The following is a 123,095-nucleotide window of genomic DNA, read 5'->3' on the forward strand; positions in this document are numbered from 1 at the left end:
CTTTAATAAATTAGGAAAAATAATATCGTTAAAAGATTCAAAATATATCTTTGGATAATATATTATTGGATTTACTTATTAAGTTTTATTTTTTTGCCGTTATGGCCTATTATTAAAGAAGGAAATTAGTATAAAAAATCGCACAACATGATCCTAATTACTACTCTTGCAACATGCATGTTTATGGAAACATTTTTTTTTTCTTTTTTTGTTTTAGTTTCCAAAATTATCAAATTTCAGTTAAAATTTTTGTCTCGATCATTTAACCTAACCCTAACCCTAACCCTAATTAACATTTCGTCTCCACATAGAAACGACAAATAACATTGACTGAAGCATACAGATACCGCCACGTGAACCCACCAGAAAGTTTAGTGGTCTCCACAAGAATCAAATGGACACGTGGCATGCATGATTGATGATTCATTCTCAACTTCGCACTATTTGCTTTCAAAAGCAGGGTTTTTTTTTCTTTGCATTCGAGATGAGTTATCCAAACCACCGACTACAAAGTTGATAAAGAAATCAAAGAATCCAATCAAAAATCCACCACAGCCGTTGATCAAATAAAAACAGTTAAAGTCCCACGTGTCACCAATCAAGCCATCATCTATGCATACTCTTGAGATCTCTCTAATGTGTCATATGTTCAAACAGGCAGGTGTTACATCTTCAAACAAATGGCCTCAAATAATTTACATGCCACTTTTAGCAAAACAGAATCACAATATTTGCAAAATTAAAAATCCATCCCTACAATTTTATCTCTTGCCATTCTCACCACCCTTTCCGATGCTTATATAAACCACTCAACTCTTCACACAAAATCCCATCACATTCAAAACAAAAAATTAATATAAAAAAAAAATCCTTCTCGATCACTTCTTGTTTGCTCTTTGTTAGCACTTTTTCCAAGATGTCTTTTGTCGAAATTACAGAGCCAATAATGAACGTGCCAAAGAGGGCATATGTAACATTTTTGGCTGGCAATGGTGACTATGTGAAAGGTGTTGTTGGCTTGGCCAAGGGCTTAAGAAAGGCCAAATCTGAGTACCCTCTTGTAGTTGCTATTTTGCCCGATGTCCCGGAGGATCACCGCCAGATTCTCGAGTCCCAAGGCTGTATTGTCCGGGAAATCGAGCCGGTCTACCCGCCGGAAAACCAAACGGAATTTGCCATGGCTTACTATGTCATCAATTACTCGAAGCTTCGCATTTGGGAGGTAATAATTATAATACTATTAGCTTAATGAAATTTTTATGTTCATGTTATCATCCCATGCAAAATTTGCACGTGGCTTATTTGTAGTGGAACTTATGCCCACGTGTGTGGCAGCATGCATCTTGTAAATAAAGTCGCAACTTGCTAGTGCTTTAATTAGCCAAAAACTATATGTATTCATATATAATTTTTTGCATAAAACTTTTGTCATTTCTCTCTGAAAATGCCCTCTTTGTTTTTGTTTTTTTATTTAACCTAACTTGAGCGCTAATAATATTAAGTTTTATTTTCTACTAAACGATTCAAGATGTTTTGGTCTATTAATTTCTTTTTTTTTTATATCAGAAATAATTTCATCGAGTTCATATCTATTCGACTGAACCTAGCTATTTACTTCGTGCTCGTTAAATTTAAATTAATTTACACGCAGCTGGTTAATTATTAACAATTATTGGACGAAATTTTGTATGTAGTTTGTGGAGTATGAGAAGATGATATACTTGGATGGTGACATACAAGTGTTTGATAATATCGATCATCTTTTTGATGCACCGGACGGCTACTTTTATGCTGTCATGGACTGTTTCTGTGAGAAAACCTGGAGTAATTCACCGCAATTCAAGATCGGATACTGCCAGCAGTGCCCTGAAAAGGTGCAATGGCCGGTGGAGATGGGCTCGCCGCCGCCTCTTTACTTCAACGCCGGCATGTTTGTGTATGAGCCTAATCTCTTGACCTACCATGATCTTTTGGAGACCGTCAAAGTCACTCCTCCTACTATATTTGCTGAGCAGGTAATTAACTAATAACCCTAACTAATTGATATTTTTATTTTTATCTGGGGTTTTTGAGATTTTAATTTTGTGTTAATTAATTTATTTTGGGATTTGCATGCAGGATTTTCTGAACATGTACTTTAAGGATATTTACAAGCCAATTCCTCCAACATACAATCTTGTTGTGGCTATGCTGTGGCGCCACCTTGAGAATGTAGATGTTGACAAAGTGAAAGTTGTTCACTATTGTGCTGCTGTAAGTATTAGCTAGTTTGTCAATCATTCTTCAATAAATAATAATATCAACAACACCAAAATATATTTAGTTAGGGTTTGTTTTTTAACTGAATTGCTGTTTGCTAATAGCCATCAACAAGTTAATGATTGTTTTAATATTTTGATCGCACCTTTTCAGTAACGGTCACCGTTTTTTTTTTGTTTGTCTTTAACATCATCTTTAAGCTGCTAAATTGAAATAGTATTTGGTACTTATGAAAACGAACCTTAATTAGTGCATGTTTGAGTTTGAACTCTCATGAAATAGAAGCAAGCGATCAGCTGTCATGCTACTACTTGTTCTCGGCATAATTAATAAAATTACCAACGGCAGTTAGTGTTTGTTTTTCAACATCCTTATGGTTTGTCTCCAAAGCACAACAATTACAAATTGACATGCCCTTGTCAATAAACAAACACTAATATTGTGAGATTATGATAATATTGAATTTACAGGGATCCAAGCCATGGAGGTTCACGGGAAAAGAAGAGAACATGGACAGGACAGACATCAAATTGCTTGTCAAGAAATGGTGGGATATTTATGAAGATGAGTCTCTTGATTACAAGAATTTCATTGTGCCGGCGACGACAAACAGTGAAAAGATAGGGTCCCTTTTCGTCACTGCTCTGAGTGAAGATGGTGTTGTTGTTCAACAAAGAAATGCCCCATCTGCTGCCTAGATCAATAATATTATGTCAATGTAATATAGTATATACTTGTTAGCTAAGGCTCTATATATGTTTTGTGTTTGATGTGTAATGGAATAAAAATAAAGCAATATTAATAACTTGGTTTTTGCTTTACTTTATTAATGGTTTTTACATTTTTTTTTCAGATTCTTGTTACATTTTTATGTGGTTGAGTTTTGATTTTCTTGGGAAAGTGAGTTTGGATTTTTGGGAAAGTGAGTTTGGATTTTTGGAAAATCATACATGATACCGTGAAACGTAACGAATAAAGACTGAAGTATATACTGCGTGGCTTTCTAAATGGTCCCCAACTCTCACAGCCTCAAGCTACAAAATCAAGTCTGTGGTTATATGTCTAAGATTGATAATGTGCAATTAAGAAGAAGAAGAAAAAAAGGTCCAGAACAGAAATAAAAAATGCAAATTAATATATTTAGTCCAATGTTAATAAAAATTTGGCCTTTTTATGGTTTCATCAAAATTTAACTTTTCTAGAGAATATATACATCAAAATTATCTTGCGATTCTTGTTTAGTTGTTTTATTTAATTTTAGAGTGTGGTATAATCATATTCTTTATCAACATGTTACCATTTGATTTCTCTTGCATTTTTTTCCCAAAAAGAATAAATATCTTTACTCTATATTAATTACTGTAAGATGTATATATGCAATATAACAGGACTCTCGTCTCCGAAATTTTGTATTACACTTCTAAAAGTGATTTTGAAAAGGTAAAATTTAATTTTGCTGTTTTGTAAATTTTTTTTACAAATCACTTTTGGGAAAATCACCCCATCCTATTTTGAACAAATAAGGAAGAAATAGTTTTTCAAAATCTGATTTCGAAAATCATATTTATACTTAATACAATTCCATATATGTCCTCATAAAACATTATAAAAATCTAAAATTATCATTATTAATTAGTAAATAAAATCATTAACTTTAAAGAGATAGTCATTATTACCAATTATATTGGGATAAAAAATAAAAAATAAAATTAACAATATAACTTAAAAATTATTATAGGTACACAATAAAAATATTGTATATATTAGTTAAAAATTATTATAGGTACACAATAAAAATATTGTATATATATGTTTATAAATATTAAAATAAATTTTATTCAACATTATATCTAATTTAGTCACTTACATTATTACAGTCCGTTAACAGTAAGATTTACCAAACACATGCGATTACTTTTAAATCTTCCAGTCTTTTTAAAAATAAAATTTTCCAAACATATAACTGATTCTCTTATTAACTAATTATTTCTACAACATAATTATATATATATATATATATGTGTGTGTGTGTGTGTGTGTGTGTGTGTGTGAGAGAGAGAGAGAGAGAGAGATCATCATGCTGCAAATTGATTTGATTTTGATTAAATTCATAAATACGCCCGCTTCTTAAATGAATGAACATGTATTTGACATATCCACGGCCCCCGATTTGGAAGTTATAAATAAATAATTGATATTTTTAAACATTAATGTGATTATTGAAATATAAAGTATCAAAATTAAACCAATCTAAGTTTAAAAGGGAAACATAATCCTGAAACTTGCCTTTTCAATGGAGATGGATACAGAAAATAATGAAAGAAAATTAACTTCCCAAATTTCACTTTTAATTAGCACTTTCACAACCCCTCAGTTCTTATAAATGGAGGCACCCTATTCATCAAATCTAGCCTTATTCAAGATTAAAAAAATTAGTTTTTTCTTTGAAAACTTATTCTCTTTATCCATTTTTAAAATGTCTTCTAAGAGGGCTTATGTGACATTTTTGGCTGGCAATGGTGATTATGTGAAGGGTGTTGTGGGCTTGGTCAAAGGTTTAAGGAAGGCCAAATCTGCATATCCTCTAGTCGTGGCTGTTTTGCCTGATGTACCGGCGGATCATCGGGAAATTCTTGTATCCCAAGGATGCATTGTTCGTGAGATTCAGCCGGTGTACCCACCGGAAAACCAGACCCAATTCGCTATGGCATATTATGTCATCAACTATTCCAAGCTTCGCATTTGGGAGGTACAAATATGCAAACATTTTTTAAATGTTGGTTTATTATCACCATTGTTAGATAGTTCTATGATCACATGAGACATTAGGGCAATGATATCTATACATTTTAAAGTGCGAATTTGGAACTAGATATCCATTATCTAGCTTTAAATTTGCGCCCGTTGCACGCAGATGCCTGCATTAGATAAAAGCTCATTTCCAAAAAATTCTAAGTCTTCATACTCATCATGATTATTTTTGATATTTCTTCTTTAATGTTACACATGCATGCATGTTGATAATTAAAATTTTGACTATATATTTGTTTCTGTGTACGTAGTTTGTGGAGTATGCGAAGATGATATATTTAGACGGTGACATACAAGTGTTCGAGAATATTGATCATCTTTTCGAGTTGCCAAACGGCTACTTGTATGCTGCCATGGACTGTTTCTGTGAGAAGACATGGAGCAACTCACCGCAATACAAGATCGGATACTGCCAGCAGTGCCCTGAAAAAGTTAAGTGGCCTGCATCCATGGGGTCGCCGCCACCGAAGTACTTCAACGCCGGCATGTTTGTTTATGAGCCTAATCTTTTGACCTACTCTCATCTCTTGGAAACCCTAAAGGTCACTCCTCCTTCTTCTTTTGCCGAGCAGGTAACAAAAGCCTCAAGGTCTTGTTCTAAATTCTAAAAACATTAGCACTTATAAAGAGTAGAGTATTCCCACAATTTTTGTAATTTTTAAAAATTTTTGCAGGATTTTTTGAATAATTTCTTCAGGAATATTTACAAGCCCATTTCTCATACATACAATTTTGTTTTAGCAATGCTTTGGCGTCACCCTGAGCATGTTGAAACTGAAAAAGTGAAGGTTGTGCATTACTGTGCATCTGTAAGTTTCAAATAATATATCTTCCATATTCATTCATTAATTGGATATACAATTTCTTTGAATTTCTCTATACATTTACTTATTGATTAATTAACTGATCAGAGATTAATTTTCATTTATTGTAAATAAAATTAAAAGGGATCAAAGCCATGGAGATATACTGGGAAAGAAGAGAACATGGACAGAGAAGACATAAAGATGCTTGTGAAAAAATGGAAGGATATTTATGAGGATAAGTCATTGGATTACAAGAATTTGGCCATGGATGATAACGCAAAGCTTAATCTGTTGATTGAGGTGCTTGATGATGATGACGCTATAACTAAGCCCAAGAAAGCCCCATCTGCAGCTTGAATAATTTTTAATTAAGAGTTTAATTGGGGCATTTATTTTTTTATTTTTGGCAAGCCCCAATCTTTTGAAGTATATCATTATGTTTTTAATTTCTAGTTGTGTGATTGATATTGTGGTAATTAATTGCCCTCTTTATGTGTTTTTGTGGTTTAGAGAGGCAATTTTCAATCTTTTGCTGCAGTATTTTGATATATCATTAAAGCTTATACTGTGGTTTTGTAAATTTTTATTCTTTTAATTATGTTTATTATAATCTTTATTCAACGTGATGAATAACTGCCATTGTTAGAGATTTTAGACATAAGTAATGAGTTGTTGGTTATTGCTATGAGTACATACATATTCGATTTTCTCATCAGAATTTGGCATGCATGGGTCGGTCCAATCATAGCAAAGTCAGACAGTCTAAACATTGTTCAAAGAGTAATTTTCTATAACCAAACCAAATTAGTTCATGATTATGAAAAAAATTATTGATTTAACCAATATAATAATATTGACCTCAATCAAATTTGCTCCCATGAGTTCTAATATAGGAATCCAAAATATTGAGTCTAAATCTGACCCCAAATAAATATGAAAAGCAATATAATGAAAAGCGAAAGCTTTTTATTTTATTTTATTTTTAACTAAAGAAAAGAGAAAGAAAACTTGTTTAAGACAATATTCATCGTATGACCATTTTTATATTGTTCCCTCAAGGACTGCTTGACATGTGACAATCAAAACTTTTTTTTTAAAATGAAAGTTTTTTAATAATGTGTCAACTTGCATAATGTGTCAGGAAATTTTAATTCCATCTAAGATCTTGTAAGTAAAAATATCAAACAAATAATAAATATAAAATATATAGAGAATAAAATAAATCAAAAACATAAGATTTTATTTGGAAAACTCTTATATTGAAGAAAAATCATGGCCGCAAAAGATGATGAGAGAAAAATTTACTATATCAAAAATTATTACAATCACTCTAATATTTTCATCACACCTAAAACCCTAATAACACTCAATCTCTCAATAGATTTGTCGTTTTTCTCGCACTAAAAACTTTCTATTTGCAGAGAACTGATTGTTGTGTTATACAAACAAGTGAACTTAACCTCCATGTATATAGTGATTATTCCTTATAGGAGAAGTATTTCTTTTCTTACACCGGTAGTATTTCTCTTTGAATAAGTCAAGTTCGAAGGTGGAAATTACTTGTTCCTTAAATGGAAATCCTACTAAAGAATAAAATATCTTAGGAAATCCGTATTGAAAAAAAAAAGACATATTTCCTAACAATCTCCACCTTGACAATTTTTTCAATTAAGCAATAAAATATGATCTATCATGTATCTACACAATCATATCTTCTTTACTCCACCAAAAGTAAACTCATATAGGGCTTATGAGAATCATTGCACCATGGGTAAAATTTTGTCCTTTATCCAATAGCTATAATTCTCCACACTGAGAATCGTCATACTTTACCTTATCCAGAGCACATATATTCGACACATGTCGATCATTTTTCTGAAAAACCCACTCTTATGTTTGGCATCCTTAAGAGTCTTTAGCCATTGAAATAAAAATTCCACTACACATCTTGCATAAATGCCAAACTGGCAAACCATGTATTGCGTGCAAATTTTGTGGACTAGATAGTAGTAATACATCCTCTTCCGTGGCATGTCAAAAAGGATAAACTAGTCTCTCATGGAAAAAAAGAGACACCATTAGCCGAATATCTCCATATACTGATTTAGAGCTATTTGTCAAACTTGCTTTATTCCGACAACCTTTTTTAAGGTGGCTTGATTCTCTACATACCTCTAGGGGTTTCCACCACTGGGAACAAGGTTCATATTGCCTTTGTTTTCCTTGTGTGACTAGATTGAATCAATATATCATTAACTTCAACTTGCCACAAGTTAAAATTGATTTTTCCATCAAACGTTTTAACCTCAATCCTCACAGGTTTGAAAATTTGTTCGCAAATATACTTACTTTACATAACAACCTTTAGCTTTGATAACACTAATTAAAGAATTTTAATTTCACCCAAGATCTTGTAAGTAAAAATATCAAACACATAGTAAACAGAAAATAGATGAAGAATAAAACTAATTACACAACATAAGAATTTATGTGAAAAACCTTATGCTGGAGAAAAACCACGACCGCCAAGGATGATGAGAGAAAAATCTACTATATGAAAATTATTACAATTACTTGAGTATTTTTCTCACACCCAAAACCCAATGATACCCAATGTCTCAATAGACCTACCGTTTCTCTCACACTAAAAACTATCTATTTGCAGATAACTGATTGTTGTATTATATGAACAAATGAATCTAATCTCCCTGTATAATGATTATTTCTTGTAGGAGAAGTATTTTTTTTTCTTATAGTAATAGTATTCCTCCTTGAATAAGTCAATTCCCAAACGAAAAATTACTTATTTCTTAAATAAGAATTCTACTAAAGAAAAAAAATTCTAAAAAATCCTTATTAAAAAATAAGACATATTTTATAAGATAATGGAAAATCAGTTGTCCACCTAAACTTTTTTAGATTGATATTATGTATAAAAAAATAAAAAAGAATAAAACAAAAGTGAAGGAGCTTGCAATTGTGTGCTTGTGTGTGTATATAGAAAGCAAATTAAATTGAAATAAGAAAATTAGAGATCGATCATCAGGCAGCTAAGTAGTTAACGGAAGAAGCAAAATGAATGGTGAAGCATGTGGTGCTCGCCAAATTCAAAGAAGGAACAATAGGAGATGAAATTGAACAAGTGATCAAAGCTTTTGCAAATCTTGTCAATCTCATTCCCACGAAGTCTTTTCAATGGTAATCATCATCTCTATCACTCTTAATTAATACAATAATACTCTTTTATTAGTATCCTAGTAATCAATTAATTAATGCTACCAACCACTTAGCTTCATGTCTACTGGGTTATGTTTGAGACCAAAAGTTTAGCCAACCTAACCGGCAGGCGACCAATGGAATAGTTGATCTGCTTCTCAGTTGTTGCATGTCGATTTAAAGGAGCTCTTCTCAGAAAGCTAAAAGTGCTTGAGATTTTTATGCCGCGCAACAGGGGAAAGCATGTGAGCACTGAGAACTTCCATAAAAGGTTTCTCACACGTATATTTGAATCAACATTTGAGAGAAGAGAGGGCGTTACACGTTCTCATTCTGCACATTAGCTCTCAAACTCGATATTGCCCATTTTGGATAAATTTATTGTGTTTGATTACAACCCCATAAATAATTAATGCTCCTTTCTGAAATTGAATCGTATAGAATTTCAATTGATTAGCTACCAAAACATGTGCTTTTTTAAAAAAAATTTAATTGGATTAATAACTAAATTACAATATCTCGTACAAACTTTTGAAAAAATTAGATTAGTAGAGGTTCCAAAATCCTTAAATTAGATTAGTAATTATTTAGTGCTGACCTTACATTTTACCAAAGCTAAAAGATTTTAAAGAAAGACATACAAACTTAAATGAGTTATTACAAGATAAAAAAATCATGAACATTAATGAATTAATATTTTATCTTCCAGCCTTGTCTGTAGTAATCTTTGAATTATCAAAAGTCTTAAAATTTTAATTTACCTTTTCTTTTTATTTAGAAGATGATCACAAATGGGGACACAATAATGCACGTTTTTTTTTTTATATTTTCTTGTATTAAATGGGAGCAAACTGATTTTTTTTTTTTTATACTTTTCGAGATAAAATAAAAACTATCATTTTAAAGATAAATTAAAGTTTACTCTTTTTATGTTCTACGAAGATAAAATATTAGATAACATATAGAAAAAAGGAAAAAAAAGGTTAAAAAAGTTAACATCTATTCATTTTTTATATTCAATCAGTAATTCTGCTTCTTGGAAGTGGTATTCCAATATTTACATAAATATGAAATAATTAATTAATTGGATGACTAATTTTCATGACTTGTAAGTACAGTAGTATTGTTGTTTCGTCCTCAAGGACCTCTACATAATTAACATTCATTAATTAGAGGAGAATGTGTAAAATTGGCCTATGCCGTGCTTTCCCAATCCAAAATATTTAAACTCATTTATATTTCGCGTCGCACTAGCGGCATATGTAGAAGCAATTTTTAAAAGGTCGGCTCGACACCGTTCGTTAGCCTATCAATTATTATTATTATTATTATTATTATTATTTGTAATTGTACTGAGTTTTGGGCTTCTTTTTTCTCGATTTCTTTTTAAAATTCTTTATTAGAATTATTAAAACGTCCCTCAGAATTGTTTCAAGAAAACATAATTCTCCCCAACTTAATTATTATAAAACTATTATCAAGTTATTGTTAAATTTTAATATGTGATAAATAATTATAAACATTATTAATCAATTATCCATTGCCTTCATGCGTAAAATCTGAGCATAATATGAGCCTGTGATGTGCCATGTCAACCCCGCTCATTTTTGCAATTTACACCTATAATTAGAGAGGAGATAAGTGTTATTTCACAAATATTCCTTCTATTTATTATTATACAAAACCATAGGGAGCGCAGTGTTATTATCCTAAAATTTATTTAAACACCGGTGCCAACTTGGTTCCATTCGCAGCGGATGAAAGCCGAAACATAAAGGCAGAGATATGGAAGAAGCTAAAGGAGTGGTGAAGCACGTACTTCTGGCCAAGTTCAAAGAAGGGACTGCTCAAGATCAAATTGATCAGCTCATCAAAGACTATGCAAATCTTGTGAATCTCATTGAACCCATGAAGTCTTTCCAATGGTATTACTATTATCATAGTCACACTTGAAAACACTTTCATTCTTGAAAATGAATGCTACCTATGTCGTAAGTTTTTCATCTTTTTGCTACTAAGTGAATTCTCTAGTTGTTTGTTTGATGAAATGACATTGAAGTTTTAATTTCTCATGAGACTCTGTTTTGTTTGGGCCTGCGGCTGTGATCTTTGCGAATTTCTAGCTGGTGGATTTAGCAAGGGACTTTTAACTCCTTTTGATAACAATTTATATGTACTTTTGATGATTAGATTTGGGATCTGTGCTGCAGGTCTCCCATTTGCATTACAAAAGTTCGAATCTGTCTAGGGTTCATGTGCTAACTTGTACAATTGCGGTTGATTTGACAAGTTGTTTCCCAGATAATGCTCTTACCATACTTCTCGATGCACAAAATGTCTAGTGAATGTCGTTGATTTTAAGGGGATGATTGCGGAGTTAATCCGCAGCTGCTGCGGATTGGAATTACTGGCTGTTAAGTATAAGTGGGTGTTTACCATGTGCTTTACTTGTTGTGCTTTCAGAATTAAGCACAATCACAACAGTTAGAAATATATAGGCCGAAACAAATAGTCAAGGGTGTATCCACTTGTGATCAAATTTTTTTTTTTTTGGTTTTTTAATTTATTTTATGTGCTGCAACAGGGGCAAGGATGTGAGCATTGAGAATCGTCATCAGGGTTTCACTCATATTTTTGAATCTACCTTTGAGAGCACAGAGGGTGTTGCAGAGTATGTAGCTCATCCGGCACATGTTGAATACGCAAACTTGTTCCTGGCCAACTTGGAGAAAGTTCTCGTGATTGACTACAAACCGACAACAGTACGTGTCTGAGTTGTACTAGTAGGGAAGTGATCAGTCTTCCATGTGGTTGTTATTTGAATATTGTGTCCGTTTTCTTGAACAATATTGGGTGACTTCATATGTATGTGAAATTGGTGGTGGTGAAACCCAAGAATTTATGTATTTGGATATAATGATATGACAGTAAGGGTAGTTTGAATACTCTCATATTTATAGATTCTCCTTCTGGCTTGATTAATAATCGTGTTTCTGTATTTGTGTTATAAGATTAAATCATTGCATTTTAAGATTTGCACTTGTTACTTACAATTTACAGATTTTTGCCAACATTAAAAAATTTATATATATCATTGGTGGACATTAAGATCTCCGACATTAAATTATTCTCTTTTTGCGGATTGTGAGGAGTCAAACTCACATCAGGCTCTTTGATCATACTATTCTAACTGGAATTCCTTCTTTTTCCATTTCTATATGTTTCTCCTTGATATTGAGGCCTTTGCATTGTGTTTGATGATCGTTAACTCTTTTTGATGAACAGCAACTTATTTATTCCTTTTTTCTCCCAGCTTTCTGGCTTGACAAATTTGAAACACAAAGGACTTGGTGCTCGTCTTGGTCTGTCTTTGTAACACCCTCTTATAGTTTTTGCTGCAAAGCCAACTACTAATTCTTATCGTTTGTAGAATTGCAGCAAAAGTTGCTGCAAGAAACCCAGAATCTGTGTAGGAGATCCATATTCTAAAATCTTCCATTTTTTAAGCCAATTTTTGTTCATTGTGCTGTATATCATATACATCTGTCACTTTGATTCTGATGTTTATACAGCATGTACTTGAAGAAGATGTAAATACCTAAGAATAACTTTGTGTTAACCTTTTGAGTCACTTTATTGATCCAAATAACAGGTTACAAGGAGCTTATTATGTAATCACTAATACAAAAATGCAGATTCATTCTATTGTGGCAGAAGGTTAGCAACAACCAAAATGATACTGCAGATAGATTGCAAACCCTGAGTTCCCTTTACAACTGCAGGATCAGCTGTAAGGCCCTTGAGTTCATCTTCACAATCACCAGCTCATTCAAGGCAGCTGATGTATGTGTACCTAAACCAACGGAATCACTGATTTTCAAGTCCTGTTCTGCATCATCAAAGTCACCGATGGCATCGTCATAATGTTGAGAGCAAGACATCTAGCTCTCCTTCAGACGATTAGTAGCTTTTGGGATCAATTATTTGACGAGATTAAGGGTGTTTGTTGTGTTGGAACGTGCTAAGTCGACAGTGATTTGGTGAGGCCTGGAAAATCTGCAGAGCTAACTCCAGGAGTGGAGTTGAGTACTGATTGACAGAAAGAAGGATTCGTTGTGTTTCAACAAATATCAGTGATCTCACTTCCTGATACTTCCACACTTATTCTTGCAAACGTAGGTGTAATGAGCAGCACGAAGAGAATTAAACTTGAAAAAAGTTGCTTCTGATAGAAACTATTTTGTTCTCTTGCTTCTTTCTGAATTCCTTGAAGTGCTTTTGCATAAAGCAAAACAAGACATTTACGCATAAAATCACTCAACTGAAAACGAAACTTAATTTATTTGTTGACAGAATTGAAATTTATTTTTACACATTGCCAAACAAGTTAGAAATATATGTAATGTTATCTGTTCCTACCTCTTTTCGCATAAGAAATTAATATGTTTCTAAAAAAGAAAAGAATCGATTTTTCTTATTAGCATTTTATTCTTAAATTGTTGTTTTCGAATTTTTTTGATCTTCTACCATATAAAATCTAATCAATAATTCTCTGATTTCCATTAATATCCATTTTTCTTCTTTAGTAATTTCGCATCCATATGTTTCTTCTCCGATGTGGATATCTACATATTTTAAAATGAAGATTTGAAGTTGTATGGTGTCTTTGTATCTATTATAGAATGTTAAGTAAGAGCTATAAAACGGTGACTTAGAGCTAGAAAAAGGTCTTAGCCTCAACTTCACATTTAAAAAAAATATACTGACATAACTATTTTGCCAACAACTTACTTGAGACTTTCTGGGTTAAGGCTTCATTTGGTATTGCTGTGTGGCACTCATGTTCTAGAACCTATTCAAAACTTTGTTTCAGTAATTTGACTGTTAAATTAAATTGTTTCAGCTTCCACTCTAAAGCAACTGTGGCTAGCCAGAACACCTAAATAACGAAACAATGAATATGAATCCCACATCATTAAGCAATATGAAACACAGTAAGAATTTTCCTAATCAAAATGACAACAGTTCAAATCTATATTAATAATCAATTTATACTGGAACTGCCCACCTTTTAATCTTCTACAAGCAAATGCTTAGCAATGACATTAGAAAGATTTATAAATTTCGCTTTCTTCCTTCTTGATCCGACCTGATCCATTAGGATTAAACATCACTAGCTCTTTTAATTGATTCTGCTTTGAAGCTATCAGCTTTCTCCAAGGCACTAGGTGCTGAAACTTGTGCATGGTAATAACTCAACTTTTAAATATTTCTCCTTAGCAAATTTAAGGTCACCGATGGCAGTTTCAAAGCTCTCAGAGAAAACAACGTACTGCTGCTTTAACTCGGGATCAGTTGCTTTATCAGCAAGTAACTCGATTGAGCTTAGAATGCTGGTGGCATTAGCCTTGGGCCTCGGCTAATCGTTTAGTCATCTGGGCAAGTTCTGATAAATCATATACTGCCTTACCAGAATTTGGCTTCTAAATTTGTTAACAAAATTCTTGATTTTGGCGTATGGTGATGGAGCAAATTCATTAGGGCTAGAATCTAAAATCTTATAACTCTTGGTTTGGCTCGGAGCGAATTGATCAGAGTTAGAATCTAGAATCTTATAACTTTTGAGTCACTTTTACAAAGTTTTTATTTTTAGGTTAATTCTAGTAGTCACTGATACTCAAGCCCAGGTCGGCCCAGTCTGGCCCATGTAAAAACTCAAATTCTCGTTTCAATACGACGACGATTCACGAGCTCGACCTGACGGCATTCTTTCTTCTTCGGTACGCATCTCTCTCTCTCTCTACTAGGGTTTTCACTCTCAGTACCAAATCACCTAATCCTTCAATCTTAAGGCCCCATTCACTCAACTTATCAGCAAATTCGCGGTTAAAATTTTTTTTTTTAATTTTATAATTTGTTAAAAATAAAAAACTTGTCCAAAACCAATGGCTGCAACGAACGGCGTTGAAATTGACGCCACAGGTTCTATTCTCCTTCCTTTTGTTCATTTTTGCACCAAGTATATATCTTTTTTCTATATCTATTATGGTGTCTCATTTTCTGGTGGGCTATGTTTGATTTTTTATTTCTTTTTTTGTATTACATATGGTTTCGTGTTTATTGCTTTGTTTAAGCTTTTAGGTTAAATTTTTTATGGAATTGAAAAATTATTATTGTGTTTCAGGCCATGCCATCGGTCCCAGATTAGAGTCTCAAAATGAAGATATTGGTAAGAATTTATAAAAGTACCTAGCATTTTGAGCATGAAGGATTATTGATGCAAAACAAAGGAGCTAATTATTATTATTATTATTTAACTTTTATTGTGCTAGTGGTGAGAACTCAGGTGGATGCTATGTGGGAGCAAATGAATAAAGGGGTTTCTAGCAAGACCCTGATGTCTTTTCTAAACAAGCCGAGTCCAAATGTGAATAAAATTTCATCAAAGATGTCGAATGTAAGAGTTTTTATGTTTGTTTTGGTTTCAATGGTTTAGATTTGTGATAAATTCTGTGTTTGCTTTGGTTATAATGGGTTAAGTTTGGTGACTGTTGGTGTCATTATCTTTTACACTGGTTTTATTTTGTAGTGCTGGATTACATACCTAGGCTTGGCGCCGAAAGAGACCGGACCTAGTGTTGTGCAAAATGGTATTGATGATGATGATAAGAAGATTAATGCTTTGTGGGAAAAAATGAATGAAGGAGTTCCTAAGAGGAAATTCAAATTTTTTTTGAGCAAGCCTTGTTCAACTGTGACCAGAAGTTCGCAGACAATATCCAATGTGAGGATTTCTTAGTTTATTTGTTTCAAGTGTAATATTGAGACAGTGAGGCAAGAATTTAACTTGTCATTTCTTTGATTTGTAGAATTGGATGAAAAATTTGGCAAGGAATACTGAATCTGTTGGGCTAGACGTACCACAAGAGAATGGTATCTTGCCACAAAAAAGACCCATTGCTATGCTGGATGACACTAGTGATGAGGCCAAGAGGCTTGCAGCTGCAGCTTTATCAGCAGTCAAGGCAGCTACAGCTGCCGCACCAAGCAGGGGGAAAATTGGGGTAATCACAATTTTTCCATATTCAGTGCTTTCTCCGAAATTTGTTTGTCCTGCCGTTGTTCTATTTAGTGTTGTATTCTACTGAATATTACAATTTTTTTAGTATTTGAATAGTTGGGCTAAGATTTTGACACACACTGGTGTACAGGATCACTTGGCAATTATGGATGATGTGCTAATGGTGATTTATTCTTTGCAGATTACTGAGTTTCGGGACTTTGCCGGTCAAGATATTGAAGTTAAGAAATTTTTTGATGCTGATTCTAGGGAGGCATCTGAAAAGGGTAAAGGTCCTCCAACATCAGCTGTTGATGCTGTTCTTGAACAGATTAAGAAGAAACCAAAGCTCAGCGTGCTCGACAAGACCAAAAAGGACTGGGGAGAGTTCAAGGAAGAGCAGAGGCTGGAGGAGGAGTTAGATGCTTACAAGAAGAGCTCAAATCAGTATTTGGACAAGGTTTCCTTCTTGCAGCGAGCAGATTACCGGGAGTTTGAGCGTGAGAGAGACGCAAGGCTGGCTTTACAGGCCAGGAGAAGGTCAGACATGAGAGAAGAGCCATGATTACCCAATATTCCTGAATTGGTCTTCCATTAAGATTTTGTATGACCACCACGTGGAAGTTGCAGAGCAGAAGACCACAAAGCAACAAAGGTCTTGTTTTTGTATAGAAAGTTTTCCAATACTGTTTTTGGAATGTGGCAAATTATTATGTGGGTGGCTAATTTGCAAATGTTTGTGGAATCTTCTGTGAAGTTGTATCAGTATTTGCTGGAAGAAGGGGAGATATCAGTTCTATAGCAATGATTGTCCTTTCCAATTCGTTTCTTAGGGCAGTCTGTTAATTCCATCGATTGTGTTCTCTAATGATATCATGGTTTTCCTCGTTCATAATTGGACATAAATTTGACAGAACTTGCTAAATTCAGCATTGTCTAGTTGAAAATACAGGATTCACTGACCATTCTATAGAATTATGAGAACCCAAACGGAAATATTCGACAAATTGGCAAGAAACACGATGACAACAACCCTACTATCATTTAGCTCAAGTCAATGTATCTCTCAATTATTATTTTGCGCATCAAAACATAACAAAAGAAACCCAAGTTATTCCATCATCATATAAACATATAAATGAGGAAAAACAAATTTCTATTAAAGCATCTGCTTCAAAGCTGGACAATTGAGAAAACAGAAGAACGTCTTTTTCAAGATATCTGAAAAATCTCAAACAAAAAATAACAAAGTAATAACCCGCTTCTCAGATGTGAATGGGTTTGTCGTGAGTGGCCATAGCAGCCTCCTTCAATGCCTCACTCATTGTAGGATGTGCATGGCACACACGTGCAATGTCCTCACTTGATGCATCATAATTAATGGCCAGGACAGCCTCGTGGATGAGCTCTCCAGCATTGGGTGCCATAATATGAACCCCCAATATCTTGTCTGTCTCTTTCTCAGCCAAAATCTTGACTATTCCTTCAGCATCATCAATAGCTTTTGCTCGGCTATTTGCCAAGAAAGGGAATTTCCCCACACGGTACTCAACACCAAGTTCCTTTACCTGCTCCTCAGTCTTCCCAACTGAAGCAACCTCAGGGTGTGTGTAGACAACTCCAGGGACCTTATCATAGTCCACATGGCCATGTTTACCAGCTAAGAATTCAACACAAGCAACCCCATCCTCTTCTGCCTTGTGAGCTAACATTGGTCCTGGAATTACGTCTCCAATCGCATAAACACCAGGTATGTTTGTAGCAAATCTCTCATTAACTGGTATCCGTCCCATCTTATCGGTTTCCACTCCTATCTTATCCAGCCCGAGCCCAGCGGTGAATGGAGTCCGGCCAGCAGACACAAGAACAACATCAGCTTCAAGTATGGTCTTTTCACCACCAGCTGCTGGTTCAAGGGTCAACTTGACACCATCACCAGATAAATCAACTCCCACCACCTTAGTTTTGAGCATGAATTTCATCTTCTGCTTCTCAAGTGAACGCTGAAATTGCTTGCGAATTTCCCCATCCATGCTTGGGACGATATCAGCTGCAAATTCAACAACAGTGACCTCTGAACCAAGCCTGGCCCAAACTGAGCCCATCTCCAGCCCAATGTAGCCTGCCCCAATGACCACGAGTTTCTTAGGAACTTCATTCAATGCTAAAGCTCCAGTGGATGACACAATTCTCTTTTCATCAATGGTGATCCCAGGTAGAGACTTAACGTCAGAACCAGTAGCAATTATGATATTCTTGCCTTTCACGACAGTGTTTCCACCTTCAATGGTGTCCACAGAGACCTCAGATGGGGAGATAAACTTGCCATATCCTTTCACATAGGTTACCTTGTTCTTCTTGAATAGACCTTCAATACCTCTTGTAAGATTAGACACAGCTTTATCTTTTTGGGCCATCATAGCAGGCAAATCAACTTCAACAGAAGAAAACTTTACACCATGGCTGGCAAAAGAATGCATGGCTTCATGGTACATGTGGGAAGAATGAAGAAGTGCCTGACAAAAAGAAAGATTACAGAAAAATAATGTAGAATGAGACAAAACTATGGCATGACACAATTAAAATGTAACAAGAGATCATAATATCATTTCTGCACAGGGTTTTAAAGTTCGAGAAGTGCAGTGGCAACACTTTTTTGGGTGATATGGCAGGAAAGAGATGTTTTTATTTTTGAATGGAAAGGCATGGATAATATTGAAGAACTGTGGGATAGAGTCCATCTTCTAGCATCGCTTTGGGCTTCAGTGTCTATGGAGCTCCAGGATTCATCTTCTTTGTTCATTCATCTAAATTGGGAGGGGGTTTTAAGATAGGGTTTCAACGTTGTTCGAATAGCACCGTATAGGGGTGGTTGGGTATACTTTTGCATAGCTCTAAAAGCTTATCTTTTTGGCTTACTTAGTGGACCAGATGTCCACTCTCTATTTTGATTTTTCCCCATTAATACACTTTTAAGTTTCGTATCAAACCAAAAAATATGATTTCTCTACAGATCATAAAATGATATCAAAGAGATTCTCAAATACACACTAGAAAGCAAAATGTCTGGTAACATACGACAGTAGGAAAAAAGAGTACTAGTTACAGCAAAATACATGGATCAAGCCTCTCCAAAATTTAGGATAGACAAACAAGTCATTCCACTAATAAAAAGGGAAAAAAAATCTTAGCAGCAACAACAGCCTGACAAACAGAAGAAACAGCGACACTTTACATTTAGTAGCTATCGAACTTCTTATCTTCAAAATTGACCACCCTTAAGTTAAAGTAGTGATCCCTTGAACTTTATCCAACAAAGGAAGTGAAACATAAATATATCAAACCAAATTTGAAGCCATTATCATTCTAATTCCATTGATCCCCCCCCCCCCCCACTTCTCTTAATTTATTCGTTTTTAGTTTCTTTCAAAATACTATACAAATAGAAACCAGACCCATTGAAGTTCAAACCTCTTAAAATAAAATCCACTTTTGCACAAGGAATTCGGTTATTATTATTTTTAACAAAAAATTGCAGAATAGAAAGACTGAAAAGCTAAGAAATTTTTGAGCAACATTAACAAAATAATTAAAAAAAAATCAGCTAACCAACACAAATAAAATCCATCAATTCTCAGCAAATACCATTTACACACTAAATCAAAACTTCAAAAATCGGATCTTGATTCATATAAATCAAACCACTCGATCCAATTATAAACACAAACGCAAACACGCAACTATATTAATCAATTCTCTCAACACAATTATACTAATTACAGTAAAAATCATATCTTAAAGATAGAGAAGGAAAAAAAAAACTAGGATTGCAGAACAAACAAACCTTAGAGGGGATGCATCCGACGTTAAGGCACGTGCCGCCGAGGGCCCCACGCTTCTCGATGCACGTAGTCTTGAGACCAAGCTGGGCGGCCTTGATGGCGGCCACGTAACCACCAGGTCCACCTCCGATGACGACGACGTCGTTCTCATCAGATGCCGAAGCGAAGCCCCTTGTAAGCGAGAAACTGTACTTGAAAACATTACCATTCAACGAGTTCGAGAGATTCCTTGACAGCACGTACGCCTTTCTTCTTGCAAGACTTGCCATCGCCATTTTTCAATCAACTTTTTCTCCAATCAATCGATTGAATTGGTGGGTTTTTGGTCTAACTCGGACTGCGCCTTTTATTTATTTATTCATCGAAAATTTCAGTTGTCTGCACAGTTCGCGGTTGAATTTTTTTGTGCGGATAATAACATTTAAGTCCCTGAATTTTCCCCAAAAAATACAAATATTAACTCTGTTCATGTATGTATTTTTTAGTGCCTGTTGTTACTTGTTAGATTAAAAATGGGTTATTTTTAAAAAAATTCCCCTGAGGTTTGGGCTTGTTGCAAGTAGATGGCGAGAATCTGTTTATTTATAAAAAAATTCTCTATCGTCAGTTAATTTTAACATTGACCGTTAGTTGACTGTGCAAAGACAATATTACCCTTAACAATAGTTTGTAGACTGACATAACTATAAAAAAAAACTAAAATTGTTGGCTATTTTATCCTCTTTAAATTATTAATATTTTCTTAAAGTTCCTACAAGAAAGATAAAATTAAAAATTTGAAAATGAAATAATCATAATCTTTACCTATGATATTGTAAATCTTTGGAATTGACAAAATAAAATTATCAAAAAATAGGATTTGTGCTTTTCGCACCAACAATTTTAGTTTTTTTTTAGTTATGTCAGTCTACAAATTGTTGTTAAGGGCAATATTGCCTTTGTACAGTCAACTAACGGTCAATATTAAAATTAACTGACGGTAGAAGGTTTTTTACAAATAAATAGATTCTCGCCATTTATTTGCAACAAGTCCAAATCTCAGGGGAGGTTTTTTAAAATTACCCGATTAAAAATTTACCCTAAATCCATATATAATTTGGTAATACGTGTCATTATGTCAAGATCTACCGAGCATAATTTGAAAGTATATACCTAAATTTATACAATCATAATATATTATATAATAGTTCAAGATTCTACAAAATATAACAAATAAACTATGCCTAAATCAATACAATTACATAATCTAAGTAACATAATTTAAAAGTATAAATTTATACCTAACCAGTATAAAAAGAGTCTACCAACTAAAATTTAAATTTTTTTGGCAATAAAAGTGAGTTCTATCCTACATTTATAATATTTTTAACTGAATAATAATTTTCAATGAGGATTCGAAATCTTGCTCTTTCAATATGGAGAGAATGGATAATAGAATATTATTATCATAAGACAATTGACCTAAATGATAACAAAATCAATAATTTGACCAGTGAAATTCAAAAAAGAGAAAAAAAAAAAGGAAAAAAAACTTTAAGTATACTGCATACGAGAGAATTAAATAATTAATGTTATCAGCGGAATTTGACATTAAGGTCTAAATTAATAAATTAGAAGCTATATTCTTGTTATGAAGTTTTTTTAGATAATAGGGGTCTTAAGTGTTAATATATCACCTTTCCCTCGAAGGGGAATTTGGTGTGGTACTGTGCAGCATTTTTCAGCTTTATCATCAATATGAACCGTTGATTGGGAATTCATTAGATTGTGATGGGTGGGTATGATGCGAAGATGATGGAGAGAAATATTCTATTTATTTTCCTAAAACCGTAGGGAGTGGGAGCTCCTCGTGGCTTTTATTCCCCAAAAAGTGAGGTCAGCTCCATATTTACATTTAACATCTAGATATCGCGTGTAAAATTCAATGGCAAAGAAAACTTTTCTTAGTGATGGCAGCAGAAGAAAGCACAGGATGATTCTGTCTGCCATTCTGATATTTTGTCTTGGTGTTGTATGGAAGAAGATTTTTTTTCACTCACAGAACCAGGATCAACATAAAAATTGGTGGCCTCACACATCCTACCCAAAGAGCACCATCCATTGTTAGTGGCAGGCAAGTGGCCCTTAATGCTAAGGTTGAATGATTCGTTGGCTGCTATCATCAACCAACTTTGTACCCAATTGAAGTCTTTTAATTGGACTCGAAGAATTAGATAATTACAGTACAAATTACTGATATAACGATATGAAACCTATTAAACTTAACCTTACCAAACCAATATAATAGTGAAGAACACAACTCCAAAATTAATTAAAAAAAAGAACCAATTCCAAATAAATTATTGAAAAATCTAGCAACCCGAACAACTTAATAGATTTACACTCCATTTCTTTTAGGTTTTGACAACTTAATTTATAAAGTCTACCTAAATGTTTGATAAACACTCGAAACTTCACATTAACAGCAAGCTGCTCATTTCTCACAGTTGTTTACTAAAAAGACAAATGCCAGAAAGATAAGTAGAAAGGCAAATACGGCAAGGGTTATTGCAGTGAAACCCAATCCACCAAAAGTAAAAAATAATTCCGAACGACTAGTGTTCTCTTCTATCAATACAAAACTGCTGGCTGCTTTTTGTCTAAGGCCTAAGCATCATCTGAAACAGCCTTAAACAGATAAAAATCACATTTCAACAGTATCAGTAAATAGAGTGAAAATAATTTTTATGTACAATCAGTTGCCTCCTAACAAGCTCCTCAACCTATTTCGAGCTTCTTCAGAGAGACTGGCGCACCTGAATCTTCGCTGCAGGGGAGGACATGACTCTCCACGTGCAAGAGAGGAGAAGCAGATAACAATCACAGTGAGATTATCAGATGAATTCAGGCGTGATGCTTCCATGACAAGTTCTCGAGCACATTGTTGCGGATCATTGTGCCGCCTGAGCCCACGACGGGCAAGGCTGACTGCATGCTGGCTTGACATCACATCCCAGATACCATCACAACCAATGATTAGGAATTCATCATCCTCTGTCAACACAACTTGTTGGACATCTGGATCAGCAATAAGAGGCGATGCAGACCCTAGTGGGAGTTTCATATCCCAGTCTCCTAGGGCTCGTGTCACAGATAGATCACCATTTAGATATCCATCACGAATATAACCACCTAACTCCTCAACTCGCCTCCGCTCGGGCAGATAGGAAGGCCTATGATCTTGAGACATATCAACTGCAACTCCTTTTCTACAGAGAACTGCTCGGCAGTCACCAGCATTTGCAACCAGTAAATTCCTTCCAAGCACTAAGGCAGTCAGAGCAGTTGTTCCACACGTACTACTAACACTACGTTCATCAGCCAAGGCAAGGTCTGCCAGTAAAAATGCTTTCTTATGAGAATTCTCCAACTCTGCTAAGAAGACATCATTGATATCAGATGTTTGGGGCATATCAGCATCCTTAAAAAATAATTTCATAGCATTCTCCTTGACATAAACAGCTGCCTCAGGTCCACCATGACCATCAAACACTGCATAGAAAGCACTTGGAGTAGGACACTTAAAGAGAGATCCAAGGTGGGCAGATAGATCATCAATCCGAATGTGCTCATCATCCATGGAGATCCTTGGTCCAATGTCAGCACAGCTGCCAGAACAAATGATTGGGACAAACACTGCCGAAGTCTCCATAGCAGTACTTTTAACGGTCTCTGAACAACTGACAACCTATAAACCAGAAAGGAAGAGGGATTAGTCAATATCTCAAGGTTCTCAAAACCACATAATTATCAAGGCTTGAAAAAAAAAAAAAAAGGACCAACAAGCTGCGCTGTAAACAAGGAAGAATACAAAGACTCGTGAAATTGCAAACTCCAATTGCTTGACCAACACATTACAATTTAATATGATCAACCATAACACATCATTTCTCAGTCATTCTAGCATCACATGATTTGTTAGGATGAAAAAAGATACTTTAGCAGAGAATTTTCCTTTCAAAAAACTATGTTCAAGAAGATAACTTCGTCATGTGACGTCCACAATTTCCGTGATTCCTTCCCCAAGTTCAAACGGTAGCTTCTCAGCCATCTCAGATATAAAGGATTCTCTTTCTAATGTTGCCAGCATCAATGATAACACAACTTAACCAAAGTTAGAAAAGAATGAGACTATCTACAGTAATAAGAGTATCATTTCAATCCTAATGGAGCTAGATGCCACTTGAATCAAATAAGAGGCAGTTACACACAAATATTTTCAGACTAACAACTATGCTTCAATTGATTGCTTCATAGAAGAAACCGTATAAACTACCAAGTTTTGAACTAATAAAAAAGCTTGTCAAGTTCTTAAAACCCACAAAAGGTAGGAGGTCTATGCAAGTAAATTAACATATACAATATTTAAAATCTCGTGCCCAGTAAATAATAGGTAGAAAATAAAAATACAAAAATTCACAAGCGGCAAATCCCTAAGTCATTAAAAAAGCTCAAGCCAAAAAAAAAAAAAAAAATCAGTCACAAAGATTGAATTTTACACACATAACCCTAACCTAGTTAAAAAAAAAAAGGGGGGGGGGGAACCACTATCAATCAATTTCCCTAGCATACAATTCCCAAATACTCAATAACAAATAAATCAAGAAACTTCATAAAAAACTAAAATCAACGATACCCATGTGCAAAAACTCAAAACTTTTCAAGAAAAATGAAAATTAATTACCGATTCAAAACAGGAGATTTCAGAGGAAACTGAGTCAGAAACACGAAGTTCATGGAATCTTGGAGTTGAAGGAGGGCTACTATTCTTGTTCTTGAGATTAACATCGATCTGCAAGTTTTGATCTTTCACATTGAACTGCAAACCTAAGTCTAAAACAGCAGTAGCTTTGCAAATTATCTCTGTTTCCGCCACCATTTTTTGACCCACAATCATATCCAAAACTACGTCGTATTTTCAGATTAACCAGTGAAAATTTGTGAAGAAGAAGATTGGAAAACAGTTGAATGAACGAATGAACGAACGAACGAACGAACGAACGAATTTGTAAAGCTTCTTTAGTTGCGTAGCCTGAGCGAGAAGGGATTAAGGAGTTGTATTTGTTTTAAGATTTGGAAATTGGCTTTTATTTTAATTACTGACCGGTACTGCCAGTTACACCGCCTTTGAGTGTTTGACACGTGGCCGTTAAGTTTCTCCGTTCCTTGTTGGAAATGGAAACCGGGGGAATTGTTGGGTTCGTTAGGGGTAAAAGGCTTTGCTTCCACTTGAAGCATGCTTTATCTTAATCCTTTTCTTTGGAAACTTATAAAAAATACAAAATAAAAAAACCTAAAATTTCTTCTAATTTATAAAAAACGGCTGAGCTTAGTCTTTTTCTAATTTTTGTATGAAAAAGGAGAAAAAAAAACCATTTTTATTATTTGACTTAATTTTGGCCATTTCCGTAAATTTTTTTTTTTAAAAGCAATACGACATAATTTAGTTTCTAAATTGAGTTTATTCTAGAAGTTGTTTTGATTATTTTATGATAAAGAGTAGTTAAATGTGAGCAATGGGGAGTGATTGAGCAAGTCAATGAAGTGCTATTATGGCTGGGTTGCGCGGTGGATGACCTTTAAATTTAATTGGTGGCTGCCGCCATAAGATCCCAATAAAGCTAGTATCAAAATATCCACGAGTCATGATCAAAATATCTTGCTTCCCAAATTTAGTTTTAAAGGGTAAAGGTTGTTTTAATTTTGTTCTTTAAATACTTATTTACATACTCATCTGATAAATAAAAAAATTAAAAAAGTTTTTTTAAATAAAAATAAATTTATATTATTTTAATTAAACTTTTTCTTTTATTATAATGAGATAAAAATAATTTAATATTAAATTAAAGGCTAAAAAACTTACTAAATAAAATTCTTGAAAATAGAATTATGTCTGTTAATATGATTTTTTAAAAGAATATAAAATCTCATTTATTTATTTATTTTGTGATGCTATAAAAAGCTAAGGAAGCTTAGCTAATAAGTTTATCAAAAACACCTAAAAGGTACCTTTTAAAAAAATAATTCCTTTTTTTTTTCCCCATAAAATTGAGAGTCTCTCTGACAAGTTAAATGCTCCAATTGGCGTCCAGGCTTGTTGAAAGTTTTCGTTGTTGTGTACTTGTGAGGATAATAGCTTTGCCTTTATTAGCCTGTGAAAAGATTTGCATGTAATGCTAAAAGAGAATGACCATGCAGAGAGGTAAAAAGCAACACGTCACGAGTGCTTGATCATCCTTCTTTCTAGATTGGAGAGTTTGTATCTTTCCCCCCCAAAAAAAGGCCAAAAAAAAGATTGGAGAGTTTGTGACGCGTGTGCTCTACACATGGCATCAAATGAACCAAGTAAGCTGATCCAGACCCATAAATTTATTTCCATTTAGACCGCATACATGTCTGCCACAAATATGAAATATATAGAACTAAAAATGGGCAGAGTGGCAAAAAAAAAGAGTATATATTTAAATTACTTCACCGTTACGATATTATGAATGATGCGTACAGTTACTTATATTTGTCTTTGTTTTCAGTTGAGCAGCTACCTCAAGAGGTGAGGTGGCAATGGCATAGCGTTCATTTACGTGCCTTAATGAAAATCACTTGCTCGGCTCCGAGCTTCTTGTCTTGGCCTTGCTGGATGTATGTTTTCGTCAATGGTTTGAATTGAGTTTTTAATGAATAAATGATCCATCTTATTATTTGATTACCCTTCAGTGATTCGTACGCATCCTCCGAGCTGTAGGCCAACAAAACTTAAAGCTAAAAGTCAACCAAAAGACAATTTTTTGTTTCGCCTTCTTAACTTCTCGTCTTTATCAAGATTTGCAAGTGAACAACGTATTGCATGTGATTGGATACACAGGAAGATTAAGTACTGGAACAAGTGCCAATTAGTGGAACAAATGGCTTCCAAGAGTTTCAGAAAGATGATAAGAACATCGGAAACGAGTCTATAATCACACCAACAATATGTAATGAATAAGGAATGAACAAAGTAGTAACACCATCTTTTGCCTAATTACAAAAGCTCAAACAGCAAGCACGAGTTCTATCTCAGTCCAATCTTGCTGAAGCAAGCTCAAATCCAGAATCCCCGGCACCATTTCGTAGAGCTGCTGAGTTGGGTTCATCAGTCTTAACTCATTGAAAACTTTTTGTCTCAGTGAGGTTGACACTTACTCGCAGCAGAAAGCCCGGTGATCTTTCTGCAGCTTCTCCCAGAGGCATAACACCATTCTGGGGCCTTGGTAATGGGCAAGAATATAATCCGATTCACATCCAGCATTGTAGAACCTGTCGTCACTCATGTAATGCACTTCTTGACCAGTGTTCTTGAATTGTTCAATCCATATACCCATCGCAACATCCTCTAGCTTGAAAAGCTGAAAAAAGACAATTATAAGTAAAAAATTGAACACAAGACTAAAACACTTAAACATTTACAGTTGGCCAAAATACAGTTTCAATACTCGAGAGAGCATGCTTCATAGCAATGAAGAAATCATGCAGAAATATTCAACATACATCCTTACCTTCTGTTATTTCCCAGCAAAAACACCTTTATCTGGCTTATATTTAATTTTGACAATTTATGACATATAAATGTACTGCTACACATGTTGTGAAAGTTGTTTACTGAGTCTCGAATCCTTTGGCACATAGGTCAGACAACAGAAGCAGCAAAAAGACAATGAAATGTAGTCCAAAACATGACAGACTATTCCAAAATTTTTCGCAAATGTATTTAGATTTTTTTTTTTTTTGAGAATACAAAACATAAAGTTTAATCTTTCAATCAAACAGAAAAGGCACACATCTAATATACTATTGAAAAATATCTACAAGTGGTCCTTTGCTGCCTATTAGCTAGAGAAATTTTACCTTTAGATCTCTTTCCTGGTGGCCTTGGACAATGAATTTCGCAATGTCCCGGGAGATGATATAACCTGGACCATGGGCCCATGGTGGGTATGAGGAATGCGGCCATTCCTGCAGAAGAGAACACCAATAATAGATCCGCTCAAGCCCAGTGATCATCTACAGAGTGATTTTTGATTGAGACAGATACCTCATTACTGATATACCATTTGCTGTCTTTGTCTCTCTGAGGTGATGAATCATAAGATATAAGACCGAATAAGAGGCCATTAGATGGTTTCTCCTTGAGGTTTGAGAGAACTTCATCAATTCTAACAAAAGCATCATCATCGGTTTTCATGATATATTTAGCAGGGAGGATCTTGGTCTGCATATTTAATGAGAAGTCAAATAATCAGTAAACCTGAAAAATGGCAAGGAAGATTGAACAAAATCTGAAAAGTAAATCACTACTCATTTATTTGAGAAGGCTTCCGTTTCTAGGAATAGATAGCAGCGTCACTTTACTTTCTCTGTAATATAGAAATCTACTATATGTTTAAGGCTAATATCAGCATCAACATACCCCGAAAATGCAAATTGCAATTGTTTTTAGACTGATTAGGCTATAATAATCAACAAAAGGCATTATTTGGATATCCCCATATGCTTGAGCTTCTTTCCATAGTTCAAAATTGACTTGCCTGTTCTTGTGCTGCAGAAATTGAAGCAAAGTCAACTTTTATTTAGGCAAATGACACCATCCTACATCAAAATATACAAAGACTTTCCTAGTAGGAATCTACCATTCTTCACTTACAAGGCCAATGAAAAACAGGACAGCTAGATCCCCAGACCGTACGGCTGGGTACTGCATCCAAGATCTTCTCAGTGCCATACGACGCTCAAAATTATTTCCAGTAGAGAAAACCCCTATCAACATTACAAGTCTTTTCCTGGAAATCAAGGGAGCTTTGAGGTGTTCGACATCAACTATAAAATCAAAGTCTTCAGACACAGGCAAGCCTTCAGCAAAGGCAGAAAATAGATCCACACCACCGGCCACTTTAACTCCAGTAACTGACCATGGTTCGAGTTTCTGCATCATTGAGAAAAAGCATCAAATATGTGGCTGATCACCACTCTCAGAAGTGCACGCGCAACTTTTTTCATACATAATTGTAAAGAACTCATACCTTACCTCCCTATATGCTAACGATGTTTCGTGCCTTCCATTCACAGTCATATGGAAACCATCCAAACCAACCCATATTGTGGTGGTGAACGGATTCCCATCCACAAATGGGAAGTTAGAGGTTTCATGGGCACCTACACGGGAAGCATTGGCCAAAATGTCACTGCTAGGAGTAGGATGACTTGTATTTTGATTCTCTTCCACAGATCTTCTCAGAACTTGTTCATTGCAAAGGACAAGTTCATCAACTGCAGTAGTTGCTACATGTTAGATTGCAGATTGCTAGAAATTTCCTTCCACTTCATACGAGTAGAAAAAGGATGTTACAAATTGTCAAAAACTAAGAAGAACACTTGACTGAAACAAAGTAGTTAGAATGTGTTAAACAATGTATGATCAATACAAAATTGCAACAATATACCTTTCAGGGTGTTACTAGATCCATGAGCTGGGCATCTTTCCTCTTTGCCCCACCCAAGCTCATTAGTCCAACTATTCTGAATTATGAATGGCTCTTCTGTCATGTTATCCCCTGGCAGACTGACATTGTAATGCAATATAATTGGAGGGTTCGACTCCCCTGAAAGTTGTGAGCCTATGAGTTCAATTTGGAAGCTTCCATATCGCCCATCAGGAATGCCCACCAATGTAATTGAAGAATCCTCAACCAAACCACATGGGACCTCAATAATTAATCTGCCACTAGACAATGACTTGCTAAGGTTACTAACAAATGGAGGACAGTTTTTACGGCGACTGAACTTGGAGGCTTTCTCCTCCTCAATTACCGACAACAAATCTTTCCATGCTATGGCAGCCTCTTTAACCCCTTGAGCTGTTTCAGGCAAAGCATCAGACCTAGACAGTAGTAAACGCATATGACCCCACACAAGCAAAGGCCTCGAATCTTCTCCTAACATATTCTTAAGACTGTAAAGATCACCAAGTCCTTGAACATTTATAATATGAGGCTTCTCAAATAACTTTTGTGTTTTCTTCACTTCCTTTACTCCTTGACTTCCCTTCATATCAGAATCATTACTTGGATGGTTTCTAAAGAAATCATTAGCTGATTGCTTATGTTTTTGCTTTTGGGTTTGGGTTCGGTGTTGAGTTTGAGTTTGGGTTCCCATAAAGCTGTAACTCATAACCAAGATTATAGCAAGAGCCATAATCAATAACCCACCTGACCAATTCCTCATTTTGAATAAAGGGAAAGCAAACTTAAGTGACTTCATTTAAAAAGCTTCTCTGTTTAGTCACTTTATAAGTACTAGTTCTGAGCAAGTATGAAGATATTTCCCAGTTCCTGAGTTTCAACTCAATTAAGAATAATTTCAACTGTTGGGTAAAATCACATTAAAGGAAACATTTGCAATCACCTTTAGTTGCTACGACAAACCAGAAAGAGGAAAGTTAAAGACTCTGAGACTGGCTAAAGCAAGCAAAACGAGAGAAAATGGAAAGTCGTAAACTTACTATTAGTGAAATTTGAACTGGGAAGTGTACAAAGATGAAGCAGATCTTTGAGATGCTACTTAGTCAAGTGCATTTCTTTCGAAGCTGTAAAAGAATTTTTTCAAGTTTCTAGAATCTTGAGCTTTTGAGTGTTGATAGATTTCAACTCTCTAGACACAAGCGGGTTCAGAGCCTGAAGACGGAGACGTTAGTTTGAATGTCGGAACTTGGGCCTTGAACTTGAAGCCTTCATCTTGAAGGGTAATTTTGACTGCCAAAAATATAATCGAATTTTCTTTTCTAAGTAATTTTTTTTTATATAAAATACTATGTTATAAAATTTTGGGTTATGACGAAGCAAAAGACGCACGGTAGCCTAGATTTCAGATGGTATATTTTGGTAGATCGTAACAATTACAAGAGATAAAGAGATCGGTATTTCCACTCAACTTCTCTTCTTTAAATTTTAATGATGAAATAGATTGAATTAAGAAAAAAAGAATTGATGAAACGATTTATTGGACCTTCTTAGAAATAATCCAGAGCTTTCCCGCATATTTTCGTTTGATCTTCGATGAAAAATCAGGATTCTATCATTATTCAATTTAATTTAAAGGATGGAATCCATCAATTGAATGTTAAAATGACCAAAATCGATACCAAATGATTTAAAATAAGACTTGATCTAAATGATAGACAGCTTTGATTTCACTTCAAGCGCAACTACCGAAAAGACGAAAACTGTGAAAAAGGCTCACCATCCATGAAACTGGGAAAATGTTATATTACCCAAAACAATCAAATAAAAAATGATACCCTATATCATATGAATTTAAATCTTATTACCGAAACCAGCGAAATTGCTGTGTTTCTATGAAACGTCTGTATACACAGGCAACACTTTGGTCATACACAAAAATGTCAAAAAGCTGTACAGTTTGTATCTGTTCTGGCAACTGATCGCGAGGGGTATTTGCTACAAATTGCAGCCACAGTGATTTTTACTTCACAGAAATTAGTTTCTATAAACAGCCTCCATAGCCATTAGTCCGTACTTGTGTTATCTTTCTCACCTGCAAATTATTTCTACTCCGATGAAGCCAAACTTACATTTCACAGAGAGTAATAATGAAAAAACAGAGAAAATAAATGAATACCTTCAAAGCAGACTAACTGTTTTATACATTTCAATAAAATGGCAGAAAGCCTCGAACAACATCTTCATATGGACATTCATCCACTCATCCAGTGTTGCTGCCAAATGAACTTAAATGCTGAGGAGACCAGATGTATGCCCCTTCTTTTGGATTCACCTCAGCACTGGAACCATCGGCAAGTGGTGAATACGGTTTCATCACTTTCTTTTTCATCATTTCCTGCATAACATTCCAAAAGTTGTCACTACTCATAGAAACCTCAACCCTTGGGGAACACATTATGAGAAACTTCGAGTGTGCGCTTTTCAGCACTTAAGAACAGCACATTAGAGATTAACATTGCAAAACTAAAATAATGGAACGGAGGACAACTAAGACTAACATTGCAAATCCAAAATGATGGAATGGAGTACAAGCAGCAATAAAAACTAACCTTTGATAGATTTTGTCCATAAGTATTCCTTGCTTGCTCAATTGAAGAGTAAACCTCTAAAGCCTGATGGGTTTCACGGCTGCATTTTATAATACGAACTTGTTCCTTCATTTCTGTTGATTTGATGTGTAGATAAAGTACAAGCCTTGAAGGTAAAGCTTTCGGATTGTCTTTCTTCCCGTGAGTCAATTCCATTAATACAAGGTCATCCCAAAGTACATCCCACAAAACAGAGCAGGGATCCCTTGCTGGGCTAAACTTCCTCTGTGCAATAGCGTTTGTGGGTTGCTGACAAATACCAAAATACAATCAGATTATTTATTTGGGTCCTCTAGATGTGGTGAGTGCAGAATCATAAAGTGTCTCCAATCAATAGAACTTACTTGCAGCAATATAACTCTTCGATGAGTGATCATAAGGATTTTTCCTTCTGGCAGTATAAAGTGATCTTCATAGGCATCTGATAAAGCAAACTTCCCACGTATTTTAAACAGATCAACTTGGCCAAAAAATGAACCCGATTCTGCCAATTGCAGTATAACCTTCAAGAGGAAATAACAAATAAATATGGGTAAGTTCATTAAAGAGATGACAGCGCTCTAATATCTTCCTATTAGCACTGGTAGGATTAACCATTTTCATAAAGTTTAGAAAAAAAAATTATTTAAAAAGAAAAAAGATGTCTCGGTTAAAGGACAAAATTGTCTAGAAAAAATTTTGAAACTTTATTTTTCACAATTCCTTAAAAGCAAAAGCATGTGCATATGCATAATTATTTATCTCTTTTCATCCACTAACATCTGAATTAAACCAGGATTCAAGATGCTCAAAATTAGCTATTTTAAGGCCACTTAACAAATCCTAACAGGTACAAGAAACGAAGATGAGTTACAGCAAGTCAAACAATTAGTGCCTATCACCTCATCCAATATAGTTTCTTCTACTTTTAAGAAAGAAGAAACTGGTACCTGTCCTTCTGCTTTGTACTCATCATATGGCCGAAGCAAATTATCACCACTAATTACTCGCGGCAGTCTCCTACGTAGAAGTTGCTCATCTGAAGCTATAGCAGATGCTATCTTCATTCTCATAGCATTTGCACCTTCGGTAGTTTTAGAAAGAAGATCAAGAACCCCACTCACTGGTTGGGCAGCAACACCAATTATTCCTTTCCCTACACCCTGAACGAAACCCTCAACACCAGAGGATTTTGCACCTTCAAGAGGCTTCGTTAATATACCAGTGACACCTCTGAATAAACCTTTTGCTAGTGCTCCACCTCCCTCTCTGATTACATCACCAAAGTCCTCTACACCTTTGCTCTCCTGCATTATAGCGTGCATTAGAAAGAAAATACGAATGATCCACCAAAGAACACCCTTTCAAATGACCTGAATATGATGTAAGAAATTACAAATAAATGGGATAATACTGAAGAATCATAATAGGTATTAATTGTTCCAAAATACCAGAAATGCCACAAAGCAAAGCATGCCACAAGCAATGGTCAACTTTGAATGTATTGTTTAGGATAAATTCCTGAAACAAAAATTTTTCGACCAAAAACTCATAAAAATATGTAAATGGCTGAACTCTTCATATAAACACAAAAACAGGCGTATGGACCATCAGCACAACAAAGAGGAGATCTAGAAATTTCCAGGCAAACAAATATTCTCACTTGAGTTTAACTTTAAAACATACTTGTCACTGTGCAATTAGAGAGAATAAGCGTGAAAGGGAACAAGTTGAAGCATAGACATGGTTAATTGGACTGACCTTGAGCTGCAAGGATTTATATAAGAGATAAAAAGAACACACTCAAAATTTCTCACAAACCCAGTGTTTTGTCAATTACAAATATGTTCAGTTACAACCGCATAACATGCCACACATACTTTTAGTGACTTCACATACATACAGCCTAATAAATTCTGCCTGACAAACCTTTGAAAAATGGAAATCAAAATTCAAGCTTAGAAGAAAACCTGTTTCTGCCTGCTCTGTATGAATTTCTTGTCCATTGATAAGGCAGCCACGCCTTTACTCATATGTCCAAGAGCACTGCTAGCATTGCCCAATATATCAACACCAGAAAGCAATTGCAAGGGTTGGCCAAGAAGATCCTTTTGAATATTTGAAATAGCATTACTAATCATAGTACTTTGCCTCATGCACACATTCTCATGGAATCTTTGATTTATTCTCACCTGATTAATATAGAAAGACAACTCATGTTCAAAATTTCTATTATGCTCTGGAAATGCATGAAATCCTAAAGAAAAATTTGAATCATGCCCATTACCCAAATTGAGATTCCTCAAGAATCACTTTGACTTTCAACAACGAAATAGTTAGGTAACATCAAACATATTAAAAGCTTCAAGTTGTAGGTAAAAAATAGGATGTGTTAGTAGAAGTAAATCATAACACTCACCGACATATTTTCAGTGTTCCCCAATGCAGTCATCAAGGATGACCAAAAACCAAGTACTCCCCTTGGACGTTGACTTGGTGACATTGCCATTGACACTTTGAATCGAATTTCCGAAATGTTAAGAACACTGTAATTCCATGTAACAAGATTTGAAAATTTAGCAATTAATAAAACACAGAGAAAAGAAGTTAAAAAATAAAAATTTGAAGAACTTGGTACCCGATTTCAATGAATGGATCAACTGAAACAGCAGTTCTTCGAGTATCGTATAACCTACTGATATTGACATGTTGGATCATCTCATGAAGACGCCAAATAATAGGTTCATGAATGTTTATTAGAAAGGCAGAGTTTTCGGGTCCCTGGCAAAAGCAATTAGTACAAACATAATCAAAATTGTATATAGGACTTTATCATAATCATCATGATATGTGATAAGGAGATTGAAAAGCTCACATGGAAACCAATATATGGATAGACACATAGATCTAGTGATTCATTTGTCTGTAGAGTTACTGAAAATTTCAATATGTACTCAGTCTCCTCCCCAACTCTCTGAGGCCTAAAAAGAACTGGCATCAGAGTTAACGGCAACTGATTATCCACTTGTATTCCATTCATTCTTAATTTGAACCTGTTACACAAAAGAACAAAGAAATTGCTCAATTCATTTCTTTTCAGAACATTGACAATAAGAGATGAAGAGCTCAAATTTCTGGTGACAACCATCTAGGTAACTGATCCAATAAAATGGACGAACTTCCGCAGAATTAAAAAACCATACAAGGACCCAACACTAAAGAAAATATGCTGTGATCATGATAAAAGTCACAGACGTATCCATGTAATCCAGAGAATTTCAACAGAGCGTTCATGGTCAACCAATGAAAATTGAACAGATCCATTGAAATAATAAAAAAGAAAAAGAAAAAAATAAGAGATCAATGAAGAAAAGCAGTGCCAACACTTTTATCTGAATACATCTTATCACTTCCAAAAGATAATAAAATACCGCAAGCTCAACTTCTTATTACTTGGCATATTAGCAGCTGCAGCCTCACAAACGGCTGCATTCTAGATTAAATTACACTAAATCCTTAAAGGAGCAAACATATACTACGATATTGTTAAAGATGACCATAGATCTGGTTAATAATACTGCAGAAGATCGTCTATTCTATTGCAGAGCCAATGACCCTAAAAATTGGTCTCTCCTTAATGAGGAATTAATTGAAATAAAATCCTACCTGCTAAACCCAGAGCCCAAGCCCATTGAATATGCTAGAAGAAGACTCCTCACTGATAGATACAGTATCTCTTCAGGTGTGTGGTCAATAAAGGATATTCCAAGCTCAGCCAGCTCGACAATGACATGAAATTCACTATCTGACAAGGAAAGTGATTGCTGTTGTTGGGAACCACTTCCAGGCAATGGTGATGGAATTCGTCTACTCAATACTGCCGCCGGTTCATTTTCTGGCATCCAATCACTGATCTTAACAATATTTGTTCTCTCTTCTTTTAGAACAGTAACACGAAGAGCTCTAGCAGGTCCACCGTCCACCTTAATAGCCTGGTGATCAGAAACCTCATCAATATTATACTTCTCTGACTTAGATGGGTCAGCCCCATCTACCAGGATTTCTAGTAAATGTCGTCTACCAAGATCTTCCCACAGAAAGGAAGCAGCTGAGTTCGGAAGAAGAAACTGCCATGAATCACTTGTACCATCAACTTGCCGGAAACGAATTGGTAAAAACATGGAACAATTCTCAATCCTGTTCGTAGAAAGTTGATTATTAATTCTGAAAGAGAGGGGGGTGGGGGAGTGTGATTGCAGCATAATAGATTATACAGAGAAACAAAAGAAAAAAAATAAAGGGGATTAAACATTCTCAAAATCAAAATTCCTTGAATTTCCCAAAAGAAAGGAAAAGAAAATTTTACTTCTACCATTTATGTTAGAATTTCTCATAAAATATTTGCACAGTGGGTGGGGAGGAGGGAGGATCCATTTATGACTCGCTGAATCCATTGAAATAAAAAGATACTGTAAAAACTCTTGTAAGAAAACTTAGATAAGAGGAGCTGTTGAAAATATAGTTACCAATCTAACCCCCTTTCACCCTCCCACCCTCTGTGCAAAGTTCCACACTCCAGATAAAGATGAATAGTAAGGAAAATTTTCACTCAAGAAATATAAGGCCTCAAAATATAACCTGTAAGGACTTGATAAGGAATTACAACGAAAAATAACTTCATAGCGAGAGCTCTTTGTTCCGCTTCTAATTACTACCCTGAATTGCAATTGATCACCTCCGGCGGCCTTTCTCAAAGAAACACGCATAGCACCTTCATCACTAACACTAAATGGTGTGCTCCATTTGCATCCATCCACTCGCAACTGAAATAAAGTCAAATTACAACTGCTTAAGCTAAATACAACCATTATGACAATACATGTTATTACTCACACAGACCTTCAGTAACTCAGCAATGGCAGAAGACTGCCATCTGAAGGGTTTTGGACGATCAGTTGGATGAATCCATTCCACCAACTGAGAACCACACTGTTGCAGGCAGAGGCTAAGGCCGGTCCTATTGATAAATAGGGTGTGGGGCTGGAAATGAACAACCTGAATATGAACCAATCGATATATGTTAGTGATGGAATGATACATCAGTAAACATTAACAAATTACTATACCACAATATCTCTACCATTGTCTAATGCAAATGAAGATCACAAGCATTATGCCGTGCAGAATTGTCCAGACAAATTTTAAAAATAAATTTAGACAAAGAGAGACACAAGGAAATTTCCAAAAATGGGGGGCAAAACTATTCTACTGGTGAATTTTGCCATCCTTCAGAATTATAATGTAGTCTGGTGGCCAGAAACTTCATTGTGAATTCAGATTCTTTCCCCACCCCAGTTTTTCATTTTTGTTTTGTCTTCATATACACCTAGTGTACCATTATATGTCCTATCTTTCTTTATTTATAATTCTCAGTTTCTTCTCAAAAAAGCAATAAAAAAGAAATAGGAATACTATTCTTGAAAAACGAAGCAAGATATGTATCTACCATGAATCCAAGACATAACACAACAAAGGGACAATGTAATTGCATTCAACCTTTGTTCTGTCCGAGGTCATGTTTAATACAGCTGAAAGCCTGTAGTAAGATCCATCTGAACTCGATGCTGTGACATCAACTCTTTCCTGGGAAAAAAAAAATTAAAGGCAGCTGAATAACTAATTTCAAGAAGAAATTCAGTAGCATCAACCTTCTCCCACCCTGACATGGAAGAGATTGAGAGCAAGAGAAAATGAAGGAAAACCTGAAGAAAAAGTGGGGAAAAAAAAATTGCCATCTCAATGGCACTAACAATCACCTTTTTTTCTAACTCAAGAAGAGAAATCCCAGGACTGTAAATTTCAGAGTTACGAATAGCCACAGCAATTCCCACCCTTGGGGACGGGTATGCATCTTTCTGAGATGTAAACAGCATCACTCCACTGCGACCAGCTGAATCTTGTGGAGAAAGCATGCTAGGCATTGGACTATTGTCCTCAATGACTTCAAGCACTCGGATGTTTCTCCTAGGGCCAGAATGTCTCCTATCCATAGTCAATGTAGGATTTTTCAAAGCTGTTCTCGCAGTCTTAACAGCTCTAGATAGTGAGTTAGAATCCATCTCTGTGCTGTCCAAGGGTTCAATTTCCACAACTCGATATGCCAAAGGCAGAGATGAATCATTCATGATCCAATATGGAACAAAAAATCTTATTGTTTTTGGCGCAGCACTGGTTCCTCCCATGTCACGTTCAATGCTCACACGTAATCTCCTGCAAAATAGATGGTCATGGAGATCATGAAGCTGCAAAATAAAATATATTCATGATAAAAGAACTCTAAGCATGGATATTTTATCCCGAGCAATTCAGCTGCCATCAAAATGACAAAAATCATTTAAAAACAAGGCATCATGTGTTGATTTGCCCTCCTTCCACCTCTGTTTCAAGAAGAGAGAGAAAGATCAAGTATATGTCAAGCAGCTTCATTCTGAAGGCTACAGCACAATATTATGAATCGAGTAAAAAACAAGTTAAAGAAACAAAATGAGAGAGTTGAAGAGATTCTATTTCCTATAAATTTGAAGATTTTAGTTCTTTTTGGTTTCTGGCTTCACATAAGAGAGACCACAGCAGAAAGTAATGAGAAATCAACCACAGAAATGTTTCTTAAGATATTGTTGACGCAATAGAGACTTCACAGTTGAAGCATATTTTCTCTCCCTGAAATATTTCTGAAATCCCAATGAAAGTCAACAATTGTTTGCTTACAAAATTTCAATATATGTCTATTAAATAACATAAAACTTAGAAAAGGACCTTTTCTGGTTGAAAAAAATAAGGTTACATCAAAATCAGAAATTGAGAGTAAAAGCAATTTAAGCAGTTGAGACTCAGTCAGCAGTATCCATTACCAGTTATATTGTTATATTAACATAGTACCTAGAAGAAACATGGTATCATGCACCAAACAAGTGAAAGAAAAATTTTTTATCGTTTCATTACTTTGCTGCCTAATTTCTTAGAAATTTAGCAGCCAGAAAGCACAAGAGTGCCACACTTTTACACACAAAAAAAAAATAATAATAATAGTAAAATAAAATAAAATGTGATCTCACCTCTTACTTTGCTGGTTGAACATCCAGAATGATGAAATGTGATCATTTGAACAAAGATCCAAAACAAGAACAGGGTCCTACAACAAATAATGATCATCAATAATGAAGTTTGAATAAGATGGTATGGCAATGAAAAGAGTAAATACAATTTAAATTGATTCAACACCTTTTCCAGAACCCAACCACCCTCAATGAACAACGTTAGATACAAAGGTCTCTGGACATCTGCTGAATATATATGGGCACTGCTGCGTGAAGAGAATACACCATGCTGTCTTTCAATAAAACTCCCTTCTCTCATTTTCTCCCAGACTGTAAATTCAGCACGACATGGAAGTCGATTTTCTAACTTCAAAGGAGAGTTGATTGATATTCTCCAATCGTATACTGGAGTATTCAGTTCAGTTTGAAGAACAGAAGCATCTGCACCAGCACTCAGCCAAATTTGTTTACTTCCGGTTCTATTGGAACAACAAATAAGTAGATCCTTCTTCTCAAGTTGACTCAACCTAAAAGTAAAATTAGCAGGCATCTTGCTTCCTTGCTTCAATGTAGTTTGTCTGTGAATTGGAACTTGATCCATTAAGGGCGTATCCTTTCCATAGATCAAGCTCGAACCTATGGCAACATTACAGCCCCATGTATATGGGGGCTGATGATCAATAACAGGGCGAACTTGTAAACACTGATCGGTATCCTTAGATGTACATCTCCATGGTAAAACAGTGGAAGTTCCAGGACTTAAGACAATGAGATCATCCTTGATGAAAGTTGCAGGTTGCTTAGTAACTGTGTTACGGCTGCTTGTTCCCAAAGTGTAATTGCGATCACCGATACAAGATAAAGGACATAAAGATACATCCAATTTGACATCTGAATCATTTACAACTGCTACAAGACCCCTAAAAATTGCATGTTTCTTTCCATTTTTAACAAGAACTTCCATGGCAATAAAATCATTATCCAATGATTTAGGGACCACTGATATAGGAAGCAGTGACTTAACACTATCCATTACACCCTCCGGGTGGAGCCCAAACCAGAAACCCACATCTCTATCAATATCACTCTCACTTTCAACATCTCTCTGCAAGTTTGTAATTGCACTCCTCTCAAAATGAGAAGCAGAAACAAACAGGCGGCCGTAATCATGCATGTCTTCATCATTGTTGGATTGAGCCTGCAAAAATGGAACCCAAAAAAAAAAAAAGAGTACAGTAAATAAAAGGAAAAATAAAATTGCACACTTACTGAAATAAGCATGCATAAATGATATGAATCCAAACCTTTCTCCCCAGTGAATATGATACGATATTCTGAACATCATATGGGTGATGCAGCATCCTCGAAGAAGAGACCTTCTTTAATGTATTAGTTCCATGTCCAACAGGAAAAGAAAGTGCACCGACAACTTCACCTATATCATCACACCATCATGCCAAAAGTTAGTCAATATATTCAGGATCAAATTTGCCTGCATCAGGTCATTACAAACTGTGAAAATCACAATAGCAAAAGAAACCAAACACTACCAACAAATTCAATGCAGTATCATGCATGGTAGCATGAAGGCGAAAAAAGCAGAAATAAAAAACATACTGGTCAATTTGGTGGGGTACAAATTCAATCTGACAAAACCTCAATCTAAACTAGTTGCTGTCAGCTAGTTTTGCACTATTTTACTTTATCGAAAACCATATTCTCTACAAGTGCTCTGGGAACAAGTCTTAGTTTCCCCACATCTACCACAGGACTTTTGTTTCACTTGCTTTTGCTTCATCCCTTTCCCATGATCACTCTACCTTACCACATTAGAAACAGGAAAATGAAGCACAAAGTTAAAAAAGTCTCAAGAAGACAAATTCAAGGCAAGTTCATCCAAGAGTTTGAAATTAGCCTCTTAAACAAATGACTTTAAGATTGCATTTGCAGAAGAAAGAACACAATATAGAAGTCTAAAGAGGAATAAAGTCTAAAGAGAATAAAGTCTAAAGAGGAAAAAACACAATATAGAAGCTGAAGCGCCCACAAGAAGTACCTTTCCCAGCTTTGGCTGCCAAGTTTGTCACCTCCACTTCTAACTTAGCAGGCCCCTACAAGAGTCGCAAGGAAATATTTTCTTAACCATTAAGAAACACAAAAACAATTCATGAATAATCCAAAATCATCGACTCAATTTTAGGGAGGCAGACAAAATATTGTATGCAAATATTGTAGATTAAACTAACATACTAAACGTCAACCAAAACGTTGGTGCAAGGGTAAGTTCAAATTTCAATGGATGCATAACTTTCATGACAACTAATATGAAAAATACTAAAAGGCAGAGCAATGATAAAAGTGAAATACAAATGAATTTAAGAAGAGGCAAGAAAGACAGTCAAGAGAGGTTTGTAGCAGATTTATCAAATAATCACTTCCATCCACCCATAAATGCACTCATCATATGACATTGACGTAACGTACATATTCTCTCAAAAATGTGTCTTAACTTCATATTAGTCCAATAACTATGAACCCTATTTTTTTAAGCACAAAAAGCAAAGTAAAACAAGAGAAGCTTTAAATGAAGATAACAAAATCAAAACATACTTTCCGTGGAACTTCAAATAAGAAAACTTCATTCCACTTGGCTGTGCCTTCAATCAGGTCATTGATTTTTGAAACTAAAGGCTTCACGCACTTAGTCCTAGCACTCTGAGGGAAAAGCTTTTGCTGATCCGTCACCTGGCTATCAACAACCAGCCGCAAAGCACAGAAGCAGTTATGACTATTACCATCATCAATTATGGGTATACCCTGCAAGGTAAAACAAATCATACTTTCTTTAAAACAAAGTAGTAAAGATAATAAATCAATCTATGATGTAGAAAATGAACTTCACGTATGGTACAACCTTGGCTTCAATAATCTTAACAGCAATGTAACAGCGTGACTCCCTAGATTCATCCACAACATTTAACCTGTCTGAAAACCTTGGAGGTGGAATCCACACAGATGCAGAGTCACCATGATGTAGCTGGGCAACTCTATGTGAATCTTGTTCAACCTTTTTCAAGAAAATATCATGACCAAGTTTATTTTCTACTATTATGCTCTTGAAGTCATCTTCATCTAGTGCAGATAAAGCAGCATCCTCTCCATATCCACAAGGACTACCAGCCTCCTGCCAAGACAGCAAGCTAGTAAGGCAACTATTGTGGCCAATCAACTAAACATATTCTCAAAACATATCAAGAATCAGAGCCATTTAACCTCATTTAGCTTGATTGCTTTCTGTTCAAGTTCAAGCTGCGTTCTCCACGAAAGAACGGAGTCCACAAAAGTTTCAAGATTTGCAGCACTGACATTAATATTTAGGACATTGGTTGCAGCAACACGCACCCTCTTCCCTAATCTTGATGGTGGGTGTACATTGGTATCATATGTTTCAAACCTTGTAAAAAAACAAAACAAAGGAATACACATGTAAGGCAATGAAATATAAAAAATAGATATATTTTTATGCTCTTTAATTTTCTTTTCTTTTACTTTCCTACAAGCAAATAAAAAATAGATATAAAATATAACAATACTTGAATATTCCATCAAATGGCTCCACCAGTGGCTCCCATGCTTCTAATTGGGTGTTGAAGGTCGAAGCAGCAATATAAGAAATCAGTACAGCATTCATTGCCTCTGCTCGACCATGTGTGGCAAGCTTTATATTGGTGATGGTTGTATCAAATAAAGGTGTCATCTGAAAGGTTCCAAAACATCAGAGGACAATAAACTGGTTTGACAATAAGGTTCAGGGCTGCTGTGATTTCATTTGGAAAACATACCATTCCGCACAAGCTATCTAGGATGGTTAGAGAGAGGCATCTCAGCTTCACCTCAGCATTTATGTTTTCTTGTGTCTTTGGTTTTACAGAATCACCAATAGTGTAGGCAAGCCTGCTTGTCGGCTTTTTCAGATCAGAACGTGCAAGAAAAGTGCAGGCCTGTAAAAATGCAGGACGCATAACATAATCACCTGTCTATATAAAAGCTGGAAATAACCAAACCATGCTAATATTGATTGTTTAGCATCCGCTGCAAAGAAGAGCATAACTCAAAACTATGAATTTAGACCAGGAGTTTAATGTACATTCAGTTTAACCTGATTTTCAACTTTCCAAATGCTCCAGCATTGCGACACCTTGGAGGTCGACGATCTTGAAAAGGGGGATTCAAGGATATTAGCTTGGTTAACAATATCCATCCTTGGACAGCAAACTGAATCTGTTCTGGGTGCCTCATCTGTTTTAGAGACTAAACATCCTAGAGATACATAGCCAGGAGGGGCAATTGGGTACCAGAAAAAAGCTTCATCAAAGCCCTTCCCTGCAATATGGGCGACTTTAGTAAATTGCACAGGTCTTGCAGAGATTTCTGGATTGTCAACCTTAAACATTATCCCCAGAGTAGGCGGTTCTAATCTGAGATGGAAAAGAGATAAACCACAACGATGTTACAAAGAGAATACTAAATCCATTCTAACAACAGGGAAGAAACTAAATGAAATAATCATTTAAAAAAAAAGTTTTCAAACAGAAAAATCTAACCCTTCGGTTATGCAATCACCCAGCATAGAATAACCAGCACGTGTTATGGGTCGCCAAATTGAGACTGGTCTACGGATCTCACTACCTTTATCCCACCATATTCTTTCAAAGTGAGGAGTCGAGATGTAACAACTAGTTGCTTTTGAGATTGACCTAAGAACATCCCAACCAGATGAACTTGCTCCCTCGTGAGTAGTCTGCTGAGCCCCGCAGCCATGATCATCAGTCAGATCAGAGGCAGATTGTTCAGAAGAAAAATGAGATTGAATTGAGTTCCAGAGAAGAAGATGATTCAGATCACAACTACTGCCATTCGACGGGCACTTAGCAGAAGGATGAGCATAAAACAATCCAAGAACATTATCCATGCGCCAGATGCTAAATCCAGATGCAAACCCAGGACTTGATGGGGCACTAAAAATGCATTCTGAAAATGTTGTGGATGTTACAAGGTCAGAGCGTAGACAGTAAACAATGTGATTTGGTGGCGGTTGGTTTCCAACATGTGCTACACAGCCCATAGCTATGTATCCAGGCGGAGCAACAGGCATCCAGAGAGAACAGTCAAAATTGACATCAGAATGGCCTTCAATTCCTAGAGCATCAGAGAGAAAGCCGATGAAATTAAAACCAATTGGCTTACGCACACGTCCATATGTATTATTGACTGCCATGACTGCATGTGAAGGAGGAATGGACCTGACACATGAAAAATAGTCCAAATAAAACACATCATCTTTTCTTTAAAAAGATAATTATTAATAAGTAAAACATTAAAGAACACATCTGACTCCCCAAGTCCTGCCAGAAATGCAGAGGGAGTGAATGAAGTGTTTTCTGAGAGGAAAACCAAAACAAATAACAACAGCAGAATAAAAACAAAATACATAAACATAAACTTTCGATAAAACATTACAGGAGTTGTTTTCAGATGAATGAAATTTTCAGTCAATGTTAAAAGAAATTCAAACTTAATTCACAGCTTTAAACTGTAAATAGCAATAGTTTTCCATTTCGTGATTGAAAGAACCCAAAGTAGTCAACACATGCGAGAAAGAAATATGCTCACAGTTATAGAAGTGTGCAGTCCAAACTTTCTTGTGGAGATATTTGAATAAAGAGACCCCTAACATGGTCCTGCCACGAGTCGTGACCCAATTTTTTAAATTGATGTTTTTCTGGAACCCTAAACTTCTAGTGTCGCTTATACCCTTGTGTCTTGAAATACAAGATGAACTGCATGTCAGATTCCAGTATACGTGACGAAGTGCAAGAAAGGTGTCTTCTATGCATAATGAAGAACAAGATGGGGTCTTATATGCATGATGAAGTGCAAGATGAGACCTTGCAAACACACCAAAATTTATTATAATAAGGATGTTTTTGTCTTTTTACACTAATAACGAGTCATGATAAATGATCTTGGTCAAAGGGGGTAACCCCCTAACAGGGGTCCTCCTACCCTATGGCAAGAAAGAAATAATTTCATTTTTTTAAAAGGAAAAGGAGGTATTTACCATTCAGCTATAGCACAGTATTTGTTTCTTTACTTCTCTATGGGCTTCATTTTCTAAGCATTTTCAATATTCTTTGCTTCTTTCATCCAGCTAGAGTGGGATACTCTCTTGGGTTAATTATGTTGATTGGGGTTTCTCCTTTCTCACTCTGTCTATTTGTCTATAGAATATACCTTTTATTTATTTATTTATGTTTTGGATTGGAAACAAAGAAACTAGTATTAATAAGAACAATAATTACAAAATTTGAACAAGGAGTCCACAAAGAAAGAACCTCCAAAAGATCATTAAAAGATCTATATAGAATATATAATTATACATAGAATTAATGATATATTTTTGAGTTTTTGGGAATTTTTCTGTTTGTAGGCCTCTGATTCATTTTCGTAACCATTTGTATTTAATTTTTTATTCAATAAAATTTCATTTGCTCCCAAAGACACACACATGCTCATAAAGAATTCAGAATTTAGACTAGACACTTTTATGAAGAAGAATAAAAGAGCCATGCAGTATCTCTCTAAAAATGTAGAAGAGGGAGATACTGCAAGGGCAGATATAATTCTGTCAGGCAGATACACACCCATGGCAAGAATTAGTTGCCTTCAATAATACTAGCCCGGTTAGAGAGATCACATGGTCCTTGTATTAACTCCAGCATCTAAGAATCATTTGAAAGCCCCAAAAAGAAGAAAATTAAACTTTAAGGAACAAATTGGAATAGTTCGAGGAAACAAAACTCATCTATCTCACCTAGATGTCACACAATCTCCCAAAATAACATAGTTTGATGGAGCTTCAGGCCTCCAGAAGGTAAGGTTGTTATCTGCCCCATTTTCTGCACAAGTACAAAGCCAAAATGTTGGCAAGACAAAACTAATCATTTAGTTGAGACTCAGAACAGTTAAGACGGCTACATGTCACTAGTAAGAATGTAGCAGGAATGATACGAAGAACGTTAAAAGAAAACATCAAAATTAGAGTTGAGGAAAACCTTTTGGGCACACCCAAACTTGGTCAAAGTTGGTACATGGAGCAAGAGGCACTGCATTTCCAAATTGTAATGCTGCAGCTACCTGACTATGTAAATTAAGCACAAGAGAGATGGCACTCAAAGAGATATGAATGCATATATCAGTTGCTACAAGAGAAATGTTTGTTTTCTCTTTCACAGAAGTGTATCCTCCTGAGATATCCACTGGATCAAGAATGATAAGACCAGACCCAGCTTCAACTGTCAGCGCTTTCACAAGGGCTCGAATCCAGGTATCATTTTCTTTTGATGCATACCTGTTCCGGAAGAGTTAAAAGTATAAAAACTTTAATATGTACCAGATTCTTTAAAAGCATTAATCTGAAGAACCATGCACCCAAACAGAAAGTATCAAAAAGCATGGAAAATACATATCAGTCACTACTAAATGCGATGAAGAAAGAACAGATATACGCATCCAACCACCAAAATTTAGCTCCCAACAACATTTAAAGAATGAGCAGTTGCATATTTCTAGATTTACATTCATGAATCAATAACAAATAAACGGATCATTCTCATGAATTGTTACCTTCTGAGCATGCACCACCAGAAGAAACAAAATACTACAACTTCAGTAAAAATTATTGAAAAATTTGCAAGCAGATACGGAGGCTAGTCTTACATGAAGCTCAAATCCATTTTAGCACGCAGAAGTTTTTCACCATATGATGAATCATCCAGAGAGGACTTTGTACCATCATAGAAGGTGAACTCAGGAGATACAACCTGCAGAGAGAAACAATTAATCCAAGCAAGCATAGTGTATGACATGAACATATTAAAATTGATAATCAGAAGAAACAGTTTGTAGTTGGAAAACTCTTTTTATAAAAACCTAAAATTATTGCATTGATAGGAAAAAGAATATTTACAAACCACCTGTCCATTAACCCAAAATACACCCCAAAAATGTACAATTAAAACCTAACAATTGAATTGGTAGGAAAAAGAATATACACAGAAGGTGAACCACCTTTCCATTAACCCCAAATAAACCCCAACAATGTACAATTAAAATAATTTTAACTTCCCCCCCCCCCCCAACAAAAAAAAAAAAAACTATCTGCCCTGTGAGATTTAAACAAATTCAACAACTATATCAAAGCTAGAACCTCGCAAAATGTACGAACTCAAATTATGAGGTAAAAGCAAAAGATATAAAACAAAAACAAGCAATTTCTTTGAATTTCACACTTAAAGTAGACAGAAAGTCAGATAATTATGGCTCTAATTTAATGGAAAAATAAACTTGCAGCAAATAGTGTATGTGGTCATAAGCAGATTTTCTATATTCCATTAATGAAGAACAAAAAGCAAATTAAATTGGGAAATGAGATACTATTTTGAGAAAAATGTTAAGTAGATTGTATTTAGATAGAAAAAGAAAAGATTTACAAAAAGGGAACAAGTTGTCCACTAGCCCAAAAACACCCCAAGAATTTACAATTAAGAGAGCAAAGTATAGAAAACATAGAAAGCAATGAATGGAAAATGATATACTTTGCAGAACAAAGTGTAGAAAGTAACCATCCATGAATGAAACAAGAACTGGAGTACAGATCAAAAAAATTTTGAATTAATCAAAAATCAGTCATTGGATTATCCTGTACCTGGGCTTCAAAAGTAAAACTTGGAATCAAACTCGAATCACTTGGAGAAATTGAAGAAGCATTGGGAGTATTCGATGATTCATATATGTTATCTAGATTCTTATCATCATCAGAAGATGTATCTGGCAATATAATATCAACACCATCTTCTAAGGAGACTGAGTAACTGCTGTCACTACTCAAGTACACGTACTTTCTCAAAAGGGAGCCATTCTGATGAGCAAAAACATGAAAAAAGATTCGGCAAGTATAGTTAGAAAGTCAGAAAATAAAGCAAACCTTAAACAACAGTTAATCATAATAGTTCTACAGCAAACAAAAAAGTAATCGTTCTCCTTTTATGACCAGCTAGATGGGTCAAGACAAGCATAGAACAAAAAATTGTACCTGAAGATTATAAAGATATGTAACAACAGCAAGAAACATCGTAATAAACATAAAAAAGGTGGGGAGAGTAAGTACCTCAATTTTGACATTCACAAACCGCAGTCTCTTTCCACGTCCAATAATTATAATTGGCTGATACTTCATTGACTCGTTCATATGCTTTTCCTCGCTTAAACAAATAGTCTTCCCACAACCATTATATATGTATTCATCAACACCAACGCCATCTGCTACTAACTGTCTACATGGGGATAATTGCACCACATCGTCAGTCTGAGTGTAAACAGATTCAGAAAGTACTATGCTACTGTTTCTACTAATGGGATCATTCTTAGGATCCATTGTCTCATCTCTTCCAGTCATTGCTCCCAAAGCTGGCACAAAAAATTCACCCACCGCAAGAACGAAATCAGGAACAACCAGGAAACGAGGCTGCTGAATTCGGACTACATAAGATTGTGAGGATGTTCGCCATCTGTAGTCCATCAAGAACATTGTTGAAATTGGTACGTCCTTGTCAAGTTCAACTTCAGAGTTTGATCTCCTAAAACTACTCAAAAGGGGTCCTTTTCCAGCAGAAGATTGTTTGAAAGTATCAGTGGAAGATCCAAGCATCAAGCGCATCTCTGGTTTCGTATTAGGCCGAATGTCCATAACTGAGAAGTTGGGAATTGTCACATAGAGATCCATTTCAGACAACGAAGTCATCCGATATGATACCCAAAGACCTTCCAGCTGTAAAAGTGGAGATACAAAAATGCAAGGCCACACAATATCTTCAATAAACATCATATTTTTGTTCAATATAAAAAATAAGAACATATATTTGAAGTAGCAGCTTAGCGCAAACATTGGCCAAAAGTTACATATCAACTATTAAATTGAACAAGAAACTTACAGCAAGATGAGCCAAGGGTGACTCCTCAAGAATGCCATTACACAGCTCCAAGAGGGCATAGTTGACTTCAACCGCAATTATGGTAACAGTTTGGGACAGTAACATTTGACTATTCATGTTTACTTTATCAGCCAACAGCCGCATTGTATCTTTGGAACCAGATTTGCTCCCACGAAAACTTGGAGGAAGCTTTGGTTCTTCATTTAAATTAATATACGTACAGTTTATAATAACATCATATTCTTTATCGGACATCACACCATGCAAGTAACCCACCTGTTCAAAAGAAAGACCAAAACAACCAACTGAAGCAAGTTATAAAGTTCTATGATATCTACTAGGTTAAAACCATACGAATAATATACACACCAAACTATCAAATCAGGAAGTGCATGTTTTTAATTATCAAGACATTTATAAAAACAGTTTCAACAGGAAGATAATCTTTAAAAAAATGCAATTAATTATCTATGAAGTATATTGACAACCAAGAGCAAGAACTAAATTGGGCAGCAGATTAGCAATGACCTCAAACACACTAAAAGCAGCTAAATCCATTGATTATGAAGCAAATGACATTTCAACAAGCTTGGTCAACCAGAACGAATTACATTGATTAAGACAGACTTAAGTTGCAGATTCATGAAAGACATTCAAGCATTATTATCAGGCCGTGGGTACAGGTCTGTCTGAGCTTAAAGTGAGAAACAGCATATCAACCTAGAGCAGTATACCAATCTCTCTGTTCTAGAGAGATCAGCTTCCTTCAGTTAAACTACTAGTTGACCCAGAAACATAAGTGGATAAAATAGGGCCAAATAATTTTTTCAATAGTAAACACCCTCAATGGCATTGAAAGAGAGGCATTTAATCATTGCACATACAGATGTCATTGATACAAATATTTGTACATACATTTCTCTAAAATATACCGTGCCAAAAAAAAGGAAGACCAGCATCCAATTAACAATGAAAGTGGAAACAGATTAACAATAAAATTAGTTGTGGTTGTTCCGGTGGACTGGGAGAGTGGGGGAATAAACAATTACAAGAAATTCAAATTACATAGATTACCTTAACTTCAAGAGAAAATGTTGGAACTTTCCTGAAAACATCCCTCAAACTGTGGCGGACATAAACATCAAGTCCTTGCTCTTCCCGTATCATTGGCTTACCCAGACAACCATCAATTCCTACAGACATGTTGATCCCCATAATCTGCAAGTATGCCCTTGAGTGAACAACAATTCACTAATTAACATGAAGCCAGAACATCATAAACTCCTCTACCTCGGCATGAAGAACATCAATATGGACAGCTGAAGGATCCTTCTCAGGGTCCCCATGCCAATTTATTTCATTTGTCACCCGTAGATGGCCCAAATCTAGTTGAATGAAACTGCACGAACAATCAACATATAAATAGGTTACTCATGTTATCCAACTTCACATTGATGCACAAATTTCAAGATAAAGAATTATACATCTCTTTTATTCTGCAAATCCCTAAGCAGGAAAAAGGAATACCTAAAGGTGTATAGAAAAGAGCTTAAAAATTGTTGGTTTTGATTTTTCCTTCCTGTGCCTCAGGTTTCAAGGTTTCCTTCTTTCAGAGTTTTGTAGGGTTTTTGGGGTTCAACACTGTAGGGAAGATTTTAGTTTGTGGAACTCTGGCTCATTTTTATAATCCTTATTCCCTTCCTATATTCTGAAAAGAGATTAAAAATAAAAAGAACAAATTACACCCCCCTACTCTATTTTCAAAATGACCATAACATACTTAGACCTTATTTGACATTGAGATGCTGCAGCTTTGCTGTGAAATAAAAGTTAACAGTGTATGGTAAATGTGACTTTTAAACAATAATTTTGACAAAAATTGTAAAGATATCATAAAATGTGGGATAGCGCCAACTTAGCTTCCAAGCCACAACAGCTAGCGTTTGGTAAAAACTCAGTACTGTAGCTTTTAAGCTAAAGTTGTCCGACCACAATACCAAATAAGGCTTTAAAAGGGTCAAGTAAATTATGAATGATACCTATGGCATAAAACAAATGAACTCAAACTAGCAAAATGTTTAAGAACAGTGGGAGATTGTTTTCTTGTAATAAAGTTTCTAGGGCCCCTTTTGTCTCTAAGACACAGCAGAGAATTGCAAGACAAACTTCTCTGGAAGTCCCAGGTTTAAAGATAAAACAAAAATATTTTTCATCAGCACAAGCTGAAAAATTAATGACAAGAAGAGCATCAATAAATTTTTAAGACAATCAAATAGGGCACAAAAACAAGAATTAGACGGAAAATGTACTCACTCTTTGCTTGTTGAATTTGCAGGTACAATAATTATAGGAGTATCAAGTGAGAGGTCCAGCTTTAATGCAGCAGATCCATCAATTTCAGATTTTTGAATTAACCACTCAAAGTCCCCAACTTTGTCAACAAGGTTTATTACTTCTTCAGTATGTGGCATAGCAAGTTCCATGAAGTAAACAGTTATCTGCAGAAGCATGTTTCACCAAGTCTACCATAAGAAACAACTTCCTTTTTTGAAATGAGAAAAACAGAAAAGCAAGTATAATGGTGTGATGGTCTAAAGTACCAAATAGAACAGAAATCCACTAAAAAACCTCAAGGAGTATCTACACAAAAACTACAGAAAGTACCAAGATTGATAAGAAGAAAGAGGTGTCACAAGAAGTATATCAGTTGAATAAGCATAAGATATTTTGGACAAGTATACAACACTTACTATCTGAAAACTCAAAAAGTGTCACACATTAACTCTCCAACTTCAAAAGTATAAAGCTCTCTCTCCCTCTCTTAGAAATCTCAAAAAAAGTTAAGACATTGACTATCCCATTTCAAAAGCAGAAACACTAACAATAATCAGCCCCATTAACTTCAGAAGCTGACTTTCATAAAAGGAGACACAACAGCAGGTCCTTTCCTTCCCCCCCCCCAAGGGTGAAAAAAAAGAGTTGTGTAAACATTATCTGCTACTGGGTTCAAAAAATTAGAACCGTCTTTGACATACCTCCTGGACAAACCTATAGAGGAAAATGATGCGAACAGCAGAGAGTCGGCCAGACAAGCTATAATCATATCCTTCATAATCGTCATCTCCAACACTGTACGAGTTAAATTTGAACTGAAGGGAAAAAATACCGGGTCAGAACATAACCAAGAGGAATATAATGATAAATGAAATAATAAGTCGAGGCTTGTGGTGCAAACAAGACAAATACTGTAGTTATCAAGCTTGATTTGATTAGAATTCTTTTTAAATCAAGTAGCTCAATTGGGTTTCAAAATTCAGGATAGAACCTGATTTGAAATAATGAGAGGGAAGCTCAAGTTTGATCACTACAAGTCAGCTGCTTATCAAACACGCTATATAAAAAAAAATTTTAAAAAAAAAAAAAACCTTGATAAGGGATTCAACTCCTGGATTACGAATATCACAAAGCCAGCCCCAACAGTGATCAGTTCCAAGAGACATATCACAGAGTCTGAAGTTTCCCAATGTGCCTTCAATAGAGATGGAACTTGGGTGGACCTTAATTACAACAAGCAAATCAAGTGATATAATAACAAGAATATAAAGAATATACATTAGCAATAGAAAGCAAAATGCAGTTCATAGGTAGAGAAAGTATAAATAGAAAGCTTAAACAATCTCTCTTCATTTTGCTGAAGAAAAACAGAGAGAGAGTACAAATACTGTATCTAAAATACAAATGCATTGGAAAGCAAGAACATAACATCTCCTAAAGAGGAAACAGCTTTAAAATGGTTGAATTGTTATAACTGCAGAAACATAAGAGGGAAGAATGACAAGTTTCCTAATACCTTAAGATCTAACAGGAAGCTTTCTTGTACAAACATTGCAAGTTGGGAGCCATCCTCCTTGTTAAGAAACACCGAGACACTATCAACGTTCATGAATAAATAAAATACTACACGATCTTTGCCATAACCCAACAACCCCTCAACACGCACGTGTTCTTCATCCTTCTCTTTATTGACCAAAGATTTATCTGAGCTTCTGATTTCGTCTCTCTCGCTGATTGCATAATTAACAGTGCTAAGGTCCAAACCAAAACGAATTAAAGCGACGAGAGTGGGTCTGTTGCAAAAAAATTCTAGCTTGGACATACGGATACTCAGCTGAAAATTTTGAAGAGGTTAGTATAAAATGCAATTTCAGAATAGGAACAACAACTCAAAGACCTTGATGCTCAAGTACGGTACCTGCATATCTATACCATCATAATCAGAAGAATTGTAACTCCTAGTTGAGAAGATAAGAGATACGAAATCCGAACTATCACCACCCTCTGCCTCATAAAATATCTCACTAGCAATGCCCTTCTCTTGTACCAAATCATGTTTACGAATTAAGGCTTCAGTTGGCAGAAAGTCATCATGATCTTTACCTGCTCCTGGAGAAGCGTCTGTTACAGACATGAATTCCGTCAAAGCATCTGTGAAAGTATCATCCTCTTCTGGAAGTACCGTAGACACATCCATTTCAGGGGCATCACAAGCATCCTGAGAATTTAATAAAACATCGTTCTTCAACACAGAGCATGCCAAGTACTGTGGAGTCTCAGAAAGACAACCTTGAAGCTCATCTTTGATTTTCAAAGAGTGCAGCTTCATTTTTACGGTAAGGTCACCATCCAAACTAATTATGTGCACCTGTGAATCAACATAGATAAGCCCTTCACCAAGGAGAACTGAAATAGGAACTATAAGTACAATTATAAAAGTTCATAATTTAACCAAAGTTTCAATCCAAAGAAGAAAAAGAAAAGGGAAATGAATGTGAACTCTACTGAGTGAAAGCAGAAATCCAGCTTTAGCAGTCACACAGAGGCTAACCTTTTAGGCGGCAACAGAAACAGTCTATGTTGCTAAACGAGGATTTAATCCAAGTAACCAAGCCTCATGCTTACTTCCAATGTGTTCAGCCAACATTAAAAAATGTTCACACAATAAAATCCAAGACGTCTACTTCGATTCACAAAGTCAAATACTTATTGGGAGTAAGAAACTTTTAACCAATTGAAATTTGTTTCTAAGACTCTGAAAAAACTATAGAATCTAAGGAACGTTCAGGCACATCCAGCCCTCAAACCAAACTAATATTTGAATTATTTCATCATTATATTTACTTCCTTCGACAGCCTTCTGAAATTGTGCATCACCAAAAGAAGGGGCACCAAAATAACAGAAAATATTGCTTCCAAAACTACAGAAGGGTGTCTACTGTGCTCATTTCCAACCAAGCAGTACTTCATGGTGTAACTAACATACAAACAAAACATTTACTTTTCAGAAACAAAATAAGGAATATCCAACATGTGACTATAAAAGGCCAACACAAATTCAAATTTAAGTATAGCATAGCTTTCACAAAAAAGAGGAACTATGTGAACATCAAATTGGAATTTGGTACACAAACCTTTCCCCCACCAGCAAGAAGCTCAAGAATTAAAGTCTCTTCAACTTTGTTGCCAACTTTATCTTCATTCTGCATGACAACATGAATTTGTATGAGGAAGTTGGAAATAATCTTCACATTTCAACATATTTATCAAGCATCAAAAAATTGGAACACATCTGACCTTCCCATATAAAAATAACTTTGTTTCCACCAATGCCCCATGAACAACAAGGTCAGCTGTTTTCACATCCGTTTTCAGTTCACCAAACACTGTTGCATCATCACCTTCTTCTGCAAGTACATCATCAGATGGAGGAGCCTGCTTTCAAGCATGTATTTCAGTTATACTAATAAACACCCATAGAATATGAAAAATGTGAAAATCTTGATAAGGCTATTGATGAATGTATAGTACAGAGGCTTGATATGTGGCACGTATAAGTTCTTTCAACCAAGTTGCCTTCTCCTCGTCCTTTCGAAACTTTATAATCCAGGTACTAGAAGATTCCAAAGCCTGGGAGCGTCAGATAAAAATATGCTATTATTACATGGAAACTTATGATTATCCACTTTCTTGGACAAAATAAACGATTAAATCAGCTCCCTTAGCATTAAGGATTTTATAACACAAAATCTCCAAAAGAACCAAATTTAACTACCAACAGCACCAATAACAGCATCTACAACCAAACACGCAGGCTTAAGCACACAACCTTGGGGGATTTGGACATAAAATAAGAAATTCTTTCATGTTGAAATTATGAATTTCAGTCCACATATTGGCAAAAGGATAGTGGGCATTACCTAAGCAGTTCAACAAAGTAACATGTTTTAGACATTAAATAAAAAAAAAATGAGAAAATGCCAAGATGTAAAATTCAATCCTCATAACAATGAAACGGAAGATACAAGTTTCTATGTTAAAGCATGTATTTTTTCAATGCAGCATAAATTTCAGACAACCCAAGAATGATTTCGGAAGACATTAGATTTTATGTCAAAGGATGAGATCAGCGACAATGATTGAGGTGACAATCACACGATAAAACTACTTCAAACCAACATGACTTACCTTCTGAGAATCCATTCCCCTGAAACTTATAGCAATGCAAAATGGTGACCCACCAATATTTGTTGGCAGCACCTCAAACACTTGTCTACCAACCATGCTGCAGTGCCCAGAAAAAAAATTAGATTAAGAATGTCTAGAATCTCCAAATAAAATAAATTCCAGAGATGGGAAAGAATTTCTAAAGAATAAACCACAGCGAGAAGGCAAAGCAACATGATGAAAGGAAACAAGGGAAAACCTCAAACTTCGCTGGTAGTTCTGGGACGTTTCAGATTCCAAGACATAGAGATGTAATCCAGACAATACAAGAAAGCAGGACTGCCATGTAGCAACAGAATTGCCAATTCCCTAAATGAAGAGAAGTATTAAAGGTAATTAAAATCTTATGAATAGATAATGCAGATATATGACCAGCTTAAACTTGCTTAAGCATTCAGACATACCCCCCATACTAGGATTTTAGCATCAATGGCAAGATCAGCAGGATTCCAAGGGGCTAGTTCAGCTCGCAAATTATCAACAGAAGGCTGACCACAGGTTTCCACTGTCCCATAGAATATGTTTACCAACTCCATCAGCCTTTGGTATCTCGCAGGTGAAAAGTGAACACCAAGATTTGGTACTTGAATAGAAACACGTGTTGATGGGTAACTCGGGTGAGGTAATTTGATCTTAATTAACAGATGCATAAGCATTGTTAGAGCGCATTGCCACAAACATTGACAAATATATCAAACTTCCATAACAATGGACAGTAACGTACAAAATTAGAATCAAAGTTACTTGAAAAAGTACCTGATCGACAATAACCGCCATTCCACACCTATCAATGAGAGAATAACAATCGTCTACTTTTTCCAGCGTAGAATCAATTTCTTGATGATTATCGATTGGCGCAACTAAAGAGAAGTTTTGACTGTCAGAACCACAATCAGTAAAAAAAGCAGCAATATCCCTTCCAGCTATGTAGAAACGAGTGTAAATATTCTGCTTCTGTTCTTCAGATTGACTTCCCTGCAGCATTAACAATTATCTTAGCAATGAAAATGTGAGAATGAGCAATCTGAAAGTCAAAATTAACAAAGCCTACCATGGTGTGCAGGGTAAAATGGCCAAAATCTAAAAGAAAATGACTATCACATCTGGAAGTGCCACTTGTCCTTAGAGGAAATCTAACCTTTGGAGCATCGAGATCAATATCAAGTGCAAATCTGAAGAAGACAGAAAAATGAGTAAGGGTGTATCATTGGTTTTCTCATAGAAGGAAATGAGCTCACTCAAAGAGTAAGAAAATTCACATTCTCCAGACAATCCAAAATACGAACTCTAGAAATCAAGGAACCACAACTTTAAATCAATGTAGAAAAACCACAACCAGAGTCACTTAGAATCCACAAAATACATGCTTGCACTTGAAACTAAAAATTACTCAGAAGAAACAATTTGCTCCCGAAATGACATAAATGATATTAAAATCAGCTCACACATCTCATCAAGGAGGCAACAAATAGAAGGGTATTCCGGTAAACTAGAAAGTGGAAGAAAGTCACAAAAAAGGATGCTCATTTATCTATTGCACATATTAATAAGGTGTAGGTAAGCATTCTCTTTCCTTAGAATCAAAAGGAAAGTTTCTCACTTTTATTATCAACCGGCAGAAGAATTTACAGATTGTCAGTGATGTCTCACCACAAGATTCAGTTATTGTTGAACAATTATCAATTGTATGAAGTTCTTAAACCTTCCCCAAGACCATCGTAGAGTAAATAATGCAGCAAGTACATAATACAAGCAAAACATAAATTTCTTCACAACCTGCTTTGTTCTTCCAACACCATTTGAAATTGTTCTTGTGCTCGACGAGTCACTTTCTCAATCTTCATCTGCACTTGGCTCCCAATAATAATCAGGCTAATGAGTATAGAGAATAAAGTCATATTCAGTGTGTTGAAAACATTACCTGCAAAGCATTTGCAGTTTCCAATGCAATAGTAGGGCTAACTGCATTACTCCTCTTTATAAATTCCAAAAAACGATCACAACTTTCCATCAAAACCTTCAAATGTAGAAGAATTAAGTTTCACATAATCAGGGTAGCTAACAATAAATGCAAGAAAAAAAATTTAAAAAAATGAATTATGATATCCGCCAATACATAACGTAGTAAAAGTTGGAAAAAGGAAAAACCAAAAACTCAAAATTAATTCAATAATACATTAAATTTCATACGAGGGCTAGAAGGATATTTGAAATCAAAAGAGAAGGGCATGAATACTAGAAACCACAACTGTGGGGGAACATACAAAATAATGGAAGTGAGAAAGTCCAAAGTCTATTGCCTGGGATAAAAAGGTCTGCTCATTTATTCTCTTTTCGGTTTTAAACATTATCTTGCATTAAAATCTTCCACCTTCTCAATGATTAGGCAAACATTCCCAACGAAAGAACAAAGAGAGGAAATTGTTTGGCTTGTTAAACATTAATCCAGAGGAGTTTTGTTAAAATCAAATTAGGATAGCCACTGTGCAATTTTTACGGCTTCAATTATATCTCCTTAAAACTCTTTTCACATTTCATAAATACTTCGGTGATCAAAATTAGATTTACAAATGCTCAAACTGACAAATGCCTATCTCTTAACTTTGAAGAATCTATTCGTAGGAGAGTATGATATGAAGCAAATAGTTCACTACTCATGATCTTTGTCGTACTTCAGTTTTTCACTTCAACAGTGTTTGAAAACGCAAGAAGTTAGATGAAACCCAAAAAGACAAACCAAAATATATATGCGTGTGGGTGTGGGTGATTGTACACTGTATCCCAACAGAAAAGTAATATCTAGGCCTGTGGTAAACAAACTTATTTGATCAGATTTCACGTCTATGTCCATGTGCATTAGTAAGTCAGCAGGCATGTACAGAGATATTATGCACAAAAGTGATTAAAGTGATAAACAGGACCTTAAGTGGCATCTACTCCTAGTACCACAATGCAAACCAGGACTATGAGATTCAGATTCTCAATGTAATTCTAGTGATAAAAAATTTATGAAAACATAAATTGCAGCAGCATCCAACACCAGCCCATTTAAGAGAAATCAAGAGACTACCGTAACATGGCAGGGAGATATGGTGGCTGACAGCCGCCAATCAACATTCTCCCCAAGTGGTGAGTGTACAAAACTAGCAGCTAAAGCATTTATCTTCTGCTCACTACATACACTCTGCAAAAAATGATGCCACATTTAAGCATTATAAACTCACAAAATGTAATCATCTTTAAAATATGGATATATGAAAGATTTGGCATGAGAAAGGCTTCGACTCCAGATACAATAAAATCTGTCAAAAGCATGTAGAAAATGTACTAAAAGTACAATGAAGTTCAAAAAGATAAGTTAAGCCGGAGCATATTTGCATAATCAATCAATAAGGATCGGCATCCAAGCATCTGTCTAGAAAATTTCAATTGGAATATGTAAACCTTATTATAAGTAACACAAAACCTTGTCTGATGTAACACAACAATCAAGGCACAGCGTGTTAACAAACCTCAGCAAGTGAACCTTCAGGTGCAGATAAGCCATAGAATCTCAATGATACATCGCATTGGATACTCCGATGTTTAAATTTGGTTGACACGTGAAGTTGCTCAAATCGACCACAAAGAATCTCAATCTGATTTATACTGATAATCCTGGCAGCAGCTTGACCAATAGATACCATCACCAAATATTGGATCATATTCTGCATGTCCTTTCCTGAATACGATGTTGATTCTTCACCTGGCTGGTAACTTAGCAACTTATTTATTGCTTGCCATTCTTCATTGGTCAATCTTTCTTCTGTTAACTGTGACTCCTCAGAAGCGTCCCCTACAGAGGGATCCTTTGAGTTTGTAAGCCTGAAATACAAGTAGCTATAAGTTGCCAGAAACATAACAACAATAAGTTACCAATTCAGCACAAATTTGAACTAATAGGAAAGGAGACAATCACTCACGTTGTAATCAAACACAACTAGTTTGATAAAATTTAAATCAAACACAACTAGTTCATAACCATAATTAATACAATAGTGAGATCCAAACACAAGATCTATTGGTCAAACTAGTTCTTACACCATCTTAAGCTGACAACTTTATCAAAAAGGCTTATAAATAAGGCTCCAACCATAAAACTCAGCTCTGATAAAATCTTTGAGAAAAAAGTAGGTATATTGAATATATAACAAATTACAAAAGGAGAGCACGATGTCCAATAGCCCCAAAAACAGCCTAAAAATTTACAAAAAAGAGATTATCTCCAAAAAGAAAGGTCTATCTCAGAAGGGATAAAACAGGATCAACATCAAATAGAAGCTAAATTTCACACGAACTCAAAAGAAAATTCAAATTTAAGCATGGGAAATAGCCAATGAGCCAATCCTAAATGCAAGGTAATTCTTGTTTTCCAAGAAATCATAGAACTTAAGTTTCTACAAACCATGTAAATGGAAACCAGCTTTTCTTCTTAAGCTGCCTCTGTTCAGCCGCTTCCTTTAGTTTTACAGATTCAACCTTGGCATGTGCAAGTAACCTAAACAATACAAACACTTAATTAGAATAAACATAACATTAGGCCAATGTGGACTATATTTAGCAATACTGCTTTCCTGTCACCAAAACTCAATAATTAAATAATCAAAATAAAATAGAAAATAAGAATTAAAAAAAATTACAAAGAAGGTAAGCCAGCAGTCCAAAGCAAAAATCCAAAAGGTTGCATTTCAACAAATCACACCAAATATAAAGACAAGGACCTAACAAAACAGAATCCCAATTTCTCCATAATGACCTTGATTATAAAAGCTGTCTAGCAATTGGGCATTTTCTAACTACAACGTCTCAATTTTATTTATACGTGTATTGCGCACATACAAGTAAATGCGCATGTTTGTTTGTACATCGGGGATTTCCAAGATGCTTCCATCTTCAGCAAGCAATCCAGTAAATGAAGGTTTGAAACCAAACCACAAGTCAGAGCGAAGTTGATGAGTACACAAACCACTATTATTTATAAGCTGCTGAAATATACAAAACAAACATCTTTCGCCCCTCCAGAGGATATATATAGTCAAACAATTAACGAAGACTACAAAGCATTAAGAAACTGTGAAAGGAAATAATTGAGCCATGTCTAATTCAGCATTCATCATGGAATGTTGAATCAGAACCCAAACAGAAAAAGGTTGAGTCTAAGCTGAATCTACCTTTTCTTTTTAAATAATAAACATGAACTAATTTTTATTTAAGGAAGTATCTCCAAAGGATATAGCCCAGTTGGTTGGCCTCTTGCATCTCAAGTACAAGCGGAGGGGACATGGTTAATTAATAAAAGTTTTATTTTAAGGAAGAAAGGAATTAAGGGAAACAAAGGAACCAGCAGTTCACACATTACATTAACATACAACAAATAATGAACAAACAGAAAAGATGATAATCAAACTACAAAAGAACAATGTCAAAGACGTATACCTCCATAGAATAATTACTTTGGAATCAAGATCCTTCTCTATTTCTCTAGTTTCTGAGTTACCGCTATTCGATGACTGTTGCAAAGAACTAGCATATAACTGAACATAACGTCGACGGAGCTGACAGAGATGCTGAATTCTGTCCCACGAGAATCGATAGCTGAAGAGGGATTAATGCATAACTTAACATTAACTTCAGATGTGTGGTAAAGCATTCTGTCATGTATTACATAAAATGTAAAGTGTTCAAATATCAAATGTCAAAGTTCTCAATTAACATGCAACTTTCCCTATTTCCTAAAAATGAGTTGTAGAATAACGTGTACATACCACATTTTCCTCTGCCGGAGACTAGCTTGAGCAGCATAACGCCACCACAGTTTACGAGCCTCTGAAACTGGCACCATGGGTCTTAAATGGGAAACTTCAACATACTTCCTGTACTTCGAAACAACCTCTAAAAGTTTTATCCAATCATGATATTGTTCCTGTAAAGAAAAAAAATGAGTGACACAAGAATTTAGCCCACAGTTGCTTGCCAATAAGCAGGAAAAAATATTTTCCAGAAAGAATATCAGCTCCAATTATTTTCTTTTTCTATTGTGTGGTTGAGCAAAATATAAATGACAGAGTGAAGGACATTAGACTTGAGATCCAGAGGTAAATGAAGGTGAAACTTATTTCTTATCCATACCTAACCAGACAAAAGAAAAAAATCAACTTTTTAAATCTTATTATATTCTATTAAGAACTAGCCATATTAGAAATAGGTCGGTAGCCAAAATATAAAGTAGAAAACACTTCACACCTCAGTCATAGTTAAGAAGACATCACTTAATACAAGAGAAGCCTTCTCAAATGGAATCTCTGGATTATTTCTTTCTTGATTTCCAAGGCGATCATACTTAAGTACTCCATTAATAGGTGACAACAAATACTTGCGATTCACAGACCAAGGAGATACTATCCTACAATCAGCAGCCGGTTCATTTATGCCATCTTCAAATATCTGGGAAAGAAGATTCAACAAGGAGGAAAAGAATAGATGTAATCAATCCCGTCAACCACAGGATAATTCTGCAACTAAAGAGGAACAGAAGGTAATAATTTTACATAGCAACCCACATAGGAACAAACCTCGGTCCACTCCCTAGGACTCAAATCTTCCCATCGCTTATCTATAGCCCAAGGGAGGCTATTAGAATCATGATAAAGGGCAAGCCTCTCAAGTTGTAATGACTGTAACAAAACCAAAATATCAATTAGCCCAAATAATTTTCCTTCTCGAGAAGGTATAAATCAATAAAGTTTGTTATTTACTGATTTCAGTCCCAGACTACTTATAAGCTGTCAATTAGCAATTGAGTTGTCAGATAAAAGTACAAAAAAGAATGAATTATATTTTGGATTTGTATTTGGTGCCAGAAGATGCTTGTATAGTCATTCAATTCTTTCCTTTTATTATTCTCTATCACCTCCAAAAATGATCTACATTGGAAAAAGTAACAAATGACAACCCTAAGTAACAGTAAAAAAATAGATTAAAGAACTTGGTTTGGCAAGCAGTTTCAGCCGCACACTCAAAACCAACTGTTAATCTAAAGCATAGCATGTCATCATACACATCAAGAGATGTTTCCAGACACTAAGAGCTTCGAACTACAGACATCATATGTTGAAGACACAAAAGGTATACAAGGATGAACATGCAACTCCTTAGCTTAAAAATGATGATTCCTGAGGAAGATGCATCACCAATGGATCTTTATTTAATTATTTATTTATTAAAAAAATCAATTCTGAAGACTCGTGAATTTTACAGAAAATAAAGGTTAACATTCTACCAGACAAAATATATGATCCCAATCTCTTACATCAACCCCTAGTCCAAGAGCAGGCTTTATTTTTCTTTTTTGGGACATATGTTTGCACGCTGAGAAACATTCCAGCAACAGCATCATATTAACAATAAGAGAAATGTACAAGTGAAGGGGCTAAAAGTCAACAGAAACAAGGAGGAGAACCAGAATAACATACAATGAAGAATCTGAACTGATCCAAAAATGTCAAAAAATAAAAAACCTTCACAACCATTTCATTGTTTGTTTTCATTGGGAAGCAGCTCTTACCCAAGAACAACAAAAGGTTTTATCATAAACCTAGATAATAAATACATGTGTGTGTGTGTGTGTGTGTGTGTGTGTACACATACTTGAACTGGGCCTATTGTAGACATTCAAAGTGCTTCACCCACTCTTCACATGATCACCTTGATAAAAGCAGCTTACAAAGAAAGAAGACAGAACTAACCTTTCGCAATTTATCCACAGCACCACTTGTATCAAATATTTCATTTCCCTGCTCATCTGTTGTCACTGCAGCCAGCTTAGCCAAAGTAACACCTGAAGCAAACGGATGCCCCGAATTACTGCAAAATGCAAAATTAATTTTAAAATTGAGCAGAGAACAAACAGAATATAAAATAAAACAAAAAGGCTAACCAGATAGGAAAATAAGGTGCAGATGAATGCGCAATAAATCAGATGATAATAATGATAGCTTCAGAAAGGTCTCTTTCTTTGTATAATCGTTGATGGCTTCAGAGAGATCTCTTTCATTTTATAATCATTACAATTTGAAAGTTGGTGGTGGCTCGAAGGGGAAGGATGGTTTTTGTGGCAAAGTAATTCTCCAGATCCTTTCTATATTTTTCTATGGAGATATTCTCTCATAAACTCTTTTTCTTTTACTAAGATCTGCTAAAAAGCTGGTCCTCTTCTTTTGTCCCAACAGCTTTACTTTTTTGTCAATAAGTTTTATGTCAATACACTTTTTCTTCCTTGCTTCTGACCCTCCCATAAAATATCATAGCAATGAAATAATTGAGAAACCAAAAACACAATAGAAAGCATATGGCAATTTACCTAACAGAATCCTCATATCTGATGTGTACATTGCTAATTGATATCTTTAAGTTTCCGATGATTGTGGCAATTAGAGAACCCAACCAAGAACTTTCAGGAGAAGGCTGCAAAAGATTGGCTGTCAATTGAATTCAAAGAACGTGCATGCCATGCTTTCTTATGCCCACTAGCATTAGGATTAATGCTACAGAAGCACTTCATAAATAAATTTTAAATTACTTCAAGAAGCATAAAAAAGAAAATACCCAACATAAAGTTATGCATATATACCAATCAAAACAGTCTTGAAGGCCACATCATAACAATTAGACTACATAAATATTGCTTATTCAGTTTCACTCAGGTTCTACAGAAGGCCACAACTTAATCCAGCTGTGGATATACTGTTTAAGATCCATCAACATAAAATGTTCCATGACTGCTACTAATTTTAAATAATTTAACCTCCATTAATTCTGAGAGTATTCTAAAATTTTATTTTCTAGTAATATAGTGGTTAGAGGTTAAGATTATTGTTAGTCTTTACACCAACTTAAGCTTTCAAGTTACCAGTACCTAACACAGTGTCAAATCCAATTGGACAAGAGGTCATGTGTTTTTTAAATCCCACCATGTGACAGCATATGTATGTGTATTTGCATTCATTTATTCCTGAGCTTGACATCCACGTGATAAGCCCATTGATAAAATTTGGTATCATGCATCCACTGGCATGTTAGAGCTCATACTATTTTTCCGCCCGTACTTATCAATTCAAGCTTTTAAATCAAGCAGTCTGACATGGTTCTAACCCTAGAAACAGACCCTACAACAACTATCTTAAACAACAAAAAACCAATACAAACGCCAATAAGGGCAACCCAAGTACATGGAAAGTATTCATAAGAAAAAATTACGCCTAGTCATCAAGGCATGATTAATGAAAAATTCATCTCATGCTTGCATGGCAGAATGTACCATGGGCAGTACCAAAAAGCTAACATTACTTTCAATCTCCAAATCAAATGTCATCAGAAGATAAACTTTCAATACTAGAATCTCATGAACATCAAAAAATCTATGAATAAAAGTATTACAAGTGCGTAGTCACCAGGTTACCCAAACCATGAAAGTAACAATTTTGAACAAAAAAATAATCGTACAAACTAAAGAAAAATTAAAAAGTCATACACTGCCAAGCTTTGACCTAGATTTTGCTTCCAGCGTTGCTGATTCTGCTTCCTGGATGCCATTAATAGGAATAAATACATTAGAAAAAGAGAAAAATGAAAAAGAAAGTACAATTATTTCTACCAGGTTCAGCCTACTATCAATATCTTATATATGTCCTTTTCTACAACCGTGCAACTTCAATTTCTCATACTCTTTTTTCCCTCTTTTTTACCCCCCAATAGGAAACTGAAGAATTTTATTTGAATGGAAGGGAAGATGATAAAAAATCAAAATAGACGAACACCAAGGAAATGAAGATAACCATCTGAAGACAACCTACCACCTATACAAAATAAAATCAAGCATAACTATATCACAAACAGTATCCCAGTTCTAAAAAGCAAAAAAAAAATCCAAAAGACTTATGCTATGTTTACTTATTAGAGTAGCAGTGAGGAGTGTGTATTCCACCCACTCCAGTGTTTAGTTGCATATTTTAAGGGAGGAGTGGGAATCCCACTCCGTGGGCCCCACCCATTTTTGGAGTGGAGAGCGGGATTCCCACTCCCATAGGGGAGATGGGAGTGGGAATTTAATATAATTATATTTAATAAAATAAAACAAATATTATCATATTCATTTAAATAATATTATTATATTATTTTATAAATTACATTTATTAAAAATAATAATATTAAATTTATTTAAAGATAATATTATTACATTTAGTTAAAAATAATAATTTACATTAAAATTACTTAAAAATAATAGTATTATATTTTCTTAATATTAATAACTAATAATATTATAAGAAAATTTTAATTTTGTACTATATTATTAATGTTTCATTTGTGTTACTCTTATCAATAATTTTTTATTTACATAATTAAAATTAATAGAAAATTGTGATTTACATAATTAAGAATACTAATAATTATTATTAATTTACAAATATAATAAAATAAATATTTTATATTTCAAATATATTTTTCATTAATTTTGTAATTAAAAACTACCATTCTTTAAATAAGGGTAAAACTATAATTTGAAACCATTTACTCCCAATTCAAGACGAAGTAAACACATAAATTGGATTCTGATTCTCATTTCATACTCTCATTCCAATGTAAGTAAACAACCTACTCCCACTCTCAATCCCAGGATTCCCACGCCAATCCAAAATGTAAATGCCTCCTTAACCTAATCTACTACATTTCTCATCTCTCTCATCATATAGTATATCCTTAACTTCAACAATTATCCACATCAACTTCCATTCTCGACTTTTCTTTTCCTAATATTAGTGACAGATAAATAGAACTAAAATCATGAATGATCATTAACAGAATACAGAATTATTCACTTGAAAGATATTATCAGCAAGAATGCCAAGGTGTTGATCAACGAGTTCATCTTTCAAAGGACATGTCACTGGATGTTGTAAGCCCAATATAATAACATACATTATTTGAGTGTCTCACACATATAAGTAACATTGAGAACTGAAGGCCAGAAAACAGAATAAAAAGCATATCATGAAAATTCAAATTAGGAAACATCAGGCACACATAAAATATGTTCACCTCAATCTGTTGAAGCTTGGCTTCAAAATGTTTTTCCCTGTCCTCTTCCTAAAAAAAAAAAAGCACAATTTAGACCATCAAGAAGTCATTGAACAAGCAGGGAATAATATTTCCTAAATCCCCTCCCCCCACCCCAAAAAAATACCAAAAAAACAAGACCTTGAAAGTCCGTCCATCAGCTGGATGAGCAAGAATAAAAACCCGATCAATGAGAACAATTACAGGTTCCTTGCCCAAACTTTTCCAGGGAACCTATAAAAGAAGCAAAGCGAGTAAGGAAATGAGAGAACGTTAAACACTAGAAAAAATATTGTATTGGTTTCCAAAATTACACTAACTATTGCTGGCAAACTCCACTAACAGTTCATTAGTGATAAAACAAAATTTAAGCAGTAGTCCTTGATTTCCAGTTTATTGTTAATTCAATCATGAACTTTTGGAATTAAGTCCCCTTCCATATAGAAACATTACCCAAAATTATAGAAGGCAAAAAACCTAATCTTAGATATAAACTTGTGCACACTAATCTCGAGAAATACCACTTTCAGAACATATTTGTAATGTAATACTTCCTTAGTGTCTCAACCAAAAAGAAATACTTCATGGTGATATCAAATGTAAACTCTTAAGGATTCATTCATAGTGATCATATTCTAGTTGTGTTTCCTAAAACCTACAGAATAATCAAAACAACAATATCCATCCCACTGGAGGGCCAGTATCATGTAACCAATCTACAGGAAGGTGGTATGTACAGGTCCCTAGAGGCTTAAAAGAAGTTATATCATAAGATGAACAGCTGACACCTTTCCTACTTTCAGTTTCTCAAAAAAAGTGAGTGAATCCAGCGGGCAACAAGGAGAAAGGCGTAAAAAGGTCAAGCTCGTAGACATACGATAGCAAAAAACCCACTTCTCCAAATACCGTAGCAAGTGAGTAACAAAAAGTATTTAATATAGTTTAACCAGATCAAGATAAAGCAGAAATGGCCAGAAGAGAGTACTGTGATATCAAAAATATCAAAATGAGAAACTCTCATCAATGTATCTAGACTCTTATAATGTTACAGTATCTTTTTTTCTTTTTTTGGGGAAAAAAACTAAATGGCATTGATAGAAAAAGATTTACAAATTAGTTCACATAACCAATTTTTGACAGGAAATAGTTTATATAATCAAAGCAACTATAGTAGAATAAAATAAATCAAGGTTTATAAGGAACAGAAACAAGTTGTATTACTAAGGAAGAGCACAAGAAAGCAATAACATGAACCACATGCCCCATAAAATTTACAAAAAGTATTAGCAAGACAACAGAACCTCAACAACATCTTAATCTCAATACAAAACCCAACGTTAGTAAAATGAAGATACACATATTTGATCAAGTTTACATGTAACAGCTACCTTTAGGGTTATAGTTCCAATAAAACCAGCTTTGACTGTGACTGGAAGTTTTAATGAATTTAGTGCCTCTGCCTTTAAACTCAAATCTTTGAGGACAACATCACCTGTAGAATGAAATGGAACAATTGAAAAGTTTTGCACCATTAGATGAGAATAAACACAACCAATATGACATGACTTGGGAGGCAAGCCGTCATGACATTGAGTTGGGCCATATTTATACTAACGTAAACCAGATGTTTCACTTATCTAGTTGACAAGTTGCTTCAACTGAAAACATCAATTCATCCCTTTTGTCAATTTTTCTCCTTTTTTTTTTTTAGTTGCACACAGAAAATTTTAGATAACATGAACCAAGGAATCCAGAGACAAGCTAAAAAGAAAAAAAAAATTACATTCCAATGTACTGTAATTTATCTTGTATTGTATTGAAATCTATGGTTTTTTGTCTTTTAATTGTCCCAAAGTAAGGGAGACTAATGTTACAATAAGGGAAAAGCTAAAAGATAAATAAAAAATAAAAAAACAAAATTCCAGTGTGTTTTATCTTGTGGTGTATTGAAAAATGTGTTTTTTTATCTTCTCTTCTCGTAAAATCTTATATATATGTAATGATTACCCCCAAAGGCCTAATGAGTGTTTGTTCGAACCCTTTTTTTTACTGGACACCTAAGTTCGAACCTTAGAGGAGGTAGGGGTTAAAAATTGATTTATTTAAGCTTTACCCACCCCTCAACCTTAAAAAATAAATAAATAAATAAACAAAATAAACAAAATAAAATAAAATTACAGAAATGAAAACCAAAACTGATGCAGAGCAAGAAATTGAAGAAATCCTAATTATATTTAAATGTATAATATTTAGGAATATTTTAATTAATTTGTATTCTAGTTTAATTTGGTTTCCTATTTAGAGTCTTATTGTTTAGGTATTGCTTATTTGGGTAATATTTCTAATTTAGGCATAAGTCTTATTAAAATAGGTTTTCTAATCATATTAGGATAAGTCTTACTTAGTATAAATAAGTGTCTTTTGTAGCTTTTACAAGCAGAGAATTTTGAGTTCAATAATATTTCAATTTTCAAATCTCTTTGTGAGTATTTGAATAGTTAATTCTCGGTATTCTGAATCAACGAGTCTTAACCCCTAAGTTCGCGGTATTCTTTTGAATCAACGTGAATTTAGTTGTTCTTTTATTCCGGTATTCTCTAGAATCAACGGAATATTTTGAACATTAAACTTCCGCTGCATCAAAAACCCTCCCGTAGTGTAAACGGGATTTACCATACCTTGGTATCATCTCAAGAGCAGTTAACAATTGAACTAACAAGCAACCACATAGGTATATTGATAAAAAGATCGTAGTATACAGACACACTAATATGAAGACAAACCTTTCCAAACACTGATTCTTAAAGCTTCCACCGAAAGTCCATGGACGTATTCACCCAAATATCTTCGAAGCAAATGCAGAACCTACAAACAGAAATAACATTCATAATTTCTTGAGCCATGTGCTTTCCAGTTAAAAATGCTACACCTAAAAACTCGTATCCCAGTTGATGCGGCTACAATAAATAATTGTCACTCCTAAGTAATAGATGTTAGTTTACATCATCATTTGATGCAATGACACATCAATTGTCACATCATTTTGTACTTGTAGCATCACTCTATCCATGAGTAAATGATATGCTTACAAAGTAGAGATACAAAATCTGTATCCCAAATGGCATGTTACCAACAAATAACCATCACATGTTTGATAATAGCTGACTTTTATACAATCATTATTGAGACAATAGCAATGAACGAAATGACACATCATGTGCCACATCATCCGGGATAGAAAGTTTGTAATAAGTACATCATTACTCCTCTATCCGGATAAGCATCCAAGCAATAAAACCATCACAAATAAAGCAACTCAAATGTATGTAATAACCTCAAATCAATATGAAAAAAGATATCAATTATTCAAAAGAGCCATGAGATTACGATCACTAACATAATTTAGCGTTTTCTATAAAGCAATACTACTACAAAAATAGATACTTCGGTACTCCTGTAAAGAACACAGCTCTGTACAATACAACAGTGTAGTAATAAATACAGACAATAACAAGCCAGTAACTCATGATTCTACTGAAATTCACACATTACACGCGCTAAGCAATTAAATATAATAAATTACGCTCAAAAAACAACGAAAAAATAAATAACGCAAAGAAGACGAAATTACGTGAGCTTCGAACATGGCGCTGATCGAGATACGCGCGCGCTAGTTTATTCGCTTATGGTACGTCGAAGAGAAGATGATCGGCGATGAAGAGTCGCCATGGAAAAGAGACGCGAGCTTGCTGTTGTTTTTACGATCGAATTAGGGTTTGTTGAGAGATTAAACCTTGTCGTTTTGATCCGTGAGGAAAGAGCAAGAGAAGCGGAGAATTTGAAGAAATGAAATGACACACAGAGACTGACTGAGAAAGAAAAAATGAAAATTAAGACAAATTTTTCATTTTTATGTCCTATCTGAGAGCAATATAAATGTTACGGACAAAATTGAGAAGGGGGAAAAGAACGTTTAGATCCCTAAACTTCTCTCTAATAAACAATTTTGTACTATTTAAATGAAAATATATATCTAAATCCTCATTGTTAGTGAATTTCACTTGAATTTCACTTCTTTTATTTTTTCAGTGGCATTACATTACATTAATCTTAAATATAGTACTATAGTACATTATCTTTTAAAAAGAAATTATATTGCTTGGAAAATTTATGATCTTGTTAATAAAAATTGAGAAGATTTTAATATGCTACCAAATTTAACTATAAACAATATTATATTTTTTAAATAAATTTTATAAGTTTACTATAAAGTAAATGATAACGCGTCGTTTTAAAAATATTTAAACCTTATTTTATTAAACAAGTTTACTATTAAGTAAATGATAACGCATCGTTTTTTAAAATTTGAATCTTATTTTATTAAATAATTTCATCTATTTAGATTTAAGGACATTAATAATATTCACCAAGTAAATGGACTATATCATCTTTATATGTCTATTTAATTAGACATATTTCACTAAAAAGAATTTTGAAGTTTATCTTTTAAATAATAGGAATTTAATTGTCTATTTTTAAAAGAATCGGGTATAACATTTAATAAACTTGTGATTTTGGTGATCTTTTCTTATACGTTTATTGAAAGTAATTAATTGACATCTACAAAAATTAATTCAAAATTTTCCATTCCAGTCATTTCAAGGATTTGGATTTCATAGCTTTAATTATTATGATCATAATAACATTAGAAAAATCAATAGATATGTGTCATATTATCTCCAAGTAATGAAAAATTAGAATGATAGATCTCGACGGTTGACACATGGAAGCAATACGCTCGTGGGTCATCTTTTCTCCAACTAGTGAAAATTGGAATTGCAAAGTTTGACCCATAGCAGTGAAAGTTCCACAAAGCAAGCAGTTTATTTCTTTATTACTATTACTAATATTTTTAAAAGAAGTAGTTTATTTTATTTGCACCAAAGAAACATGGTCCCCATATTTCGAATTTGTTGCCAACAATAAAATAATAAGACGTTGCCAGGTGACAACGTAATTTAGGGCCAGTTTGGGAATGCTGTAGCTTTTAAAATAATTGCTGTTAGCTGTGCTGTAGAAATAATCAGCTGTGAAGAGAATCAGTTAAGTGTTTGGTAAATTTTGTTTCAAGAAGTACTGTGAGTTTTGAAAGCAGTTATGGACGTTTGGTAAATTTTACTGTTAAACTGCTGAGAGAAAATAAATGACTAAAATATCCATAATATAAGATAAAATTTACTTATATATATAAAAACATGTACATATAATATTTTTAATTGTGAATTATAATAATTTTTACTAAAACTAAAATTTATAATATATTTATTTTATTTTTTTATCTTAAAGCAATTGATAATTAAATTAATAATATAGTGAAATAAATTTAATAATAATTCGACCAATAAATTGATATTAATAAATTTATATTTATGAATTATAATACAAATTTTTTATAAATTATTTTGTTTCCAATTTGAATAAGGATAATTTTGGATTTAAATAATAATTTTAAGGATATTTATGGAATTGTATTAAATGATAAAATTGATTTTCAAAATCAGAATCTAAAAGCTACTACGTCCCTGCTTTTCAAAATCAGCTGTAGGAGAAACTGATTTTGACAAAAGTGATTTTGATTTTTTTTTACCAAACACTAAAACTAACTTTTAGATTTTCAAAATCACTTTTAGGTCTCCTAAAAGCAATCCCAAACGGGCCCTTAATTGCTTCCTATTTAAGCAATTTACATTGACCACAAGAAATTATAGGTAATTGACATCTAAAAGTTTTCACTGAAAAAACTATTTATTGTTAATATTTAAATTTAAAAAAATGAAGAAAAAATGACTTATTTATGATAAATAAAAACAAGTTGGCTGATGAAATAAATTATTGATTAAAAAAGTAGTTTGATATTTAGTAAATTATATTATTGCTACCTATAAATTTGAAAAGCAGAGTTAGATATATGCGTTTAATAAATTTTGTTACAAAAGTATTATTTGATTATATAATGACTAAAATAAGTGTAAGTTTAAGTACATCAAGATTTTTGAAAAATAAGATATAATTATTTTTTTATTAAAATATTATAATTATAATAAAAATTTAAAATAAGTTGGTGGCTTATCTGATAAGTTGTTTATAAAAAATAACTTCTTATCTTTTTTAAAAAACGGTTATTAAAAGAAAAAAAACTTATTTAATAAATAAGTTTTAAAGAATTTACCGGATACTATTTTTCTAAAACTTATGAAATCAACAACTTATAATATTTTAACCTCAATCCCAAACCTAAAGTCAATTTTAAATTTTAAATTATCATTTTTTCAAGTTCACCGACGTCGCAATCAAAAGACGCGATTCTAGTCAATTTAATGGGTCCTTGTAGTGGATCACACGGGGCTCGGGGCCCAATTATATCGCCAACGTACTTATGGGTACTACTATGTACACGTGCTATTTATCTAATTACAATCGAAACGGTTTAGGAGTTCAATTATTGACACCCTTTAAAATTCTCTTTTAATTCCTTTTTTAATTATATTCCATTTAATAACAAAATCGCCCCTTTTTTACAACACTCTTAAAATACCATGTTTAAAGTTCATTAAAATTTCAAACTATTTTTAGTTTCTTTTTTTTTTGTTTTTCTAAGTAATGATTTATTTAATATTTTTGTGTTTATTTATTTTTATGTCGAGTCTATTATTTACTATTAAATTTTTATTGAAAGACTATTTAAAACGACATTTAGGTCTAAAAATAAAAAGAAGAAGAAAAAAGAGAAAACTTCTTATTTTCAGGGGCATTGAAGACATGAGTATAAAAAAATTATTTTGATTTCCACTATTATTCTCAATGAGGTTAAAACTATAGATGCAAAAAACGAGAGGTTCCGTAAGAATTCTTAAGGGGTGTTAAAAAGATCCACTAGAAAGAAATAAAAAAGTAATATATAAAATTGTTTGGGAGAATAAATAAGAGATGCCATGTGTTAAGAGAAGGAGAAAAATAACAAAAAAATACGAACAGGAAACTAGCATACGCCAAGTATGCTAGATATCGGAGTAACGCCTAGATTTCACCATATCAAGGATAGAAAAAGACCAAAAAAAAAAAAAAAAGGGGGCCAAAAATGACCATCATCCGGGAGGTGGTTATTTCCTCGAAGAAATTTGATTGCTTTGCTAAACAGGAGGAATCAACGAAACAATATGTTGCTAGAAAATAGGAGACAGTAGGCTACCATACCTATAAAAAAGCCAAAAGTAGTACGCACATATGGCAAAATCTGGATTCGGATCCAAATGCATCTTCTATATATGGATCCACATACATATATATATATATATATTTATTTTTTTTTTTCAGATTCGGATGCATGTAATATCCACACAAATTGCAGGCTGATATTCCGGATATCTAAATTTGCATAAATTAAAAATTTAATAATTTAAAATTCAATAATTTACCTAATAATATCAAATAAAATTCAATCATAATTTAACAATCAACAATTCAATACTTAAAATGACATATAACATCATAAATAAAAATACCAAAGTATAAATCAAACATCAAGAATAATATAAATCCAAGTCTGGCACCACCATAAATCCACAAATAAAATTATAAAAACACCACAAATCCATATAAAATAATGTGAATCTCGAAATATTTCTTAATTTAATAAACTTTTATATTTTTTAGTTAATCCTATTATCTTGTTTCATTTAGCATATATATTTTTCATTTAATTTTTATTTACTAAATACTTTAATTAAAAAATAAGGGTAAAAGCTTGTTTAGTCCCTATATTATGAGGTTAGTGTCCATTTAGTCCCTGTATTTTTAAAAACACCTCAAAACATCTTTGCTACTAAATATTGACACTTATGCCATTATTTTTTATTATTTTTAACTTGCTTTTACAATATTACATTTTTACAATAATGTTTCTTTTTTGAATATTAATAAAAAATTAAATTATCAAATTAAACTCAAAAATAAAATAAAAACCAAAAAGGTATATATTAATGCTGCCGGATATCTAAAATTTCATATGCAAATGCATCTGGATCCAAATTCAAATCCGCACAGATTCTAAATCTTAGGATCCTAATATTCCGGATCTTTGCAGGTTTTGGCCGATTTTGGAAATTTTTGCCATCCCTAGTACTGCACCAAGAAAGTTAGGACGATTTGTCCTCAACTGCCATGCCTACAGTTGCAAAATAGGCTCTACATAGATACTCTGGATCACCCAAATGGTATTCAACACATGTATGTACGGATAAGTCATGAAAACGATGCTCCTAGCATACTTGAAAAGAGTAAAAGGACCAAAATATCCTTGAAAGGACAACAAAGAGTGCCAATGGAAATGTGTTAAGTGCCATGGCAGCCAGGCATCGCTCCACAAAAAGGATGCTCAAGTTTTATTTTTGACATTCAACAAAAATATATACGACACAAGGGCCGAGGTTTCTTCAACCTCTAACCATCATACCTGAGAACTTATTAGCTATTAAGACCAAAACTAGCCCCAAACTAATTTGAGTATCGAAGTGTAGTCGCCAACCACCTTGACTCCACCTCTAATATCTTTTTTTTTTTTTCCATTTTGCAAGTTAAACTAAACCCTTGGAGCCAATCCTCTATAGACCCCAGCGTCTCTCCATGACCTTTGTCCATTCTTTCCTAAGCCTCATTCAAAGCAAAACGAGCAACACATCTCTGCTACACTAGGCACCCCTTCACCTTAACAAATCTCGTGTTAGTTATGTTGTTTGTCCCCTTTTTTGTTGCCTTAAAATCCAGCTACAACAAAAACTATTTGTATTTGTCCTTAAATATAATTACAATATAATATGGGTATTATATGATTAATGAAGGGGTCCGATAGTCCAACTCAAAGTTTAGAATTTGAGAATAAATCGGGTGCATTAAAAATAGCTTATTTATCTTTTTTATGCCATTTTAGTAGGGATGACAAGGGTAGGATGTGGGTTTGTCAATACCACGCTCAAATCCATAGAAAAATCAAATTATCAAATCGTCATCATACCCACTACTTTTTTTTTTTCAAAAGCCCATCCAAATGGCACTAGTATCCAATGTCTTTTTTCTGGGTTCCTAAACTTAAAAATTAAATTACATAATTCAAACTATAAATTTATAAAATTAGCCTAAAAAATATAGATGACAGACCTAATTTAATTTTTAGCATCGCAAGTAAGAGTCTAAAGGTCTTAACATAAAAAAATGCTCAAAATATATCAATCTAATATAAATTCTCCAATTTAAGTATAAAATACACAAGTCTATTGTAAGTACTTTTATTTACAAAAAATTAGAAAAAAAAAACACAAAGAATCACAATTATCCAATTTAATTATAAAATCTAACATAAATTTAACTTAAAATACAATTGAAGTATATATCTAACTTAAATTATCCAATTTAAGTATCAAATCCACAAAGTCCATTGTAAATGCTTTTATTTATAAAAATTAGAAAAAAAAACACATAAAGAATAAAGAACCACAATCCACACCAAACTCCAAACTCCAAGAATTTAAATATTTATCTCATTCGCCACCACCTATCAATCCAACATGATTCCTACAATTACCTTATATATTGCTTTCAAGTTTAGTATTAAGTCTCATTCTTACCTTACATATTTTCTTGAATAAATATTAAATTCTAAATTATTAAAAGATTTAAAAAACTAATGCGTGTTAGTAGATACTGGTGGCGTGGTGCGAGTATTCATCATTTTTTTTTTCTTTTCTTTTTAAAAGCAATTACACGCGTTATTTGCGGTAGTTTTGGTTTCTATTATCAAAACCGCCCATTACCCTGGAAGTTGCGTGTAATGAGTTTTACGGATAGAATTTTCTGAGTATAAGAGTTTGCAAATAAATTGCCATCCCCGAATTTTAATGAAGCCCAAATTTTTTTTTTTTTTTTACTTCAATTATATTTCATTTACAATATGATAAGTTTTTAGATTGTACTTGAACTATGCTATGGTACATTGCATCTATCTAAGTTTAAGTCCACTACTAGACCAATTGGATATATCTAATGTCTCGATAATCCTAATATCAGGTAATGCCTATGTTATGCGCAAAACAAAAAACACTTATTTTTAAGTAATTATTAATTCATCATGTTATAACATAAAGAGATATACTAAAACCTTTATAAATTAGTAGTGTTAGGACCACATAAAACCTATTAATTAAAAGAGATATTTATTAATCGATAAATTAATAATTTATTAATTTATAAAGTGTATTTGAAATATCAATGAATATAATTTATCAAGTAGAAATTCATTGTATGCTAGCAATACAATCAACTAAATATGAATTAATCCACTAAATATATGTTAAATTAACCAAAATTAAATTTAAAATTATTACAATTTGAGAATTTAACCCAAGACTTTTAAACGCAATAAGAAAAAAAAAATAGAGATCAGACCCGATTACATTTAAATTTTAAGAAAAAAATAACATTAAACAAATTATTTAATAAAATATCATATAAATTATGTTTATAGTTTTAGTAAACTCTCAATTTATAACATGAACTGGGCCATAATGTTATACAAGGATTTTTTTTAAAAAATATTATATTATTAATTTAGCATATTAACCCAAGTCAGAACGATAAAAAAATTATTATATAATAAAAGTTATTAATTTATAAAAGTTATACTCTCCCTACTCACGCGGAGGAATGAAAATGTTTACCACCCGAATAACCAGTGGATCCGGAAGCCAAATCTTTCAGAATAACTAAAACAAAAAAAAAAAAAAAATTTGTCTACTTTTTTATTTTATTTTAAGTCCTTTTGGAGGATGACTAGAACCAGCAGCTAACAAAGCAAGTTGCAGGGCTGTTATTATTTGTTGAATTGTTCTGACGAATTAATGAAAATCTCTCACAGATTCTGAAATTTTATCTTCATCATCAAAGACAAAATTGTAACTATAAATTCAAAACTCAAGTTGAAAAAGTAGTGGTTCTCAATTCATCCACGTGTCAGTCTCATGTCACATGATCTCTTTATTCTGGTACTAATGGCAGGTGAAAATATTAAAATGGGCTTGTCAACAGAGGACTGATGGTCTGATATGTTGTTAGGTTCTATTGTGTTGATGGTCCATTAAGTTTATTTACGCTGGCGATTTTGGACTGCTGATTTTCATCAATGTTGGATTGCTTTGGCTCAAGAAAATAGGGGCAGCTTGATCGGTTTCTACATTGAATTTCGGTCACAATGGTGAAGTGAAATGAAACATTTATTCACCAAGCTCTTTCCACATGGGACTCAATACATCATTTAAAAAAAACAAAAACTAAAAATTTGGCAACTATTAAGCAACTCACTATAAAATCATCCAATGTAGTAAAAAAATATTGAGAAAAAAATAAGTACTACAGTACTATAAATTAAGAGTGACCTTTTATATTTAATAAAGATCTAATCAAATAGGTCATACATGATAAAAATAATCTCTTTAATGTTTCTAAGCTTAATTCATAGTCGTAGATTTGAAAATTATAAAGAAAATTGTAAGAAAAACAAATCAATACCAAAAAAAGTATGATTTATAACTTTTAAGTCCGAACCTAATTTTTATAAAACAAATAGCATATCTTTAATGTCAATAAAGAAAAAGTGGTAGCTAAAATAAATAAAATCTTGCATCTTAACATTTAAATAACAAGTCGTTGGTACAAATTTCATTAAGTTTAACAAAAAAATAATGAGATAACAATAGGCTAATTTTGTTAGTAGCCGAAAGTTTTTAAGCACTTGAGAACATTATATTAAGATTTTCATTCCAATGATATTCTTTTGAACCATTTTGAAATTAAGCACACCAACTAAAGAGAAGCCAAAATGTACAACAAAACTTGGATTCAAAAAAATAATTTAGAAATCTGTTAAGTACTCTCTAAACCGTATTACTTATTCGCTAATTATTTAATAAAACAAAATTGTCATTTTTATTGGATGTCGCCGCCATGATGTTGAGATTTGATTAATTAAGGGGACCAAATCTTTTGCTTTAAGAATTTAGTTTATCTTTAATCCTATTCTCACCCGTGACACACAGAAACACCAACCCGTGAATTCGTGGCCGACACGTGTCAACTCACCATTCCAGCAAAATCATCATAATTCACCACGTCGCTGATCAATCATGTGAATGTATTGCGTTGAACTTCCATTGATCATGAAGTTTGCGGCTGGTCCCACAAAAAAATCCAATCATAGGATACATGGCCCACTTAGCGGGTCATTGCATGAATCATCAGCCAATAACTAAGCCCGTGCGGCGCGTGGTGTATCTGAAGACCACACAAACTGCACCAATATTCTCCCGTCTTTACCCACCCGTGAGAGTCCCCACGTGACAGACTAAGACAAAGCTACATGCATGCCTAATAGTTCCATTTTTCGCCTACATTTTGCAAAACCGAGTTAACTCTATAAAAGCCGCTTGATAAGTAACAAACTTATAAACATTCCATAAATCAAATTACTCCACAATCAAATTTGCAACCATACATATATAATAGCGTAGCTCTAGGCTTAATATATGGCTTGCATGGTGGTTTCTTGAATTTAACTGTGGCAATACTTCTCAATCATCATAAAATTCGGCGACAACTTATTGTGGCATCATCTCAAAACACAGTTAATGTAAGTTTAACTTATACTCATGTTTAAAAAAATTTAATTTATTAGTTCATATTAATTTCACATATTAAAGTTTGATTATATCAATAACTACATTGTTATTCATATTAATTTTGCATATTAAAAGTTTGACTAATAATGTATTTCCTTATAATTTTGATATTCACGTTGCAAGTTGACATTCTTTCATACTCTTATCTACCCCATGAAAAAAAACTCATTTTAATTATTTAATTAATGTTAATAAGTTGCCTACCGCTTTATAAATCTGATATATGTTCACGTTACAACTAGACATTCTGTTGTTTCAGCTAAACATTTACACCCTGTCGATATCTTACTCCAAACCAAATTATTATTGTATTAATATTAGTATGATGTGTCACGTGAGACATAAAAGTTGTGTTGGTTGTGCTCTTCTCGTAGGCTTTCGTAAGGAACTTCTTTTAATTTGTTTTTTCGAATTTTATGGACCATAACTTTGGATCAACCCGTGAATGGTTTAATTCTATATATTGTCGTGAGTATACTTCTTCTCTTCAATGGCCACGAGGAGCAAAAATACAATAAAGAGTCACGAGAGCCTCTTTGCTATATAAGCATGTACATCAAATTATATTCATTCGATTGCTACTTCTTCTTTGCTATGAATGAATAAATTATCCTCTACGCCCATCACCACAACAAATTAGTATAATCAAATTAAAGCAACCCCTCATTTTCTATGATTCTTTAGAAGAACAATCACATACATTGCATGTTGACATCACATGTGATCGTTATTTGTTTTCATCATATGTGATGAGATGGTTACACGTGGCAATGTTGATCATAACATCCCAAATGGAGATGTATGTTAGAGACAGAGAAAAGAGATCTCTGATACTAGTAATCAATATTAAAAGCTGGTGTCGATACATATATATAATAATTTGAATGACAAAATTATAACTTTTTTTATTCATTAATCCAAGGCATGGATTGCTTTTGCTTTCTTGGATATTGGGTTCAGGCCAATTGCATGTAATCAATTTCTGGAAAAGTTGATGTTCAGTTATCTTTGAAACGAACGTCATATTCAAGATACAAATCAAAATGGTCATTTTCCATTAATGCTTGCAGAAAGTACACATATTTCTTTGCATGTAAAACCCTGCTCATTCTTCAGGCCGGACATTTACATTTGTGCTGGCTCTCAGTAATTCAAAGCGAAATCCCTAACAATTATGTACAGGTCTATATGTAAAATGTGAATATTCGGACTGAAGAAAAACTATACAAAACCTTTAAAGCTTCAAGATTATGGCGCAAAATGATTTTTTTTTTTATTTAAATTATAGCATGCATAAGCTAGCATATTTATCCATGTACAAAATCCTAGTCAATTTTCAGATTGGATAGTTTGTAGGTGGATTGGTACACGACTCTCAATAATTTAGTGTTGAGTTACTAACCATTATATGCAAGTCTGTATTTTGTAAAATGCGTGAACTTTTTGAACCTGAAAAAAATTATATAAAACTTTGAAAGCTGCCTCCTCGGATTCTGGCACCTCATTCTTGGAATTTTGGACCTCAAATTAGTTCACAAGCTAATTATACTGTAGAAGATGCATATTTCCCCCCTTCAGCTTACTAAAAACAAGGGAAAAATAATAAAAAATAATAATACAAGAAAAGCTGAGAGGGAGCAACAAGAGATTAATGGGCCAGAGGGGACAGAACCAACAAACAGGAAAAGATTAAAAGAAAATGATCTGAGAGAAATTTAGAAGAAGGAACCAACTGAAGAACCAAAAGCATCTGCCAAATTTCCCTCAACGACCAAACCTTCAAAACCCTCCAACAGCATCAGTTTTTACTAGAGACAATGAATTTTCAATCAAACAGAACTTGACACGTGTCGAAACTTTTTCTTAGACACAACCTTTTGGACCTATAGCTCTTAAATTTCAGTATAAATTAGACCCTCTGCCCCTCAATGGTCCTCACCTTACATTATTGGTTTTGCTTGAGGCCTCTGCCTCTCACTTCATTCTTTTAATTCATTCTTTATTCAGAATTTTTCCTGTGAAGTAACTTTGACACATTCTCCATTTTTCTTGTTTTATTTTCCTGAAGAAATTGCATTCAATGGAGAGTATTCGGGAGCTGTTACTAATTCTACTAGCAGTGATTCTTTTGGTACAAAATTTAAGCAATGTGGAAGCAAGGTACCATCATCACAAGAAACAGAAAAACAAAGGCTCCACTGTTCCTCCCCCGGCTTCTCCAGAGAATCCTGTCTCTTCATCACCTTCATATTCTCCATCAGTCCCCTCAGACCCTTATCCGAATGATCCAGTGAATTCCACTGACTGCATTTTTGATGTAAGAGATTACGGGGCAGTTGGTGATGGCTCTGCCGATGACACCGCTGCTTTCAGGGCTGCATGGAAAGCAGCCTGTGCTGTAGAAGCAGGGGTTGTTCTGGCTCCTTCAGATTATGTTTTCAAAATCACTTCAACAATTTTCTCAGGGCCGTGCAAGCCAAGACTTGTATTCCAGGTAAGCATTTACACTAAAAAGTCTCCTTTGTTTCAGCTCATTTCGGTTGAATCATTTAGAATTTTCCAACCTAACAATTATATCCTTTTGTATGATCATTAAAGCTTGATGGGGTTCTAATGCCACCTGATGGACCGGATACTTGGCCCAAAGCTGATAGCCGCAAGCAATGGCTTGTGTTTTACAAACTTGATGATATGACATTCACTGGTAAGGGCACCATTGAAGGGAATGGACAGCCATGGTGGGATCTGCCCTGCAAACCTCACCGGGTAGTTTACTTTCTAAAACTTACATTCTTTGCCTTAATCTTCGATTTTTTTTTTCCAAATTATTTCTTTCTTCTAACTGCTAGTTTCAATATGATTTCAGGGGCCTAACGGATCGACGTCATCAGGTCCATGTGACAGCCCTGCTGTGAGTATTATAATTATCAAACTCAATTCAACCATTCAATAAAATCAATTTTGTGAACGAGTAATGACCATTTTCATTACCTTTTCGTGCAGTTGATTAGGTTCTTCATGAGCTCAAATTTGGTAGTTAGTGGCTTAACAATTCAAAACAGTCCTCAGTTTCACATGAAGTTTGATGGATGCGAAGGCGTCATGATTGACAAGCTCTCCATTTCTTCACCAAAACTCAGCCCCAACACCGATGGAATCCACATTGAGAACACAAAGTCTGTTGGAATTTACAATTCCATGATAAGCAACGGTAAGGGGAGGGAAAAAACAAATTCAATTAGGGATGATTTAATTTCCCACGGCCACGGGTCTATCCTGGGTTTGGTCTTTCAACTTTGTCCAATTCATTTTTCAGCCAGGCAGGCTCGACGATGACACTTTTTGGCCAGTTGCCATCCCTTATAACTAAGAATGAAATAATTGCCCCCGAGTCCACGGGGTCCTGTCCTGTTCAGGCCACTAGCTGGCTTATTTATTTATTTATTTTTCTAAATATTTGACTCTTAATTTATCTCAATGCCTCATCATCCCACTTTTCAATTAATTCAAGTATTTCCAATTAAAAATTAAAATAAATTAAAAATAAATGTTTTTTACTTAATCGTTATTTGGGTTGGTTTTAGGTCACTTTTTTTCAGGCCAGTGTCAGACCTACTAGGTGGAACCGTCATTAACTAATGTAGTAGAATATATTTAATAATGCAAGACGCATCTTTTATACAGGTGACGATTGCATTTCGATTGGAACCGGGTGCTCAGATGTGGATATTGCTGATGTCACTTGTGGGCCAAGTCACGGGATCAGGTTTATATTCTCTTTTCTTCATAAGAATTGTAACCATGGGCCATGGCTGCTATCTAACAGCTATATTAGTCTTTGTTCAACAAAATTCAGCCATATCTTATGATTCTTGGATAATTAGTTGTAAAGTAGAACTTTTCAAAGAACCCTTTTTGCTAGGAAGAAAGCCGTTGCTGTAACTATAACCAGATGCAATATTGTTGGCTTTCAACCACCTAACGCCCCCTTACATGTTGCATGAGAAAAACAAAAGAGTCTGCTGCATTTAGTGATTATGAAGGGTATGTTTGAGGTGTTGTGACTTCTAATCCACAGTTACAAATGGATTGTTCCTAAATGTTAGCTGCTAAGTAAAAGTGGGTATTTACTGTATACTCGCTGCTCTGCTCTCAAAATTATACAGTCTAGGAACTCATGAACATGCTAAAGTGTCTGAAATCAGGTTAAGAGTGTTTGCTAAAGTAATTTTTTTTTTTTTTTGGTCAAAGCTTTTCGCTTTTGGAATCACTTTTATTAATGAGGCCAACAGTTTTTAAGTTCTGAACTTAGCTTATGTTCTGCAGCATTGGGAGCCTTGGTGCGCACTATTCCCAGGCATGTGTCTCAAACATAACAGTCCGAAATGCAATCATTAGAGAATCAGACAATGGCCTAAGGATCAAGACATGGCAAGGTGGCACAGGCTGCGTTTCCGACTTGTCATTTGAGAACATTCAGATGGAAAATGTGAGAAACTGCATAAACATAGACCAATACTACTGCTTATCAAAGGAGTGCTTAAACCAGACCTCAGCAGTATTTGTCACAGGCATCACATACAGGAACATTAAGGGAACTTACGACGTACGCACCCCACCAATCCACTTTGCCTGCAGTGACACTGTGCCCTGCACAAAGATTACAATGGCTGAAGTTGAGCTTCTCCCATATGAAGGACAACTGCTTGATGATCCATTTTGTTGGAATGCTTATGGAACTCAAGAAACTTTAACTATTCCTCCTATTGATTGCTTGCAAGAAGGGGAGCCTCAATCAGAGCAAGAAGTTTCTGCATACGGCTGCTAAAATTATTACACATTATAGTTGCATTTTTCGTTTATGGCAGTAGCATTTTCTGTGATTGATATGATATAGAATAGTAGTGTACAAGAGAATACAAGTGCCATTAGCTTTTATGGCTTTTGATTATTATTGGTAGTACTACTTAGGTTCCATCCCTATTAGGGTATATTTCCCTATTGTGTGATGAGATTTAGTAACATGGGTCTGGTTTTTTGGCCCTGTATTTGTAATCGATTGTAATATGCTACAAGTATTTCAGCTACATTTTTGGTTTCAATAAATATATTAAACTCTTGTTTCCCTGTTCTCAAATGCATGAGATTTATGGAGTAATGCTGACTTTATGAAAGCAAAACCCAAAGGGTACAGCTCACCCTAAAAAGAAATCAAATAATAAGAGAAAAACGAACGCCGTGAAGTTGTATACCCATTTAGATTAGTATTTTTTTGCCCGTTTGAGATTTAGAATCATAAAAATCTACCACACTCTGCAACTTCCAAGATGACTGACTTAATGAATCCTATATTCTCGGGGTAGCAACCCTCCCCAGGTCACATCATCAATAACAAGTAACAACACGCACAAAGCGTCTCCTCTATCTCCTCTATCGATCCATATTCAACATGGTGGCTACTTTGATACTAAAAGTTTGGTACCATTTAAGATTAGCATTTTTAGCCCACACAAGCTTTAGGATATGCTGTTCTAAGGCAAAGCCGGAATGTAGGGGTCGAATACTTATCAAATGGCAAGGATACTTACTTTTTCATTTCAATTGATCTAGGGAGAAGTGGATGGTGAGCAGAGAACACACTGATGAGGCTGAGTGCTCTGAACTGGTGTAAGCTGACGTAATCTGTAGTTTCAACTTTCAAATTGCTTAGCCTGCATGCTCTTATGGCTCCAGGGCTTCTATGGCAACTCATGTTATGAGCAAGAAAATAAATATCATATGCTAGCACACTCGTGTGGTACTCTGAATAGGATTGTATACTATTATCAACATAATTTCTGCTACAAATTTCTCCCATATTGTGTATAACGAGGTAGATTATATTACAAAAATAATATTCCAAATCAACCAGAAAGAATAATCATGGAACAATAAAGCTGGGGATGGGCATGCCATTGCAGGCTGCATGTTCTTCTTAATACCTTTCTTCATTCTAGCTTTAACAGAACATTTAACAAGAAGCCAATACCTGCCGTTGTTTTTCTCTTTTTGGTATTTCTAGCCACTTTTACCTAGATTAGATGGTTTTGATTCTCCTGCACTTGGACTGAATGGTCCTCTTGCACGTTGCCGAGGACTTAGCTCTCCTTTTAGTTCACTTACACGAGGGCTGTATACCTTCTCAGAAACCCGGGGGCTCTGAAGGCTTTTCAATTCCTTTGATGATGTTTCGCTGCAACTGGTATGCTTGAGACTGCACATGCGTCTAATCTCACCGCGACTACGAGTAACCATCCCATCTAAAATTTCCCCATCAGATGCAAATGAAGAAGATCTACTCATATCTTTTGCAAATGAAGTATTTCTACTGATATCTTTTGCAAATGAAGCAGATCTACTCATTTCTCTTGTAAATGAAGTAGTTCTACTCATCTCTCTCTCCTGCCACATATTGAAGATACTGGAAAGATAAGCACATATAATGCCAAAAGCCGGTCAAATGGCATCCTAAAGTAAACATACTATCAAAGCCCATACATTTTTCAATAGGCCACCAAGTTACAAATATTTATGCATAATGTTTGAATTATTATAAAATAAAATTTTACGATGCCATTGAGGATAACAAGTTTAGAACTTACAGAGGCAAGGTTGAATGATAATGCTGGTGCCTCTTCATACTCAGCAGCATCTAAATCTTGAAGGTGCGCTCCTTTGAAAAACCTCGGCAAAACATACTGTCGCACTGGAACCAGTAGCATGATCATTACAGGGAAAAGTACTCCAGCAATTGGAACCCATGTTATCCCAAAACAGACTAGCAAGTAAGCAGTCTGGAAAATAGTAAATACTAAAATTGTCTTGAAAGGGACAGTTTCCACAAATGTAGCGTGATAGTTCTCCAGTACTCTAGACAATAAGGGCAAAACAACAAATAAAAATTCAGTTAATTTCCTCCATAAGAGGCAGGTGGTTAAAGTCAAATTGGGAAGAAGAAAAAGGAACAAAGAAGTTACTTGTATCTTCTGCTCGGAGCAGTGAAGATCAATAAGATCCGCTCCCAAAACTGGTTACCAGGTAAGCTTTCAATGGCCATGAAGGCAAAATAGCCCCAAAGTACAGAAGTTGGTATCCTTTTAAGCAAGGGCATGGCCGCAACACATCCTCCTACCATTGTAGATTGGAGCAAGTTACTTAGCCGCTGTTCTTTCACCTCGACAGGCAATAAATCATCAATCTCCTTCTCAATATCAAATGCATTCTCGTCAACTGAAGCATCCATTTGGATTCTTGACTCTTTCAATTCTTTTAATCCCTGTTTACAAAACAAACTTTTAGCCAACCTCTCAAACACCCAGTTGATTAGATCTCAAAATGAAATGATTAATTGTTTGATATTGTTGCAAGTATCCAAAAGTTAAAATTTGCAAAATGAACTGTTGGTTCCTCAAATTACATTACTAAGTGTATGTTTGTGTTTATTTCGATGCAAATTTACAGGTTCTTGTTACATGGAATAACTACAAATGAATCAATATGTCAAGTCAATATACTTGAGCAGAAGATTCCTGGTAAATCAGTGGGCTCTGCATCTGTTGATAAGCTTCTTGCATGCTTCCGTAAACCTGTCCCAAGCTTGCATTATTGCTGATACATTTATGAGCAGTTTCCACAAGCCGATTGCGAAGTAACTGCACAGATTTACAAAAATTGTGGTAAAGCTTTAGTTAAACAAGGAAACATGCCTTGAAAAGCAGGACACCCTTACCCTTCCTGTATCATTAATAGGTATTTGGGCAATCGAAAATCAGTAGTAAATTCATGCTCAAAAAATAAAAAAGCATGAGATCTAAATTAATATTAGTTCCCGGAAAGCTTTTAATCCTATGTAGTTAATATGCATACCTGGTGCTTCAGGGTTGCCAAACTTTTAGTATGCATTGGTGATTGCGGAATAACACCATTTGCTGGAGGTATACCAAGGAGACCACAGATTATGACCTGCAATGAAGTCTTAAAATATCAGACATATGAGTAAAGTTCAATACAAGAGGAGATGAATAGCCATGGTTCACATTCAAAAGAGAAAAATGTACTGCAAACGAAAAATGAGAAGCTGATTGGAGAAGGCAATTTGAGTACCATCAACCCCAAAAGAAGTAAATCATAATGGAAAGAAGAAGGCTTTCTCAAATTGAATTCTTTCTGCTGCGCCAGCTGGGATGCAACACTATGGTCAAAATAATAGAGCACCGCAATCATTGTTGCGGGAATGAAAGCTCCAATAATGTACAGAAGTGGCACATTCAACATATCCTGCCAGTTTTTAACATTATGCCATTAATACACCCTTCTGAAGTCAGCAACAGGAAATTTTTAAAAATAGAAGAGAACGATTAGTTCTATCTAAGCTTTCACTTAGCCCCTGCCTTGATGACAGTCCAATTCTCATATGCACCAGGTGACCATGGATTTGGACTGAAGAGGCGCCTAGGAATTCCTTTAGGAACACTTCTAGCTGGTATATATGAAACAGCAGTCCAGACCAGAACCATCAGTGGCACACCATAATCTGCTATGAAGCCCCGCAGACAGCCTGTGGAAAAGATTAAAGTGGAGACCTTGAGGCACAAAAATAACAAGTATAGAGAGACGTGAACCACAAAATGTTGTTTCCGTAACTGGCTTTAAAAATCATCAATGCTATTATTTTTGTTTATTTTGGCTTTGACAACAATCATGTGATTGGATAAGAAGTACAGTCAACTATTATAAGGAAACAGAAGCTTAAGAGCTCATTTATTAATTTGTGATAATTGATGATAGCAGTCACTACCACAAATTTTAAACTTTGGGAAATATTGCTTTTGTTCCTTATCTTCTGACTAGACAGACCAGTAATGACTGCAATTTTGTAAAGACATTCTGCATGAAATGAGACTTACCAGACCCATATCGCCATGACCTTGCTTTTCTGCTTCGTAATGCAGTATGTAGAAGGCCAAAAGATAGAACCAAAGCAAACATCCCATTGGCAAATCTCCATGAAGGTTGATACTCAATCAACTTTGGATTTTCTCTTTCTGGTACACGAAATTCATCAACTATTCCCTAGGAAATGCAATTGAAATTGTTAGAATTTCAATTTTTGCACAAAACATTTGTAGGCCTAATCCAACTAACATAGATACTATCAAATGCTAGCCTTATAATATAATTGCTTCAGTGTAAAATTTAACCACGTGAGAGGCACTAAAGGAAATTCTGCATATTCTTTGCGTCATTAAAGAAACGTAGGAATGGGAAAGAAATAAGGAAATATTTTTACCTTGATAGCTTCCTGCATGAAAAGCATTGCAATAAGAAGGCCAAACAATTCCCCAGCAATACGAGTAAACCTATTGATGATGGAGCAAGCTCCTAGGATGGCCAATAGGAACAGCAAGAGGGCTGTCCACATGCACACCCTGCCAATTAAAAGCCATGTAAGTTTACCGAACATAAATAAGAAAATAAAGGAAGAACAAAATTCTAAGATAATGAATCATATTTTAGGTCAAACGTAGAGAGGAAAACGAAAAATACCATCCAGTCCAGGCTAGAAAGAGCTTTGATCCCAAGTCTGACCTGTTTTTTGCAAAATTGAACATGAATGTGTACATAATCACAGTTGGCTCTGCAACTCCAAGAATCAGCAATGGCTGACCTCCTATGATAGAGTGTATAATTCCACATAATGCTGTAGATGCTAATGTCTGAACAGCAGTGAGAGTCCCATCTGTATGAAAATAGTACCCGTTTCCTAATTAGCTTTTCGATAGCAATGGTCAGAAATTGAGAGATGAGCAACAAAGTTTGAACTATAATGGCATTTTGTCATGCTACCTGTCTCTCTGTCCAACTGTTCCCCAAATGAGATAACCGGAATTGCTGATGCAAAGAATATATATGTTGTGGGGGCCAGAATACTACGAAAATTTGTCATAAGTTAGCAGGCCGTCACTGATAAATTAGCAGTAGTCGAAGCTAACTTAGCCAGAAATTTCAAAAATTATTTCTCACGATATGTGAAAGATATACCTGAAGCCTGCTCTAAAGCCACCAGTCCAATCTTGCTTGTAACACTTCAATCTCTTTTCAACATCATTCTTGATTCCGCGAAATGGCACAAAGCTTTCCTCCATGATTTCTCAGCACTTTCTTCGGTGCTTTCACTATGAGTTAACAAGGCTTAGTTGTTCACAAAGCAATGTATTTCGGTACTATAGGCTTGGACAAATAATCAATCTAAAATCTCTGTTACAAAATAAACCAATATGGCAAAATCAACACCAGCAGTGGAACAAACAAGAAGTTAAAAAAAAAAAAAAAAACCATAGTGCATGACAAACCAGAAAGAAAGTTAATCTACAAATCACTACCCAGAGTCAAAATTAGCATTACACTATAAATCTAGAAGCCTTCAATAATTAAACTACAAACAAACACCCCCCCTCCCCCCCCCCACCAAAAAAAAATGATAAGCTTTTAACTTGCGTTGAAGATTTTTATTTTTTACCTTCAAACAATGTGAACACAGAGAAGATATTTGCAAAGAAAGCTCCAAATTTACAAAAGACTGAAAAGGGTTGAGCTTTGAGCTGGGTGACTGTAGAATTGCAGCTGAAATTAACAATGTGGGTCATTACTCATCATAAAATGAAAGAAAGAAAGAAACACCACTGTCAGTTTGCTCACAGCAAAAACATAACAAATAAAAACGAACTACAGAGGAATCAAAGTAGATGGAATGTGGAACAGTCACTGACCGGTCACCAACTTAAAAGGGACTAAAATGCAAAAGAGAGAAAATTTTGTCTCACTTTCAAGTAGGAAAGAAAAAAGATTAAGACTTGGAAGAAGATTTGATTAAAAAGGACTTCTTTTACGCGCATGAAAGAGGGAGACAAAGATTGCCATTTGCCAGTGCATAACAAGCTGGCCAGGGTTGGAAAATAGAACGAACCGTGTACACTTACAGTCTTTACTGTTTTATTTTTATCATTATTGTTGTCCATATTCTCGGTGGATTAGTATTTTTATTATTTCTAAAACATCGTTATAAAAATTACTGAGAGATTTACAAATTTTTATATAAAAAAAAATTCATACAATTCAATGAAAGTGAAAATTTACCCCCACATTTTCAGAGACTAAAACTTTTGTCTTTCGAAATAATAATAATAATAATAAGTGTTTTATCACTCTATTAATATCCTGAGTGATATGATCACTTTTATCTTTCATGATCATTATTTTTATTTTTATTTTTTATCTTTGATAAACTATTTTTTTTTTATTTAAATCAATATCACGAGTTCAAAGAATAGATTGTATAATATGGCTGGTTCATTACTTCTTGCAAGAAGACAGGTCGTAGGAGTTGGGAGATTCTTTCATTATGGGATGCCTCGCAACTTTTTCAAACCATTATTAATCAAATGACCAATAATTTGCCTTGTGCTTGTTTCAATTAGATGACTTAATGACATGTATTATCATTTAGAATGGTTTCTACTAAATTTATAAAACCTACTTTATGTTTTGTTTATTTATTTATTCATAATTCTAAAACTAGAGCTAATAATATTAAAATTCCAGCTAAAAACAAGACACTGTGGAGCCAAACAAACCGCGTACAGAAAAAGTCCTGACTTTTCATTTGTCTCTATTCGCTTAAACATGAATAACCCTTCACATGCATGCATTCATTCAATTTTTATTTTTGTCTTCTAAACAGTGTGTCAAAATCAATGGTAAATAATATGTTATTGGTAGTTGAAATTTTCATTGAGAATTATATTTAGTTTGGGAGAGAATTAATTAATTAGATTCTTTAATTAACCACCCATCAGTAGAGTCTATTTAGTTCTTGAATTTTATGTATTAGGAGCAGTCTAAATAAAGAATTTTTCTTTGGTTGTGCTAAAATTGAAGAGAGATCGTATGAGTTTCTAGATCAATTTTTTTTTAATTTGTTGTAGAATTTGATATTTGTTCAATCATGCTACTTTTACTAACATATTTACGATATCAATACATTATTATCACGTATCCTTATTTTATTTTTAGTTATATAATCTCTTGATTGAATTGGTCGACACCACCTTCTTTTAAGCCTAAAGTAAAGGGTTCAAGTCTCTTCAATAACTCTACGAGTTTATTATTATGCTGAGCTTCAAATGACACCAAAAAATTGAGTAGAATAAAAAAAATAAAGATGAATTTTTGAAACAATATTATTATTTCTTGATTTATGCGAAATTTTTTAATTTAATTATAAGTGACATGTTGTATGAGGTAATTGTCGAGCATACAATTTATGAAATGTCATCTATTTATTCTTTAAGGAAACGACATGTCATCCAATTGGCATAAAAACTTTACCCCATTCGTTTGTTTAGAGTTCTGCGCGCGGCACGAGCGTGTCTTCTAAGTTCAAGCATGATAACTTACGATTTTGATGTGATAAAGTTTTGTTTACAAGAATTCCAACTGAATTTGTTCTCGTGTCGCAAGTAACTTACTAATAATGTGGAAGCTGGTTGGTTTCTCTATGGCTATGGTTGTTGTTATTGCATTGCCTAATTGATTAATGAAATCTAAATTTGAGTCTTGTGTTTGGTGGTGAGTACCTAGCACTTAGCAGCAGAGAGATGAAAGCTGCATGCCCCATAAGTTGGTAAATTAAGGGTCTGGGCCGGGTTCTAACCCTAAAGCTCAGATTCTTGAAAATCCCATCACAAGTAATCAGGCTTAAATGGATTTGGGCCTAGCTTGGGCTGAGGCTAAGCTTTTCATTAATTTAAAATAAAATTTAATAAAGAAAAAATAAACCAAAAATAATTATTCAATATTTAATAAAATAATAGTCAATATACAAAATATAAATAAGACAACTTAATAAATCACAAATACTAAGCTCAAAAAAATATTAATTTATTATTTTAAATTTTTTTCTTTGTTTAATTAATTTATTTATTTTTAATTTATAAAAACCTAGTTTTTTTCGTAGTGAATTCTTAACCAGGCTCGCTCAATTTATGTAAAATTTATATTTTTCAATCCACATCTAAGCCCAACTCGTGCGCTTTTGCATTGTTGTTGACAACAATGAACACAAGTAGCTTCAAGTTTTACGCCACAAGTGCTTTTGTCAAGAACGCTTCTTACAAACCCACTTCATAGTTCATGATTTTGTCTCGCAGCAAACTAAAAGATTCTCAGTTCTTAAGTGCTGAATCTCACACACACACACATAACTAAACGAAGGCTATTCTAGAACAAATGACAGAAGAACACCACTAGCTTTTCATACAATTTGAAATTCAGGCGAGTTTCTGTTTTTATTTTCGTGCCTTGATGGAAATGACCCACAAAGAGAATATGAATGAATATGACCTCTCATGTCAATTTCCTATCTCCTCTGGCTAAAAAAATAAATAAATAAATAAATAAAAGGGAGGAAGAAAATAATCTCCAGTAGTCTCCAGTATATATACCCTTGTTTATTTCATTTATACTGCATTCATCTTTCAATCAATTGTTAGAGAGTACATACACGCATGATGACAAGAATCTAAATGAAAGAAGCATAAACACTGAGAATATCCAGGAATCTCTTCTTTTTTGTGGACTCCAACAGTAACAATAGTTAAAATCACATCAAATGCAAGCTTTTCAACAGTGCCGTAAACCCCCAATGATGTCTAGACTCATTAGAAAAAGCCCTTTTGGCTAATGTGATCATTGTATTTGGCTTTGGACAGTGGCTTGAAACACCAGACAAACAAGCATCAATGACTGAAAAATAAACGACTAATATTGAACAAACATGGGTTTATTTCTAACAACGAAGTAAAATAAAACAATTAGTGTTAATGCAGGCACTACAAAACTTTCAAGCCTCCCGAAATATTGACCGACTTACCAAGGTGTCTTCTGCATGATGCTGGCTGGGCCTCTGTAAAACATTTGATTAACAAGAGGCAACAAAGAATGGGCTCATCCACGTTTATAATGCTTAAAAGTAAAGCAAAAATACAGATTACTACTTGGCAGGATTGTTTACTGTTCCCTTGTTCGGGATTGAATGCCTAATCATTTATCTGAAGAGCATTAATTACGAAAATTTTTAAGCCTTGTTTCTGATCATTATTATATGGAAATGTACCAGAACAAAACGCATTTTGGGAAAAAAAGTTATCACCTCTTCATACTCCTTACACGTTGCACAACACGAACAAACTCATAATACAAAGAGAAGTCGAAATCAGGCAGATTGTCACTCTCTGCGGCCATTTTGGGATCCTTTGAATTTGAAATCTGCTTTGAATTTGGAATCTGAGGGACTGAGTTCTGACAGATTACGAAGTCGATACTGCCAAGTTTGTGGATAAGACTCTCAAACTTTTTAGTTGTCAGGGCCTGAATGTCCTCTATCTGCACCAACTCTCCGGTTTGACCACTACTTTCCCACCACCTCTTGAGAATCCTTCGATTAGTTTCAGAAGTCTCTATGGAAATAACACCTTTCAACTTGATGCCAAGCCGGTGTAAAGTAACTTCTGCTCCACCAATTCCGCTGAAGACTGACAACATAGTTAGCCCTCCAGGGAACATAGATTTCAAGACAGAGAGGTGGTAACCCAAGGTGTCCGTCTGAAAGCAGTGTCTGAGTGATTCAAGTCTTGCTGTTAAACTATTTCCAGCAGCTTGAGTGTGATTTGATGGGTAGCCTAGTATAAGTTCTATATGTTCAGGATCTACAGGTCCAAGTTTGTACGCCCCAACCCAAACAAGATTCAATTTCTCAGAGCGATGAAGAATATCTCTCTGCTGCTGTGATGACAGCACTCCTCGAGAATCTCTGAGTAGTTTCTCAAACCTCTCACAGAGCTGAGATATCCCACCAGTTCCAGAGTTGATGCAGCTCAAATGCTTCCTCGTATCCCATGATGGCCACCATTTCTTAGTATGCGGAATTGCATCTTGTATAGTCATCGGAGGTTCCGGAGGTATGTGAAACCTATTTGTAGTTGGAAGATTGTGTAGATACCCTTCTCTCCTACTCAGTGCCGAGAAATACTGAGAATTTACAAATTCAGGCTCAAGTGAATACAAGAAATGAGACATTTTCACCCAGCAATCTATTGACACATCCACGACGTTTCCATAAAAGAAATATGGAGGTTGTGCCACCACTTTATTAATACTCCTGCATGGATTGGAATTGAATGCTTGCTGCATTCCATATCTGGAACTATTAGGCTTCACTTTTTCTTCCCACGATGAGTCAAGGAAAGAACTAGAGTCATCCAATGACTCTTGTTTTGGCCGTTTCCCTTTACGGTTTTCCTGAAAATCAACGTGCTGAAACTGAGAAGTGCTATTTGAAAAGTCATCAAAATACTCTTCCCTTGGCCTTTTACCTCTACTAGTTTCACTTGTGTTCATTTTCCTTGACTGAGAGACAACATCCGGACTGCAATACTCAGTTTTAACTTTTACCGTATCATATGACCGACTTCTAGGGGTGTCCAAGAAAATTTGACCAGAGAAAATTTTGTCAGCAAGCTCTGAAATTGGAGTCTTTGAGCCTGAAATAAGACAAATGACTTGGTTGTTACTAAATTCATCGTAAATATAGTTGCATTAATTCATTAAATACTAAAAGAAGTAATCACTCACCAAATTTCTCAATTGCTAATGAAACTTGATTTTCAGAGAAACCCATTTCAAGCAACTGAAGAGTTATTTCCATGGTCCCATACAAGGTCTCATCACTTTTATCCTGGTGATCGAAAAAGGTCAAACCAAGTATTAGATACCATCCAAATTATATAATACCACAGATACGAACACAATAAACCAACAAAGACAGCGCATCTTATAGGTGATTGAAAATGCCTCGAAAGAAAAAAAAAAAAAAAAAAAGCTAACTTGACACCCAAATAACAGGATGATGCAGAATAAGAGATTGTCCTTATTTATAATTTTTAAGGTTTTATTATAAATAATAAATTCAAGTGTTCAAGTAAAATATTTTTATCTTCCTTAAATAGATTTCTTATTAGGGTAGGTTTTATATTACATAGTAAGAAGTAGGTTCCTTTTGATTTTGATTTCTGTTTCAATGATAATTATTATATGAAATTGTGATTCCCCTCTTAATTTCCCATAGTTTTTCTCCCCTTTTTCACTGGCTTTCTCCTCCTCCTCTAAATTTTCTGCTTTCTCCCTTAATTCTTCTATAGCTTCCTTTCTTTCTTCTATCTTTCTCCCCATTCTCTATTATTTTGTGGCACAATCCGTCGTATATCACAGGATTTCAGAAACCTATCAATGACGGCCTTTTCCTATTATTAGTATTACTATATAATGATCAATAATAATAAGAAAGCAGAAAAGAATGCAACTTAATGCATTTAAAGTGTGTATAGGCTTTTGCAGAAATCTCAATTCATAAGAATAGACATCAAACCAACTAATGTTACATGAAAACATCATTAAGGACCTCATTCGTTCCATCATTGTCATGAGGTGCATCATCTGTTTCCTTTTCGAAATTTTCTGATATCTGAGCAGCAGTGATGAAGTCCACCAGTTCATAAACAGGAGCATCTTTGCCTGAATGTAACATTTACGAGAAAATCCATTAAGCACTAAAGTATTGCTATAACAGAAAGAGAGCTACAATAAATCTACGATGAAATATCACACTTGAAGCTGTATTGACAATAATTAAAATACATCTGAAATGAGTGTAAGAGACAAACATAGATCTGACGATTTGTACTAAATATTAGTACTACTAATAGAGTAACAACAATTATAATGATTATGGTATAATAACAACAATGCCAGGAACAACAAAGCATAGGTTTCATATTTATTCTCTGCAGAGCCACAGAATCCAAAAGAATTTAGAAATTCCAGAAGTGAATATTTCCTCTAAAGTGTTCTCAAAATGTATCCATTCTAACAACGTTAAACAAGTAACAACGTTAAACAAGAAACAACTGCAAAGTTCAACATCTCGTCTACTTGAAGTCAAAAGGTAAAAAATGAAGAATCTCAAAGTATTTCCTTTTAACACTACAGAAGCAACCATAATTTCAAGATGTGCAAAGAAGCATCAGTTGCAAACTTAATCTACCAAGATAAAAAAATTTTGGAAACTATAAACATACCAAGCTTATCCAATGCAAAGTCAACTTCATTTACAGAAAAATTCATCATTAGTAAAGAGGCCCTTTTTTCAATATGTAATCCTTCGTCCATTACATTGGGTTCCTGCAAATATTGAAGATCAAGCAAACATAAAATATATCATATCCAATGATCTTGCATCCATGAAAATAAGAGATCAACATATTATTGACAAAATATGAGTTGAGACCATAAATATCTGTCCTCATATAATTCTGTTAAATTTGCAGAAAGATGAGAAGGAAAGGAACAAAGTATCGGCCCTAAAGGTGACTCATTAACCTTAACATGTAATAGCTCTAACAAATTCAACCCCATGAACTGCTATCAGTGGAAATTAACTGAAGCAGTCCATAGTAAGGGAAATAAAATGTAAGAATGACACGGAACCTGATTAAAAATTAATTAATGCCTCCCTCACTTCACTCTTCCACCATTATCAGAGTTGTCTACTAGAAAAATCGTTTGTCTCTCACTCTCTCTTTCTATAAAGCACCAAAAAAAGGCAATTAAAAAAGAGTTGAATGCTCAAGACAGGGAATACCAACATAAGCAGTATACAGTTTAGTCTTAAGAAGCATTAAAATTCCAATTCCAATCCAGTTACATTAATAAAATGGTAACTGGTATCCTTATTTGACAAGACAACCCTCCTAACAATAGAAAATCAGATAGAAACTGGCACTTTACACGTAGTTCAGATCCTCCAGGAGCAAAAATTATGAACGAACTGTCACATATAAAGCAAGACCACAGCAAGTTACCTCTTTTGGTTGGACCATTGTGGAAATTTCTGGTGGACTGTTAGCATCCTTGTCGCCAAACAAGGTATCCAGAGAATCTGACGATTGAGAATTGGATTCTTGAAGAGCCTATTTCATTCAACAGCAGGTTAACCACAAAAAATTTGTATTGTATGTAACAGTCAAAAATTCATTACACAAGAGAGGGACGAGCAAGAGAATATAGAAGTCACTGGAGAGACTTCAAGAAATGCTAAACCTCACTAGATCTGATAGTTCAAAGAACTCTAAACCTCACTAGATAGAGTTCTGATTCTGAAACAGCTTACAAAGTCAATTTAAGCAAATAAAATGTTTAGATCAACATTCTCTCATAATTGAAGCCTGAAGACACAAACATGCACCAAAGTGTATCTGATTACTTACGTTATATTCAATTAGTGTCTCCAATAACAAGTCCACATTGTCTTGACCTGGATTGCAGTTTTGCAAAGAATGGTCATCGGGAAATAACCATGGATTATTTTTCATCACGTGGATGCTTTTTTTCTCTTTCAATAAATTTACAAACGAAATTGTTCATCTTACCCTTTTCTTCAATCACTTTATCGACAAGAGATGGTGAAAATCCCATCCCAATAAAAGATGACCTTAAATTACTCCCAGACGAACTTGCAATGTTTTCCTGAAATCATAGAATAAAACTCAGTATCTGCAAGTCTAAGCCTCCGCTAGTTTATGCTGTTTGGTAAACAACTAGCAGCTTTACATTGGAAGCACAAATGATCTTTTCATGTAGCTGTTTACTGAAAAGAAGCTCTAAAAATGATACCAAACAACTTTCACTTAACAATTAGTGGTGGTTGCCAAACACTCATGAACGTTCACATCACAGTAAAAGCTTCCATTCCACAGAACACCAAGATGCCAATCTAAGCCTAAGCCATCTTCAAAAAGTGATTTTGTTAGGGAAAGCTAAAGACACACTCAAAGAGTCTTAGATCCACACACCAACATGGAAAAGCTGCACAAGAGTGCATGCTAATTAGTTCATTAAACATAAAGTTCAAATTATCAACAGCGTTTAATATTTAACAATACAAGATTTCGTTTCCAGAATATTTCATTAGTTAACAGCTAAACCCAAACAAAACTGCAGAAAAATTTAGCAGCACAAGAAAAGAATGAATTAGAAAAACGGAAACTAAACTACAAGCTTACCCCGACATGCATCGAGCTCGCGCAAGCCCTATCCGCCGGCAACTCGAAGTCAAGGATCTCAGGCTTCGGCACAATTGCTTTTGCTTTATCTCCATTTTCGCCATTGTTCTGGCTTGGCAAGTCGCCCTGCAGATTTGCAATTACAAGTACGTACCAAGAAAAAAAAAAGAATAATAATAATAAACAAAGTATATAGCTTGTAAAATTTGTAAAGATTAATTATCACTTTCACGTACCATGGAGGCAAATTTACAATAGCCAACAACACAGAGAGGAAAATAAAAAATAAAAAAATAAATGAAACTTCTGTCTCTCCGCAAAACAAACATACAGTCAGTGAAAGCAATTTTGACTGAAGTTGCTGCGTTCGAGAGTTTTCAATAAAAGTACCCACATAATTTTGTAATAATATTTATAAAAAATGTCATTTATTAAAAAATAATTTTTTTTTTAATTATAATTAAAAAATATGCGCTTTTTTTTTTAAGAGAATTAAAAAATATGCTTAAGTCAAAGTATGATAGACTGCGTGCGAAACGGCCGGTCAGATAAACGGCTGCAGAAGAGTGACGACTTTGGAGCTCGGAGTAGTAAAAGAGAGAACACGGCCGTTAAGTATTACTAAATACGGCGTCGTAATCACGTTTGAGTCCATTAAATAATGTAAATAAATTTTATTAAATGAGCTTACCGAAACTTACAGCAGACACGAGACTCAGCTTTTAGAGGAAAAATCAGGTGGATCATCGATGCCGAGACGTTGCATGCGCCAGACGTGTCAAGATCTAGACGCATTTGACCAATACTTTTGGACTATTTAAGCGTTGATCGAACTTTATGTAAGAATCTTCATTTTATGAAATAAAAGATCATGGAACGTTCTAATTTCTTCTCTCTCTTTCTTTCGTTTTCTTAAACAGAGATACGCAGTTCCTATCACTTTAAAATTTTCCCTCAAAGTGACAGACCATACAAGAAAGTAAAGATTTAAGAAACAAGAGTAAACAAATCATTGCAGTAACCGTAGCAATAGAGAGAAACTATAACATGGCTACGGAAACAGAGGCCGCAGCTCCTGCGTTGGCTCTTGCTGACGCGGAAATCAATTGGGACAGGTTATTTCTCTATTAGTTTGTTATAGCTGAGCTGTCAATTGTGTTCGCTTGATATTCTTGTTATTGTTCTTGGTGATAGATTTAATGATCATTTGATGATGGATCATTGTGTGTGTATCGAGAATAAGGATTCAGGGACAAAGAAAATGGAAATGAGAATGCAATTAAATTCATGAAACGGTCCCACGGCATTGAATTTGTAAATTTATGAAAAATGGGTTTTTATTGGTTCCTATTGTTAATGTGTGGTTCTATTGCACTTATTAATAGTGTCGTGTCTTTTGTCACATCTGTTGAGACATAAACTTTGTAACATCAAGGAGATTTTAGATCTATGATGGGAATCGTAGGCAATTGAAACAGGTGAAGGAATTCATGATGTGATAGAACGAGTGCTTTGATTACTTTTTTTGGATGAAAAGTTTTGTATATCCCGAGGTTCTACCGTCTCTTTGATTCACAGAGGCGAATTTTTTGGCCGATGATAATCTGGAATATAGTTAAAACAGTCTAGCTTTTGAATGAGTTGTTACCGGATTTGGAAGTACTATTTTTGAGTTACGTTGTGTTATTTTGACATGATTTGATATATTGGTACCACATACAAGAAATGTAATAGGAGTTCATTCTTTTTCGCTTTTTGTTTCATATCATATCCTCTGCATACAAATAACTTTGTGTATAGGTTGGACAAGACAAGGTTTCATATTATTGGGGCTATTCTCTTTACTGCTCAGTCAGCACTGTTACATCCAACTGTGGTGGTAAAGACTAGAATGCAAGTTGCTCATTCTGGAGTTTCTCAAATGCGTGGACTATCGGTATTTAGAAATATATTAAGGAATGATGGAATTCCTGGAATTTTCCGAGGTTTTGGCACCTCTGCTGTGGGATCAATGCCTGGTAGGGTTCTGTGTTTGACATCCCTTGAAGTATCTAAGGATATGATGTTGAAATACACTGAAGGGGTAGACATGCCTGAAGCAACACGTGTGGGCGTTGCAAATGCGGTGGCAGGCATGTTGTCAAACTTAGTTTCTTGCGTATATTTTGTGCCTTTAGATGTGGTATGTAAACCAATTTTTTACTTCTTTTTATTATTATTATTATATTTTTATTTTTATTTTTTATTTTGAGGGGAATGATGGGAAACACATTTCATAATATAAAAACAGACGAGGGAAAGAAAAAGAGTCAGTGAATCTGGACCTTGATTGGTGTACCAATATCTTGTAAAGTTACTTTGTTACTTGAAAACAACTATTCTGGAGTGCTTTCAGGAAACTATCCTGGAGTGCTTTCAGGAAACTGCTTTATATATTTGTTAGAGACCGACTATTTTACTGTAACCATACGTAGTTCACCTTTGTTGCTCTTAATAGATGCTTGGTGTATGATGTGTTCTGTTATTTGTCCAATTCTCAGATTTGCCAGAGATTAATGGTGCAAGGGCTTCCTGGGACTACATACTGTAATGGGCCAATTGATGTCGTGTGTAAAGTGATAAAAAGTGAAGGATTTCGTGGTTTGTATAGAGGCTTTGGACTAACAGCTCTTACCCAGTCACCGGCATCTGCACTTTGGTGGGGTGCCTATGGTGCTGCCCAACACATGATTTGGAGGTATGCCTAATTATCCCTGAGGCATATTGAATGCCGTTATGTTTACAATTTTGGACTGATTATGGTAGCTAATTATTGTTTATTCCTCATCACTAGGAGCTTGGGCTATGGAGATGACATGGAGAAACCATCTCAATCTGAGATGATCACAGTTCAGGCCAGTGCAGGAATGGTTGCTGGAGCTTGTTCCACGGTAATCACTACTCCAATAGACACAGTAAAGACACGACTTCAGGTAGCGTTATAAGCTCTCACTAGTTTTCCCTTTTTGAAGTACAGCCATTATATTTGCATACACTTGCATATATTCATCTTTTTCTTTGTGAATTGTATTTATGATTTGGTATCCTGTCAATTCTGACATGATACTCCAAGCAACTCTGATATGAATTGTGTACGATATATATATGCATACACTTGCATATATTCATCTTTTTCTTTGTGAATGGTATTTACGATTTGGTATCCTGTCAACTCTGACATGATACTCCAAGCAACTCTGATATGATTGTATTTTGATCCCAGTCTCTCTATGATGTAGACCATGGATAATTTTGGTGTTGGAAGACCATCGGTAATGAAGACGATAAAGGCACTCCTTAAGGAAGATGGATGGAGGGGCTTCTATAGAGGATTTGGACCTCGATTCTTGAATATGTCACTTTATGGGACTACAATGATAGTTACTTACGAATTGATAAGTATGTAGACCTCTTTTTTCTTTTTCTTTTTTCTTTTCATTTTTCCAGTAGACTAGCAGATGTAGAGATTGATTGTCGGAGGTAGATGAAACTCCTTGCTACGTGCTTAGCTAGGACACTTTGCGTACATGCTTGAATTTACAACATGCCAATAGCTCTTGAGCAAAAAGTATCATTGATTCATTTTTAAAATTTCCTCGGTTTTCAACGGTATGCCAAGCTTTCTGTCAAAGAAAATGTCTTATGCATTGTCTCCCCAGCAAATGTACTGTTTCCATATTAGTTTTGGGACTGTTAATTTTTCTGTGATTGCAATACTATCATTAACAGTTTATCATGAGCTAACTATGTTTACCTCTTTTCTCCTTTCTTCTTTACAGAGAGATTATCAATCAGGCAAAATTGAAATTTTGACAGGAAGGGCGTATAATTTATCCTGTAACACTGCAGTTTTCTTAACTGCAAAGAAATAGGTACCGGCAGCATTATTTCTTTAAAAGGGGGCAGATGGTGCTTCTGTTGTTGCATGATGACGGCATTTGCATAACAAGATTAGGTAGCGATTGATGACGGCATTTGCATAACAAGATTAGGTAGCGTTTGATGGAATTCGTTTTCTTGATTCATTTCTTTCTCCATAATTCTAATCAGATGGTTCCCAGAAAATTACTAAATGTATACTTGGCTCTTTAAGTTCAGTAGCTTCTTTCCCATTTTCATGTCAATTTTACTACTATTTTTTATTCTAACGCTAATAAATTTAAATCCAAAGACGGGTGTTATTAGCACATACCTGTCAACTTTCCGAAATTATTAACCGATACGTCGCCTTTAATGTAAAGTTTGAAATTGTAGGGATTACCGTTTATTTTTGTTCCCAATTGTTACCTTTAAAACAATGCTGTTTGGAGCACTGTTTGAAAAGACTATCCAAGAATTGACGATCCCGAATCCAACTGATGCTTTGCATTTAAAGTAACATTATTTATATAATTGTTTGTTAGTAAATTTTAGTAATTTCATTGAATTTCTTTTTATCGGTAATTTAGTGATGTCGTTGGATTTCTTTTCTCATTCTCTTGATTTTATTAAATTAGGAGATATTGTAGATAACTCAAACTTAAACATACTTACCAAGATAAAAGAAGTTAATAAAATTTTTGTCCTACCAAGACAAATTTTAAAAAAAATTCACAACATTATCTTAATTGCTGTTTTAGTTTGTGCAATAGAGACATTTTAGATAATTTATTATTATTATTTTTTTCCTTTTGGTCATAAAACGGTCCACTAACTTTACCATTTTTATCATCCAAGAAGGAGCAAGAATGTCTAGGATTCTCTATCTAAAATGGTCCATTAACGTCAATGTTTGAAAGGTTAATTTACATTGAACTTTGTACGTAAGCATGATTCTACCAAACCTTAGGGGAAGCTTGTGTTAATATCCCGAAAGTTTCACTTTCATCTTCTCTGTTCCGGCTAATAAATGAAAGTCGCTCACTACCTAATCCACGAAAAGCCCTCGCGTGTATAAGACTCTCCTCCCATTGAAGCTAAAATCGGGTTATCCTTTAAATCTTGTAACGTCAATAAATTGAAATCCATTCTTTTTTCCCTTCCTCCCAAAAAAAAGGAACCCGCCCTGATTCTGTTAATTAGGGAGAAAAAGAAAATGCAGAAATCACTTTCAGTTGCAGAACTGCACATAGTAACACTAGCATACATATCTCTAATTTTGTGGATTCAGCACAATAATTCCAGGAATCTTTATACGAAATAAAAAATGATTCACATGGTAGAAGTCACCAAGATACATAACATTGGTCGAAAATGAAACTCGAAAATGATGATAGAATCATCAAGATACACAACATTAGTCCAAAATGAAACTCGAAAAAGACAATTTTTTTTCGTATCTTTAATGCATTGGAAGTACAGGAAAATAGAACCAGAAAGAAAGAAAAAAGAAAAAGAAACAGAAATTACACTGCACATCAACTTGCTAATAGCAGCCAGAACCAGTCCCACCACAAATATTCAGACGGCAGTATGTAAACAAAATAAAATAACGGGTATAAAAGGCCAGTAAAGCTGGCTCTAAGCCCTTTTTTGGATTCAACAGCGCCTGTTGATCATGCAATGAACTCAGAATTACAACAGTCCAGCTGCAAGGTCGTTCAAGGTAAAACATGAACATCTACATCATTGATTTTGGGATGAGATTTTAGGAAAAGCACCTCCTTTGTCAAGTTGTGACTTGGGATCAAGAGGAGTTGCACCAACTTTTAATATTGATTTTGGGATGAGATTTTAGGAAAAGCACCCCCTTTGTCAAGTTGTAGTGACTTGGGATCAAGAGGAATTGCACCAACTTTTAATACACTAGAAGATTCTGATAATCCATTGAGTTTGATAGGCATTGATCCCACCGTAAAGACATTACCCATTTCAGAATTTGCAATGTCAGTCGCTTCAGCCAAGGGTTTAGACTCAGCTGGCTTCGGGTTTAGAGAAAGTAGAGTGGATTTAATATCATCTTTTGCTTCAACTACAACTCGATCGGCATTTCCATTCCCACTACTTGAATTAGAGATATCAGAGTTTGAAGAACTTTTCTCCGTGGTGTTAATCTTATCTTCTTCCTTCAAAGGTAGTTGAACAACACGATTTAACTTATCTGCAAGCCCTAATGCCGGTGAAAAAAATGGACGTTGAAAGCTTTTGAATACTAAGCGGGCTCTCTCTTCCTGCATGAACTTCTGACGCTTTTCGTAATACATAAAGTCATCAAATAACGAAGTATCCCGAGGATGATTTTTAAATATCTTCAGCATCTCCAGGCCTTCTGTATGCATTATCTGCACAGAAAAATGATAAGATTAACAAATTGAAATTGACATCTTTAAAACCACATTCCAATACAAAGCTTATACAAATTCAGATCAGGGTTATATTCATAGGATTCATCTTGCATCAAATTCAAGTAAAAGGTACTCCAACCAGCTGGGCCACTGCAGATGCCTAGCACCAGCCATTTAGTCTATCAAATTTCAGAATCTATCATTTATTAGAAAGTAACTATCAGTCCAGCAATTACTTTTTTCTCTTTTTTTCACTTCTCTTCTCTTAAAGCAATAAACTTAGATCACAACGCACCCCTGGTCATATCTTACATAAACTTTGTTGGATTTATAGGGGATATCTTACATGGTCATATGCCCAAGTCCCAGAAGGTGTACAAGCCACTTAAACTAAGGAAATGATAAAGATTACAGAGCCTATTCAATGTTTCATGTGCATGATGGGCCAATGACTAACTAATTTTCTTATAGTGATAATGATTTGATAAAAAAAGGAGATAAGAAAATATACCTCTTGTGTATCTCTGCTATTAGTCACGGGCTTATTCTCATTGTTCCGTAATATGATGTGCCTTAAGGAGGTATTTGGCACATCTTTGATGATGTGCCACTTCACAGGGAAGCTCCCACTCCATTTGTCTTGCTGCCAAAAATCCATATCCTTGTAAAAGTCAACAGGACCAATCATCTCGGCAACACCACAGAATTGACTACTTGCATTAACCTGTATCAAGATTATGTCAAATCAGCAATCAGCATACTCACAAGGAGGCAGAAAAAACTACCTCATTTAAATGATTTCTGATCACAGATTATCAATACAGGCTTTAACGTAAAAATTGATGCTAGCTAATAGGCAAATGATAGAGATAACTCACAGAAAAGAACAGGAAGATAGGACATCCTCCAGGTTTCCCTGCAGCTAGTTTCTGTGCATCTTCATAAGCACTCTGTAGCTTCTTGTTTCCATGGGAAGTAGATGACCAGACACCATATTTGATGCTCTTGTGCACATCATCCTCGCTATATGATTTAATTACGAAAAATTTTGCATCAACGTAGTCAACTTGGAAATCTTCCTCGTTATAATGTTCAGTGCATATAATAATGTTTCCTTCAGCATCAGTAACACCAGCTTTAGATGTGTATGCTTTAACAGCCAATTGATCTTTTGACCTGCTGGTTCTAGGACCCCGATTCTGTTCAGTAAACATACACATATCAGGGTTCCTACCCATAGTGTTCAGTGGTTGGCCAACAGCAGTCTTTGGAAGAAGCTTATCAACTGCAGAGCGCCCACGTGCACTTGATTGAAAGTCAGAAAAGCCATTACCATTAGAGACAACAGCTTTCACCTGGTTAGGAGGCGGGAGAACTTTCCCACTGGAAATGTCATCAAGAGGTTGAGTGGAGCCAGAAGAAGTTCGACCCTAAAAATGCATGAAGAAAATCCAAATGAACAAAATTTGGATAAGAAAGAAAGAGTATTGCTTTCAGACCAACATAATACCTTCTTAACAAAGCATAAACTAAGACCAAATAGTAAAACATATTGACAACACAGCATAAACTAAAATTAAATAAACTACTGGTGAGGGAAATCACATTGGATGGTATCGTCTCCATAAAACATCTACCTATCTGATGCCAGGCATATATCATTACAAATGAAAAGGTCACCAGAATACATGCAACAGACAGCAGTTTTAACTTTATTTACATAAACCAAGGCATACCTGAAGAACAAGAGATGGAGCTGCAGTCGAACTACCAGAAGAAACACTTCTAATTATCACAGAATGGTTATTTGGTCCAATGTTAGCTTTTGCTCTTGGTCCTTCAGAGAACTTGGTAAAGGAGTGCTTTTGAATTAAAGAAGGTTTTGAAGGATTTGAAGGGTAAGCTGCAGATGCTGATGCAACACTATTCTTTAAACCCCTTCCATCAGTTCTATTAGTTATAGACGCACCAGTGTTCAACAAGGGATCTGGAAAACTACTTGATATCATATCTGGAGGGATGACAACTGAACCACAAGCAGGTGAGGAGACTGTATCCTGGAAAGAGGGAATGGAGTAATACTGTTGTGCCCCTCCGTATGGGCCATCAACTCCTATTACGGCACCAGGTATGAAAGGATTGTATGGGTTGTATGGAGACTGTGCATATGCATGGCTAGGTGTATAATATACAAAAGGCAAATTTTCAGTCTGTGCACCCTGGAAGAGTTAAAAAAGCATATAAGAAGAACTACATATCACAAGTTATTAAGAAGCAATCTATTCTATAATAAAATGTGACTGATAGAGACAGCTAGTGCAAGAAGAAGAGAGAAAGAAAGCTAGTGACTTGCCGCATATTGGAAATCAAGACCATCTACGCCAAAAATCTTATAATGGTCCTCCCATTCGCTGGGTGATTCGAAACCTAACCAAATTCAATCAATAAATTCATTATCAGACAAGAGCCAGAATTAACATCCCCAAGTTCACTATATTTGAACCCAAAACATACCTGTACAATAATAACCATAATTGGTGGCAGTAGGATAATACAAGCCCTGCTCAATAAACTCAGAGGCTCCTTCGTTATACATAGCGTCAAAGTCAAATTGTTCAACAAGTGGATACATCAAACTTGGGTATGATTCGTTAATTTGAATCTAAAAGCAAACAAAAAAAGTTAGCACTTTCTAACACACCACACAGGTTTTAGAAATCATTCAGACATAATTTAACAAACAGAAATTCCTAAGAAAATACCAAGTGACTTTCACCATTTCTGTTGTCAGACGCATTATACATTTCCATTCAAGGACTGCCACCACCTCTGCAGAGAAGAAAAAACTACTAAAAAACAAGCTTTGAATGTTTTAAAGTGCACAAAAGCACAAATATCTGAATAATAATAGTTATTCTTAAATAGGCTACAAAATTAATTGGAGTAAAATCAAGCTTAATAAATTAATAAGCAGCGGGTAACTCTTAAACATCAAACTTAAAAATCCAAAATAACTAGACAACACAACTGAAAAAAAAAATTCACAAAATTTCAGTATCAATTATGGAAACATCCATCACTAAACTCCCAAGTAAAAACTATACCACTGAAAAGAGACGGATCAGATTAGGCCATGGTCGAGATAGAGAGCTGATGAAAGAACAAATAGGGGGATTTGAAGAGAAGCGAGGAGGTTTCCCGCAACATTTTGTTGAAAGTGAAACCCTAACCCTAAGAAAGAGAGTTGAATTGAGCGGTTTATGGTTTCTGTGTCTTTTGTGTTTTACGTGTGAGCCGAACTCAAAAGAGACGCGCTATGATATCCCCCCAAGTCACAATACGCGTCGTTTTACAATCTTGCTAAAATGACGAAAACGGCCTTGCTGTTCTTAGTTTTTTTTCCCCCTTTTCCCCCTGGTTCTTCTTAGATGATATAGAATGCAGGCAGAAATCTCCAAGGCGATAAGAATGTCGGGATTTTCCCGAAGAGGGTACAGAGATAATTTTTTACACAATTTTTTATTTGGGTAAGGGATGGGGATGAAACAGGATCCTCGTTCCCTCCCATTTTCTTATTTTAATTTTAATTTTAATTTAATTTTTTAAAATTATTAGTAAATAAGTAATAAAATATTAAATATTAGTATAAATAACAAATATCAAAATTATTATATCATTAAACTTTTGGGCCTAATTGATTAGATTCATATTTTGATGAGAAAGTTATATCACAAATGAAAAATTTTTATATTTTGAGTTGGTGGAAAACAAATGTCCATAGATATATTATATTAGCACGAATTGTTAGAGATATTTTGGTAATTTTAATTACAACTGTTGCTTCCAAATAAACTTGTAACACCAGTGGCAGAGTACCGTAACAGGCTTTATTCAAGCACATTGAAGGCTTTAATATGTTGTCAAAGTTGGGTACGAGCTTACAATAACAATATAAATTTATTTTACATTGTAATTATATTATATAATTATTAATATTTTCACTAATAAGTTACACTAATATTATTTTTATTGTTTTAAATTTGAAACTTGAAATTATCTCTCAATTTGTCACATTTCTCGAGGAAGAACAAGAGGAGTAGAAGACACAAGAGATAAATATAGTTATTAGAAATATTTATTAAATATTTATATCCATTTCATTTATTTCATTGTTGATATAAAAGTATTTTTTTTATTGTAGGATTATGAAAATTGATGAAGATAATTACTACAGTGATTTGTATCTTGTAATTGATTAATATTAATGTAAAATATATAATCAAACTTTATTTTTATTAAAAAAATTTAATATAAAAAAATTAAAATCGAAAACTAAAAATGCATTAATTATTCAAAAATCAAGATTTTTCGGGAATCTCCTATTATTATTCAGAAAAGGGACGAGGATTCCCTAAAGCAATTTTGTCTAGGAAGGAGAAGGGCGGGGAAATAAGCAAAATATCGATGGGAAAATAAGCAATTCCATCCCTGAGAATGCAACATTGCAACCGACCTACCAAGGGGTATTTCCGTACTTCCAACTAACAAAAATTTTGTTGCATTTTCCCCCTTTACTTTCCCGGCAAGAAATCTTCTCCTCTCTCTATCTCAGTCAATGAACAAAGTCAAAGTCGTCCAACTTTCAAAAGTATGTCACCTTTATAACTTTGAGATTTTCTATCCAAAAATATAGCAACTACAAAATCATCACCACATAATTTATTTTTATTATTTAAAATTTCATATATTACAACTGTACACGTAAATGTCTGTACATATTGTATTATTCGTTTTATTTACATTAAAAAGATCGCGCATATCAATCTAACAACTTTTTGCAATTTCTTTTTCTAATCTTTTGATCAATGAAAATATCGCCAGATAAATGGGGTAACATCCAGAAAAACAACCATTTGAATTTGCTCCGGCCCCTTATGAAATTATTTGCTGATGGGGCCTTTTAAAATGCCTGTGCTATTATCAAATGCAAAGCAATCTTTCTCAACGTTACATTATGACTCATGATTGAAACAAGCTGGAAGCTTCATTACTTGGTTCACTTTTGATGCTTTAGGTGGAAAAATGGGTTGAAAGGAGAATGGTGTGAGATTCTAGGAATTTCCAAGGCTTGTTTGGTGAAAAAACAAGATACCCTCTCGTCTCTAGGCTTATTATCAAGCACCGAACCAGAATACCTTTCTTTTCACTCCAAGTTCATCATGGTACAGGCCTCTCCAAGCGAAAAATGGAAATGGTTAGGACTAATCCACCATCATCATAGGACAGGCCTCTCCAAGTGAAAAATGGAAATGTTTAGGACTAATCCACCATCAAACAAGAAAAAGCCATACAGGTTATGATTCAGACACACTTCCCATCAAGCGTACGCTTTTCTAGTGGATGAAAACAACTTAAGGGGCATAAATTTTCAATCTTTATAATCATGAGAAAAAGATGATTTCATGATATAGTTGGGTAAACGAAAACACATTGAATAATTCCATGGGGATGGCCGAGATGAATATAATGGTCAACTAACGGTACAGGCAAAAAGCAAGAAAGAAAGAAGTTTGAGCTACCCTAGAACAGCCTCAATCAAGGGTGAATTATCCTAAAATAACAATTGCTCTGCAAGCAGCAGCTAAGCAGATTGCTTAGCTTATCATGACCGATACAAATATATGATTTCGCCAAAGAAATCTAATCTCAATGTCACCAACTAGAACCCCCACAACCCATTGAACAAACAGAAGATAGGCATCACATTAAAGAATCAATTTGATGTCTAACCATTTACAGTTCTGTCACAGATTGATGGTCTGGATCTGCTCCTTTACCAGGAAGCACAGGCTCAGTCACAGAACTATCAACCAGCTGTAACAACACTGTCGGCCCAGTTGCTGGTAACACACCACCCCGCAAACCTGGGGACATAGGAGCTGCTGGAACCATGCTAGATGTCTGTGATTCAGGAAGGACATCAAATCCTGAAACTCTACGATCCTTCCGGTCAAGTGGCCTCTCATATCTGTCATAGCTGCGGCTGCGGCTGCGGCTGCGACTCCGACTGTGGCTGCGGTTATGACTAGGGCTGGGGCTGCGACTGTGGCCACGGGACCAACTCCTACTCCTACTCCAGCTACTGCTGCTGCTCCTACTGCTCCTGCTTCTGCTTCTGCTCCTGCTGCTGTAACCCCATGTACGAACCCTATCTGGACTACGACTACGACTTCTGCCCCTGCTGCTCCTATCAGCAATATCCCTTCTGTTATCAAATCGACCTCGTCCACGACCACGTCCACGACCATCCATATTATTGTACCGATCATGCGGACCACGGTCATTCCTTCCCCACCCAACATTACCGCCAGCAGGACCACCAAATCCACGTCCCCTGTTTCCACGACCAGAAAACATGCCACTTCTCCCTTCATATCCACCAAAGCCACCATCCCTCATGCCACCACGTCCACCAAAGCCACCATCCCTCATGCCACCACGTCCCCCAAAGCCACCATCCCTCACGCTACCACGACCGCCAAAGCCCCCATCCCTCGTGTCGGCACGGCCACCAAACCCACCATCTCTCATGCCACCACGGCCCCCAGAATCCCAATGCCCACCACCACCACCACCACCACCAGCATTGAAACGGCTCACACCACCTCGATCCTTACCAAAACCAGGCCCACAACGCAAAGCCATATCTCGCACTTCTGGGGGAACGTGCTGGTTAGCCCCCTCCAGAACCTTAACCAAATCAGCTGCATATTTTGAGTCCTGCTCAGAAAAAAAGGTGTGCGCTACTCCAGTTGCACCAGCCCTCCCAGTTCTTCCAATTCGATGGACATAATCTTCAACCCCATTAGGAAAATCGTAGTTGATCACTACCCTACAACATGAAAAGCTCAAGATGATGTAATATAAATTTTATTTTAAATAAAAAGGTGACACACATCAGTCAACTGAAATGCAGCCTCACTAACCTACAACTTACAAACCCACAAATGCTTCATAAATAGAAGTAAAAGACATCTTACCTTATATCTTTAATGTCAAGCCCCCGAGCAGCTACATCAGTGGCAACTAATATTGGGGACTTTCCACTCCGGAACTGATTTAAAACCCAGTCTCTCTCACCTTGTGACTTGTCTCCATGGATTGCAATTGCTCCAAAGTTGCGTCCAATGCTACGTGCAAGTTGGTCACACAACCTCTTTGTAGAACAGAATATAATAACCCTTGAACCTCGTTCTTGGGCTCTAAGTATCTGCTGCAATCGCCTCTCCTTCTCCATTTGTGGAACTACTTCAACATGCTGCAAGTTAAAAAGAAGAAATTCAAAGAAAAAGGTTATTATCTAACAAGGACAAAAGGGCTTCATAATAAATGCTAGGGAAACCCAGTACATTGACACAAATATACAATGTAAGGAAAGTTCCAAAATAAATGGAAGACTGAACTTCAGTTAAAAACTAACCTATCAGAAAAGTCACGAGCTTGTTAGCAGAACTTCAAAGAGGTTAAGCTTAAGCTAATCAAATCTTATACCTTAAAGAGTTCCATAGGTCCAGACTGGGATCCTTAAAGTAATATGTTAACCAATAAACTTAAGCTAATCACATCTTGGTACTACAAGAGTTCCATGGCTCCAGACTAGGATCCTTAATGTCATTTATTAACCAACAGTATAAAGTGCCAACATTTGTTCGAAATAAAAAACAGTTTCCCAAGTCAATGAAAAGCTCTTTACTTAACTGCAAACCGAGAAAACTCTCAGTACGAAAGACATGATGCATATAATGTGATTATCAACATATATATTGCATTATATTTTTCATATCAAAATTTATTTTAAAACCTGACATAATAATTAACATTATACAGTAACAGCAAATGAACTCATAATGACCTGTGTGATAGCCTTGTTTGCAGCAAGCTCATCAACATTGCCAATGTTCACCTGGACAGGGTTGACAAGTAGATCACTGGCTATTTTCCTAACATCCTTGGGCCACGTTGCTGTATACATAAGAGTCTGTCTGTGTGGAGGCATCTCATTAACAATCTTGCGGATTTGTGGTTCGAAGCCCATGTCTAGCATTCGATCTGCCTCATCAAGCACAAGCAATGATACTTGTCCAAAATCAATTTTCTTCATTTCAAGAATGTCATTAAGTCGACCAGGAGTGGCCACAACGATATCAGCTCCTTGATCCAATTCTCTCAACTGAGGGCCCTTCGGAGCTCCACCATACAAGCACTGTGGCAAAGGATTGGAGTTAAATGACAAAAGAATATTTTAAAGCAGGAGATCAATCCTTTTGTTAGTTTAATATATATGATAAATGAGCATATATAACACCCACCGTGCAAGATAACCTTGAAGATCTCCCAAACTTGTTGGCCTCATCTTGTATTTGTGTGGCTAACTCCCTCGTTGGAGCTAGAACCAACACCGTTGGGCCATTTCTAGGGTTATTATGAAGCTGTCGTAAAAGAATGAAGGCGGGGATCAAGTAGCCCAATGTTTTACCAGAACCTGTTTTGGCAATTGCCACTATGTCCCTACCCTGCAGGGCAATAGGCCACGTTTGTGCCTGGATTGGAGTAGGGGATGAAAATCCAGCAGAATGCATCTGAAAAGATAAAAATAATAACATAGCAACTGAGCTCAAACCAATAAAAAAGGAATAAAATAAGCACTCTAAATCTAATGCATCTATGTTAGAAAGAAAGAGCGAAGAAAAGCAAATCCAACTTATGTTTCATGATAGAGAAAAAAAAGTTAAAAATCCATGGGTGTACGGTTGCTTACAGAAGCAACTCGAGGCAACTAAAGAGGGCAATAAAGACATAAGAGGCAGAGCCAATAAGCAAGAAATCCCAGTCACATCAGGTGTGATTTGGACGAAGGGCCAACCACCCTTTTAGAAGATGCCCAAGAAAGGCCCCAACAGTCCATTTTGCAGCCTCCAAAAATCAGAATAGTTGCTGCATGTGTAAGTGTGCCAATAGCAGTGCAGCGTACGACATATGCTCCTCCTCCGGAGCAGATATCGCACCTGCGACAAGTGAGCATTAATAAGTTTAAAACAATAATAAGACCACGAAGATTTCAAGCAGATCTCATTTTTGGCTAGTACTCCTACAACACTAAGGATTTAATCACACCACATGTAAAACTTGCCTCTCTCAAAATCTCTGGGGGAAAGCCACTGGATTCAAATGTCATGAACGGCGTCGGAACATTGTCACCCTATACAATTCAATAAAAATCGGTGTCATAAAATATTCCACAATGCCCAATGACCTGAAAATAAAAGCAACAGCACACTGCAGACAACACCACTAGCACAGGCATATTATTTGTTTTCTTAATTAAGCTATTGTAAGTTTATGGAAAAAAGTATCTATGAAAACATAAAAAATATTCAACAAATAAAAAATAAATTAAATAACTGTCTGCCCCTTGACAGCAAAAGATTATTACCACTAGAGAACTCTTATCATAAATGCAGCTTTATTAGCAAATACTGATCTCAATATTCCAACATCTACAAGCTCAATATGATACTTATGCATGCAGTCCACCAATCTTATCTTCCCAAGGTTGTGATTGCATATCCAACAACCTCATCTTCTCTCTCTAATTCATCCAACATTACATTAAATGAGTCCATATAACATCATCTCCACCAATTCTTTTCCCTTTTTAGGGTATGTGCCTTATAGTTGTGTTTCCGGAAACAATTATGCATGCTTAAACTTGTAGGTTTCCAGTTCTAAAAGTTTCTCACAAATATTCTAACTCACCCATATAACATTGGTTTGGAGTTGGATGTTAGATACAAGTTCATACCAAAACATGGCATTCATCCACAACCACATGACAATTAAATTTCTTGTCTTTCATGTGATAAAAATCTCATTTTTTACATGCATTCCGCAAATTAGTTTCACTCAATAAAATTTTAAATTAGCATCATCAACTACTTAAATTACAAAGAAGTTGCAAATAACTTAATTATTCCCCAAGTGAAAGATTTTAAGTTAATTTACTAAAATAAATTCCCTACATGCTTCATATAATTAATTTAATAAAATAATTGTATGATTAGGTTTTATGTCCTTAGGAATGTGAAAGATTTTAAGAGTACAGACCGTGGCAGATACTTCGTGTCGTTGGCGGTAGACTTCAGCAGGTGACAGATCAGTGACACCAGGTGATCCCATGAAGGTTGGCCGCATCATAGCATTATTTGGAAAAGAACCTGCATGACTGTACATACCATGCATGGCATGCCCGGCTACAGCATTCAAACCAGTAGCTTGACCAGGAGCAGCACCACCCATCCTTGTCTCCTGAAAAGGAGGAGAAACAAATTTGAAAATAAATCATAGGAGACTTTTGCAAATAATTAAATTGGTAGTAACTAACACAACATGTGGAACAAAGCAATGTCACTTTCACGACAAAGAACTAAACAAAAAATACAGCAAAAGTATAAAAATGAATAAAATAGAAGCAATACACACACAGAGAGATTTGAGTTGTGTATCACTTAATAATAGAAAAACAAATAGTGCTGCAGAAAAAGACTTCCTTCCCCAAGTGTCAAAGAAGACAAGGCCATCATTTTGCATATACTAACAAACTAGTACTTAGATGACATCATGCCTTCTCACTGCATGTGTATATGTATAAGTCTACCTTCTAAGCCTGACTCAACATAGGTGTTCCATTGCTTATCAATCAGATAAAATTCCTAAGAATTAGGCCACAAATATTAAAAATTGAACTCATTAGATGAATTATAAAAAATTGTTTTAAAAAATTAAAATCACCATTATACCTGTGGATTTCTCCCCATGGGCAAGGCTGCAAGCTTGGGCTGCTGCGGACCCATGACTGGTCCATCCTTGTTACCATTAAAATAGTAATCGTTTCCAGTTCTACAATGTACGTTATCCTCGTAACCCCTACCTAATCCAAAAGGCGGTAGATTGGGCGGGTTATTGTGCATCATTTGTGGACCCATTTGATTCTCAAACCTAGGACCATGCTGATGGTGAGCCATATCAGTCCCAGTCTGCTGCAGTTGAACCATGGGATTAGGCTGTTGCAAAGTGACTGAAGAACCACCAAACTGCTGAACATGACCCAAATGTGCACCTGTCTTCATTGAATTGGTTCCGCCAGGGAGGTTTTGAGAAGATGAAGCACCAGTCTGTTGGAAATTAGATGGGGAAAACCCTGTTTGATTTCCTGGTGGAAACTCAGCTTCCTCCCTCTTTGTGATTGCAGCCTTATTGTAATCTTGTTGACCGCCAAACTGCTTTCCCTGTGCTCCAACTTGTGTCTGCTGATGTGAACTTTGTTTCCCTTGCGGAGGAATACCTTGCTGATAAGCCGTGTACTGCAACTGCTGATGTGGATATTGATGTCCTTGAGGCTGTGCCGTATGTGAGTTCTCATGCAGCGCTGATTGCTGCCCAGACTGCTGGGACATCTGCTGAACAGCCTGTTGTTGCATTTGTTGTCCTGGTTGCTGTAGCCAAGGCTGACCTGGATGTTGAGGCATTTCCTGAACAGGATACTGCATCATTTGTGGTGCAAACTGCCCTGGATGTTGCATGGACTGGCCTAGCTGTGAACCTTGTTGCTGTGGATCGTGCTGGTCAGAAACCTGTGCTGCCATTGATCCAAGCTGTTGAGGCAACTGGCTCACTTGTTGAACCTCTTGCGGTGTGGCTTGTGTCATCTGCTGCTTAATCATCATACCATTTGGTTGCATAGAATGTGCCACTGGTATTGGAGCCAGTTTAGGGGTAGAACCTGCAGGAGGTGGCCCAGGCGGCAGTGGAGGAGGCAAAGCAGCTGGTTTCTCATACTGAGTGACGTTAGTTTCCGGATTCCAATAATATAGTAGACCTGTGCTTCCATCAATCAATCCCTTCCAAGGTTTTGGAAGAGTGGGATCATCTGGAGCATACCGTGGGCCAAGAGAAGCAGTAGTAGCTTCTGCTGTTGCCATTCACAATCTTTGCCTACATCAGTGAAAGAATCCCCTCATTTAACAACATCAAGAAAAATAAAAACATAAACACTAGACATCCTTATTATATCTCTTCTAGAAAAGGAGCAAACATTCTTCAAAAGACAAGAAAAAATAATCTCCAATTCGACCAAGAACCAGCTAGCAAAAAATAAGCATTCAATAGCTCATTTATGCAAAATCCGGACGAAATTTCTCATCTATCCAATCAAGATGATATTATATAAGCATAAAGTTTCAGCTACACAAATTGAAAAATTATCCACATAACTAGATTGATGAAATCCAAATATATTTGAAGCCATTTTAGTCCCAAATCGCACACCACGTAAAGTTGTCGCATGAGCAAACAATGAATTCTCATAATTTATAACTTAATGAAACCCTAGTCACGTTTCAAAAAAATTGATTAACCAACACAAGATATAACTCTTCATATAAAACCGAAAAATAAATAATCACATTAGCGATGTTAAATATTAATAATAAAATTAAAGAAAAATTTGTAAGATTTCGTACATACCTCTTTAAGAAATCAAGCTTCAAATTAATTGATTACCCTCCAAATGTAGATGACGTACAAACCAAATTTTGAAAATAGAAAACCCTAAAACCGAAGACTTATTTTTCTAGTCCTTTTAACCGACTAGAAAGAAAAAATTATTTTCGGAGGAATAATTGAGAGCTTACAAGCAAATTTTATTGGCAGTTTTGTTAGGGTTCAGGAGATAATTATCACGTGTACAGCCAGTCCAGTTTTCATAATGTACCTGCAGTTAATAACGTAGTGATCATGTCGTGCTGTATTTCGCGCTTTAAGCAGTACTGAACAGAGGAATCTGATCAATTCTTACTGATGTGATCTGATCGGACGGTTGAGATTGACTGTCAGGTATCTGTGGTTGGGAGTAGTGGAAAATGAGTGGGTGTGTAAAAGCAATAGATATATTTAGAGAATTTTTAATTAAGGTTATAGAAGAGAAAAGTGTTATCTCATTTGAAGAATTGTAAATAATAAATTTTTTGAGTCTTTAATTTATTATTATATTATTTTTATCTCATTATTTTTGAAAAGAGAAGCGTTACAATTACTATTATTTTAGTGAAGAAAAATATTTGGTTAAAATAAATATAAACTTATTTTTATTTGAATAGTTTTTAGAGTGATGATTTATTTTTTCACTCTTTTATTTACTACATAAACAAATAAATACGTATTTGAAAAATTAAATTAGAAGAGTTTTTTTTATGAAATATCTTCTTTTTTTATGAGATAATCTAAATATCTTGAGTAAAACCTTTGATGTAGTTACAATTTAACATAAATTAGATAATCATGTGTATCTGAAAGCATGAAGTACAAATTGAGTGACATTTTAATATTGTACAATGTACATGGTACGCTGTAATTATAATTTGATGAAATATTAGTGATATTAATCCATTTTAATATGAACTAATGTGATAATTGAACATTATTTCGTCATTCATTATTCATACGCCGGTATTAGCTAATCCTCACATAAAAAATAATGATACTAAACTTATAAAGAGAGAAGACAAATATTTTGCTAACACCATGTGTGACATGAAATCCCTAAGCACCCTGTCAAATGAATAATTATGAGTATGACTAATAACTTCACTTTTTAGTCAATTTTAATTGATATAAATACTATTTGATTGGTATCATCCCAGTAGAAAACAATTTTTATATCTCGAACTAGTAGTTACGCGTTGTTCTATTTTTTTTTTTTCATGAATTAGTAGGTATGTTATTACTCTTTAATCATAAATAAATAGTGTGCTTAATTATAGTGGCAAAGTCGTATAAAGACGAGGATCAACTGCATTCCAACCGATGGAAGGTATCCCTTATTCTGTTGTCCATTGTTATGACCTTTGGATATTTGAAAAGTTATTTCGGGTTTAGATAATAATTATAAGGGTATTGATGAAATTATATTAAAAAAAATAAAATTAATTTTTAAAATCAGAATTTAAAAAGTTAATCCTTCTCTGTTTTTTCAAAATCAGCTGTAAGAATGATTGATTTTAGTAAAAGTTATTTTGATTTTTTCTTACCAAACGCCAAAATTAGCTATTAAATTTTTTAAATCATTTTTAACCCTTTAAAAAGCAATACCAAACGGGCCTTTAATCCAACTACTCCAGTTTGGTGGCGTCAAATTTAATTTCAATTGGCAATCATTTCAGAGCACTCCCATGGGGTAGATCAAGGTTGTAAGAAAAATTTAAGAAACAGGAGAGAACAATTTGAGTTCAATTGGCAACCGTTTCAATTGAATATTCAACCCTTACTTGCTCAATAATGGCATTGAAGAAGTCCACTCCGTGTCGACCAAATACTAAGCCAATTTCAATCCCACCTTCTTCATCTCTACATTTATTAAGAGAGAATGATCCATACCCAATGTCATCCACCTCACTCTTTTCCGGTTTGCCCCACCAAAAATCTGTATCATAGACATGAAATTTTGGCTAAGCCACCAATCGAAACTAAACGACACAACACTTTAATTATTTCCATAAGATTGGCCACCGACTTCTCAGCCCCTGTTAGTGTCCTTTCTCTAGTTTACAAATAGCTCTTCCAACAGCTTTGGCTGCAACAACAACCTCATTATTCCCCATTAACTCACTTCATTTAGCCGACATAGGTAATGGTGCTAAGCAGTTGGGGTAATGGAAGCTCAAATCGTTCTCTGCAGTCGAGAGAGATGTAGCGATTTCGATTGAAGCAAAGAGTTTGGTTTTGGGTGAAATATGATAGGGTTAATTTTGGAATAAAAATATTTACAATTTTTTTGTAATTTCCACTTATACATTGTTCGGTAAATTGAGATTGTTTTTACAGACCAGACCATGAGGGGGGGACTCAGAAACTAAAATGAGGGGGGGCTTAGTTTAAAAAAAAATTATTTAACTTAGATTTTTTTTAATGTTCACTTGAATACATTTTAAGTCTTATAAATTCAAATTTTATTATTATTTTTTTAAATTCTAAATAATAATAGTAATAAATTATTTTTTAAAATACGTGAAAATATCATTGTTTCGAAGTAGTTTCCACAAAATATTTTAAAAAATAAAATAATGTTGCTAATGGGATTTGAACCAAGGTTCTAAAACTATTAAATAGCACTCTTACCATTGAACTACAAGTCTTTTAATATATAAAAAATATGTCCAAATTGATTTATCTAACTTTTTCAGAAGGGGCTTGGGGTACATTTAAAAAAAAATTTAACGGCCCAGAGGGGGCTGAAGCCCCTCCTGGGCCTTCATTGGGTCCGCCCATGCATGCATCCTCTTTCATTGTATATCTTTTTATTAGCCGTTGAATTTCACTACTCTTCAATCCAATGACTATACCACAAAAGGATAAAACAAGAGGTACCTTCCATTCCAGCCGATGGAATATAGTTTTGACCTCAAATCTTATTTACGTAAACTATAACACAAATTGTAAATAACATGGAAGTATGGAGTTGGAGTTAACAAATGTAGATAGACAAAAATCCACAACTCGTCATCTATTAATATAAAGTTAAGCTACTCGTCATTTTATATTAAACAACTCTTCGTTTCAAACAAAGAAAATATAACTGACTTGTCATAGGGACCAACTGCTCGTCAAAATAAGGCTCGTTTAGAATTAAGATTGCATAACCATAGTCTAAAAGTGACAATATTAAATGTTTGATAAATATTAATTGTTATAGGTTGGAAGATAAGTTGATTTGATTTTACACTTTTATAATGAAAAATCTATTATATCTTTACTAATTTTATCAAAATTATTATTTAAAATTATATTTACTACATACTATTTATTTTTATTTTATAATTATATTTTTTTATAGTAACTATAACTTAAAAATTAGAAAACCTTAATATTAAATAAGACTGCGAATAAGAAGAAAATTTCTCATCGTGTAAAATTAAATACAAACACGACGTGATGTTACTGAATTTCAAATTGTAAAACTTCTTCTTCCGGGTTACCCTGAAGTGAGGGAAAGGACCTTGGTTATATTTTAAAACTGCAAATGCAAAAATATGCAATATTGATCCCCATAAAGGGACCCAAAAACACTAGAACGTTCTTATTTCTTCAGTCTCTTTCTTTCATTTTCTTAAACAGAGGTATACAGTTCCTGTCACTTTAAAATTTTCCCCTGAAACTGACAGACCATACAAGGAAGTAAGCTTTAAAAGACAAGTGCAAATAAATCATTACAGTAACCGTAGGAATAGAGAGAAATTAAAGCATGGCTATGGAAACTGAGGCCGCAGCTCCTTCGTTGGCTCTTGCTGACACGGAAATCAATTGGGACAGGTTATTTGTCTATTAGTTTGTTATAGCTGTGCGGTCAAATTGAGTTCGGCTGATATTCTTGTTAGGCTTTAGTTATCTTACATGATCATATAAGATATATAATTTTTTTTTATCAAATAGTTATCGAAATAATATGATTTTATTATTTTATATTTTTATAATTATTAAATTTTCATTAAATAACTACGGAAGAATCATGTATCTTATATGAATATGTAAGATAAAAATCTCCGTCTTATTATTATTGTTGGTGACTGATTTAATGATCATTTGATGACGGATCATTGTGTGTGTATCGACTATCGAGAACATGGATTAAGGGACAGAGAAAATGGAAATGAGAATGCAAACAAATCCATGAAAGTGGGGGTCCCGCGGGATAGAATTTGTAAATTCGTGAAAAATGGGTTTTATTGGTTCTGATTGTTAATGTATGATTCTATTGCACTACTAATAGCGTCGTGTCTTGTGTCGCATCGGTTGGGACATAAACTTTGTAGCATCAGGGAGATTTTAGATCTATGATGGGAAGCGTAGGCAATCGAAACAAGTGAAGTAATTCATGATGTGTGATAGGACGAGTGCTTTGATGACTTTTTTTTGGATGTACCCCAAGATTTTACTGTCTCTTTGGTTCATGGAGGAGAATTTTTTGCCGATGATAATCTGGAATATAGTTAGCATAGTCTAGTTTTTAAATGAGTTGTTACTGGATTTGAGCATACTATTGTTAAGTTACATTGTATTATTTTGACATGATTTGATATATTGGTACCACATACAAGAAACGTAGTAGGAGTTCATTCACTTTTGCTCTTTGTTTCATATCACATCCTCTGTATACAAGTAACTTTATTAGTCTGTGTGTAGGTTGGACAAGACAAGGTTTCATATTATTATTAGGGTTATTCTCTTCACTGCTCAGTCAGCACTGTTACGTCCAATTGCAATGGTAAAGACCAGAATGCAAGTTGCTGATTCTGGTTTTTCTCAAATGCGTGGAATATCAGTATTTAGGAATATATATATATATAAGGAACGATGGAATTCTAAAATAAGATAATGATTTACATGGAGTCGTCGGTAAGTAGAAAATTCTTTTGAAGTTTGTTTATGATAAATAAGTGGGAGATGCACGTCGTTGTTTTTAGACATGATCTACACTTATTTTCTACTTATATTATTTTCTTTGCTATAATATCCTATTCTTGTAAAAAAATCAATTTTTTTAAAAATAAATTTTGATATAGAGGCAAAAATATTGTAGCCTAACAAGTAAAAAAAAATAAAAAATGAAGATATACAATAGATGTATTAAAAAGAGGGGGAAAAATTCATTAAGAGTGGAGTGAAATTATTAGAG

General features: G+C 34.7%; 14 protein-coding genes across 25 annotated transcripts; 6 read left to right on the forward strand and 8 right to left on the reverse strand.

The window, feature by feature from the left end:
* Window positions 1-708: 708 nt before the first annotated feature.
* Window positions 709-3,080, forward strand: LOC102628674 (galactinol synthase 2-like). Its single transcript, XM_006488725.3, has 4 exons — window positions 709-1,222; window positions 1,695-2,015; window positions 2,119-2,253; window positions 2,730-3,080. The coding sequence occupies exons 1-4, from the start codon at window positions 917-919 to the stop codon at window positions 2,955-2,957; spliced, it is 990 nt and encodes a 329-aa protein (XP_006488788.1). The 5' UTR covers window positions 709-916; the 3' UTR covers window positions 2,958-3,080.
* A 1,655-nt stretch (window positions 3,081-4,735) lies between these two features.
* LOC102609434 (galactinol synthase 2-like) lies at window positions 4,736-6,233 on the forward strand. Its single transcript, XM_006488917.3, has 4 exons — window positions 4,736-5,008; window positions 5,322-5,642; window positions 5,745-5,879; window positions 6,018-6,233. Exons 1-4 carry the CDS (start codon window positions 4,736-4,738, stop codon window positions 6,231-6,233), a joined length of 945 nt encoding a protein of 314 aa, XP_006488980.3.
* A 4,594-nt stretch (window positions 6,234-10,827) lies between these two features.
* On the forward strand, window positions 10,828-12,053 carry LOC102628374 (stress-response A/B barrel domain-containing protein HS1). The gene is made up of 2 exons (XM_006488724.4): window positions 10,828-11,017; window positions 11,677-12,053. Exons 1-2 carry the CDS (start codon window positions 10,878-10,880, stop codon window positions 11,864-11,866), a joined length of 330 nt encoding a protein of 109 aa, XP_006488787.1. The 5' UTR covers window positions 10,828-10,877; the 3' UTR covers window positions 11,867-12,053.
* A 2,712-nt stretch (window positions 12,054-14,765) lies between these two features.
* Window positions 14,766-16,957, forward strand: LOC102627601 (uncharacterized). Of its 2 annotated transcripts, none has more exons than XM_006488722.4 (6): window positions 14,766-14,872; window positions 15,277-15,321; window positions 15,425-15,549; window positions 15,682-15,876; window positions 15,962-16,156; window positions 16,355-16,957. In XM_006488722.4, the coding sequence occupies exons 3-6, from the start codon at window positions 15,448-15,450 to the stop codon at window positions 16,715-16,717; spliced, it is 855 nt and encodes a 284-aa protein (XP_006488785.1). In that variant the 5' UTR covers window positions 14,766-14,872; window positions 15,277-15,321; window positions 15,425-15,447; the 3' UTR covers window positions 16,718-16,957. The 2 variants fall into 2 exon arrangements, with proteins under 2 accessions (XP_006488785.1, XP_006488784.1); XM_006488721.4 differs by having other exon boundaries at window positions 14,870-15,074.
* A 288-nt stretch (window positions 16,958-17,245) lies between these two features.
* Window positions 17,246-20,332, reverse strand: LOC102627107 (dihydrolipoyl dehydrogenase 1, mitochondrial). Its single transcript, XM_006488719.4, has 2 exons — window positions 19,997-20,332; window positions 17,246-18,668 (listed from the first exon to the last, which is right to left on the reverse strand). Exons 1-2 carry the CDS (start codon window positions 20,267-20,269, stop codon window positions 17,418-17,420), a joined length of 1,524 nt encoding a protein of 507 aa, XP_006488782.1. The 5' UTR covers window positions 20,270-20,332; the 3' UTR covers window positions 17,246-17,417.
* Window positions 20,333-22,527: 2,195 nt separating this feature from the next.
* LOC102626841 (probable protein phosphatase 2C 13) lies at window positions 22,528-25,105 on the reverse strand. The gene is made up of 2 exons (XM_006488718.4): window positions 24,718-25,105; window positions 22,528-23,721 (listed from the first exon to the last, which is right to left on the reverse strand). Exons 1-2 carry the CDS (start codon window positions 24,928-24,930, stop codon window positions 22,729-22,731), a joined length of 1,206 nt encoding a protein of 401 aa, XP_006488781.1. The 5' UTR covers window positions 24,931-25,105; the 3' UTR covers window positions 22,528-22,728.
* A 1,795-nt stretch (window positions 25,106-26,900) lies between these two features.
* On the reverse strand, window positions 26,901-30,855 carry LOC102626136 (hydroxyproline O-galactosyltransferase GALT3). Of its 3 annotated transcripts, none has more exons than XM_006488715.4 (7): window positions 29,507-30,846; window positions 29,092-29,333; window positions 28,711-28,989; window positions 28,477-28,629; window positions 28,102-28,278; window positions 27,915-28,022; window positions 26,901-27,415 (listed from the first exon to the last, which is right to left on the reverse strand). In XM_006488715.4, the coding sequence occupies exons 1-7, from the start codon at window positions 30,321-30,323 to the stop codon at window positions 27,209-27,211; spliced, it is 1,983 nt and encodes a 660-aa protein (XP_006488778.1). In that variant the 5' UTR covers window positions 30,324-30,846; the 3' UTR covers window positions 26,901-27,208. The 3 variants fall into 3 exon arrangements, with proteins under 3 accessions (XP_006488778.1, XP_006488779.1, XP_006488780.1); XM_006488716.4 differs by having other exon boundaries at window positions 28,477-28,605; window positions 29,507-30,836; XM_006488717.4 differs by having other exon boundaries at window positions 27,267-27,415; window positions 28,118-28,278; window positions 29,507-30,855.
* A 510-nt stretch (window positions 30,856-31,365) lies between these two features.
* On the reverse strand, window positions 31,366-70,913 carry LOC102625672 (uncharacterized). Of its 2 annotated transcripts, none has more exons than XM_025102602.2 (63): window positions 70,644-70,913; window positions 69,796-69,877; window positions 68,401-68,504; window positions 67,154-67,246; window positions 66,995-67,042; window positions 65,430-65,480; window positions 64,260-64,363; window positions 63,646-63,763; window positions 62,473-62,574; window positions 62,144-62,344; window positions 61,666-61,823; window positions 61,337-61,495; window positions 60,306-60,398; window positions 59,374-59,725; window positions 58,932-59,045; window positions 57,783-57,878; window positions 57,638-57,705; window positions 56,913-57,033; window positions 56,618-56,836; window positions 56,266-56,493; window positions 56,061-56,170; window positions 55,823-55,919; window positions 55,166-55,264; window positions 54,932-55,069; window positions 54,769-54,837; window positions 53,553-54,002; window positions 53,151-53,468; window positions 52,726-52,857; window positions 52,336-52,449; window positions 51,614-51,798; window positions 50,591-50,699; window positions 50,375-50,518; window positions 49,301-49,576; window positions 48,478-49,137; window positions 48,016-48,228; window positions 47,028-47,131; window positions 46,364-46,659; window positions 46,123-46,207; window positions 43,853-44,551; window positions 43,408-43,726; window positions 43,091-43,249; window positions 42,842-43,005; window positions 42,522-42,702; window positions 42,163-42,432; window positions 41,859-42,065; window positions 41,305-41,359; window positions 40,553-40,683; window positions 39,433-40,446; window positions 39,267-39,343; window positions 37,968-38,421; window positions 37,708-37,794; window positions 37,051-37,206; window positions 36,790-36,974; window positions 35,818-36,348; window positions 35,027-35,204; window positions 34,790-34,932; window positions 34,571-34,697; window positions 34,122-34,343; window positions 33,102-33,458; window positions 32,517-32,675; window positions 32,134-32,421; window positions 31,701-31,919; window positions 31,366-31,616 (listed from the first exon to the last, which is right to left on the reverse strand). In XM_025102602.2, exons 1-62 carry the CDS (start codon window positions 70,656-70,658, stop codon window positions 31,785-31,787), a joined length of 12,423 nt encoding a protein of 4,140 aa, XP_024958370.1. In that variant the 5' UTR covers window positions 70,659-70,913; the 3' UTR covers window positions 31,366-31,616; window positions 31,701-31,784. The 2 variants fall into 2 exon arrangements, with proteins under 2 accessions (XP_024958370.1, XP_024958367.1); XM_025102599.2 differs by having other exon boundaries at window positions 62,461-62,574.
* Window positions 70,914-81,715: 10,802 nt separating this feature from the next.
* Window positions 81,716-84,925, forward strand: LOC102625396 (polygalacturonase At1g48100). Its single transcript, XM_006488713.3, has 6 exons — window positions 81,716-82,288; window positions 82,393-82,560; window positions 82,661-82,705; window positions 82,798-83,005; window positions 83,479-83,560; window positions 84,121-84,925. The coding sequence occupies exons 1-6, from the start codon at window positions 81,875-81,877 to the stop codon at window positions 84,620-84,622; spliced, it is 1,419 nt and encodes a 472-aa protein (XP_006488776.1). The 5' UTR covers window positions 81,716-81,874; the 3' UTR covers window positions 84,623-84,925.
* Window positions 84,926-85,592: 667 nt separating this feature from the next.
* On the reverse strand, window positions 85,593-90,764 carry LOC102624725 (boron transporter 1). 3 transcript variants are annotated; one of them, XM_025092258.2, is made up of 14 exons: window positions 90,603-90,764; window positions 90,353-90,456; window positions 89,875-90,090; window positions 89,680-89,762; window positions 89,380-89,572; window positions 89,123-89,261; window positions 88,740-88,905; window positions 88,224-88,390; window positions 87,937-88,110; window positions 87,700-87,795; window positions 87,348-87,485; window positions 86,811-87,109; window positions 86,436-86,703; window positions 85,593-86,235 (listed from the first exon to the last, which is right to left on the reverse strand). In XM_025092258.2, exons 3-14 carry the CDS (start codon window positions 89,976-89,978, stop codon window positions 85,852-85,854), a joined length of 2,211 nt encoding a protein of 736 aa, XP_024948026.1. In that variant the 5' UTR covers window positions 89,979-90,090; window positions 90,353-90,456; window positions 90,603-90,764; the 3' UTR covers window positions 85,593-85,851. The 3 variants fall into 3 exon arrangements, with proteins under 3 accessions (XP_024948026.1, XP_052295129.1, XP_006488775.1); XM_052439169.1 differs by lacking the exon at window positions 90,603-90,764 and having other exon boundaries at window positions 89,875-90,088; window positions 90,353-90,589; XM_006488712.4 differs by lacking the exons at window positions 90,353-90,456; window positions 90,603-90,764 and adding an exon at window positions 90,186-90,275 and having other exon boundaries at window positions 89,875-90,088.
* Window positions 90,765-93,823: 3,059 nt separating this feature from the next.
* Window positions 93,824-99,564, reverse strand: LOC102609146 (probable inactive DNA (cytosine-5)-methyltransferase DRM3). 4 transcript variants are annotated; one of them, XM_052436019.1, is made up of 10 exons: window positions 99,245-99,564; window positions 99,009-99,134; window positions 98,639-98,734; window positions 98,376-98,472; window positions 98,214-98,260; window positions 97,809-97,916; window positions 97,026-97,128; window positions 96,350-96,462; window positions 95,524-95,626; window positions 93,824-95,432 (listed from the first exon to the last, which is right to left on the reverse strand). In XM_052436019.1, the coding sequence occupies exons 3-10, from the start codon at window positions 98,663-98,665 to the stop codon at window positions 94,039-94,041; spliced, it is 1,992 nt and encodes a 663-aa protein (XP_052291979.1). In that variant the 5' UTR covers window positions 98,666-98,734; window positions 99,009-99,134; window positions 99,245-99,564; the 3' UTR covers window positions 93,824-94,038. The 4 variants fall into 4 exon arrangements, with proteins under 4 accessions (XP_052291979.1, XP_052291976.1, XP_052291965.1 ...); XM_052436016.1 differs by having other exon boundaries at window positions 98,639-98,811; XM_052436005.1 differs by lacking the exon at window positions 98,639-98,734.
* Window positions 99,565-99,707: 143 nt separating this feature from the next.
* LOC102624366 (uncharacterized) lies at window positions 99,708-103,159 on the forward strand. Of its 3 annotated transcripts, none has more exons than XM_025102669.2 (7): window positions 99,708-99,847; window positions 99,929-100,123; window positions 100,809-101,190; window positions 101,549-101,745; window positions 101,842-101,980; window positions 102,287-102,446; window positions 102,827-103,159. In XM_025102669.2, the coding sequence occupies exons 2-7, from the start codon at window positions 100,056-100,058 to the stop codon at window positions 102,850-102,852; spliced, it is 972 nt and encodes a 323-aa protein (XP_024958437.1). In that variant the 5' UTR covers window positions 99,708-99,847; window positions 99,929-100,055; the 3' UTR covers window positions 102,853-103,159. The 3 variants fall into 3 exon arrangements, 2 of the variants coding, with proteins under 2 accessions (XP_024958437.1, XP_052291989.1); XR_001509159.3 differs by lacking the exon at window positions 99,708-99,847 and having other exon boundaries at window positions 99,858-100,123; window positions 102,827-103,002; window positions 103,040-103,159; XM_052436029.1 differs by lacking the exons at window positions 99,708-99,847; window positions 102,827-103,159 and having other exon boundaries at window positions 99,858-100,123; window positions 102,271-102,429.
* A 1,174-nt stretch (window positions 103,160-104,333) lies between these two features.
* Window positions 104,334-108,747, reverse strand: LOC102624076 (YTH domain-containing protein ECT4-like). The gene is made up of 8 exons (XM_006488708.4): window positions 108,415-108,747; window positions 108,073-108,139; window positions 107,825-107,972; window positions 107,664-107,737; window positions 107,047-107,529; window positions 106,189-106,740; window positions 105,822-106,034; window positions 104,334-105,307 (listed from the first exon to the last, which is right to left on the reverse strand). The coding sequence occupies exons 2-8, from the start codon at window positions 108,118-108,120 to the stop codon at window positions 104,735-104,737; spliced, it is 2,091 nt and encodes a 696-aa protein (XP_006488771.1). The 5' UTR covers window positions 108,121-108,139; window positions 108,415-108,747; the 3' UTR covers window positions 104,334-104,734.
* Window positions 108,748-110,800: 2,053 nt separating this feature from the next.
* On the reverse strand, window positions 110,801-118,098 carry LOC102623779 (DEAD-box ATP-dependent RNA helicase 46). Its single transcript, XM_006488707.4, has 8 exons — window positions 117,893-118,098; window positions 116,167-117,361; window positions 115,475-115,675; window positions 114,501-114,569; window positions 113,680-113,949; window positions 113,223-113,573; window positions 112,351-112,628; window positions 110,801-112,202 (listed from the first exon to the last, which is right to left on the reverse strand). Exons 2-8 carry the CDS (start codon window positions 117,346-117,348, stop codon window positions 111,104-111,106), a joined length of 3,450 nt encoding a protein of 1,149 aa, XP_006488770.1. The 5' UTR covers window positions 117,349-117,361; window positions 117,893-118,098; the 3' UTR covers window positions 110,801-111,103.
* Between the last annotated feature and the right edge of the window lie 4,997 nt (window positions 118,099-123,095).

This window comes from Citrus sinensis, chromosome 1 (assembly GCF_022201045.2).
Source record: "Citrus sinensis cultivar Valencia sweet orange chromosome 1, DVS_A1.0, whole genome shotgun sequence".
In the NCBI taxonomy this organism is placed as follows: domain Eukaryota; kingdom Viridiplantae; phylum Streptophyta; class Magnoliopsida; order Sapindales; family Rutaceae; genus Citrus; species Citrus sinensis.

Excerpts from the sequence above, each read along its gene's own strand:
- LOC102609146 (XM_052436005.1), bottom strand. The coding sequence starts at position 99,337 with ATGTTTGTTTTGCGGAGAGACAGAAGTTTCATTTATTTTTTTATTTTT. Across the intron at positions 96,463-97,025 it reads CTTTGCATTGGATAAGCTTG|GCAAAGATGCTCCTGTTTAT; the intron begins GTATGTTTATAG and ends TGTTACATTCAG. Across the intron at positions 95,627-96,349 it reads ACAATGATGGAACGAATGAG|GATAAAAGTGATGAGACCTT; the intron begins GTCCTTAATGAT and ends TTCGATCACCAG.
- LOC102623779 (XM_006488707.4), bottom strand. The coding sequence starts at position 117,348 with ATGGCAACAGCAGAAGCTACTACTGCTTCTCTTGGCCCACGGTATGCT. Across the intron at positions 114,570-115,474 it reads GACACGAAGTATCTGCCACG|GGTGACAATGTTCCGACGCC; the intron begins GTCTGTACTCTT and ends TGAATTGTATAG. Across the intron at positions 112,203-112,350 it reads CTTGACATTAAAGATATAAG|GGTAGTGATCAACTACGATT; the intron begins GTAAGATGTCTT and ends TTCATGTTGTAG.
- LOC102626136 (XM_006488715.4), bottom strand. The coding sequence starts at position 30,323 with ATGAAGTCACTTAAGTTTGCTTTCCCTTTATTCAAAATGAGGAATTGG. Across the intron at positions 29,334-29,506 it reads ATCTAGTAACACCCTGAAAG|TTGATGAACTTGTCCTTTGC; the intron begins GTATATTGTTGC and ends CAACTACTGCAG. Across the intron at positions 28,990-29,091 it reads CATCGTTAGCATATAGGGAG|AAACTCGAACCATGGTCAGT; the intron begins GTAAGGTATGAG and ends TCAATGATGCAG.
- LOC102628674 (XM_006488725.3), top strand. The coding sequence starts at position 917 with ATGTCTTTTGTCGAAATTACAGAGCCAATAATGAACGTGCCAAAGAGG. Across the intron at positions 1,223-1,694 it reads CGAAGCTTCGCATTTGGGAG|TTTGTGGAGTATGAGAAGAT; the intron begins GTAATAATTATA and ends TTTTGTATGTAG. Across the intron at positions 2,016-2,118 it reads CTACTATATTTGCTGAGCAG|GATTTTCTGAACATGTACTT; the intron begins GTAATTAACTAA and ends ATTTGCATGCAG.
- LOC102626841 (XM_006488718.4), bottom strand. The coding sequence starts at position 24,930 with ATGATTGTGGGTCAAAAAATGGTGGCGGAAACAGAGATAATTTGCAAA. Across the intron at positions 23,722-24,717 it reads AAATCTCCTGTTTTGAATCG|GTTGTCAGTTGTTCAGAGAC; the intron begins GTAATTAATTTT and ends TCTGGTTTATAG.
- LOC102624725 (XM_025092258.2), bottom strand. The coding sequence starts at position 89,978 with ATGGAGGAAAGCTTTGTGCCATTTCGCGGAATCAAGAATGATGTTGAA. Across the intron at positions 89,262-89,379 it reads TTTCTAGCCTGGACTGGATG|GGTGTGCATGTGGACAGCCC; the intron begins GTATTTTTCGTT and ends TTTAATTGGCAG. Across the intron at positions 86,704-86,810 it reads GCTCCGAGCAGAAGATACAA|AGTACTGGAGAACTATCACG; the intron begins GTAACTTCTTTG and ends CTTATTGTCTAG.
- LOC102624076 (XM_006488708.4), bottom strand. The coding sequence starts at position 108,120 with ATGGAAATGTATAATGCGTCTGACAACAGAAATGGTGAAAGTCACTTG. Across the intron at positions 107,530-107,663 it reads GTCTTGATTTCCAATATGCG|GGTGCACAGACTGAAAATTT; the intron begins GCAAGTCACTAG and ends TAACTCTTCCAG. Across the intron at positions 106,741-107,046 it reads CTCCATCTCTTGTTCTTCAG|GGTCGAACTTCTTCTGGCTC; the intron begins GTATGCCTTGGT and ends ATGCATTTTTAG.
- LOC102624366 (XM_025102669.2), top strand. The coding sequence starts at position 100,056 with ATGGCTACGGAAACAGAGGCCGCAGCTCCTGCGTTGGCTCTTGCTGAC. Across the intron at positions 100,124-100,808 it reads GCGGAAATCAATTGGGACAG|GTTGGACAAGACAAGGTTTC; the intron begins GTTATTTCTCTA and ends CTTTGTGTATAG. Across the intron at positions 102,447-102,826 it reads AGTTACTTACGAATTGATAA|AGAGATTATCAATCAGGCAA; the intron begins GTATGTAGACCT and ends TCTTCTTTACAG.
- LOC102625672 (XM_025102599.2), bottom strand. Across the intron at positions 43,727-43,852 it reads GGTGATTGCATAACCGAAGG|ATTAGAACCGCCTACTCTGG; the intron begins GTTAGATTTTTC and ends TTTCCATCTCAG. Across the intron at positions 34,933-35,026 it reads ATCCATATATTGGTTTCCAT|GGACCCGAAAACTCTGCCTT; the intron begins GTGAGCTTTTCA and ends TGCTTTTGCCAG.
- LOC102627107 (XM_006488719.4), bottom strand. The coding sequence starts at position 20,269 with ATGGCGATGGCAAGTCTTGCAAGAAGAAAGGCGTACGTGCTGTCAAGG. Across the intron at positions 18,669-19,996 it reads TCGGATGCATCCCCTCTAAG|GCACTTCTTCATTCTTCCCA; the intron begins GTTTGTTTGTTC and ends TCTTTTTGTCAG.
- LOC102625396 (XM_006488713.3), top strand. The coding sequence starts at position 81,875 with ATGGAGAGTATTCGGGAGCTGTTACTAATTCTACTAGCAGTGATTCTT. Across the intron at positions 83,006-83,478 it reads CAATTCCATGATAAGCAACG|GTGACGATTGCATTTCGATT; the intron begins GTAAGGGGAGGG and ends TCTTTTATACAG. Across the intron at positions 83,561-84,120 it reads GGGCCAAGTCACGGGATCAG|CATTGGGAGCCTTGGTGCGC; the intron begins GTTTATATTCTC and ends TATGTTCTGCAG.
- LOC102609434 (XM_006488917.3), top strand. The coding sequence starts at position 4,736 with ATGTCTTCTAAGAGGGCTTATGTGACATTTTTGGCTGGCAATGGTGAT. Across the intron at positions 5,009-5,321 it reads CCAAGCTTCGCATTTGGGAG|TTTGTGGAGTATGCGAAGAT; the intron begins GTACAAATATGC and ends CTGTGTACGTAG. Across the intron at positions 5,880-6,017 it reads TTGTGCATTACTGTGCATCT|GGATCAAAGCCATGGAGATA; the intron begins GTAAGTTTCAAA and ends TAAAATTAAAAG.
- LOC102628374 (XM_006488724.4), top strand. The coding sequence starts at position 10,878 with ATGGAAGAAGCTAAAGGAGTGGTGAAGCACGTACTTCTGGCCAAGTTC. Across the intron at positions 11,018-11,676 it reads CCCATGAAGTCTTTCCAATG|GGGCAAGGATGTGAGCATTG; the intron begins GTATTACTATTA and ends GTGCTGCAACAG.
- LOC102627601 (XM_006488721.4), top strand. The coding sequence starts at position 15,038 with ATGGCTGCAACGAACGGCGTTGAAATTGACGCCACAG. Across the intron at positions 15,075-15,276 it reads CGTTGAAATTGACGCCACAG|GCCATGCCATCGGTCCCAGA; the intron begins GTTCTATTCTCC and ends ATTGTGTTTCAG. Across the intron at positions 15,877-15,961 it reads GTTCGCAGACAATATCCAAT|AATTGGATGAAAAATTTGGC; the intron begins GTGAGGATTTCT and ends TTTGATTTGTAG.